The 143775-nt window shown below is 38.8% G+C and overlaps 1 protein-coding gene across 1 annotated transcript; it reads left to right on the top strand.

Annotated features, from left to right (window-relative positions):
* The first annotated feature begins 48637 nt into the window (after nucleotides 1-48637).
* On the top strand, nucleotides 48638-125786 carry LOC136876199 (uncharacterized). The gene is made up of 3 exons (XM_067149944.2): nucleotides 48638-51596; nucleotides 82287-82438; nucleotides 124130-125786. Exons 1-3 carry the CDS (start codon nucleotides 48686-48688, stop codon nucleotides 125177-125179), a joined length of 4113 nt encoding a protein of 1370 aa, XP_067006045.2. The 5' UTR covers nucleotides 48638-48685; the 3' UTR covers nucleotides 125180-125786.
* Nucleotides 125787-143775: the final 17989 nt, after the last annotated feature.

Raw genomic sequence — 143775 nt, 5'->3', positions numbered from 1 at the left:
AACGTAAAGAATTTCGCCTTATTTTCTTGACACGGCATAAGCCCAAAAGCCTATACAGTATCATGTCTATAAGTATGGGTCATGAAAGCATCAGTGGCAACATAAGCAAAGATAAGTACAGTTAGTAAAGGATTGGGAACACAAGACCAGTGGCATATACTGGTCTGAAGGTCTGGGCTACCACTCAGCCTAGTAACAGACAAAACACTAAATTGCATTTTTTTTTAAATCTTATCTATTTATATAAGTCGAAACATCCGATTTGGGATGAAAATTCCTTGGATGTCATCATTGAAGTTGTAGTCGGGCCACTTGCAAAGTTTCTGAAGAAAGGACTTTTCAGCTGACATAAATGCTAAACCGCATAAACGTTCTTGTGTCTGCATTGAATGGCAGTATGACTTTATCCTCTTCAGCACAGAAAATGTTCTTTCTACAAATGCTGAAGTTGCTGGTATTGTCACAATGTAGCCAATTTTATTACTTCAGAAATCACTTGGTTTAAGTGTGTTTCCTTATATGCCGGAAAGAATTTCATGGACTGTTTTTGTGAGAAATCAAATACATAGTAAATTTACATTATTTTTTTTTTTTTTTTACAAGAGCATTATGTTGGTCTACGTGCAGAGCATCTTGATTATTCAGTTGTGAATCTGTTCTTGTATTACCAAAGTTTGCAAAGTTCATGCTACTGAAAATGTGAGCCTTTGATTTATCATATTTTTGAACTGCCATGGAAAAAAGAGCCCATATTTTCACGACTATCTGCACGACTTAATAACAACATGGATAGCAATACAGTTCAGGCAGATTAGAACTACCAAGCAACAAATTCCATCTATTATATGTATTCTGGTGATGTGAAATGACATGTATACTCGCGCTGTTTTCCTCCACATTGGCACATTCTTGTAATTCAGGCATAGGCCTTGCCATATTCATAATCTGTGCTGTGTCACTGTCTGGACAATGGCTGAAGGGAACTTTTAACAACATTCTGTTATAATGTCATTGACATTGAAAGTCCTCACAGGTATTTGTTTCATCATCTTCGCACAAAACCAAAGCTTGCTCAGTTAAAACAAGATGCTATAAGTGAAATTATACAATTCTATAACATACAGATACTTAAACAAATCTCAAATCAAAAATACTACAACTTCTAAAACATATTCACGTCTATGCGCACAGTAATGTATATTTATTGTAGGCTATTTGTTGTTATAAAGGCTTTTAACTAGGTAAGAAACCACTAGCTGTAGCGGCAACTGGCTCGCTATCAGTGCCAGGCCTGCACCGAACGAGTGTAGGCGAGGAGGAGAGCGGCGTAACCCGCTCTCTGGTCATTGTTTCTACAGCGTTGCCACGTTCACTACTCACTAACCATAATTTATTTTGATAAAGAAGAATGCGCATGAATGTCACAATTGTTTGAAAACTCTGTTCAAACTGTATTAGTTATTTATTTTAATGTAATTTTCTTGGGCTACCGTTGGTAGCCCATGGAATACAGCCCTGCACAGGACAAACACAAATGGAGAAAATGATCCCTTTTTTTATTTTTATGTTTGTCCTTGTCCTCTCTTTTGGTCCCTCTTCACACACTGACCTGGCTTTATGTTCATCCTATTTTGTGTTCCTTTTCTTGTGTCTCCAATCTGTCTATACAGAATGGTCGGAAACAAAGTGAACTGGGTGTTAGAGCAATGGTCATACTGATGGGTATTTTGAAAAAAAAGATGTAGATATCTCGTGCTGTTGTCATTTTATCAGCTGCTGAAGTTAGCCAATCAGATCGCTTTATGGACGATTTCAGATGGGCTTTACAAGGTGGTGTTCAAAATCTGCGACTGGCATGAAAACACCAACAGAAGAAAAAATTTCTCCAGGGGAGGAATTTGAACAAGGACCTCATTACTGATAGGCTCAGCACACAGCAACAAGCACGCTAAGGTGGCATTGGTGTGTGTTAGTGTTTGATGCTCAATTCTCGGCATGGATTTCAAGCCCGACCAAACAACGTGCAAATTTAGCAACACCACCTTGTAAAGCCCATTTGAATTTGCTCACGAAGCGATCTGGTTGGCTAATTTCAGTAGCTGATAAAATGACAACGGCACGAGCTATCAATGTAATTTTTTCAAATTACTCATCAGTATGACCAACGCTCGTGTACTTGGTTCACTATGTTTCCGACCACACTGTTTATGACTTGTTTTGACACTTGTTTGTTCTTTTAACCATTAGTTTCTGTTAACCGTTACATTGTTAAAATTATGTCTCTCCCTTCCCTCCTTACCACACCCGGCGATGTAGTAGGTGCAGTACATGACTTCTATCATTGTTAACGACTACCGTGCTAAGTGGGAGTGTTCATAGTATAACCTCCGCTTTTCCATCATGTTACTGCTTAAATGTTATGTATTGCGCTCTGCTGTCCCCAGTTGCATATGAACTGCTAAAATGGAAACCTAAACGAATGGTGTTAACCCCTTAACTGGGTTTGACGCCTAAAGGCATCAACAGCTGTCACATGAGTATTGGGTTTGACGCCTTTAGGCATTCTTGTAATTCTAAATGTGTTCTTACGTAGGGTTAGCTGCCTATAGATGTCTGGCTATTTTTAATTGCTTCTGCCATCTACTGTCGTAATTTAAAACTAATTCCATTAATATTAGATGTGATTATTGCTGTCCTATTCATTTTTATCCAGTCTCACGCCAGTCGGGTAGTTCGCGCCTGTTCTCATATTCAACTATCATATTTTCAGTATGCTCTAGATAATTATAAAGTGCTACAAGTGGAATAGACAGTTATGTTTATGTTTCATAGATCTGGAGAAGGCATATGACAGGTGATCACTGAACGCACAATTAACAATACTGTATCCTATTAAAGTCATGGTTAAATTGAAGTAAGAAGGATCTGCAGATGTTTTAAACTAAATCAAACCTCCAGCCTTATGTTCATTGTTTCAAATGCACCACCTGTTGACTGATTTAAGCCTGAGAAATATGGGAAGACCTGGCTACAAAACCATTGTGCTGAAACAGATACCAACTCACAGTTTGTTCCACTGAGAAGTGTGATGATGATGAAAGATTAAAAGAGGTACTTAGAAGCGTTTTTATTAGATATCTGGAAGGTGCTGTCGTAAAGATAACTTTATAAACCAAATACATGCTGAGGGGCTGTCAGGATCAGATTTTCAGTATGCGCTAGATAATTATAAAATGCTACAAGAGGAATTGACAGTTATGTTTATGTTTCGTAGATCTAGAGAAGGCATATGACTGAGTATCGAGGGAAAGGATGTTTGCCGTACAGGGGGACTTTGGGATTCAAGCTGTTTTCTGCATTTTGTTTAAATGTGAGCATTATATTTTTGTTCCATCTTAACTGTTTTGTGTTTGCCATAGCACATCAGACTCGCGCGAGGAAGGGCATTTAGGAAATAAGGGCTAAGTTGGGAATTAACTTGATGCATGTAGCTGTACGCATAAACTGGCTTTGGTGGTGGGGTCATGTGAGGCGAATGTAGGATACATTACGTCGGAGAATAATGGACTGTATTGTAGAGGGAAACCAAGATGGCATTGGGTAGACTCAGTTTCTAACGATTTAAAGATAAGAGATATAGAACTAAATGGGGCCACGGAACTAGTTGCAAATAGAGGATTGTGGCTGTGATTAGGAATTTCACAGAGGCTTGCAGATGAACGCTGAAAGGCATAACAATCTATAATGAAGATGTATGTTTGTACGTATGCAATAAAACATCATCATCATCTTCCTTCCAAGTATTGGGCCATGTGACCCGTTACGGCATTTTACTTTTTGCAAGACTTGAAAGCAATCAAATGTCCTTCCGACGGGTTGCTAGCCTGAAGGAAGTGCAATAAAACATAATAGTCCAATAATGCTGCCTTGAGGAACCCCCATCTTTTTGATTACGGGATCAGATAATACTTCACCTATTCTTATTCTTCAAGTTCTGTTTTTCAGTTCTCGTCACTCTGTAGCTTAGTCCAATTGCCCTCATTTTTGGCATTAATCTCCCATGATCTACCCTACCAAAGATTTGGATTGGTCAATAGTGATATAGTGCATTTGACCTTAAATGTAAAATATCTCCTACATCTTTCTGGAATCCTACAAGTTGAGCCTCACTGGAGTGACCTTTCCTAAACCCAAACTGTCTTTTATTAAATCACTTACTGTAGTAATTTTGCAAACATCTCTAATATAATCAGAAAGAATGCTTTCCCAAAGCTTAGATGCAACACATGTCAACCTGACTGGGTTGTAATTATCCACTTTATGTTTATCATCATTTCCTTTGTACAGAGGAGCTATTATAGCAATTCTTCATTCATTTGGTATAGCTCTTTCATGCAAACAGTAATCAATTGTTTCTTACACGGCACTATATCACAAACCACGCCTTTTAATATGTCCTCAGATGATCTTATCAATCCGCTGGACGAGTTGGGTGTGCAGTTAGGGGCGCGCAGCTGTGAGCTTGCATCCAGGAGATAATGGGTTCGAATCCCACTGTCGGCAGCCTTGAAGGTGGTTTTCCATTTTCACACCAGGCAAATGCTAGGGCTGTACCTTGATTAAGGCCACAGCCACTTCCTTCCCACTCCTAGGCCTTTCCTGTCCCCTCATCGCCATAAGACCTATCTGTGTTTGTGCAACGTAAAGCAAAAAAAACCCTAATCTTATCAATCCCAGCTGCTTTTCTACTTTTCAAGTTTTGTATTGTAAACCTCTGCCTGCAGGAGTTGCTGGGTGAACTTAGTACCTCAGTAGCTGCTGTTGCCAGTTGCCATGCCCAGATAAAGGAGGAGAGTTGACGTCTGGCAGGCAGCTGGCGTAAATATCTTGCCAGATCTAATTGGATCAGTCTAACAGTACCAAGTGCAAATGCTAGGGCGTACCCCAGAAGCAACACACAGTCACCTGGAGGCCATGGGAAATTGGCAAGGGCTACCTCACATTTCTTGACGTGTTGGCTAAAGAAGCAAGTTCAGAAGATCTGAATTGCAATATGAAACATCAGAACTCTAACGGGGAAAAGTTGGAGCTTTCAGAAACTCTAGCAAGAAGGAAAATCACAATATTGCTTGTATCCTGGAGACTAGATGGAAAGGTTCAACATCAAAATACATAGGGAATGTTTTTAAACTCATATACATGGGTATTGGTAGTGTATTGGTAGTGAGAGGAACAAAACTGGCATTGTGCATGATCAAGACTTTAAAGAGGAAAAGGTGGAAGTGAAGAGAGTGAATGATCAAATCTGAGCTATCAGTCTCTTGCTTAAAAGTGAAACCCTGAATGTAGTCAGTGTTAATGCACCACTAGTTGGATGTAATTTAGGCATCTAGGAAGTGTTCTGATCTGGCTTTGATGGGATCCTAAGCAATATTGCCTAACATGAATAACTAATAGCAGCTGGGGGTCTGAATATCCATAGGGCAGGGAAGATTAGGGTTTGAGGGATCCCATGGAGGATATGGTTATTGAATGAATAGAGTAAAAACATTATCCTAAGAGTTCAGGCTCATGATCTAGCCTTGCTCAATACTTTCTTTGCAACTTGTGGAGCTTTTAACATATAAATATAATGTGTTAAAATCACAAATTGACTATATTTTAACACAGAAAAAAACTATTCAAAATGTCAAGAATTATAAGGTTATTCAAGGAGATAGCTTTGCTTCTCAACATCACCTGCTCTTTGCTGACATCAAGGTACTTTGATGTCCAAGTAGAAAAAAAATTGGTGCCTATAAGAACTAAGTGGTGGAGATAACCGAGGGAACTGATGGAAACTCTCACAGAAGAATGTTGACAAACAGGGTTTTGATGATAGTGCCTGCAGTGTTGAAGAAGATTGGTGCACTATGTCATGAATGGTCAGGAAACATATTATATGCATTAAGGACGACCAAAACTCGGTCTTGATGAAGGAGAAGGAATTTAAGAGCCAATGGAAAAAGTATTTTCAAGAACTGCTAAATGAAGAGAATTCGAGAGTACACTGTGAAAAACTCGCAATCAATCTGTCTTGTGCATCCAATACGGTATCTTTTGAAGATGTAGAAATAGCAATGGAGAAAATGAAGAACGGAAAGGCCGCAGACTTGGATGATCTGCTCATTGATGCTTGGAAGAGCATGAAAGACACAGGAATCAAGTGGTTTACAGATCATTCCTATAAAATCATGTTTGAGGGAAAAATTCCCAAGGATTGGAGAGAGAGAGACAGAGAGTATTATTGTCCCATATACACTGATGTTTGTAGAAAGTGAAACACTCAGAAGCGATAGTATGAAACACGCCAAATTCAGAGGACGCGTAGAACAGTGGAACCATAATAAGTGTTTTAAATTGCAGAGAGATGGCCTGCACGTAGGCCCAGTAGTGCCCTTCTGTGTGTGACCAGCCAGGGCAGTGTTACGCAACGCTCAGTCAGTGCGGAGCCAACATACGAAGTGGAAACGTGTGCCTAAGTGCCACTATGCCTCGCCGACATCACAGGAGGGAATATCAGCGTGTGAGTGCGTTTGAACGGGGCAGAATGATAGGGCTCCGGGAGATGGGTCTGTCATTCTGTGACATTGTGGCTCGTACAGGGTACGCTGCTTCAACAGTGAGGCATATTTGGAACCAGTGGAGAGAAGAGGGCCGTACACAACACCGACAGGGTACTGGACGACACACTGTTACCACAGCGTGAGATGACCGCCATCTTGTCCGCTTGGCCGTAACGGACAGAACAGCTTTGTCCACGGTGTTGGCTCGACGTTGGAGCACTGCAACGGGTGTAGGGATGTCTGCATCGATGGTTCGATGCCGTCTTCTGAGGGCCGGACCTGTGGTACGCATGCCATTGCGCCGGCTTCCATTGACCAGCAACCACCAACGCTGTAGACTGCAATGGGCACGTGAACACCGACACTGGCATGCTGAGTGGCATAATGTAGTGTTTTTGGATGAGTCCCACTTCAACTTGTCCTACAGTGATGGCCGCATATGCGTTAGACCCCACCGTGGTTAACGCTATTGGGCAGACTGTATTGTTGAGGGCATAGCGGACAAACGCCAAGTGTGATGGTTTGGGGCGTAATTGCCTATAACATGCGACCTCGCCTCCTATGTCTTGAGGGAAATCTGAACAGCTACCACTACATCAGGGAGGTTTTAGAGCCCGAGGCACTGCCCTTCCTGCAGGCCATTCCAGACGCCATATTCCAGCAGGATAATGCCCGGCCACATGTGGCGAGGAATGTGTAAGCCTTCTTCGATGAATGACGGATACCATTGCTTCCCTGGCCTGCCCGTTCACCAGATATGTTACCCATTGAACATGTCTGAGATATGGTCAGTTGGCACTTTGTTCGTTCAGGTCCTCCTGCAGCCACTATTGATGATGTATGGACGCGCCTACAAACCGCGTGGCAGAGTATTTCCCACCAGCATATTCAGGAGCTCTTTGATGCCATGCCACGATGTCCAGAGGCTCTAATAGCAGCGCGTGGTGGCGCTACGCCGTACTGAATTTCCGCTGTCACCGTGCATGTACAGTCCTGTAATTGTAATCATTTGTGTCTTGTCATGTCTCTAATATGTGGAATAAATTGCATTGTGATCACAGCTCTCGGTCTTGGCATTTCACTTTCTACAAACAGCAGTGTATAAAACCAAAGGGGATGCACAAAATTGTGCTAATTACTGAGGAATTAAACTACTTTTCCATGCTCTGAAACTCTGGAAGAGAGCCACTGAGGGAAGAGACTTGCATCTCAGAAAATCAGTTCGGGTTTATGCCTCGTAGATCAACAATAGATGCCATATTCGCACTCAAAATGATCATTAAAAAGTACTGCCTGCACAGGAAAGATCTGCATATGGTCTTTATAGATTTGGAAAAGGCATACAACTGAATGCCACAGGATCTGATTTGGCGAGTCCTTAAGAGGAAAAATATTCTACATTTATACATCACCTTCATTCAAGATGCATGATGAATGCCAAATATCTCTGCACAGTTCATGTAGGTCCAAAGACAAGTTTGTAGTCAAAGTAGCCCATACCTCTTCATGACGATCATTAATGAACTATCCAAGCAAACCCAGGAAGAAGCCCCATGGAGTATGTTTGCTGGTGGCAGATAGTGTGGGTGCACTTCAAGACAAATTCAGCAACCTTAAAGATGGATTGGAAGAAAATGCGTTAAAGATCAGCGGAGCTAAGACAGAGTATATGTATGCACTACAATTCTTCTATGGATGGCCAGATAAGTGTAGGACAACTTCTTGACAATAAGAATGTCATTCAAACCAGCACCTTTCATTATCTTGATTCTGCAGTGCAGGTTGATGGAGACATTGATAGGAATATCACCAACTGGATAAAATGTAGATAAACAAAGTAGTGGGCAAGAACAGGAGTTGTGTATGACAGGAAAATCCCTTTCCACCTTAAAGGTAAAATATATAAAATTGTAGTGCACCCAGCCATATTAAATGGCTGAATGTTGGGCTACAAAAAGTACAGATGAGCAGAAACTCCATGTTGTGCACATGTTAAGATGGGCTTGTGAGGTAATCCGATTGGATAAAATCCAGAATGATGTTATCTGCCAGTCTCCATTGAAGAAAATCCTCAACTAAAGTGAATAAAGTGGTACGGGCATCTTCAAAGAGGACCTGAAAATTATGTCACACATCAAGTCAGCCAGCTAGAGGTTGAGGGAAATCCAGCGATGGGATGACCAAAAATGAGATAGAAAGCTTGTGTTTCGAAAGATCTGAAACAATGCAATATATCCAAAGAAAGGGTCTAAGATAGACAATAGTGGAAGAGTGGGACCATAAAAGCCAATCTGAGGTAATGGAAGAATGGCTAGGAAGAAGTATCTTTTTGTAAATGCCTTTATTATCATAGGTAAATTTCAGTAGGCACTTCACCAATATTAGTCATCACCACTACCTGGACGTTATCCTTATATCCAACGATCCCTCCCCTGTGGACCATATGACTTTACTGCAGTGGGGAGGCATGCATGTCCCATGATGCAGGTAGCCGACCAGTAGGTGCCACCATATTGGTTGGGTATTTTTCGAGAGACCAGACTAATGTATGGTTCAACGAAAGGGGGCTAGGAGCTTTTCAGAAGTTGCAAGGGCAGCAGTCTGGATGATTGTCTGATAAGGCCTTGTAAGGATGTTTATCATGGCTTAGCTGTGTTGATACTACTACTACACAGCTGAAAACAACGGGAAACTACAGCCATAGCTAACACTCAAGGACATGCAGCTCTCTCTGCATAAATGATGTACTGATGATGGCTTCCTCCCGGGTAAAATATTCCAGAGGTAAAACTGTCTCCCATTTGGATCTCCAGCTGGCGACTGCACTAGAGGGGACAATCATGAGGAAGACATTCTGCGAGTCGGAGCATGGAATATTGGAAGTTTGAATTGTTGTGGTAGGTTAGAGAATCTGAAAAGGGAAGTGGACAGACTAAAGTTAGTAGTAGTTGGTATAAGTGAAGTACGGAAGAGCAGGATTTATGGTCAGGCAACTACAGAATTACCAGCACAAAATCAAACAGGGCAAATGCAGGAGTTTGTTTAACAATGAAAAAAAATAGGGCAGCAGGTAAGCTACTATGGCCAGCATAGCAGAAGGATTATTGTTGTCAAGATAGACACCAAACCAATGCCTAAGACAATAATGCAGGTCCATATGCCTACTAGTTCAGCGGATGATAAAGAAATCAAAAGAATATATGAAGGGATAAAAGATTTAATACACTGTGTAAAAGGTGATGGAAGACTGGAATGCAATGGTAGACAAAGGAAGAGAAGGTAATGAATGCAGTAGGAGAATTCAGATTGGGACAAAGAAATGAAAGATGAAGTCGGTTGTTTGAATTCTGCATCACTCATTATTTAGTCCTTGCTAATACTTGGTTCAAACACCACAAACAACAGCTGTATATGTGGACATGATCTGGAAACAGGAAGGTATCAAGTAGACATCATTAGGATTAGGCAGAGATTCAGAAACCAGGTTTTGGATTGCAAGACTTTCCCAGGAATAGATGTGGATTCTGACCACAACTTGTTTTTCATGAAATGCCACCTAAAGTTGAATAAATTGACAAAAGGAAGGACTGTAAGGAGATTGGATCTAGACAAGTTGAAAAAAAAGAGTGTGAGGGATTGTTTCAAGAAACATGTTGCACAAGGCCTAACTGAAAAGGCTGAAGGGAACACAGTAGAGGAAAAACGGACAGTCATGAAGAATGATATCATTGAGGCTCCTGAAAAAAGGTTAGGAAGAAAGGAAAGATCAACTAAGAACCAATGGATAACTCAGAAGATACTAGACCTGGTTGACAAATGACAAAAGTACAGAATGTCAAAACTGAGGAGGTCAGAAAAGAATACAGGCAATGAAAGAATGAAGTAAATAGAAAGTGCAGGATAGCTAGGAAAGAAAGGCTGAAAGAGAAGTGCAAGGATGTTGAAGGCTGTATGGTCCTAGAAAAGGTAGATGTTGGAAACAGGAAAATCAAGGAAACTTTTGGAGAAAGGAAATCTATGTGTATGAACATTAAGAGCTCAGATGGAAAAACCACTTCTAAGGAAAGAAGACAAGGCAGAGAGATGACAGGAACATATTCAACAGTTGTATCAAGGTACAGAAGTAGATAATAGCATTCTGGAACAAGAAGAGGCTGTTGAAGCTGATGAAATGGGAGACCTAACTTTCAGGTCAGAATTCAACAGAGCCTTGAGAGACCCAAATAGGAGCAAGGCACCAGGAATTGATGACATACCCTCAGAATTACTGACTGCTTTAGGAAAAACTGGCATGGCAAGGTTATTCCATTTAATGTGTAAGATGTACGAGACAGGAGAAGTGCCATCCAATTTCTGGCAGAATGTTGTTAATACCCATTCCCAAGGAAGCCAGTGCTGGTAAGTGTGAAAACTACCACACCATTAGTATCTCTTGCATGCAAACTTTTAACGCGTATTACAGAAGAATAGAAATACAAGTTGAAACTGAGTTGGCAAAAGATCAATTTGGCTTCAGCAGAAATGTAGAAACATGTGAAGTAATGCTGACTTTACGTCCGATCTTAGAGGACTGAATTAAGGACAAGCCCATGTGCATGGTGTCCATAGTTCTAGAAAAGGCATTCAATAATGTTGATTGGACCAAGCTACAGTATTTGAGATTCTGGAAGTGATTGGGATCAGATGCTGAGAAAGAAGAATTATCTACAATCTGTACAAAAATCTGTCTGCATTGATAAGAATCGAGGGCTTTGAAAAAGAAACACCAGTCCATAAAGGATTGAGGAAAGGCTGCAGTTTGTCCCCCTCCTTTTCAATGTTTATGTAGAACAGGTGGTAAAAGAAATCAAAGAGGTATTTGGAAAGTGAATTACAATCCAAGGAGAGGAAATGAAGACCCTAAGATTTGCCAATGATTTTGTTATTTTATCTGAGACAATCTGGAGGAATTGCTGAATGGTGTGGAAAGAGTCTTAGGGAAGGTGTACAAGATGAAAATAAATGTCCAAAACAAAAGTAATGGGAGTTGAACAAAATTAACTGATGCTGGAAATATTAGATTAGGAAATGAAGTCTTAAAGGAAGCAGATGAATATTGTTACTTGTGTAGTAAAATAACTAACAGTAGCAGAAGTAAGGAGGACATAAAATGCAGACTAGCACATGCAAGGAAGGCTGTTCTTATGAAAAGAAATTTGCTCGCTTCGAACATTGATATAGGAATTAGAAAGATGTTTTTTAAGACTTTTCTCTGGAGCATGGCATTGTAAGGAATTAAAACATGGACAGTAACTAGCTCAGAAAGAAAGAGAATAGAAGCTTTTGTAATATACTGTTACAGAAGAAGGCTGAAGGTGAGATGGATAGCTTGAATTACGAATGAAGAGATACTAAATCAAATTGGTGAGAGGAGATCGATTTGGTTAAATTTGATAAGAAGAAGAGATAGAATGATAGGACACGTCTTATGACACCAGGACTTCTTCAGTTGGTTTTTGGGGGACCTGTAGGTGGTGGGAATGGTACAGGTAGACCAAGGTATGAATATGACAAGCAGATCAGTGTAGATATAGGATGTAGTAGTTAGCACAGGATAGGGTGGTATGGAGACTGCACCAAACCAGTTGATGGTCTGATGACTCAAACAACAACAACATCATCATCTAATGATCTTCATGTGCTGTTGACTGAATACTTCTGCCTTAACTCACCTTGATTTTTAATGATCCTTGGAATGTCCTTCCTGGAACCTATTTCTAAGTACCTGTACTTACATTTCCATTTCTCCATAAAATTCACAGTGCCAATTATATTTTGTTAACAGCTGACTTTTTTTACTAAATTCAGTTTTCTTCAGTGTGTTATTTCCACAACCATTCCTATATATATTCATTTCTAACCTGCATATCCGTAATCTCTTTATTCAGTATAATATATAATATTCCTTTCCATCTTTAAAGATACGCTTAACCACACAAAATTTGCATGCTTGCTATAATTGAAGAATCTGCCACAATTACCCACCAGTCAGAGTAAACCTGTACAGCACCGACCATGAAACAGAAGCATACATAGTACTGTCACTGACGTCACTGAGATCCAATTTCTGGATTGGCGCATAACACATAAACAACAAATAGTGCAGGAAATTGTTCCTAGAAGGTAAAGGAGCTGCTATGTTTCCAATAAGCCCGCTAATAACATACCTCATCGCTAAGCGGATGTTATGTGACTTTTTCCGCCAGTGGGATGTTATAGCTTAGTTGACAGAGGCACTGTATTTGGGCAATAGGGTATAAAAGCAGTGGTTTGAATCCACCCAGTGCTTGCTACCCTTTTTATCGCTAACAAGAACAACTTGTAAGCACAGTTGCTTTTTGAAATACACAAACAATATTAACACAGAATAGTTATCGTTTTCCCTTATTTTGTTTCATTTCTCTATGTATGTATGTATGTATGATAGTGTTTGGTCTATTAATAACTTAGATAAGAAGGTAAGCACAGAGAGAAGGTTCATTATTTATTTTTATTTTTGATAATACCTACTTGTGCTTAATTCTTGATATTCTGCCATCATTATTTTTATTTTTGATAATACCTACTTGTGCTTAATTCTTGATATTCTGCCAAAGTTTGATGTTGTGTGTGCCAAGTTTCTGACCATGCTCTTAGAATAAATTAAATCTTGCACAATTTTAATACATGAGGAAGAAGGATCAAAACCTTGAATTACTGTCTCAAAGGAATCATCATTTCTGCAATAATATTGAGCAACATCGAGCCACGTCCCCTAGGGAGAAAGGATAGTTTGAGGAGGAAGAAGTAGAGCAGGGGGTTTTCTTTCATCTTCTGTACTTGAAGTGGAACATTCAGGAACATTTTCTTCTTATTAGAAATTGGCCTGTCATCATCATCCCCCTGTGTGTGGGGGCAGTAGAATAACATCCATGGTATCCCATGCCTATTGTAAGAGGTGACTAAAAGAGGTCCCAGGTGATCTGAACTTTTGAATGTGGGTTGGTGACCATGGTTCCTTTAGCTGAGTCTGGGATTGCTTCCACTTGTGTCAAACCCCTCACTTTTATCTTTCCTATCTGACCTCCCTACCCCGACGGTATTAGATTTTCGAGACCTAGGGAGTCTTTCATTATCACGCCCTTCATGGCCCTTGTCTTTCTGTGGTCGATATCTTCATTTTTTGAAGTGTTGGACCCCTTGCATTCTTTTTCCTCTGGTTAGTCTTAATAGAGGATTTAGTTGTACTTCCTCTTAAAACAACAATTACCACCACCACCACCACTTGTCAACATACATCAAGGTAGTTGCTTCAAATCTTTTCTGATACTATATGCAAACCATGTACATAACAAGGGCCATTTCGGTAAAGTAGTTTTAACTACTTTCCCTGCCTTCCACAGGGCAGCATTGGTTATGAACAGTATGTTTTCCCTCTTTACACCATCTGGCCAGAGTAGCTTCATAGCAGGATCAAACATAGGAATGCCATATCACCATCCTAAGGAAAGAGGACCACAACCTGAAAAATAGAGGACATGGTTTGCCGATGGAATCACTGCACTTCAGTCACTTTTATCGGCTTCACTTTCATCACAGACCATTGGCCTATCACCTTTGTCATTAAGGTTTTTTTTTCCTGTGCCATTTGCACTTTTCTGAAGATGAAATCTTCTGTTAAAGTATTTTGTTCTGGATGAAAATGAAATATTTGAAGTTATACTGCAAACATACTACACCTTTCATAGTCTCAATTGTGAACCTGTTTCTGTCCTTGGCCCACTGTGAATTTAGCAATGAAAATATTTGCTCTCTGTTTGCATTAATACTTGGAATACAAAAGAATAATTTGTATTTATGGCAAAATAATAATAAATAAATAAAACTTTCAGAACCAACTCAATTTAAATTCAATTTATGCACAGACACAATCTCTAAACATTGCTGAGATAGAAAGAAAATGGAAGCAAACAATAGTTGTAAACGAAAAGTGCTGCCTATTTAAATATGGCAGTGAAGTCGATAACTAAATACCACGTGAAGTTTAAATCATTTTTAAAATCCTCTCAAAAAAGAGGACATTTGCCAAGTTATTCAAAAATCCAGCCAGATGCTTTTCATGCTGTTAAAAAGAGGACCTATTCAGGCAAAAAGAGGACGTATGGCATCCCTAATCAAACAGTACTGCAATGGTGGAATGATTTACTTTCTCCAGAACTTCACATGTTAGAAGAAACACTTTCACTAGGATGGTCCTCTTTCATTACACCAGTAGTAATGTTAGCTACTGTACCAGGAAATGCTCATACTTTATAGCTTGAAAAGCATTAGATGAACGCAAGGCATGTATGGTAGTCTACATTAAATTGGAGCAGGTACAGAGAGTGAGAGGTTTTTTTTTTCAAATGAAGTTCATGTCTATTTTAAACTGTTGATTTATTAAACAAAGTCAAGATTATATCACCCCAGTACAGTGGGATATCAGTCAGCCATGATGTGCTTCAGTACTGCTGCTGGCGATGTCCCGTGTCAAACCGCTGCTCCTCCCGTCCTCACCATGGAACACCTCTCGGCACCATAGAACCACATACCAATCCCTCAAGGGCTGTTCTGGACGGTCTTGAAGTTCTGGATGTGCTGGAAGGTCTCGGAGTTCAAGTTGCAGGATTCGCTCACGTGGAACAATGGAGCAGAGCACCACTATAAGTCCCCTGGACTTGTAGGATGGACGAGTAAGGAGGTGTAATTTATAATTGATTTGCATTATTCCCATAAAGAGATTAAAGAAATGCTGATATTTCATGCTGAATGTCAATGGAATCAGAAACGAGACACTTCTTTATAGTGAACTGCACTAGTCTCTAACTTGAGATGAAAAATTAAAGAACTCAAACAAGATTTTGCAGCCGAATGTTAATGGAATCGAATCCGCATACTTCCTAATATCACTTTCACTTGTGAAATTAAGCACACAAAAGCACAGGTAATTAGTGCTCTAAATGTTTGGAGAATTGAGGATGCAAACACTCGTTGGGTCTTCTAGGATTTCAAAATCACTTTCATTCTATTTACAGTAATTTGGAGAGTTTATTAATTGAAATAAACACTGCTAGATGCCATAGGAATATTATTCACACTGAGTTAAATGACAATCACTTCAACTGGGTGTTAGAAGTAAAATGCCTAATGTGTGAAATTAGTCCCGTTCACACACACCTTTACATTTACGGTATATATGACACTGTTAGAATGCAAACTATTGAGCGAAATTAGTCCCGTTCACTTGCAAGATTGTATTTAAAGACGTGGAATAATATTGTTATCTCAATTTCTGAATTGCGAAAATCGGTTTCATTCACACAATGTCCTGAGTTCACAAGTAATGTGGAACTATTTCACATGAAAACTAGCATTGTCAAATTAAGAAAGTGTCTAGTATTTCAAAGTTTTATTCATGAAAACTCTAAGCATCGATTCACAGTTTATGAATGTAAGAATTGTAAGTTCTGATACACAATATTTTAGTCACTTGAAAATGTTCAAAGTATCGCACTCACTAAACAAACGGCTAAGTCTGTAGACAGAGAAATATTACAAGATTTTTTTCAGAGTACCAAAACTTAGATGTATTGTAGCACTGACAACCACCAGCAGTCAACCGTACAGGTTTGACTGTGGGACAAGACTGATTTGTCTTTGGTACTCTGTTTCATTCCTCTCAATAACTTTCTTAATCCTTGGTGGATTTTGATGAAACTTGGTAGTATTGGAGGTTTTACAATGGGGTATAAGGTGATGTTACTCTCATGTTCGTACCATAATTAATATACGAGTTATTTAGGGTAGAATGTATGGAAGGTTCTATGAATGACGTAACTTAGCCTTTTACAAGTAACTAACCTCATTTTGTTCCGTATTGAAGATACAATAAGTATTCTTTCTTGAATAAAATTGCTGTGTCCACCTATTCAATACAATTATATTTTGTAGTGATTAAATTCTACATGAAATATAAACACTAGTTAGGGACATGTTTTGCCCTAGTTTTGGGCATCTTCAGCCTAATACTAATCTTAAGGTCAAGTCTTAAATCTATTAACAGTGGAACTTAATACTAAACTTAAATTAATATCAAATACTAAATACAATGGTCTTATGCTTATTACATATTTACGTTAACTAAATGCCAGAATTTGTAAAAAAGGAAGCAATAAAATATTTTATTTTACAATGTCTCTCTACATTCACATTCTAAATTCCTTTTTTCTCTTATTCAGTTATAGACATCTCATAATTCCCCCTGAGGTTGAACAATGCACCAATGGGAACGTTAATCGACAAAAATGGCAAAATATTTTTTAAAAAAATTATCAGACGAGCACCAATGAACAATACCAACAATATGTTTCCAACATACATGCTTTAACCTATTAAACATTACCATCCAACCATGCTTCTTTCTAAAGGAATATTCAAATCCAACACGATCGACTTTAACCACGGTTCCGGTTTTGCAACAATATACTTAAGATAATGACCATAACCACCTTTGAACAAAACAGCTGTAAAACCTTCAACCTAATGTTAGTCAAACAGTTGAAGATAATCCAATTCACGCTGTGATCAATCTCTGGCCAATACGTACACATTTGCATAAACTTTCATCCAGACGTCTCAAACGTTTTCTAGTCATTGTAAAATAAAATATTTTATTGCTTCCTTTTTCACAAATTCTGGCATTTAGTTAATATACATATTGTAAACTATGTAAATATGTAATAAGCATAAGAACATTGTATTTTGTATTTGATATTAATTTAAGTTTAGTATTAAGTTCCAATGTTAATAGATTTAAGACTTGACTTTAAGATTAGTATTAGGCTGAAGATGCCCAAAAATAGGGCGAAACATGTTCCTAACTAGTGTTTATATTTCATGTAGAATTTAATTACTACAAAATATAATTGTATTGAATAGGTGGACACAGCAATTTTATTCAAGAAAGAATACTTAACTTAGCTTTGGCGAGTTGGAGCTGGCTTCTACGCCACTCGCCACTTGTTCGCTATAGCCAGCTGCTTGCTTGACGTGCGGCGCATATTTTAAAGTTTGAAATACTTCAAAACCAATTCTAGACCAGCGTTTCTGGTACACTACATATCTCCTATCAATGTCAGGCTGTTTCATCCACCAAAATCCATATCTTATTGTTGGCAACTGTAGATCTTCTTTAACACATCTTCATATCAAGAGGTTATATAATTTTTTTCTAAGTGTTGGATTCATTTGGAATTAGCTGACTGATGTACTTTTCTTGTGTGTTTGATTTATAAGTCCTTAAGTGGTTTGATGCAGCTCAACATGCCACCAGACCCCGATTTCAAGTAGTTAGCGCCCTGCGCAAACAATATTTAGCCGCCCCCCACCCCCTGCTCGTTTTCCTGTTCCTCTAAAAAATAATTGTTTACAAATTAAATATTACAGTTTTCAAGATTATGAGTTTTAAAACAGCACATTATGCAAATGCAGTTAATTCTCATAATTAAACTTATCAAGCCAAATAAAGGTAACAGCCAAATAAGAATCAGGCTGTTTTTATTTTTCTTTAAAAAGCCGTTGGTTTGTATGTAAGTAAATAATTTTAGAAAGAAGACACATTTCCTTTATAAAATTTAAATATATAGATTAAATTCAGGTTTTAAAGTTATAATGATGATGCTTGTTGTTTAAAGGGGCCTAACATCGAAGGTCATCGGCCCGGTTTTTTTAGTTGGAATAGTTCAGTGTTTTATATAGGCTAATAAAGTAATTGGAATAATTTGTGGAATGTAAAATTAATTTGAGTGTAATGAATTTAAGACGTAATTCACGCAGGCCACAATTACTCACCGCCCCTCAAAAACTGGCGCCCTGGGCAAATGCCCAGTCCGCCCATTTGTAAATCGGGGCCTGCATGCCACCCTATCCTGTGCTAACCTTTTCATTTCTACATAACTGCTGCATCCTACATCTCCCCTAATCTGCCTGTCATATTCATACCTTGGTCTACCCCTACCATTCTTACCGCCTACACTTCCCTCAGAAACCAACTGCACAAGTCCTGGGTGTCTTAAGATGTGTCCTATCATTCTATCTCTCCTTCTGGTCAAATTTAGCCAAATCGATCTCCTCTTACCAATTCGATTCAGTATCTCTTCATTCGTAATCTGATCTGTCCATCTCGCCTTCAGCATTCTTCTGTAACACCACATTTCAAAAGCTTCTATCCTATTTCTTTCTGAGCTAGTTATCTTCCACGTTTCACTTCCATACAATGCCACACTCCAGACAAAAGTCTTCAAAAACATCTTTTTAATTCCTATATCAATGTTCGAAGTGAGCAAATTTCTTTTCTTAAGAAAGGCCTTCCTTGCTTGTGTTAGTATGCATTTTATGTCCTCCTTATCACTAGTTATTTCACTACCCAAGTAACAATACTCATCTACTTCCTTTAAGATTTAATTTCCTAATCTAATGTTTCCTGCATCACCTGACTTTGTTCGACTGCACTCCATTACTTTCATTTTGGACTTATTAATTTTCATCTTGTACTCCTTACCCAAGACTCTGTCCATACCATTCAGCAATTTTTCCAGATCTTTTGCAGTCTCAGATAAAATAACAATATCATCAGCAAATCTCAATGTTTTGATTTCCTCTCCTTGGATCGTAATTCCCTTCACACATTCGTCTTTGATTTCCTTTACTGACTGTTCTGTATAAACATTGAAAAGGAGGGGGGACAATCTGCAACCTTGCCTCATTCCTTTCTGAATTGCTGCTTCTTTTACAAACCCCTCGATTGTTATCACTGCAGACTGATTTTAATACAGATTGTAGATAATTCTTCGTTCTCTTTATCTGATCCCGATCACCTTAGAATCTCAAGTAGCTTGGTCAAATCAGCATTATCAAATGCCTTTTCTAGATCTACGACTGCCATGTATGTGGGCTTGTCTTTCTTTATTCGATCCTCTAAGATCAGACGTAAAGTCAGGATTGCTTCACGTGTCCCTACATTACTTCTGAAGCCAAGCTGATCTTCTCCCAACTCAGTTTCAACTTGTCTTTCTATTCTTCTGTAAATAATACGTGTAAAAATTTTGCAGGCTTGAGATACTAAACTAATGGTGCAGTAGTTTTCACACTTGTCATCACCGGCTTTCTTATGAATAAGTATAACGACATTCTGCTGAAAATCGGATGACACTTCTTCTGTCTCATACATCTTACACACTAAATGGAATAACCTCGCCATGCTGGTTTCTTCAAAGGCAGTCAGTAATTCAGAGGCAATGTTGTCAATTCCAGGCGCCTTGTTCCTATTTAGGTCTCTTAAATCTCTGTCGAATTCTGACCTCAAAATTGGGTCTCCCATTTCATCAGCATCAACAGCCTCTTCTTGTTCCAGAGCCATATCATCTACGTCATTATCTTGATACAACTGTTGGATATGTTCCTGCCATCTTTCAGCCTTGTCTTCTTTCCCTAGAAGTGGTTTCCCATCTGAGCTCTTAATATTCATACACCTAGATTTCCTTTCTCCGAAGGTTTCCTTGATTTTCCTGTATGCAGCATCTACCTTTCCTACGACCTTACAGTCTCCAACATCCTTTCACTACTCCTTCTGCCATTCTTCCTTAGCTGTTCTGCACTTCCTATTCACTTCATTCTTTAATCGCCTGTATTCTTGTATTTTCGTCGTTCATCAATCAGGTCCAGTATATCCTGAGTAATCCATTGATTCTTTTTTTTTTTTTTTTTTTGCTAGGGGCTTTACGTTGCACCGACACAGATAGGTCTTATGGCGACGATGGGATAGGAAAGGACAAGGAGTTGGAAGGAAGCGGCCGTGGCCTTAATTAAGGTACAGCCCCAGCATTTGCCTGGTGTGAAAATGGGAAACCACGGAAAACCACTTTCAGGGCTACCGATAGTGGGATTCGAACCTACTATCTCCCGGATGCAAGCTCACAGCCGCGCCCCCCTAACCGCACGGCCAACTCGCCCGGTCCATTGATTCTTAGTTGATCTTCCTTTCTTCCTAACATTTCTTCAGCAGCCCTAAAGACCTCATTCTTCCTCTGTTTTGTGTTTCCTTCAGCCTTTTCATTTAGTCCTTGTGCAACACATGTTCCTTGAAACAGTCCCTCACACTCTTTTCTTTCAATTTGTCTAAATACCATCTTCTTGCATTCCTTCCTTTCTTCAATTTTTTCTACTTTAGATGGCATTTCTTTGAAGGACCTATAGCTGGCACTATTTTTTTAAATAGGAATATTGGAAGTAACCATCATTGTGCAGAGATATTTACAAAATTCTGAAGTGTTCTCTAATGAGAACGTATTTGAAGAAACTCTCTCAAGAAGTAGACGTTGCCTGTTTTCTGTGGCAGAAAATCTTGTTAAACACCCTTTATGCTTACTGGTATCATGGTGTTGTGTGTTGTTGCACATTAAAATGTTTTTGAGCCAATAACTTCACAGAGTTTGCAGTATAAAATAACACCATCACTACCAAAAATCTGTTCCCCAAATTCTTGAACTATAGTAATTTCCTCAGTTTCACACTCTTTTATTCGTTCACATTATCATAGGATATAAACTTCATGGTTCTGATCCGTATTGAATTGTAATCACAATTCCTTCACTTTAGTCATGTTGCAATTATACTGAAAGTCTGAAGTTGCAATTTCAGACCAAGGACAGTTGAAGGGTGGGTGGGAGGTTAGTTCAGTTGCCCTTGCTTTCCCAGAAAACAAACATCCTTGGATGTGACCATTCAGATAAGAGTGAGATTAAGACATCCCAAGCCAAGCTGCCTTATTCAAAATACTGTCTTTTACTGATAAGATTGGGCCAATTAGGAATTTCCTATAAATTTCCTTTTCCTGTGCTCTTATTTCTACCTGTTACCTGCTAAAAACAGACGATAAAGATGAGAAATACCCCTACCAGATTGTGGCTGATCATTAACATTACGGAAGATTTGGAAAAATGTGTGGGGCTGCTGTGGGATCCAGTTTCCATTTCTGCCTTGTAATTTCCACTTTTTCACCATTAATAATTAAACTGTCACCAGTTTGGATACCGTACATTTGGTCACGAAATACAGATCACAACACTACTTTCACCACAAAGGCAGATCTTGTTGTGGAATAGCCTTCCATCCATGGTATTCCCTGCCTGTCATAAGAGGCAACTAAAAGGGGACCCAGGGCTTCTTAACTTGAGGAGCCCAGTATTCGGGAGATAGTAAGTTCGAACCCCACTGTTGGCAGCCCTGAAAATGGTTTTCCGTGGTTTCCCATTTTCACACCAGGCAAATGCTGGGGCTGTACCTTAATTAAGGCCACGGCCGCTTCCTTCCCACTCCTAGCCCTTCCCTGTCCCACCGTCGCCATAAGACCTATCTGAGTTGGTGCGACGTATAGAAAAAAAGAAAAAAAACAACTTGAGGAGCGTCGGTTGGCGACCATGGGGGCCCTTAGCTGAGTCCTGACATTGCTTCCACTTGCGCCAGGTTTCTCACCTTGTCAACTCTTGTTCATTTTCCGTTCAAGATAGTATTAGAAGTCAAGGTCTAGGGAGTCTTTAATTTTCATGCCCTTGATGACCCTTGTCTTTCTTTGGCTGATACCTTCATATTTTCCTCTGATTAGTACAGTATTAATAGAGGATGGTTGCACAGTTGTACTTCCTCTTAAAACAATAATCACCACTAACACCTGCTGATATCACTCCCGTCCGCGCGTGGTGTAGTGGTTAATAGCTGCCACCGCCCCCCACCCCCGGAGGCCCGGGTTCGATTCTCGGCTCTGCCACGAAATTTGAAAAGTGGTACGAGGACTGGACAGGGTCCACTCAGCCTTGGGAGATCAAATGAGTAGAGGTGGCCCCTCGAAGTGGTTCTCTGTGGTTTCCTGCTTCTTCTCGAGGCAAATGCCGGGATCGTACCTAACTTAGGGCCACGATCGCTTCCTTCCCACTCCTAGCCCGTTCATATTCCATCGTCGTAAAACCTATCTGTGTCGATGCGACGAAAAAAAAGAAAAAGAAAAGCACTCCCCTGGTTTGGGCTTTTAGTACAAGGTCTTTACTTATACCTGGTTGCCAAATCGCTAGAATGTCTCGATATTTATTTGTCAACATTTGTTTTGTTCTTTAATACATACCGGTACCGGTACGTTATAAAGAATATCTTATACGTCAGCTCTGTCTTTGTAGCTAGGTACTGACAAAATTCTCTAATATCTTATCTTTTGTTATCTTCTGTGACAATCTCGCTTCTTCCTCAACAGGGACTTCCCCATTTTATGTTCAGTTGGTGCTTGTACTTTGTGTAGCAGATTAGCTTAACGAAATATGGTAGCTGTCAAAGTTCCTGAGGTAAGTACGTCCGTAATTGTTTGTTTGGTAGCAAATCATATCGAGTGTTCTCAAAATGCATTAAGCAAAACTTAAAAATTATCATTTTTAAAGAGTGAGGCTTGTACGTAGTATTTTTCTGCATATGGCTTATCGGCACGTATCCTTGGAATAAGGTCGAGCTTGCCATCAGCTGGGATCGGCTGGTGTATGACCTCGTACAATCAGCTGTTCCACGCTTAGAGCATTACCACGAGTACTCACCTGTTTCTTAGGTTATGTCACATAAAATATATTTAGGCCTATATTATTATGGTGTGCAGTATACTTCATTTATGTACTAGGGAATTGTAAAGGTAAATAATCACCCATTGCAGTTCACGGTCTCTTCATAGATATTCTGTGAATTGTGAAACATACTTTAGGTACGGTACTGGTACTGCCCAAGCATCCTATAACCTTACAGTACTTGAGATGCTTTTATACGCACAGCTGACCTCGGTAAACCGATGCTGGACGTTTTGAAGTTTTTGAATCCTATAATTGAATTTGAAAAATATAATAATTTATAATATAGGTTGACTTCGCACCGTTCAACTACTTCGTAACCGAGTAGGTTTGGTAGGCACCACAGGCCTACTGCGGTATTGTAGGCCTACCTTAGTGAAGAGGCTCTCAGACATGAAAATAATCATCATAAACGGATAGGGTAGGGTACGTGTTATCCAAAAGTGTCATGAAGCCTTTATATTTGAGTGTACCGGTATTTGGGCGTTCGTTAAGCTATGCCAATAAAACTATAGGTACGGTATTTTAAAAATAATCGTTACAGGCCTGCTTACGGTGCGGAATCTCAAACATTCGTTAATCCACTATCGGTATCATACCGGCACTGTTTAGGTTTCGTTTTCCATTGATCTGCATTTAGAGCTGTCGTCCAGCTGGCAGATTCCCTATCATTTGTTTGCGCGATCTTTCCCAAGGATCATGTAAGATCTTTCCTGAAATGATGTACGCCGTACGGTACGGCTCCATGGCTAAATGGTTAGCGTGCTGGTCTTTGGTCACAGGGGTCTCGGGTTCGAATCCCGGCAGGGACGGAAATTTTAACCATAATTGGTTAATTTCGCTGTCAGGGGGGTGGGTGTATGTGTCGTCTTCATCATCATTTCATCCTCATCACGACGCACAGGTCGCCTAAGGGAGTTAAATCAAAAGACCTGCACCTGGTGAGCCGAACTTGTCCTCGGACACTCTCGGAATAAAAGCCATACGCCATTTCATTTCATTTTTCCTTAAATGATTTTAAAGAAGTTGGAAATTTAGAAATTTAAGAATATGAGGATGGTTGCCTACTTATACTTCCTCTTAAAACAATAATCACCACCACCTGGTAAAGTGCCAGTATTGTAATCACTAATTCCTCTTCCTATAAACGAATATTTGCCCACATTTGTCCTCTTGAATTCCAACTTTATCTTCATATTGTGATCTTTTAAAAACTCCCTCAAGTTCATTTGCGTTTTATCAATGAAATACTGTAAAACTCGGTACCAACATTTGTCCTCACGAATTATTACTTTATCTTCATATCGTACTTTTAAAAGATCCATTCAAGCTTAATTTCTGCTTTTGTCATTTCATGCCATCTCTCCACTGACAGCTCAGAACACTTATTCAAGCGGTTCATCTCTTTACTCTCAAGTCTTCCTAGGGTGAAATTTGTAAAATTTTCATAAAGCTACTCTTTTATCAGAAATCGCACAGAACAAGCCATGCTGCTTTTGTTAGGATCTTTTCCAGATATCAAATTAATCCTGGTGTGGGGCCCTTACACTGGAACCATACTCTCACTGAGGTCTTGCCAGTGACTTAAATGCTCTATCCTTTACATCCTTACCACAACCCTTTGGTACCCTCATAACCGTATAAGGAGATCTGTAACCTCTATTTACAACCTCGTTAATGTGATTACCCTAATGAAGATATCTTCTTATATTAACACCATATTTTTTAGAGTTATATATGTACCAGCAGTGCCCACTCTAGCCATTATGTCGTCCCAGGCAAAAAGACAAATTGCTGCATTTTAAGAATATATTTTTAAAATCAAGGTACATATTTCCAATAAAAATCAAATCATTTTCTTTAAATTTTAACGAAAGCATATACTTAAAACCATGTAATATAGCATAATATTGACAGTCGAATACGGTAGTAAAAAACAGTAGAAAAACCAAACCAAACCCCATGGCACAACATCGCTGAAGGGCAATGACCTATCAACGACTGCTGCTCATCCCGAAGGCTTGCAGATTATGAGGTGCCTTGTGGTCAGCACGACAAATCCTCTCAGCTGTTATTCATGCCTTTCGAGATCGGGGCCTCCACCTCACCATCTGATAGATCCTCAATTGTAATCACGTAGGCTGAGTGGACCTCGAGCCAGCCCTCAAATCCAGGTAAAAATCCCTGACCTGGCCAGGAATCTAACTCGGGGCTTCTGGGTAAGAGGCAGGCACACTATCCCTATACCGCAGGGCCAGCACAAAACACTAGGAATTAATTAAGAAATATCTATACATAACCAAAAATTGTTAGCCATATAATTTTTTACATTTTTAAATGCTATTAAAAATGTGCATAATTGCACAATCATTGCCATTATTTTGAAAATAAAAAAGGTAACATGAACTATGCTAAAATGCAAAAACCTTTTTTTTCCCTCACTTTCAGTTCTGTAAACCTTTTTATTACGTTTTTAAAATTTATTTGATCTCCAATTTCATGATCATTGTCCAAACCAAAATGGCCAAATTGTTTAGACGATTTTGTGTAGTAGTCAGTGGCGAAGCTATTAGTTAATTACTGGGTAGGCAGGAAATCTTACCTTAAAGTTTCTTGTAGAGTAGTCCCAAACGTCAAGTTTTTTTGGTTGCAAAATGGTCAATCACATGGTCCTTCAATACTTGATCACTCATCAATTCCTTCACAAGCATTTTCTCGATAGAAATGGTACTAAGACTGCTGAGTCTTTCAGTGTTCATTGAATTATGCAAGTATGTTTTTGTCCTCTTCAGAGGGCTCATACTCCTTTCAGAGGAAGTCGTGGTCACAGGAAATGTTAATATTAAACAAATCAATTTTGACACTTCCACATACACTGATTCAAGTTCATTGAGGACAATACAATGTAAAAGATTTTGAGGGGACAAATGTTTTTCTATATCAGAATAAATGTTAATCAATTCATTTTCCAGTCTTTCCCTATTAAGAAAAAGGGGTAAATGTTCATAAGACTGTTCAGTTTAAAAGTAGGGAAGCTCTCTTTGTAAACTTTGAACCGATTTGGATCCAACAACTCAACAAACCGGATGCTTTCAAAATCGTCAAACCGTATTTCCATTTGCATAATTAAGGTGTCAAGAACTTCATATGTTAACATTTTGAGCGTTTGGAATGTCCTGTCATCTACATTTATCTTGTTATTTATTTTGCGACATTTTGCAATGCAAGAGTATACTGTATTTTCTGATCGCATCCTTGAGAATACCAGTGGTTTTTCTAATTTCATTATTGCACAGAATTACATCAGACGTGCTTTTATGTTGCAGTAGAGCATAGAGATGGACTGGGCAAAATTTTTCCTTCAGCAGCCCAGAGTTTATAACATTATAAGGAAGCTAAAATAATGCAAATCTTACTTGGAATACCGTGTAGAGGAGAGATGTGTTCATTGCGATGTCTAGGAACCCACCATCCCGCCCCAAGAAGTACATTTACTTTTATAACCTAATGAGAGCAGCGGCCGCCATCGGCTATGGCTAGCGTAACTACTCGCATTCTCATTGGTGAACGTGAACGGAATGAGACGTCATTGCCATCAATGCTGATAGGTGCATTGTGTTACCAACCCCGGCTGAATAAAAGCACAAAGAAATAACACCAATTGTGTTTCCTCACGAAAATATGTGCCTAAGGTTGCTTCGTGGCTTCTGACCGTCCAGACCAATGGTTTTGTCCATGGCAAGAATCCTAACTGTCCAGACCAATGGTCGTGTCCACGGCAAGAATCCTAACCGTCCAGACCAATCGTGTTTCCTCACGAAACTAGGTGCCTAACACCGCTTCGCGGCTTCTAACCGTCCAGACCAATGGTCTTGTCCACGGCAAGAATCCTAACTGTCCAGACAAATGGTCTTGTCCACGGCAAGAATCCTAACTGTCCAGACCAATGGTCGTGTCCACGGCAAGAATCCTAACTGTCCAGACCAATGCTCTTGTCCACGGCAAGAATCCTAACTGTCCAGACCAATGGTCGTGTCCACAGCAAGAATCCTAACTGTCCAGACCAATGATCTTGTCCACGGCAAGAATTCTAACCGTCCAGACCAATCGTGTTTCCTCATGAAACTAGGTACCTAACGCCGCTTCGCGGTTTCCAACTGTCCAGACCAATGGTCTTGTCCACGGCAAGAATCCTAACTGTCCAGATCAATGGTCGTGTCCACGGCAAGAATCCTAACTGTCCAGACCAATGGTCTTGTCCACGTCAAGAATCCTAAACAATAATCACCACCAGTAACAGTAAGTACCACTCATTAGTTCCTAAGTACAGAGGTTGGCTGCCCTGATCGCCTCTCATCAACATTCTACTCGAGCGTGCAAACAAACGACAGTTGTACAACGCGCAGCTGAATGTAGCGAGTGCTGGGCTGCAGAAGGTAAAATTATAATGATGGTCTGTATAAAAAAATCTGTATAGAGACAGAGCAATTAAATGAATTGGCCTTCTTGAGTATGGCAAGCAACCCAACAGCTGAATTGTACGACTCAGTCCCAACCCTCATTGTTCTCTGCAATGTCTTAAACCTGTTTTAGATCATCATAATATGAAAATATTGTGTGGATTACTCTCGAATGAAAGCTTCAATGGGTAGCGCATGCTTGTGGAAGTCTGCATCCTTTGGATTCCAGAAGATGAGCTCTTTTTGAGGATCTACTAAAAAATGAATTATGAATGAAGAGCCTAACTGATTTTATTGTTTTGGAGCAATGGAGAAGAACGAGGTTTAACTTGTGTGCCTAACAGTGTAGAAATATTACCCTTGGGCAAACTTGCTTAGCATGATGCTGAACACCCCCATGCCTTCCTGCCATTGTGGTGCACCCGTTATCTGTTTGACATACGACTTTATCAATCACTCCCCACTTTCACAGAATATCGACAATTAATTTTGATAAGCCTGATGTAGTCTTATCAATCGGAACATCATAAAAGCCTATGAATCTTGTGTGGGACCCTGTTTTGACCAGAACAGGAATATTACACTAACTTGAGATCTGTTTGATACATCTAAGGTCTCATCAGCCTAAATACCAACGAAATCACAAGAATCTAACTCTGCTTTGATTGTCTCTTGAATTATGGCAGTTACAGATTCAATTAATTCATTCTTTATTTCGCTTGATGTGCCTTTAAAGCCCAGTGTGGACTGGAGATGATCTTGAATGTACTGTTCCTGTTTTGAAAGAAGATCTAACAACTCTAGGTAATTGCCCCTGTTGATCGAATCTTCCCCTTCAAAATGACCTTGAAATCCAAGCTCCTGTTTCCCAAGAAAACACACAATGTCAACAAGTCTCTCAACAACAAGCCTATTTTGTTTCACAACTTCGTTATGTTTAATGGCTTGAATTATTCCACCTTCAGATAAAGAATGTTCTATACTCCAGCGCCCCAGGAAATGGAATCTCTCTTCATTCTGAATATGTTTATTTGAATTTTGATCCTTCTCTGCTTTTCTAAGAAAGGTTTTTGTATCAATTACCCCATTTAAAGTCCATTCCTTTTCACCACCAAACAAAACACATGTATAACAAAAAAGCTTCTTGCTTTCGGAACAGGCTTCTAACCACGAATATCGTGTGTACCAAGAAAATCGAAATTTTCTTGCTACTTTACCCTCAAAATACTTAATATCCAAATTAGGCATACATATTTTGTTTTTGGCTTCACACTTCTCTTCGTAAGTTCAAGATGAGAATGGTTTACATTTTAAAGAGTTCATTTTTTTTTTTTTGCTATTGGCTTTACGTTGCACCAACACATATATGTCTTTTATGGAGACGATGGGATAGGAAAGGGCTAGGACTGGGAAGGAAGCGGCCGTGGCCTTAATTAAGGTACAGCCCCAGCATTTGCCTGGTGTGAAAATGGGAAACCACGGAAAACCATCTTCAGAGCTGCCGATAGTGGGGTTCGAACCTACTATCTCCCGAATACTGGATACTGGCCGCACGTAAGCGACTGCAGCTATCAAGCTCGGTTTTAAAGAGTTCAAAAGACTCGTTAAGTTCCCGAAGGGGCCTACTTCACACATTATTTCAACGCAATTTTTAACCAGATGATGTCAGTCTCATTGTACACTACTAACCGTCCATGTCTGAATCGTCACAAATAAAGCCAATAATGCACGGATTTCCCACTAATTCAAAATAAAAACACACACTTACCAATAGGGTAATGGTACTTCATTGTCACCTTCGCGCTGGGAGTTACTACGCTCTCAAATAGCACAGGAGGCTTGCCTCTCTGGGGTCTAGACCTTGCGGAGAGAGGAGTGCGGGCGATAAACCTATCTTTCCTCCACCAACTCGCACCAGTCACCAAGCTGACTGAAGGGAAACAAAACAAAAGTCCTGTGTGAGACAAGTTACAGACTGCCTCTGTGTCAGAACAAGTAGTCTGCTGTCCGCCATCTATGGTTCATTCCACGTTAAGAAAACAGTATTTCTCTTATGACAACAGGGTTACCATATCAAACGACTCTGCGCAACATTATCACGGGGTAACGGCGGCATATACATCTGTGAAATTCAATATTTAACTTCAAGATAAGAAGCGGAATGAACTAAGTAGAAATTTTTTTGTATGAAGTAAAGGGGACGGTGAGTTTACAGGGGCTATTTTTGGTTTGTACAGAATCAGAGGTTAACTACGGCACATAAGAAACCTTAGCATTGAAGTGTGAGGTGAACCGGCGGAGAAAATATACAAATATTATTTTTTATGGGCTCGAAGGGTGAATGATGCATTTAATTGCATTTAATAAATTTCCCCAGACGGGTTGAGTGGCTCAGACTGTTGAGGCGCTGGCCTTCTGACTCCAACCAGGCAGGTTCGATCCAGGCTCAGTCCGGTGGTATTTGAAGGTGCTCAAATACGTTAGCCCCGTATCGGTAGATTTACTGGCACGTAAAAGAACTCCTGCGGGACTAAATTCCGGCACCTCAGCGTTTCCAAAATCCGTAAAAGTAGTTAATGGGACGTAAAGCAGCAATTATTATTAAATTTCCCCAGGCAACGCGGGGTTCTACTGTGCTGTCGTATCGCTTATCAAAAGACAATAGTAAAAATTAAAAGGGGTCTTAAAGAAAACAGCGGTAAATTAAATGCGCTCAAGAAAGAACAGCTAAATAACAAAAGCAAGCACAAACAAAACACATGGCAAATTTTTGTATCGGTACAAGTTATGCCATGACTTTTCACTGCACACCACAGCATCAAAATCTTCAGTAATAACCTCTGTACAGTACGAAAATAACAGAACACACACAAATACTATGCAATATACAACCAAAGTAAAATATCTGCCATTAGACAACAACTTTATGGTACTCACCGAATGTTACTTCCTTGCCGCTGCAGGCTGAAGTCCTCTATCAATCTGAATTGGGCGAAGATTCACTGCCGACAGCAATGATGAAGGGTTCCATTTCATCCTGGATCAAATCGTATTTCCACATGTCCGCTTCAATATTTTTCACCTGTTTCACGTAGTTCGCCCAGTTTTCAGTAGACACGCGTAGGAAACCTTCATCGATGAGTCTTTCCATCTCCCTTGTTTTGAACGTGGTGTTGTTCATAGCAACATAGTGCTTCACTTGTGCCCAAACAAGTTCAATAGGATTCAGCTCACAATGGTATGGTGGTAAACGAAGAACCATGACACCACTTTCTCTTGCCATTTCATCGATTCTGTGGTGATCGTATTTCCATCGCACACTGTTTACGAGGGCCATCAAGTCTGTTTTCAGCATGTTCTCATCATACACTACTCCACGTTCTCGAAGCCATGACCGCAGGTTCTCTTTTTTCCATGCCTTCGTAGGCAGAGCTTCTTTCTTGCGGCTATGATAGGAGGCATTGTCAAGAACAATAACAGAGTTTGCAGCAGGCTCGGTAGTAGACGTTCTTTAAAATACTCCTCATAACAATCACCGTCCATTTCGGCATGAGCATCTGCGGTATTCTTCTTGCACTGAAACACGTACTTCGCCCCTGGCACGAACCCATTCTCGTTACCGGCATGAACTAACGCGAACCATGGACCACGACCTGTAGGTGACTTCAGACTGCAAGATGTCCTGACAGAAAAGCATCCCATGGAGTTGAAATGGTCTTATCTTTCCATTCTTTCCCAACAGTGTGCCCTGTGTTAACCCACCTCATCAGTGTAAAATATGTTCCTTCCCTCGTCTCGATATTTCTTAACTGTTGACAGATACTTGTGACGCCAAGATATAATGTCCTCTCTTTCCGTCAAACGAGCTGAATTTCCTTTCCTTTCGTACTGGAAACCCATGTCTCTCAACAAACGATACAAAGTTCTTCTTTTGAACTCGGGAAGGTCTTTATCATTCTTCACAGACTGTAGGACTTGCTGCAAGGTTGGAGGTTGGTTTTTAAGGAAAAACTCGTGCACCTTACGCCTTACACCATTGCGAACAAAATCATTGAACTTGACTGACCTGCTGTCTTTCCATGGTGCTTTACGTTCTCTTGTTTTAATCGGAGAAGCCAAAGGTCCTGTAGTGGCTGCTGATCGCACTTTATAAACAGTCCTCTCAGAAATGCCTGTTGCTTCAGCAGTTTCTTTAACCACCCAGCTGAGACTTTTATCTGGATTCTTTCGAGAAAGGTAATTAAGCACAGTTTGCTTTTGTTTCTTCCTCAGTACGTCTCCCTGTTTATTTTATGGACGTTCTCACCCATAACGCAAATAAATCACTATTAATGATCACACACGTAGGCTAATCGCATAACACTCACTCAAAAGAATACGATTAGGCCTCTACACTGATATAAAGGCTGAAAAACACACACAACAAATAAATACCGTAAACGACATCTCTACAAAAGAAATCATGGTGTTAATGTTAGAAAGAGATCACACAAATAGGCACACAAGACAAGTACGCACTGATTTACAGCCTAAAAACACACATGCAATAAAGAACTTAACTACAGAAGTGATCTGCCCGCAGTTCACAGATGCTTGTACCAGAGCAACATAGAAGGCAAATGAAGCGAGGCAACGAAGCGGTGGCTGTTTCCGCTATTGTACTTCCTCCCTACGAATGTATTTATAAAAAATAAAATGTTATATAGTTATTTTAATATCTCACGGGCAAAAATGCCTCATCCTTTTTATCTGTCTTTCATAATACATTAAAAAGTACAGTATACTATCCCTTAATCACAAGAAATTATGGGTGTCTCAGAGGGGGTTTGTTCACTCATTGTAGGTCCGTAAGAGCAATACTGTTTTCTTGACGTTGAATGAACCATAGTGGGGCAATCAGCGAAGTACATCATCTGCTGTCATCATGTAGTACATATCAAAAAGAGATTGTTGTTGATTTAACACAATGAAATGAAATGGCGTATGGCTTTTAGTGCCGGGAGTGTCCGAGGACAAGTTTGGCTCGCCAGGTGCAGGTCTTTTGATTTGACTCCCGTAGGTGACCTGCGCGTCGTGATGAGGATGAAATGATGATGAAGACAACACATACACCCAGCCCTAGTGCCAGCGAAATTAACCAATTAAGGTTAAAATTCCCTGACCCTGCTGGGAATCGAACCCGGGAACCCTGTGACCAAAGGCCAGCACGCTAACCATTTAGCCATGGAGCCGGACATTTAACACTATAACAACAGCAGATAAATTTGTTATGATATTTATGTTTAATCGTATTTCTTAGGGTAGGCATTGCCTCAGATGACTCCAAGTAGTTTAGCCATTGGTATTAGTCGAACATAAAAAGTTCCTATTAATTTTAGCTTGGAGAAACTCCTTTCACCACTTGCTACAGTTATTGGTATCATTAGCAATGTTCTTAAAGCAATAATAAGGTTTGGGGCAAAAATTAACTTTGTAATTAAGCTCAGTACATTTCTTAGGCTTTCCTTTTGCCCAAATGTGCAGATACTGCTGAAATTTCCTCTGCTAATACTACCGCATTTATATCAACAGAAACACCACCAGTTAAAATACTTCTAAATGCCTACAGCGTTTTAGTAGCAATTCTTTGGACGTGGCATTTAAATCGTATATCTATAATAATAAAAGGAAGAGAGAGAGAGAGTGTGTGTGTGTGGGTGTGTGCACGCGCGCACCCGGGAACGCAAAAGCGTGCGTTGGGATACAACAATCCAGCATGGTGGCACCAAGATTAACCCTCTCATTGACGAATTATGCTTAACATAAAAAATAATTTTTCTCTGTGAAATTAATTTTTAGAAATGGCATGAAGTATTAAAAACCAGGATTTTAAGTATAATTATGAACACAAACACCTGTCTTCATATGAGGACTTAGTTCATTAATGAGGTAAGACATTTGCTTTGTAGTGAATACTGTAAAGTTGAAGTCAGATGGTTATAATTCACTAACTTTGTATTATTGTATTATCCTGACTGTTATTAAAGTAGTATACATACAAAAGCATATGTTCAATGTTTGATCAAACTCAATATAATAAAAATTACATCAAGTACATACTGTATAATAAATTGAGACCATTTTACAAAGATGATCAGAGTGCAAGCATTAATTATGCCTAAAAATAGTGAACAGTGCATATAAAGCTTTAAAGATCGCTTACTATAGTTCAGGGCTTTCTATGAAAGAATTTGAAGCACTCTGGACACAGAGGTTCATCACACTTTTTACACAGAGAACGTGTTTTGCTCTTGCAGTTAGCACAGTGGCATCTTGATGCATTTCCTTTGTTAGATTTCTTTGAGTAGTGGCCCAGTCCATCAAAGCAAAGTTCTGCCGGCACCTTTGCAACACAGCATTTCTTGACTGGAGACCTTCCTTCCAAACTTGGATGTCTACGGGATTTTCTCTCCATCATCGACAGCCCCGAATATATGAGAGATGTTGCAACTGCACCTCTGGACTCCAGTAGATCCAGTGGTGATTTTTCACCTAGTTTCCATAGAATCCAGGCATTTGCTATTGCTACGTTCAACATGAGGTAGAATACTCTCAAAAACCACTGCTTGTTTCGTAATTTATGTCGATAGATCGCTATAAAGCAACCCATCAAGTTCTCCGCCCATGTACTGATTATACAGCTGGATAATGCAGGGCCGGCCGACCCTGCGGTGTAGGGGTAGCTTGCCTGCCTCTTACCCAGAGGCCCCAGGTTCTATTCCCGGCCAGGTCAGGGATTTTTACCTGTATCTGAGGGCTGGTTTGATGTCCACTCTGCCTACGTGATTACAATTGAGGAGCTATCTGACGGTGAGATGACGGCCCCGGTCTAGAAAGCCAAGAATAATGGCCAAGAGGATCTGTCGTGCTGACCACACGAAACTTTGTAATCTGCAGGCCTTCAGGCTGAGCAGCGGTCACTTGGTAGGCCATGGCCCTTCGGGGCTGTTGCGCCATGGGGTTTGGTTTTATAACGCAGGGCCTATCAACTTCAATGACTGATTTTTCCTTCATGCTCCATCACTGTGCTTTGTCAACCGGTTCTTTTCCAGCAAATGTTGAAGCCATATTGACAACTCCACTGTCAACGTACTGAACCACAGAAATGTTTTCAGTTGAAATGGTAATTGCTGAAGAGCCACGCTCCTTCTTCTTCAGTTCGTTTGGAGGAGCCGTACATGACTTGGCTGCTGCCAATCGGTTGACACGTCATGTTCCTGCGGCATAAATCCAATCTTTCTGTTGTGTGAGTAGCAAGGGTATACTTGTGAAAAAGTTATCAAAGAAAACCTTATGACCTCTACCCTTTAGATCACTACACAAACGTACAATGAGGTCACCTGCAGTACCAAGCTCAGAAGGTGGATTTTCTGTTGTACCCTGGTAAACCTCAAACTTATAGAGGTAAGCTGTTACACCGCCATAACGGATCCAAACCTTTATACCCCATGAATGGCGTTTTCCTTTTATGTACTGTTTAACCCTACACCTCCCTTTGAATGGTATCATCATTTCATCAAATGACTCATTTTCTTCTGGTGACAGAGCTTCTGAAAATTTCTCTGATAAGCAGTCCAAGACAGGTCGAATCTTCCAGAGCTTACCAGCATGATATTCATTATTATTGTGAATGAAGTGCAAGTACCTTTTTATCTGTTCAAAACGTTTTAGCAACATGTTGTTGGCAACAATGTCGCAACGAAGGACTTTCTCAGCTGACCAATTTTGGCATATTTTACGTATGTCATCACAATATTTATACCCAGAAATACCCTCAATTCTCCATTTGTTAGGTTGAAATTCCCGTTTCCTTGCTGTGTGGCATAGTAGTATGATTCAGAAACAATTAGTGACATCAGTTCTTCTGGAAACAATTGCAAAAAAAAAAAAAAAAAAAAAAATCTATAGGTGTTTCTCCCGTAATGTGTACTTCTGGCATACCAGTGAATAATGGAGGAGAGTTAGCATGGTGATTGTTGTTTGGTAACCACATTATCTGCTTTGGCAAGTGATTGTTTGTTAGAAACCCATTGTTAGGCACTGGATGGTTATCATTCACTGATAAATTGATATCCCCTGGGGTCAGTTTGTTGTGGGATGTGCTTGTTTCATTAAATATATCACTGTTAACAGCCTCTTCATTGTTGAAATCACTGGTTTCAATCTCACTATCAGTTTCTTCTGAATCTGATGTATGTGTGTATGTTTAGTCCTCAGCCCAGAGGCTGGTTGGATCCTCAACAGCTCCGCCATCAGCTGTCATAGATGGCCTAGGCATCACTGAAGAGGCGTACTAGGGAAATGAGGAGTGAGGTAGTTTCCCATTGCTTTCCTCACCGAACCAGAAGTTGCTATTACATATCAGTCAGCCAAGCCCGCTGAAATGCATGCACCAACCGACCCTATGAGCAATATTTTCACACCATTCATAGCAGGGACTGGCTGCAGAAGGAATGGCATTACTAGCATCACTCATACCTTAGTCACTTTCATTTTGTCAAAGCCAAGGATAAAGCTGAGACAGATCAATGAAAAACAAGATTGCTCTAGCCCATACCAGAGAAGACACAGTGCACTGTAAACACTAGGTCCCGCAAGCAAAGGGATCTGAATCTGATATGTAGTCATTATCAGAGTCCAGTGGAATGTCATAATTCAGATACAGGCTCAGCTTCTCATCACAAATTGTGTGATGTTTACTCATTATGGATCTATAAAGGAACATAAACCATTAATAATATACCATGTTGTTATTATTCCGAACATGTATCTGCTTAAATATAAATTTCTAGACAAATGAACTTACAGCCACCAAATAATACACAATTTAGGTTAGGATACAGAGTAACTCCCTTCACGTACTGTGTCCCCACATGGGGACAGCCATATTTGGTAGCCTACATTTTATCCGTGTTATACATATTTTATTCTAAAACATGTTACTATAATAAAATGTATGATTATTCTTGCCTTTTGGATCTTCTGGAGTAAGGAGTCTTCTAGTCCTACGTCTTCTCTCACTTTTTCATTCCTGATTTTATCCCTCCTGGTCTTCTGGATCATTGTGCGTAGGAACTTCATTTCTGGTGCTTGGAGTTTCGAGTTGACCTTTCTTGTTAATGTAGCGGTTTCCAGGCTGTATGTGAGAATAGGGGTGTAGTATGATTTAAACAGTGTCATCTTGGTTTTGAATGGTACTTGTTTATCCCATAGTAGCTGTCTTACTTGGAGGTAAAAATGTATTGCTTTGCTGATTTGTCTGTTTATTTCATATTTAGCTAAGTTATCCTTGGACATTATACTACCCAAGTACTTAAATTCTGTGACACTGTCCAGCTTAGTGCCATTTAGCATGATTTCTGGCTGATTGTCACCCTTCAGTACCTTCAACACCACCGTTTTAGCCTTGTTGATGTTTGATCCATCTCTCTCAAACTCCTGACTCCACCCCTGCAGTCTCTCTTCTACATCTTTCTCTGCATTACCCCAAATTACATCATATGCAAATGCTTTTAAGTCTTGTTGCCCCTTTTCTTTTAGCGGCCCACGCGAGAGTTAAATGCATAGGTTCTATCTATCTATCTATCTATCTATCATCATCATCATTTACCCGATATTCATTTCATTCACTAAAATGTTAGGGAATACAAGGTTTTCATCATACCAGCAATAAACCATGAACCATATTTTCTTTCAATTAACTCAATCTTATATTTTGTTATTTTATTCAGAGGAAACATATATAATACATAAGATAGACAAACAAGGAATAGTAAACTGTGCAAGTTGGCCACACGATTATAGATATGCAGCTGTGAGTTTGCATTCGGGAGATAGTGGGTTCGAATCCTACTGTCAGCAGCCCTGAATATGGTTTTCCGTGGTTTGCCATTTTCACACCAGGCGAATACTGGAGCTGTGCCTTAATTGAGACCACGGTCGCTTCCTTCAAAATCCTAGCCCTTTCCTATCCCATCATCACCACAAAACCTATATGTGTCAGTACGACGTAAAGCCAATTTTCTAAAAAAAAAAAAATTGCAATACATATTTATGAGCCAAGATGCCATTTTAAGTCCATGGCATAGGGAGCTATTTTTGTTCAGTCCGTGGTATCCGGAATTGTTTGTCTGTGTGTATGTGCGCAATACCCAGCCAAATTTACGGGACCCAGAGATCATACATGGGCACAGCATTTCACTGATCACTCATGGCTGTATCAAAGAGCAATTTTTGTTCCAAGAAATTAAACTGACAGCATCATCAGCAAGCAACGATTACAAGAATTACTCGGTGTTCTACAAATTTACAAGTCTCTCGACATGGCATGTAATACAGATGAGTCTGTCAACTACACGACAGGGCTTTTCAATAACTTGGAGTCAAGTCACCTGGAGTACCCTCGAACATCTTCGAGTGGACGATTGTGGCACCGTTTGTCCTTATTGGGTATATGAATCCTCCTCTCTCTGCAACAGGATGCGACTCTCAGTCAAGAAACTGATGCCGAATATTGTTGAAGCACCATCATGATTGACATACGGCAAGCAAAGTAGTATTCATTCCTCGGATTCATATCATGCCTGATTGACATACCACAGGCGAAGTAGTATTAATTCCTCGGATTCAAAACATCCCTTCTGATATACTGTTTCAATTTATACATCCGCAATTCTTCGTTTGTTTGAGTTTTACTATGTGCATCAAAAGGGTACAAGGACAATTCCTTAGAGTTGTAGGACTCGATCTTTGGAAACGGTGCTTCTCCCATGGCAAACTGTATGTGGGTTGTACAAGAGTCAAAAGGCAAACACACTGTATATCTTAGCTCCAAATAGAAGGGCACTTAATATAATTTATCCAGAAGATCTATAAGGAAAAATTAGTTTGTTTTATACGTAATATTATCTGCCGGCCCGTGGTGTAGGGGTAGCATGGTTACCTCTTACCTGGAGGTCCCGGGTTCAATTTCCAGCCAGGTCAGGGATTTTTACCTGAACCTGAGGGCTGGTTTGAGGTCCACTCAGCCTACGTGATTAGAATTGAGGAGCTATCTGACGGTGAGATAGCGGCGTCGATCTAGAAAGCCAAGAATATTGGCCAAGAGGATTTGTCGTGCTGACCACACAACACCTCATAATCTGCAGGCCTTCGGGCTGAGCAGTGGTCGCTTGGTAGTCCAAGGCCCTTCAAGGGCTGTAGTGCCATGGGGTTTGGTTTGGTTGGTAATATCGGTATTATCTTTTATAAAATTGTTTTGATATCATTTGTACAATTCACCAACCTGGTATCTTAAGCATTAAAAGTAACAATATAATTAAATAATGTATTTCATGCAATTCATGGGAAAACGATGTGTGTTAATAATATTTTTTCTTTTGCTTTTAAATAAACGGAATTAAACGCACGTGAAGCCACGGGCACATACTTTTATTATATGAGAATTGAAAATAGTTACTGTGATACTAAGTTGTTCAAATCTAGTATCTAGTGCATTTAGTGCTCGATCGATTGTAAAATAAAAGACATCTATTTTATATTTTTTCTTTCGAATCTTCAATTGGTTTGTCTCTTGCTTCGTATGAGAAGTTCCTTTTTCTTATGCACTGTGGTGTTATTGTTGATCCAAAATTAGCCTCCACGCAATTTTGGTAGCAAGTTCTTTTGCATCAATAATAGTTTTGTAGAAGGATGGATCCGATCAAAGATTCTTGAAAAATATTTTGCAGTTTTGTAAAAGATGAAGTGGGCTAGATCAAAATCTTTTGTTTGCATCAACTTGCTTATAGGATTAATGTAATTTAGTATTTTATACCACGTAACTAATGAACACAAAAATGTAAATTGTTTAATATAATTTAATAAATTTAATTATTATCAATTTCTTGGTTTTTGTAAATGCTTAGCAAGGTGTTGTATACAGTACATCTCCCCAATAGAATCTCAAAGGCTTTAAGGCCTCTATCCTACTCTCCCATCTAGTGTTACTCAATGATTTCAAAGTTATATCATGAACATTTTTAAAATTATTGCCCATCAAAAAGTAGAGGCCAAAAAAATATGTATATTTTTTGGACCATATTGAAGAAATTAGAAGCTTCCAAAGATGCTTTTGCCATATCATTAACAGCAAGATCGAGAGAGTGGCTACCACACGGAATATAGAATGCTCGTGAATTATATTATTTGATTTTCTAGATTGCACTCTTGCTTTATCACCCCTCGTATTGGACCAGTTGTCGTATCTCTGCTCTCTGATATCCTGCAAATTTAAACCAAGTCATTAAGTTCTCCAATGATAATATCATACACTTGTTTTCCTGTGGAGCTTTCATTAATTAATTTCAACATCATTGTCAAAATTTATTGATTGAAACATACCTGATTACAAACATCAGTTGCTCTACTTTACTAATGTCAAGAGTACAGGCTCCGTGTGTATAGCAATGTGCTGCTGTGGGTGGACATTATGAGAACTACTTAGGGGCACCTTCATCAACATCTGACCATAAGAAGCTGGAATATGTGTGGTGTTTACATACATAAGCTATATTCAATCATTTTTACAGTGGCCCTCTATCGCTGAATCCCTTTCTATGTTTTTTGTCTAAAGCCATTATTAGAATCTAAGACCACGTTTCGTATGTGTTGATCCGGTTATGTTTGTGATGTCGATAGCCGCCGTAATGGATCACACTGGCGTGAAGAGTAGAAACTTGTATCCCTCTACCATCGCCCTCTACTATGACTGACTGCGCTAATACGCCTTCTCATTTGCCCAGTCGCACATGTAAACGAGCGAACACGGCGTAGTTACCAGTTCAGGCGCTTGGAGCGCTGATAAGCTGGCATTAGTCTGCTTGACGAGATACGCTCAGTGATCATTGCTAAGAGTGCTGGTGTAATTTGAGCCTGTGTTTACTTTATATGGATTGTTTCTTTGGTCGTGAACTGTCTTAATGTGTATGTACATAACATTGTTTACTGCTCTGTGCCTTAATGTAAGATGAAAAGCAGATCGGGAAATGGGATTTCGTTTCATGAATTTCCTCTCAACGAGCAAAAAGGTCATAAATGGCTAAATGTTACTTCAAAAAAGGATTGCTCGCCAAATTTCAATTCCAGATCATCGAAATGATATGTTTGCCACACCCAATAAGTCCATACTTTCACGCTACATAGGAGATATAAACTGCGAGACTGGAATAACACTCTTAGTAAAGGAGCGCCTCTTAGCAGAAAGTCAGTGCCTAAATGAAGCAGAGAGATGCTTCATTCCATGCTGAGCAAATAAAAACTACTCAAGATGACTGTCATGCAAGCGAAAGTAGAAATCGAATGACCCTATTTAGTCAATAACCTTTTCTGTTTTATAATTTCCGCTGTGACTACAAAATAAAGGTTACAGCAGCATTTTTCTTCTTTAAGAGGCTTTTAGGTACAGAACTACATATTTTAACACTCAAAACAATAAAGGAAATTGAAACTTGCAGTTTCTTCACGTTGAGCATTGTGAGTGATAATCATAAGACTAATGTTAGCAGGATAAGAAGAATGCCTTCTTCAAAACACATTAAACCGAAGATCTGTCATCCTGTTAATAGTGAAATGCCTCTTCTTGATTTCGACAAATGGCACATTCTGAAAAGAAATTCTTTACTCAAAAAATCTAGGTTTGATGGTTCCCAGGATATAAATGGTGATTTATCAAGAGACTGTATCAGATGCAATCAAATGAAACTGTGAAACCGGTTCATTTTTCTTACATGCAAACGCATCGAGACGCCTAAGTTTAAGAAAATGAATGTGCTGCGCGAGAAAGATATTTTCGTGACTGAAGTAATAACAGCCCTAGAATATACTCGTATACAGATATGCACAATTTTCTAATGCAGCTACCACTGTCAAATACATGTTATAGATAAAAAGTTGATTCGACATACATGTCAGTAGCACAAATGTAGCAACATTGCAGCCGGACAAGATGCTTGATTCTTTTGATAAGACCAAGGTGTTCAACAGTGCTAATGGGTTTGATTTATAAAAGAGATTAAAACAGCAGGCTGGAGTACCCATCTGATTTGCCACTGTGGATTTTGAAAATTATTCATGATTTTGTATTGAAAGCACAACCATTTGTGCATAAAAATCCTGTTGTGTCTATGAGTGACTATTTAGTGCCTGTGTTGCATGATTTTCCTCACTTTGGTTGTCCAGAAATTGGACATTCGTAGTTATTGAGTGAAATTATTTGTGAGTGTGCTATTCCTGCATTCTTAAATAACATAACCACATAAATAACATAGATCTTTGAAAGACTTGAACGCGAGAACGCGAAACACTTAAACAGAAGAGGGTGTGAAATTATTTATTTTCTAAGTATTTACTACCTACCATTAACATTATTTTGTACTGTTTTACCGCTGCAGAGGGGTAGGCCTACATTCTCCACTGAATTTCTTTATTGAGGTGTAAGGTGTGATTCAAATATGTTTATTGAGTGATTGAATACCTATATATTTGAACAGAAATATACAAAACACTTAACGTGTACTGTAATGAACAATCATGTTTCAATGTCAGCGAAGCAGCGCTCGGTGGTAAAAATGGGAACTAAGCCCATATCGCTCATATGGCTGTATTGGGAAGGTGTATTAGCGGAGTCATAGTAGAGGGCGATGCCTCTACAGTTTCTATCCCAAGTTTTGTTGACCGAGCTCGATAGCTGCAGTCGCTTAAGTGCGGCCAGTATCCAGTATTCGGGAGATAGTAGGTTTGAACCCCACTGTCGGCAGCCCTGAAGATGGTTTTCCGTGGTTTTCCATTTTCACATCAGGCAAATGCTGGGGCTGTACCTTAATTAAGGCCACGGCCGCTTCCTTCCCACTCCTAGCCCTTCCCTGTCCCATCGTCGCCGTAAGACCTATCTGTGTCGGTGTGACGTAAAGCAACTAACAAAAAAAAAAGTTTTGTTGACACAGTATATGATACCTACGTATGTTTCTTCAGCTAATTTGTTATCTTCCCCCCTCTTACAATGAATATATCATCCTTCGTAGTTTTGGCTTTACTCGATAGGACGACTAGTGACTGAGTATAATGCGAAAGCAGAACCCAATAAATAAATTAAGAAGGTGAATCAGAAGAAGAAAAATCATTTTACAATGCTGTCTTCAGATGATTATTTTTTTAATACCATAACGTTTGGGCAGAACCATATGCTGCTTGCTGGGTGCATTAAAAGATACTGTGATATAAAGGTTTTCTTCACGATTTCATGAAATGATCGTTATCACCAATACTAATACATAAATTACTGTTTCCTCTATCGTGAAATGGTAGGATATCTAGTTAACCAATGTTTCTTTCTGATCATATTTGCAGTTATTGCTCTTTTGCTATTTCCTGCAAACTTTTTATCTTGTAAATTTATTACATGACCACTTTCTGCAAGTTTGGAATAATGTGGCCGATTGTTGCATAAAACACTCTGAAATCCCACTCGTAATATTTAGTCGGCCATGGCAACACGCTGTGAGATGACAGCGGATATGTGCGCGGTGATACGCATTAACTTATAATGTTCGCCACTCACAGCGCAGCGGGGCATTTCTCCCATCAGCGCATGGAGCCTACAGTCTAAAATTATGGAAAATTATTTAGATTTTTGATTTTTCAATAATATAAGACTTTCCACTTTGATGCAGCAGATGTATTTTCTCATTTTATATATTTTTCCCACAATAGTGAAATTTAGAGCCTTGGTTTTTGACCACTCTACAGACATGCTCTTCCATAATGGTATCGAATTCAGATAACAACTCAACTATTTGTAAGAAATTACTGTTATTGTACTCAAACAACTTGCCGCTTGCACCTTGAAAAGCCATACAACCTTTAACAAGCATTTTAGTAATTGCTACGATTCTTAGAAGCACCTCGTTCCAATGGTTTGTTTTGGTAATAATAATTTTTTGAGCAGCTGCATCTATAGTTCATTTCTAGCCATGATTTTTGGAAATTTCATGCTCTTCTAAAGCCGAGGTGCTTCCAACTTTCAAAACCCTCCTTTGAAAGAGAACTAACTATACATCTGAAAATTTTGCAACAGAAGCAGTAAACACAGTTTTGTGAAAGAGAGTACACTGGCCAGTCTCATAAAACTTGTTCTCCATTGCTTAAAATTTGTGTTTAATAATTTGCACTAAAATGTCCAGCAGTGTCGTTAGAAGGAAAAAATGAAATGACGTTTGGCTTTTAGTGCCGGGAGTGTTCGAGGACATGTTCGGCTATCCAGGTGCAGCTCTTTCCATTTGACGCTCTTAGGCTACCTGCACGTCATGATGAGGATGAAATGATGATGAAGACAACACATACACTCAGTCCCCGTGCCAGAGAAATTAACCAATGATGGTTAAAATTCCCGACCCTGCCAGGAATCGAACCCGGGACCCCAGTGACCAAAGGCCAGCACGCTAACCATTTAGCCATGGAGCTGGACTGCACTGCAGTGTTGAAGGGTCTGTCCTCTGAAATGACAGTTGGTTTAAAATCTGCATACCTTTTGCAGAGGTGAAACATAGATACAGCTGGTTTTTGAGGGTTAAGTTGAAGACAGGATCATTCAAAATAACTGTCCAACCTTGTCAGACCTGATGTGAGTGTTGTTCCTGCTCCCAAGAAACTTTGATCTTGACAAACTAAGGCAATGTTATCAGTAGAGTTTGGAGGTACAGGCATTTGTTTTGGATAAAATAGGCAGGCAAATAGGCACTGAAAATTTAGGAAATAGGCAATAAAATAACTAAAATGGGCATTTAAAATGACAAAAATTGGCTCTAAAATATTAAAAATGGTTTAGTCTACATTACTTAATACACATCTACATCACATTTTAGTACTTAATCTTATATAGCAGGTACGGGACTAGGCAACCCTCTTGACTAGTTGACTTGTGGACTGAGATTTGCATAACACCAAAATACTGTTTGTGCAAATGTTATTTTTTTAAAAATCTATTAAATTAAAATGAAATTGATCTCTTTATTATTAATACAGTACATTGAAATAATATTTTATTTTATTACTACTGATTAATTTTAATATGTAAATAATAGCAGAAAATATCCATAACAACTCACAAAAGGCAAGAAAAGTCATTAAAAATAGGCAACAGAAACTAAAATAGGCAAACCATCAAAATAATAATGGGTCCTACTGTTCCAAATGTGTGGAAATGTGTCTATTTCTATTTTACACTTCGATGTTCCACCCTGATTGAAACAAAGGCATTTTGCCTAACTTCTGGACTCTAGTTATCAGCATAAATGAATTTCCTTCTTTTGGTTTTTGGTTAAGTGTGTACAAATTGAAATGTACAGGACCTAATGCAGGGCCTTGTGGAAGCCCATCGTTTAGCTTATGTACTTTGCTCTTTAAATCCTCAGCAAAGACCTGGATATATCTATTGCTTAGCATGTTACTGATAAGATTAGTGAGCTTCAAACAGGGAATAACACTGATGAATATGAGAAGACCTTCAAAACAGCCATGTTCATTACTGTCTTCTCAAAACCATTTTCAGTATGGGTATGTTAGTGCAAGAACTTGTTCAACACTTCCTTTCCAGGTCTGCAGCCAACCTGTTCTAGAGGGACATGCTTGTTGATGGTATTAGAAATCTTTCTAGTAGCTTCAGTGTGACACTTAGAAGGGTTATAGGACAATAATTTTCCACTTTTTATGAATCTTTGTTGGGTTTGGGGATTGCTGTTATTTTGTTTTTCCTGAAAACTGATGGTAAATTGCCTGTTTCCAAGGCGTTCGAGAAGGTCGTAAACCATCTGATCATTGCAGGTCCAAAGTGTAGTAGAATCTCAGAGTTAATTCCATCAATACCTGCAGCTTTCTGTGGTTTTATGATCTTCAGAGCTTCTGTGGTCTCTTCCAGTTAGGAAGGGACTTAATTTTTAAGTATATTGGTGCCAGTGATCTCGACCAGAAATTTTCATCAGCCGGGTGGCAGGAATGAGTAGCTGGGCAGGGAATTCTACTTAAAAAATGAATATGATAAAATCTCATTTTATCCCCCTCAGGGCATTAACAATAATATCAGACAGGTAAACATTAACTGCAAAACTGAACTATTTTAGTGTTATTACAAACAAGACATAAGATTATTTTGAACTAGTGTTCTACTGCTCATTCATAATCATGTAATTCTGGGGCTTATCACTGGGTTGCTGTGGAGTGCTATACGGGTTTGTAACATCATGCGGAATCAAGTGCTCATATGTAATTCCACGCTAATCCATACACACTCGTGCACGAAACTACGCAGTAGTTAAGCTAAACATTTAAACTCCGATGTAATTGATGCAATTTTGCTGACAATAATGAATATTATTAAATAAATAGTTTTACAGTATTTATTCAAGCACCTAACGACTCAAATATGTATTAATATTAGTATTATGTAACTAGCATATGTATAGGTTATGTTAGCCAGATGGTCTGTAAAAATGGCAGTTCTAGAGAGAACTCTGGGTGCTAAGTGCTTCTTTATATTCAGCTTAGTTTCGACTTTATTTTTAATGCCCCTTTCTTCTGTGCCTTTTGAGACAGATAATTTATTTGGCCATGTTATCCAAACTGATGTTAGTTTTTAGTCTGTTAGTGGTGTTGAATGTGTCCAGTTTTCTTTGACGGGCAATGCTTTTCTGCTTGAGTCAGTATGGTCTTGGGACTCCACAGTCTCTTGCCAGATTTTTTACTGTTTTCATCTTAAAATTGGAGTTACTGGGCGAGTTGGCCGTGCGCGTAGAGGCGCGCGGCTGTGAGCTTGCATCCGGGAGATAGTAGGTTCGAATCCCACTATCGGCAGCCCTGAAGATGGTTTTCCGTGGTTTCCCATTTTCACACCAGGCAAATGCTGGGGCTGTACCTTAATTAAGGCCACGGCCGCTTCCTTCCAACTCCTAGGCCTTTCCTATCCCATCGTCGCCATAAGACCTATCTGTGTAGGTGCGACGTAAAGCCCCTAGCAAAAAAAAAAAATTGGAGTTAAAATAATAATAATAATAATAATAATCGTATGGCCTCAGCTACCGTGTGCAGACATTTCAATTTGACGCCATCTGGCTGTCTGCTATTGGAGTTAATATACTAATACTGTTATACACACACTTTTTCATCAATAGTCATTATTTCAACACACTTGAGATCAATCAGTTATAATTTATGAAATGTGTAACTTATTTCATTTCTTTCAGGTGCAGTTACGTACGTGAGTTTAAGTTGAGTTATTAATGGCAAATTCTGTCTTCAACTGATTTATGACATGGATGAGACTTACACAACAGAAGAGGATACTGCTTCTCCTGAAACTGATTTTCTTAGTGGTGTTATAAAGAAGTTAACAGATGGAACAGGAATTGTGGAATTCCTTATCGATAATAGGGAAGAGAGGGCCATATTTTTCAAACATAATGTTTTTATTAATAAGGAAAGATTATCTGACCATGACTCTCTTTCATCCTTATTGTACATTTCTATGCCTGTTTCTATAAAAATTGCTCCTTGCACAAAGCACAGTTTTAATTTTGAAGCTATTCATGTGCAGGCTTATCCAGAATTCAGTGTCAGTTCTCCATTAATTTATAATGAAATAGATACCATATTCCATGGCACAGTGCAAAGTTTGACTGAATCCAATGGCGTCATTACCTTCTGGTCCAATAACACAGAACAGACGGCCATCATCATCCGTGATGATTTAACAGTGAATGGTGTGAAAGTTTCAAAAAGTGAATCACTATTGACATTTCTCGAAGTTGGAATGCTAGTCACTTTTAAAGCAGTCATTAGATTCAGCAGCTGCAGTTTTAAAGTTACATACTTAGATGTGATATCAGTGAAGAATAATGGTTTCAGTGGCATTATTGAAAGTCTAGCTGAAGTTGGAGGTACAATTTCATTCCAAAAGAATAATAAGAATAGAATTGCCTTTTTTTGTGTGGAAAATGTCTATATTGGTGAAACGAGGCTGGAGCCAGGAATATTTCTGTCATCTCCATTGAGAATTGGCATGCCTGTAACATTTAATCTTCAATGTGAAGATACGGATGACAGTTCCTTTGAGGCTACTGCTGTTTTCATACCCATACAGAAAGATCCAAATGTGTATCAGGGGATCATTCAACACCTAAGTGAAAAAACTGGAGAGGTTACTTTCCAAATTAACAAGGCGGATGGTTGTGCCATTTTTTTTAAAAAGAGTGTCCATATTTGTGATATGACAGTGAGGCCAGGAGTATCACTTTTGAGTGTGTTGAAGTTAGGCATGGAAGTGTCATTGACTATAGAGGAGTGCAAAGATGTCAAAAATTATGATTTCAAGGCAACTTTAGTTGAAGTTAACTGTACTCCTGAGTGCTTTTCAGAAAGTGTTACAGCCAGTGGCAATAACAACCAGGTTTATAATGGTACTATACAAAGGTTGAAGAGCGGAGGTGGTGTCATTGAATTCAGTGTTGGTAGACAAACGGAGAAGGCAATTTTTTTCACTGACAGTGTTGTGATCAACAAGAAGAAGCTGAGGAAGAATTTATCTCTGCTCTATGTTCTCAGGTGTGGCATGAGTGTAACCCTCAGTGTTAAAAATTGCTCAGAACTGACTAATTGTAACTTTGTTGCCACAGCCGTTGAGGTGGAACGTCCAGGTAGTAACAACACTTCAGGTTTTTATGGTATAATAATAGTGTTGGAGTCAGCATCTGGTGTTGTTACATTCTGGAATAATAATAAACAACAGAAGGCCATATTTTACAGAAGTAGCATTCGTATTAATAAGAAAAAATTAAGACCCGGCATGGCTCTCTCATCTGTACTGAGTGTTGGTATGTATGTTTCCATAAAGGTACAGAAATATGAAGATAATGGCTTTAGTTTCAAAGCTACATGTGTTGAGGTGAATGAAGATATGAATTATATTCATAATATTAATAAAGTGTCAGCATCAAAGCATATTGAATGTGGCCTTGGTACAGTAGTAGAGATTGTATCAGCCACTATTGCTCAGCTTGAGTTTGAGTTAGATGGTCAGCACTTGGGAATGTTTAAACTTTCAGATTTTTTTGTGAATGGAAAGAAATGTGATGATTCCAAAGAGCTTGCAGTATACATTTCAAAAGGAGATGTATATTTTTTTGATGCTATTAAAAGAAATAAAGATAATGCTGATTACTCAATCACCTGTGTTTGGCAAGGTCAAAAGCCTGAACTCTTAACTCTATTGGAACCCTATAAGTTCCTTGTTCAAGACTACAAGGAAATACCTGACTCCATATTTGGGAATGTGATTGCAATTATTTCATCTCGGGTTGCCATTGTGGAGACTAATATTTACAACATAATCTTGCTCACAATAGATTCCCTCAAAGAAGAAATTCAGCAGATAACTGAAGAAGGCTGGATTCAAGATTATTTGAATATAGGTGATATGGTGTCATTGAGATTATGTACTAAGAGCAAGTTTTTTGGGTTTCCACTTGCAAAGTCGGTACGGATATTAAAGGGTGGTAGTATTGTAAAGAATGGACCTGTTCCTCAGAAGGAATCAGTCTCATCACATCCCATGGTAAACCAACCACAGTCTCCTGAAATTTCACAGTGTTCATCTCTTTCATTGGAAAGTAATGAAAATTCCAATGAAATACATTATGAAGTGAGAAACTTACCAAGATGTGAAATTAATGACCAAGTGTTACAAGGCATAATTACGTATTTGGCATCATATTCTGGTACTGTTGAAGTTGAGGTAGGAAAACAAAAACAAGTGGTAGCATTTACCAAAAATGAAGTGCATATCAACAAAGAAAGGCTGTCCAGTAGTTTGCCTCTTTCAGCAATACTTCAAGTTGGAATGACTGTATCACTAATAATAGACCCATGTTTAGAAGGTGGGGATCTTTCCTTAAAAGCAACTCTTGTTGATGTAAATGTACCTTCTCCTAATTTTGATAGTAATTTTTTCTATGGTTCTATTGAAAAATTCAGAGGTACTTCTGGCATTATCTTGTTTTATTTAGATGATAAGGTAGAGAGAGCAACATTTCTTGGAGAAAATATTTTTTATAACAGTAGTAAACCACAACCAGTGACATCATTTCTTATGATGATGGTTGAAGTTGGTATGCGCGTGTCTGTGAAGGTAATGCGTTGCACAGACATTACAGACTATAATTACAAAGCATTAGTTGTGCAGATTGAAGACAGTCATCTGGCAGCCTATGGATTTGGAACATCATTAAATCCCATTCAGAGTGTTCAAATATTCTCTGGCATCATAAATTCTTTATGGGAAGAATATGGAACAATTGAATTCAAGATGAATAATAAGAATCACAAAGCTGTGTTTACGAAGAAGGATGTGCATCTTAACCAGAATGTAATACCTTCAACAGTATCTCTGTTAAAGGTCTTGAAACTTGACCAAGCTGTTTTTTTCAGACTGGAAATGTTTGAGAATATTTTTCAGGCTACCTTTGTGGAAGTAAGCAGTGAATCATTAACTATTTCTCAGTATATATCAGATGCCAAAGAACAGTTAGCAGATGGGAATGAGAGATGTGGCTCTCTGTCATTTCAATCTGTAGATAATGAAAACATAAAAGAATGGGAAGGCGAGATAACAGGCTTCTTATCTACTTCGGTTGGAATTATTGAATGCTGCATTGACGGAGAAATATATGAAGGATTCTTCAACAGGGATATGATTATTTGTGATAATTATTTGGAAACAAACTTGCCTAAATTGTTCAAACTTGGAGAAAGAGTACTGTTTAAAGGGAAGCTTAAACCCTCCATGCACATGACCAGACTTGAAATAATCTGTGTATGGCAACCTCAGAATTCTGAAAAATCTCAAAAAGAGAATTTTAAAGCTAACTTTTCAGAAGGGATCAAATCCAGTTCCGATCTCTCAGTTAGCTCATCTGATGAAGAGGAAACATATACATCTTTGTCTCTTGAAACTGCAAGTGATTTGGAAATAACAGAATTGGAAGGCAAAATAACTGGTTACCTATCTTCCTCATTAGGAATTATCAAATGCTGTTTTAATGGAAAAGAATATGAAGCAAGGTTTACTAAAGATATTATTTTCGGTAATGAAGTAAATGATGAGATTCAGAAGATACTCCCTCTTGGAAAAGTAGTGAAATGTGATGGTAAGATTGAACCATTTAAGGGTAAGGAAAATCTTAGGATATTAAGTATATGGGAGCATCAAACATCTCAAAAGTCAAGGAGAAAATTGTGGAATTTTGCTGATTCTCTGCGGAATGGACAAGAGCACACAGGAACTGTGTTTGAGATACTGAAAGGTAATTCATTTATTGTTGCCATTAAGAATGTTCCTGTTCTTGTGAATAAGAAGTATTTCAGTAAGTTGGCCAAATTTCCATCATATTTAAATTCTGTACAGTTTGGTGATAGTATCACTATCATTATTGAGAAGAAAAGTTGTAAGAATTTCGCATATGACTGGGTTGCTGTTGATGCTTGGAGGACTAAAGATGTTTTCTATGGCCCTATTCTACCGAAAATTGGTAAATCTTGTTCTGTTGATGATCTTGTTCTGGAAGGAGAACTTCTTTTTATAGCTAATGACCATGGAGTTTTGATTGATGACTACAACCAAGTAACTTTCCAGTCAGCAGATGCCTTTCTCTTTGGTGTATCAGTGGAAGATGTGGACCTTACACAAATATTCAAACCAGGTCAGTATAAAGAAAGAAGATAACTATTTTCTTTGAGCCAAACAGGATTGAACTCCCTTTTATCTCTTGTATTTTGTTTTCTGTGTCTTTTATACTCTTGCCAAATTTAAGACTCAGTGAAACAGGTAATAAAATGCAAGAGAAAATAAATTCTCAAACTCTCATGCATAGTTATTATTGTGGAAAGCTCTGAAATGTACACTGTAAAAAATAGGAAAGAACAATTTGGTTATGCAAAGTGTCAGTTAATAATAAACAGATTGAGCAACAAAGTGTTTACTTAGGCCTAGTACTTTTCATGTGAATATTATATTAATGGTCTATAAGAGTATGGAATGAAAATGAATGAGTGTGCTTAGTTTTGATTGGTTGTAATATGTTGTAATATTTCTCCAAGTTAAACAAGGTATTAAACTACTGTATGATAAAAAAAGAAAAGAATCTGTATTAAAATTTATAATCAAGATATCTTTACCATAATGAAAAATGATTATCTTGATCGTGATGAAAAATACATTAATGTGGGCTGTCAAGACAAATTTATACTTAATGTTCCAGATTTATTCTTTTAAAGTAGTTAAGTAAAAACCTACTATCAGTTTGAATGTGTTCATAAAACTTGCCAGTTTTCAGTGATCTGAAATCCTAGATGCAAATAGACCAACAATAATTAATTAAATTATGTTTCTTTTTTCGTGCTTACTTTCATAATCACAAATGAAACAAAATGATACAATAAATCTTGTGTAAATAACACACAAAAACATCGAAATGTCTGTTTTTATTCTAGTTTGTACTGTATAATACATCTCTAGGGTTCGTCTTTAATCAGTCACCACTGATTTGCATTTAGGGCAGTCCCTGGGTGGTAGATTGCCTATCGTTTGTTTACCTAGTCTTTTCTCAAATAATTTCAAAGAATCTTGAAATTGATTGAACAACTCCTTGGTAAATTATTCCAATCTTCTAACTCCTCTTCCTATAAATGAATATTTGCCCCACTTTGTCATCTTCAATTCCAACTTTATTTTCATATTGCGATCCCTCCTACTTCTAAAAACTAGTCAGATTAATTTCTCTGACAGTTCAGAACATATCGTTTAGTTGAGCAGCTTGTCTCCTTTCTCCCAAGTCTTTTGTGCCCAAAGTTTGCAACATTTTTGTAACACTAGTCTTTTGTCGGAAATCACCCAGAACAAATTGCGCTGCTTTTCTTTGGATTTTTTTCCAGTTCTGTAATCAAGTAATCCCAGTGAGGATCCCGTGCACTGGAACCATACTCTAATTGTGGCCTGATCAGAGTCTTATATGGCCTCTCCTTCACATCCTTACTACAACCCCTAAATACTTTCATAACCATATGAAGAGATCTACAATCCCATTTATGTGATTACCCCAATGAAGATCTTTCCCTATATTAACACCTAGGTACTTACAGTGATCCCCAAAAGGAACTTCCACCCCATCAACACAATAATTAAAGATTGAAAGGACTTTTCCTCTTTGTGAAAAATCTTGCACCCTGTTTACCATCATACTACTGCCTGCTGCCCATCTCGCAGGTCTTTTTGCGGCCGCTCACAATCCTATAACTCACTAGCTGTAGTACCCATCCTTGACAGGACAATCACTTAGCATGTGTATGATGACATATTTGTCTATTCATCACATTGTTCCTCAGATCCTGAGGCACATAAGTGGGCATGTCTCCCCCGTCAGCAGCTTGCCATGACATACTCGCTTCCTTGCTCTCTGTGGCCCTTTACAATTTTTTGATCTCTTTCTTCTGGCATATAAGGGCCATTCAAAAAGAAACGAGCCAGAGGCTATAAAATAAAAACCTGTACCATTATTTCAGAAGTATTGCCCAGCACTGTTGAGGCACTTGTTCCACTTTGACACAAGGTGGTGAATGGCCATCTCAAAAAATTCCTGGGGCTGCGTTGCGAACATACTGCTTGATGTCGTCATCCGAGGTATATCATTTGCCTTTCAGAGCCTTCTTTAGCTCACCTTGGATTTTTTGGGTCATGGTAACCCTGCATGCTTCCACTGGAGACTGTCGTTTTGACTCTGGTTCAAAGTGATGGCACCATGTCACATCTCCAGCGACCATTTGTAACAGAAACTCATCCCCTTCCTTGGCATAGCGCAGATCCATTTGACATGCTTCCTGTGCTGGTTGAATACTGTGAGGCACCCACCGCGTGTGCTTTTAGTGAATTTTCAATGACGTGAACACTTCCGATGTTCACTTCGACCTCTTACGCAATTTACAAGTAACAACTCCCATTATTGTTCTGTATTGAAGATGACGCTACATTAAATGTGGAAAGTATTGAATAGGTGGTTTTATTAAATTATTCTTGAGATTTTATGCTCTTATGCAATGGCTGCTATCGTAACTTGCTAGTCTTGCATAATGAGGGCATCGACCTGCTGGACAATGACATCGGTAATGTGGTGTGGTGTTCCAGACCATGCATCATCGGCCAACGACATCCGTCCTTCCCTGAATCACTTGTGCCATGCCTTGACACTTGCAACAGACATGCAGTGTTCTCTGTACACTTGAGCCATTCTCAATTAATTTTCATTTCCATTACTTCTTCCGCTGTCAGAAAACACTCTACACCCCTTTTCTTCTTCTTTTGGAGCCTCCATTTCATTGTGTCAGCACGACTGTGTGCAGTGGACAATCAACGGGTGCGCGTGCTCGCTCTGTCGTCATGTTGTGTGCAACCATGTCCCTCCGCTGGCAAGTTTAGGACCTCAGCGCTCTTATAGAGACTACACCTTCTTCCGCAAACAATTGCATTATGATCCTTTCAGCAGTTTTCATTTTATAGCTTCCAGCTCATTTCTTTTTGAATGGCCCTCATAAAAGAAGCCAGGTATCAGACAGGTGTACAAGCCTCCATACAGTCTATAGAGCTAGTTATCAGTTCTTTGATTCACATGACTGCCACTGATATTTCCCTTATTTTTCACTGTATCAGAAAAAAGGTATAGAACAAAAATTCGCCATGAACCATTTTTATATAAAAGAGAGATATATTAAATTTTATTTTTAGGCCCCTTCTGAAGCATCCTCTCATAATGAAACTTTCTGGAAAACTTATAGCAGTATTTGTCATTTGGCACAGGCCATAGTAAAATGTAGCTACCACCAAAGTTTCAGTCTCATTTATGACTGTGACACTGTGGAAGCTTTTGGGTAATGATATTCAGACCATGACTGGTGCATTTGGATGTTAAGAAAGGTGCTATTCATAGGCCCATCATGTTGCAATAGCATTTTCTGGGCCAGTGAAGAAAGCAATGGCAAACTACCTTACCTCTCACCCTGCCTTGTAAGGCTCATTATGGTGTTTCTTTGTAAGCGCATAACTTTGATTGGTGCTATTTGTGAATCTAACCAGCCTCTGAGCTGGAAACCTAACAGACAGTTTGCAGATTATTTTTGTAAACTGTTACTTTTTTTAAACTTTATTTTGTGTCCCTCAGACAAAGAAACCATAAGCCTGTATCAAAGGCATGGTCATCATAAGCCTCCCCTATTGGTTCCAAAGAATCCTGAGTAGCATGTGTTGTTGCAAAATTTTATTGATGATATACTGTAATTTGTTATCAGACAACTGCTTGAAATACTGTGTAAGTGTTCATGTCCAGTACTTCTCTGAAATAACAATGTCTTAAAAAATAGACATGTAAATGACATTGCTTTATCTGAGAAAACAATTATGGATTGACAATATCATTCACAGTGCTTTGCAAAATCCCATCACAAAAATTTGCATATCTTCATTGTAGAATTTGATGCCTTGCAGCATTCAGTATGATTGTTTGTGAATGAACTGGTTAGCCTCATAGACTGCTATTTGCAACTTGCACTCTGACCTCTTACCTTAAAATCACTTAAAACCAGTCCAGCCACTGTCGTCTTGTCATCTAGGTCTCCTTTATTTTTCCCCTCCAAGACAGAGTTAATTATTCTCTATGGTAGCCTATTATACACCAATTCTTACATACAGTCTCGAAACCACAACACTGACCAATAGAGATAATTCCAAACTTCAGGCAGCTGAAATGAAATTCCTACGCACTATGATCCAGAAAACCAGGAAAGACAAGATTAGGAATGAGAAAATTAGAGAAGAAGTAGGAATAGACAATTCTCTCCTAAATAAGATTCAGGTATCAAGACTGAAGTGGTTTGGTCACATGAAGAGGATGCCAGTAAACAGAACTGCAAGGAAGGAATTTGACAGAAAGGTAGAAGGAAGATGACCCGTGGGAAGGCCACGAAGGAAATGGATAGATTTAGTTAAGAGCGATGTAATGCTGAGAGGTCATGATTGGGACAAGTTGGTGGAGGAAGAATGGTACAAGGACAGGATGAGATGGAGGAGGCTCATATACCACACCCGGGAAACTGGAGATGGTTTAGGATGATGATGATGATGATGGTAGCCTATCCTCGATTCACTTCACATAACCCCATCACCAAAGCTGGTTCATCCATCAAATTCATTCTTGTACAATAGAAATGTTAATTGAGTCCCCCTATTCAATATATTATTTACTTCATCTATGAAGATGTCATTTTTTCATTATCGACCATACATGTTTCGACCCATATTTTGGGTCATCTTCAGAGGATTGAATCTTAAAGGTACATAATCTACAGTTCAGTGATGGACTAATGAAAGCTTAAGGACACTAGTACAATAAGTCTTGATAAAATCTAAATCTTAGAATTACACAGCCTGTAGCTCAGCAGCATCATAATAAAAGTTAATGAACACTAATGTAATAAGTCTTACTTGAATCTTGATTATATATCAAAAGAGTTTACTCAAAACAGCTTTGGCAAATCCATCTGTCCGTTCTACTGGACCGATTTGCTTCATTTTTGTTTTATTCTCTCCGGAATTACCTGCCGGTGAATCATGAGACATTGATAGGTCTGTTAAGTACAGCCAACTTTGAGTAATCATAAAATCAAATCATTAAATGATCACTGCCATAATTGCAGGCGAAGGCTTACCCTAACCCGCAATACATCCTGCACTTACCAGGTTGCTAAGTGACTAACACTTTAGTTAATATTCTGATATATGTGATTTTCATCTGTAGTAATGTCAATGCATTCAGCCATGTTTGATTACCCTGTCAAGCCAGAGAGTATATACACTTCCATATAATCGCAGTTATTCTATACAGGGTGAGCCAAAAATTCCGCACTTGGAGGTCGGCATGCGATTCCTCATCCCATTGCAAGACAAAAGTTTCTATAGCCAAATCGGATCTAGTGCTGTTGGAAAACAAGTCAAAAACGAGAATCTGGCAACACTGTCACATCCTGCAGGGCATCGGGATGTAATAGAGAAACGTGCATCATCCCACTCTACCGTGCCCGCCGTCGCAGCTCGCTGAGTAGATGGTTGGGTTATCAAACCCTCATGCACCATGGAACTACAGCTCGAATCTACATCAGGTTGTTTTTTTACTTTTGTGTGTGTGATGTCAGGTCCCTAGTTCCCGTCTTGTAACTGTGTTTGTAAGCATGACATCCTGTTGTCATATGACAATACTCGAACACATGACAGTGTGATCCATTCAACTGAATGCATGAGTCAACTAACCACGCAGTGCACAACCATAACTGGTCGTGTCAAGTGCATGTAGGGGGGCTTCCTGATGGAGTACACAAACGGCGAGTACGTCAATATGCTTTTAGTGTTGGGTGCATCCGATAACCAAGCTTCTGCTGCTGCTCGTGAGTATGCAGCACAGTATCCTCAAAGGCGCCATCCCGATAAGAATATTTTTTGTCGCCTTGAGCGACGCCTGCGGGAAACTGGTAATCTTCGCCCACAAGTAGTGGACAGAGGTCATCCAAGGACTAGACGTACTCCATAAACAGAGGACAACATTCTTGAAGCCATTCACCAATCACCTCGGCAAAGTACCCATGATATTGCAAGGCAGTTCCAGGTATCTCAAACATTGGTTGTTGACGTGTTGCACGATGAAAAACTGCATCCATATCATTACACATTAACTCAACACCAGCGGCCAGAAGACCGCATTCACCGAGTACAGTTCTGTGAATAGCTTTTGCAACAAGTTGAAGATAACAAACATTTTATAAATAATGTGATATGGAGTGACGAATGTAGCTTCACTCGGGGAGTTATTTTCAACCATCACAACAGCCATTATTGGTTTGATCACAACCCACATGTGACCTGTGAATGTGGCTTTCAGGCACAATTTGGCATAAACCTGTGGGCTGGAATCGTGGGAGGAGTGCTTTTAGGACCTTACGCATTGCCAGACAAGTTGAATGCGCCCCGCTATCATATGTTTCTGGGCAAAACTTTGCCTGACGCTTTAGAAAACGTTCCACTTGGTGTTCGGCGACAGCTATGGTTGCAGCATGATGGTGCACCGCCACACTTTGGAATGACTGTGCATAACTGGTTAAATGAAGCATTTCCAGGGAAATGGATTGGCCATGGAGGTCCAGTATTCTGGCCTCCACGTTCCCCAGACCTTAATCCACTAGATTTTTACTTGTGGGGACACAAAGGAACATGTTTATAGTACTCCACCAATGGATGTACAAGACCTAATAGCTCGCATGCATGCTGCATTGGCAATGGTGGATGCAGGTGTGTTGCGTAGGGTCCGGCAAAGTATGCTCCAGTGGGTGGCAAAGTGTTTGCAAATGGAAGGTGGTCATTTTGAACATCTGCTGTGAAGTGAACGTTGCTCGTACCAGCTCTGTGAAGATAAGACTGGACGTCACACGTATACTATGGAATTATTGTGCGTAGCATAATGGGCAATCCAGTGTAGCCTACCTACTATACTGTATTGTTTCCTTGTACCGCATTGGATAGAGACGATGTTACTGTATCCACTATTATGTTCTACGCATTGGCTTTATTTGTGCCATGGACGAAACAAAGTGGTCGTTTACGTCTGTAAGAAGTTCATGTTATGTTTGAATGTTTAAATAGAGGTAACTGTAATGGTAAGACAGAACATAGTGTATTGCATAGTGGAGGTGTACATTGGATACAATTTGATACATTAACTGAAAAAAAAATTGGCGCGAACGTGACTCGAACATCGGTGCGTCTGCACAACTGGCATTTATGGCATTACCTCGTCTCACTGAGCTAATGAGACAGCTCCGGCAGAGTGCTGAGTTCATGCGACCTGTGCTTAGCCACGCTGCACACCATTACAGCATTGCCAGAGTCTCGTTTCTTAATTCGCATTGCTATTAAAGCTATTGGTGGGACTAGGTTTTGCAGGATAAACTTTTAGGTAGGCATAAAATCTCAAGGATAATTTAATAAAACCACCTATTCAATACTTTCCTCGTTTAATGTGGTTTGAATCTACATGAATTTATGTAGACTTCTCAGGTACATGTTTCACCCACTATTTGGGCATCATTGGGTTCATTTGACCCACCTATATCATTTCATGTTCTTGACGTAACTAATGTTGGAATGTGTTGTCAACCACAAGTGGAGATTTAGAACTGATTGTTATATGTAGGCTTGTAGATAAACTTTTGTCTTGAATTTCAACGAGGAACCGCATGCTGATCTCCACATGTGGCATTTTTTGTTCACGCTGTATAGAACAGTTGTCTTGTTATCTCATAGGTTAGTCTCGAAGAAACGTTTTTTTGCCAGGCACAGAACATTTTTAAGATACATGGTCTTTACTCTTTGTAGTGCAGCTAGGTTTTTGTTTGTTAGGTGTTCCCATATTATGTCTAAGACGTATGTCATGATGGTTCTGTTTGTACATAGATTTTTTCCTCTTAGCAGGATGTAAGTTAATTGGAAAACTGCCATCTGTTGAATATATTTGGAAGCTGGGAAAGTTTAGAGAATCAAAAAGTATCTGGCAGGAAATAGCATTCTTCTGTGATAAGAGGAAGTGTATTTATGGATAGATTTTTACCAAACAGACAGCATGATGATGTCAGAATGGATGGATTCTGACTTTGAACTCCGGCATACCATGATGAGCTTCTTATTAAATGTTCATAAAACCATTGAAAAGGGCAGGCAAAACAATATGACTATGGCAGGCGTATCAAGACGAGTTATCTCACCAATTTATAAACGAATGTTGCAGAGCAGTATGGGTCCTCTAGTTAACATGTAAAAGCATAGTTCAATCAGTCACTACTGATCTGCATTTAGGGCAGTCGCCCAGGTGGCAGATTCCCTATCTGTTGTTTTCGTAGCCTTTTTTTAAATGATTGCAAAGAAATTGAAAATTTATTGAACATCACCCTTGGTAAGTTATTCCAATCCCTAACTCCCCTTCCTATAAACGAATATTTGCCCCAATTTGTCCTCTTGAATTCCAACTTTATCTTCATATTGTGATCTTTCCCACTTTTAAGGACACCATCCAAACTTTTTCGTCTACTGATGTCCTCATTAAAAGTAATAAACTTCATTGTTAGGTTCCGTATTGAGTTGAGACTATGCTTAAAGTAAATACAAAATTTTATTTTAATATTCCACCATCTCAATACTAAAAAATCATTTGATGTTTTTACAAAAACATTTCAATGACGTTAAAAGGTACTAGTTTCGGTCCACTGTGGACCATCATCAGCCTAGCCAAATTACAACAGTAAAAGACATAGTGATAAAAATAGTATGGAGAAATGAGAGAGGATCTAGAAGGATGGGATGGTGGTGGAATGACAGATAAAAGTGAAAAAACCGTATTTGCGAATAATGATAAAAGTAACAGAAGTGTTCACAATGACAAGTAAAATCTTGTGAAGTCACGTAAAAACTCTTGATGAGATAGTCTTTGGTTGGCAGTTGCTCCTGTGTTGCACGATTGACATATATAACTACGTATATGCTTCTAGAAAGTTGTAGATGTAAGTTCCACTTTTGCGTAGAGGGAAGAATTGTCCGATGAGACTAGCACCAGATTAAAAGTGACAAAGTTGAACCTGTTCTATGGTGGAATTAAAGGCTTTCTGTGTTAAACAGAATTAGTCTCAGTTCAATCGGGACCCCAATGAACCTTGCGCTGCGTGGAACAAACTTGCTGGATTGAATGCAACTTACGGAGGCATCAGTTTTTGATAAAGAGACAAAGTCTCTCATAGTGCATTGGCACTGCCGGTGGCTGCAAGTAGCCTACGCAGTGGCCTCCACGGTATGCACTAGCCAGCATCTTGGTAGGTGTGCTAGGTACCAACTGATGAGCCCAACCTAGCACACGAGGGCAAAATGCTGGCAACCAGGAATGAGTTAGCTGGAAAATTTATAATATCCAATAACGTATCATTTATATTGGTATTATAAATTTACTCATTCGGGACAAGTATTTCAGATTCCTTATGTGAATCAACATCTGTATCAACATACCACTTAGTCGAGCAGCTCGTCTCCTTTCTCCCAAGTCTTCCCAGCCCAAACTTTGCAACATTTTTGTAACGCTACTCTTTTGTCGGAAATCGCCCAGAACTCGCATTGAACTGCTACCATATGGAGGCCACTAATACTAGTATAGGTCAGCTTAGGGAGGCTAATGAAGTAACTAATCGCAATATTACTCAGCTTAGGGAGGCTAATGATGCCAACATTGTAAAACATTGCTAGCAGAGCATGGTTCAATGTAACCTTTACTACGATGGTTACACAAAACAAGTAATAAACACAATAAAGGAAGGAAGTAAGAGCAACTACACACTATTAGAAAACACTATACACTCAGAGAAACATCAGCTGGCCTACGCGGATCTCAGCCAACAAATACATAATACGAAATATCAGTAGGGCCAACTAGTGGATAATAAACCAGGAAAGTGGAAACAGGCAGGACCTACCGAGGGCATGGACTTGGCTTAGATTGCAGATTCCGAAATAAATCGCCATGATCCTTAAATTTGACAAATATTATTTACAAGTGAAATTTTACAAATACATTCTGAACAAAATCCACCAAATTACAACTTACGAACTATAAGCTCCGTGATACACATATCTTAAAGTTTCTTTGATAATGGGCTTCACTACAACTTTCAAACTTCAAACCAACTATACAACTAGTTACAAATCCAGTAGTACAATGCAAGTTAGTAGGTTAAAAGCAACGTAAAAACAATTACAATTGATAGTGAAGTGAATGTACTCTTCTAAACTCTAGCGTATATCAAGTGACACTGAACTACAAGAGGCAAACCCCAAGGTAAATGTATTAAATCTCAATCTACATATTTAGTGAAATAAGAAATGGGAATGCCTCGAAAACAAACAGGGAACCCCAGCAGAAAAGCTAAGGCGTCGTAAATAATTAATTTGGCGAATCTAGGTTAGGCTAGGGCAGACTCATATATGAAATAGCAACCGAACATTACGGAAGTTTTAACCGGAACGGAAAGTAAGAGTGCTTACCCGAGGGTGCCCCATCCTGGAAGCGAGGCGTAGCACACGACGCAGACCAACACAGACTAAAGGCAGATCAGGCCAAGACAAGACCGAATTATCGCGAACGCAACCTCGCTCACTATATATAGGAAAACTCTGGCCTTGGAGTAGCCAATCAGAATGCATGAGTCCGCCCATCCCCTCCTAGGTTCACCAATCACAATTCCTACTTCCGTCGCAAACTTTAACTAACATTCTTGAATACACACGTTCGCGAATCTTCCATTTCCAGAATGGTTAGAAAATTCCTTCTAGAAAACATAACCCACAAAAGGCACACACCCTGTTCAACAATTTTCTAGATACTTCCAGTAAGTACAGAAGAGAAATCTACTATTTACAAATACATATGTAACAAATATTACACAGTCAGGTTAGGTCATTATAAATAAAACATATCATACTTTACAAATAAGGACTTCAAAAACACTTTCCACTTCCACTATATTGTTCACCTGCGACATACATGTTGTTGTCTATTTTTCCTTATCTCACCCCCCTTGCTGTGTTTTTTGTAATTCACCCCAGAGTGTCACAGTACATCTCAGTGACCCTGAAAACTATGGATTTGATACCAATATGGGTCGTTTTCGGTCATTTTTATATTTAATCCCTGCTCTAGCAGGGTAGCGGTCTTTTACTCCCAAGGTATTTTTTCTAGTCGTCCTTGTATCAATTTTGGTTGAGAGCTATGCTGTAATATACACACATACCGTACGTCCATTATCTTGGTCCTTTTGGAAATTTTGTTTTTTACCTTTTCTCACCCCTTATGGAAAAGGAGGCTGAACTTGGACTTCTACAAATCTGGAGTGTCACTATTTATCTCAGCGACCCCCAGAAGAATGGATTTGACACTATTTTCAATTATTTTTACATTTTACCCCCATCCACCCGCAACATCCACGCAGTTTGTCTCCTGATAGTAAGTCATAAGTGTACAAAGCTTGGTTGAAATCAATCCCGTAGTCCCGAAAAGTTTGGATTCAACACTAATATTGGTCATTTTCAGTTATAATTATATTTCACCCCCTTCGCTAGGGCTTCTAGGGATGTCTTGCCCCCACAGCAATCCTTCGAGATAGTAGGTAATATTTGTACCTAGTTTAGTTGACAGCTATGCTGGAACATACACACAAACATCCATAATCTGTGTCATTTGATTTGGACGCGATTGTGCCTCATCTGAGACATAAACGACATCCGAAGTGTCACTATTCATTTCAATGACCCCGAAAACAATGGATTTGACACTATTTTTGATTATTTTTATATCTCACTCCCACCTCACCTCCCGCCCCAAAGGGTGCTGAACTTGGACTTATAAAAAATCTGGAGTGTCACTCTTCATCTCAACAACCCCAAAAACTATGGATTCGACACTATTTTTGATCTGTATATCTCACCTCTCCCGTAAGGGTACTAGGGGTGCCTTATTCCCATGCAGTTGTCATATGTGTACCAACTTGGTAGAAATCGCTCCAGCAGTCCTGAAAACTATGGTTCGAGGCTAATATCGGATTTTTAGTTATATTTATATTTCACCTCCTCCCCTGGGGTAATAATATTTATACCAAATTTAGTTGACGGCTTTGCTGGAAAATACATGCATACATCCATAATCTCAGTCATTTTGGTAATTTTATTTGTTCACCCTTTCTCACCTCTATGCCAAAAGGGGCTGAACGTGGACTTAAAAATATCTGAAGTGCTAACTATTCATCTCAGCGACCCCGAAAACTATGGATTCGACACTATTTTCGATTATTTTTATATCTCACTCCCCCTCACCCCTATCACAAATGGGGCTGAACTTGGACTTTTAAAAAATCCAAAGTGTCACTATTTATCTCAGCTACCCTGAAACTGTGGATTCAACACTATTTTCGATTATTTTTCATCTCAGCCCCCTCGCCCTCATCCATAAGGGATAAAAGTTCCGGAGTGTCACTGTTCATTTCAGCGACCCCGAAAACTATGGATTTGACACTATTTTTTATTACTTTTATATATTACTCGTCCCCCACCCCAAAGGGGGTTTAACTTGGACTTTAAAAAATCTGGAGGGTCACTATTCATCTCAGTGACCCCGAAAAGTATGGATTCAACACTATTTTTGATTATTTTTATATCTCATCCCCCTCTCCCCCCACCCCTAAGGGTGCATGGGGTGTCTCACCCTCAAATGGTTTGTCTCCTGATACTAAGTCAATAAGTGTACTACGTTTGGTAGAAATTGTTCCAGTGATTTAGGAGGAGATGTAATATGTACATACATACATTACACTACATACAATGTCATAGATTATATAGACTTGCCTTTGATCATTGGAAATCCCCAGTTGCTCTTCTTTAGGAGTTGATGATAACTCATGTCATTCCATTGTTGATATTCTACATTTTTCACAGTTTCTTAAATATTTTTCACATGTAACACACAGCTACATTCTTCAAACATGGCAGACATATCAAAGTTGTTCCTATGACATGAAAGTACATCTCACTCACGGCATAGTGGATTGCTATTTCCAAATAACAGGTATGGTCATGAACCTCCTAGCAAGAAAGGTACTTTATAAAACATGGCGGCATGTTTCCATCCTCCTATATATAGCATTTCTCACCGAACTGTTATGATATTGCATAAGCTGCTCTCGTTTAGACACAATCTGTCCATCAAGTCGATCTAATCTTGGTGCGGCGATGCAGTGAAATTAATTACATAAAATTACTCATCATAAAAAAAACTACCCATTGGATTTCATTCATACCACTTCCTAAACCTCGCGAAGTAATAAGAACTAATTGTAAAATTTTCAGCCAAATCGGTCCAGCAGTTTTTCAGTCTATTAGTCTCAAATATACCAACATTCATGTTTATATATATAGATTTACAAGACAAAATACTGTAGGTACAAAACCTGGTTAGAACACTACCTTTTTAGTTCTCCATGTCAACTTCATTTTTTTCTTTTTTCTTTCACAAGTTGCTTTATGTCACACCGACACAGATACGTCTTATGGCGACGATGGGACAGGATAGGGGTAGGAGTGGGAAAGTGTCCGTGGCCTTAACTAAGGTACAGCCCCAGCATTTGCCTGGTGTGAAAATGGGAAACCATGGAAAACCACCTCCAGGGCTGCCGACAATGGGGATCGAACCCACTATCTCCTGAATACTGGATACTGGCTGCACTTAAGCGACTGCAGCTATTGAGCCCATTGTCAACTTCTTCATTTTTCTCTCTATTAATGGTCTCCCAAGAATAGACTGTGTCACAATTTTTTTTTTTTCCTTCCTCCTGTGGTATGTACTTCTGAAAGTTCTTCAGGTCGTCCATCTTGGAATTTATTGGTAAAAAACCTTTTTTGGTAGTCTACGTCAATTGGCATGGTCATTGGGTCAGGAGTAGGGTTTCTGACATTAAATGTCTGAACCAGTAAGCTGGCTTTTATAACGAATGGAGCACTAGCATGGTGAGAGAAATGCATGAACTTTGAAATTTGCAAGCACACTTTTTGTTCTTTTGGAATTTCTTTGCCATGTGTCTCTTCCAACAATACCAGTTTTTTTTTAAATAACTCTTGCCACCACCTACTGATATCAATTGTGTCATCCGATTCCACAAGGACGACCAAAAATTCTTGTTTTGCAGATGAAGATAAAATCAACTCTTTGTACTGATTCAGACCTGACAGCTGCAGTGATGCCAACGTGCAGTTCCATAGAGAAACAACACAAGTCAGTGACCAATGCTGTTTCTGCAATGAACGCTAAATCTGAGTAGCTGTCTATCTATATATATAAAATAAGAGTTTTGTCTGTACATTGCTCAGGATCTGAAAAAAATGGTATTTCTGTATCGGTCACGTCCATAGTAACAAGAAAATGCACTTTTTACTTTTCCGTAATTTCTGTCTGTCTGTCTGTCTATCTGTCTGTCTGTCTGTCTGTCTGTCTGTATGTATGTATGTACACGCATCACGAGAAAACAGTTGAAGAGAATTTAATGAAAATCGGTATGTGAAGTCGGGGGATGAACCTCTACAATCTAGGCTATAAATCATTTTACTCACGCTGAGTGAAATGGTAGTTTAGGGGAAGGCTTAAAATTTAATTCTCAACTATTTATGTTATTAGTGGTCCAATGAAAATCGGTATGTGAAGTCGGGGGATGAGCCTCGACAATCTAGGCTATAAATCATTTTACTTACGCTGAGTGAAATGGTAGTTTAGGGGAAGGCCTAAAATTGAATTCTCAACTATTTATGTTATTAGTGGTCGTATTTTAAAGAAAATGTGTATGCAAAGTTGGGGAATAAGTTGCTACAATCTAGGCTATCAATAATTGTATTCACGCTGAGAAAATGGTAGTTTAGGGGAAGGCCTAAAATTTAATTCTCAAATATTGTTGTTATTAGTAGTCCTATCTTGATGAAAATCGGTATGCAAAGTCAGGAAATAAGTCTCTATAGTCTAGGCTGTAAATTATTTTATTCACGCTGAGTGAAATGGTAGTTTAGGGGAAGGCCTAAAATGTAATTCTCAAATATTTCTTATTAGAGGTGTAATCGATGAATGCTACATAACTAAGGTTATATAGTATTAAATTTCCTATTATTCATGTCTTATACATTGTTACCGTACTGGCTATGATCACAAAGATATTCATGAATTTGGAGTTTTGTTACTACAGTAAGTCCATATCAGCGCCGAGTTACGAGGAAATGGGTAAACAGTATTTAATGAAAATCGGTATGTAAAGTCGGAGAATAAGAAACTACAGTTTACGGCATAAAATATTTTACAAATCACAGAGTCGAAAGAAAACTAAATGTGAAGGCCTACAATATAGAAAGCTCATAACATTAATCAACAATAACATTACATTGACCATTGTTTGTCGTGATGTGCTTTGTGTCTTCTGTTGCCCCTCATCTCCGGTAGATAGGATTACTGCTGCGTACAGAGCATTTTTTTAATTTACGTCGCACCGACATAGATAGGTTTTATGGTGACGATGGGATAGGAAAGGGTTAGGAGTGCCTTAGGCCTTAATTAAGATACAGGCCCAGCATTTGACTGGTGTGAAAGTGGAAAACCACGGAATACCATCTTCAGCGCTGCCGACAATGGGGTTCGAATCCACTATCTCTCGGATGCAAGCTCACAGCTGCGCACCGCTAACCACACGGTCAACTCGCCCAGTCGTACAGAGTGTAACAGCCTGCGTGAATATTGATGGGAAGTAGCTGGGGAGTTAGGTAACTTTCTTCTTTAGCATGCCATTCCCCTGGTTTATAAATTTTCTGTTACTATTGGTACGTAACACACTGGATCATCATAGCATTCGGGCTATTCAATCCTTACTCTGAGGCACTGATTGGAATGAACAGTGTGCATATTTAGCGGAATAATGGCAGATGAGTGTTCATGGGAATCTGTGGCCTGGTCATCCCAGCTCTGGAAGTTTGGACTATTAGATTGGCACCGCAATCTAACCACAGCATTGTTCGTTAAAAGTGATAAAATGTGCGGCTTTCCATTTGATCGAGTATTTTATATGATAGCATTGCTTTTAATCGCTACATTCATACTTTCGTTTTTGTAATGACGTATGGTGATTTCAGGTTAGGAAAACCACAAAGTCAGTCTTTCTGAGAATCCCGTAGCGAAGCACGGGTACATCAGCTAGTGTATAATAAGCATGCCTGATGAAATCGTTGCTAACTCGATTTAACAAAAAAATTATGTATGCTGTTTCTGAAATGACTGATTCAACTGCAAACACAATGCATTAGCTTTGCTTGATTGGATTTCACTTGCTGTATGGCTATCCTGAAAGAACATTCATTCTATGGCTCATTGCACATTAAGAAAACAGTATTGCTCTTATGGACCTACAATGAGTGAACATACCCCCTCTGAGACACCCATAATTCCTCGTGATTAAGGGATGTTATTCTGTACTTTATAGTGTATTATGAAAGATAGATAAAAAGAATGAGGCATTTTTGCCTGTGAGATATTAAAAAAACTGCATAACATTTTATTTTTCATAAATACATTTGCAGGGAGGAAGTACAATGGCAGGAACAGCCATTGCTTCGTTGCCTTCTTTCATTTTTCCTTCTTCTGTGTTGCTCTGGTACAAGCATTGTGTAGTCCCCCACTCTGTGAACTACTGGTAGCTCACTTCTGTAGTGAAATCACCTACAGTGTTTCTTTTTTATGCATGTGTGTTTTAGGCTGTAAATTAGTGCGTACTTGTGTTGAGCGAGAGTTATGGGATAAGCCTGCGTGTGTGATTTCTTTTTCTAACATTAATACTGTGATCTTTTGTAGAGTCATCAAAAAAATTTATTTGTTCCATCTGTTTTCTGGCCTTTATATCAGTGCGTACTTGTCTCGTGTTGAGTGAGTGTTACGGGATTAATTAGCCTACTTGTGTGATTTCTTTCTTTTAACATTAATACTGTGATTTCTTTTGTAGAGATGTCGTGTATGGTATTTATTTATTGCGTATGTTTTTCAGCCTTTATATCAGTGCAGAGGCCTAATTGTATTCTGTTGAGTGAGTGTTATGTGATTAGCCTACGTGTGTGATTTCCTTCTTTTTAACATTAATAGTGATCATTAATAGTGATCTATTTGTGTTATGGATGAGAACGTCCATAAAAATAAGCCGGGAGAGATTCTTAGGAAGAAACAAAAGCAAACTGTGCTTAAAGTACTTAATTACCTTTCTCGAAAGAATCCAGATAAAAGTCTCAGCCGGGTGGTTAAAGAAACTGATAAAGCAACAGGCATTTCTGAGAGGACTGTTTATAAAGTGCAATCAGCAGACACTACAGCACCTTTGGCTTCTCCGATTAAAACAGAGAACATAAAACACCACAGAAAGGCAGCAGATCAGTCAAGTTCAATGATTTTGTTCGCAGTGGTGTAAGGCGTAAGATGCACGAGTTTTTCCTTAAAAACCAACCTTCAACCTTGCAGCAAGTCCTACAGTCTGTGAATAATGATAAAGACCTTCCCGATTTCAAAAGAACAACTTTGTATCGTTTGTTGAGAGACATGGGTTTCCAGTACAAAAAGAAAGGGAATTCAGCTTGTTTGACGGAAAGAGAGGACATTATATCTTGGCATCACAAGTATCTGTCAACAGTTGAGAAATCAGAAGGCCAGAGCCTCAACAGTCTGAGCCACTCAGCCCATCCGGGGTATTTTATTAAATGTATCCTTCACCCTTCAATCCCATAAAAAATATTATTTGTCTATTTTGTCCGCCGATTTGCCTTACACTTCAATGCTGAGTTTTTTTATATGCCGTAGTTTACCTCTGATTCTGTACAAACCAAAAATAGCCACTGTAAACTCCCCGTCCCCTTTAGTTCATAAAATAATTTGTAGCTTAGTTTATTCCGTTTTTTATCTTGAAGTTAAATATTGAATTTCACAGATTTATGTGCCGCCGTTTTCCCATGATTGTGTTGCACAGAGCCATTCGGTATGGCAACCCTGTTGTCATAAGAGCAATACTCCTTTTCTTAACGTGGAATAAACCATAAGTATTTGAAATAATCAACCTGTTGCAGCTATATATAACCTACCTGAGAGTCAGTTCCCTTAGATTTCTTCCCAATTGATATCACTTTAGTCTTGGAAATGCTTGTTTCTATATCATACTTGCTGCATTTCCTTTCAAACTAAAAAACTCTAAGAAATTAGATTTCAAATTTTCTGCTCAGTCTGTCATTGAGAGCAAGTCATAGGTATAAGCCAATTCCTCCCTGTCACTTTCTACCTTTCAGTAAATGATTGGTATAAACTACTAGCTGATGTGCTTATGCTTTGCTACGGAATGAGCAGGCCGAAGACAGCTGTGAACACTACTCTGCCATATTCTGTTAAGTTTGCACACTGCTCATTTCAATCAGATCCTCAGAGTAGGGTTCAAATAGTTGGAATACAGTGATGAACCTGTGTGTTACGTACCAGTAGTTATCAGAAAATTTATGAACCAGAGGAATGGCATGCTAAAGAAGAAAGTTGTCTAACTCCCCAGCTACTTCCCGCCAATATTCAGGCAGGTTGTTTTACTATGGATGCAGTAGTAATCCCATCTATCAGAGATGAGTGGCACCAGAAGAGTCAAAGCATATCACAACAAAGAATGGTCAATGCAATGTTATTGCTGATCAACTTTATGTGTTTTTGATATTGTAGGCCGTCACATTTAGTTTCCTTCTGACTCTGAGAAATTAGGGTATCTAAAGTAAAGAGAGTTCTTTCTTCTTTTATGGTTACCTCTCATCTTATTCTTCAAGCGATCATTATTCAAGGGAATGTTCCGTTACGATTTTTTTTCTCATTTTCATAATAATCTTCACAATTCATGAATTCTGTTATCATAGTAGGTAAAACTGTATTAAGACGTAAATGATCAAAACTTGTAATTTCTATAACTTCTCTTATGTAGTACCATCAAATGGGATGAATCTGTCTTTTAGAATTGATGTTGATGCCACTACTAACAATATTCATGGCCTTTGCAAATGTCACGTTACAGATGAAGAGGAAATGGTCGTAAGTGTCCTGGTCAAGTTAACCTCAATGTTGGGTGAAGTTGACCGGCTATTTGTTTTGCATTAAATTTGGTTTTATAGTAATGTGGTATGAATGTGACTGATATAAACCTGTTGTTGTAGTTTGAGTACCAGTCCATAGACTGGTTTATGCAGCCCTCCATGCCACCCAATCCTGTGCTAACCTTTTCATTTCTACCTGACTATTGCATCCTACATCTGCTCTAATTTGCTTGTCATATTCATACCTATCACAGAGTGAGAGAAAATCTATGATAATCGATATGAAGAACATGATATAAACTTAAAACAAAGTTTTAATATGCTTAAACAACCAATAAGTATTACAAATTAAGAATTTTCACCACTTAAAATTCTGCAGCAAAAGAACAAAATCAATTAAAGGCTATGCAAAACAAGGTGTAGGTACTCAGTTTTATTTTAGTGTATTCTACCTCTTTTTTAGGACTATGGAATCAATCCAGTTAAAAGCAAATTCATTTGTGTTAGAAGTGGAATACTGTATCCTGATGTAATCCTCACTGTAGACAGGTCCAGTATACATTCATTGACATTTAATGAAGAACATATTAAATACCTTGGAGTTAAGTTCAATGATGAGATTGTATTTGATGAGGCAACTGTAATTGCTGACTTAACGACAAACATTTCAAATTTCTGTAAAAAATATTTTCGCCGCCTTGTCAATACTTAATACATTTTATTTTATTCAATTACCGTACATGTACATGTTTCGAGAGCCACCGCTCTCTTCTTCAGCGGTGCCAAACATTAATTGATCCTTGGACTATGGTACAATGGTATAATATAACAAGTATATATGAATTTTGAAAATTGTTACAACAATTTCTCTTAATTTCACCTTTCCTATTTACTATGTCATTTGTTGCAGATTTTACTGGAATTTTCTAAATAATGGAATATATTAAATTAATCTCTATATGTTAATTATGTCCTTATTTACAACTGAAAGAATAAATATTTCTTCTTGTCTAAATTTAACATTTACTTGTCATTTAGTGGAAATCCTTAAATAAATCAATTTGTAAAATAATAGATAACATCTATAAAATAGTCCTTATCCTAAAATCGTAAAATCATAAATAATAAATATCAATTCGTAAAATAATAAATAACATCTATAAAATTAGTTATCCTTTAAAATGTTTTTGCTCTCTTCTTTCTTGTTAAAGTCTGCTATAATTTTCCTGACCTCTCATAAATCAGAATATCTTCTCTTAATCTCGTCCAATTCCTTAAATAAATAAACCAAACAAACTAACTTTAGAGACCTTTTGCAAAAAAAGACGGCTACTCAGATGTCTGGAGAAATTATTTAGGCCTACTTACTTCATTCCATCTAATTTATCCAAAAATTAAAATGATGTGATATTGATCTGAACCCAAACAATATGTCCTCCTCCTTTCCTTGTTGTCAATCTGCTACTCTGCTACTGGTTACGCGATGACCATGCTGGTCGCTTTCTAACCGTCAAACTCCTTTAAATAATAAACCAACAAACTAATCTTTAGCGACGTGTTTATAAAAGGACGATATCTCAGATAATTAGAGAAAATTGTATTTACTTACTTCAGCTCGACTGGTTGCCAAAATTTAACCTTGACCGAAGTATTCTTGTACTAGTTTGAATAAACAAACGTGTTCTGCTCTCTGCTGTCAATGACCTTGTTAGGCTCGCTGCTACCTGTCGCTGTGCTGCCGGTTATGTAATGTAGGGGATGGAGGGGGCGCGTACTTGTGACCGGAACTATTTCTTTCGCTCCCTCTTTCTCTCCCTTCTTATATGATTGTATGCCAATCGGTACATCGCATTTTCTTCATTCAGTGGTTCGTTGAAGTTATTTTCATTATAGTTTCTCTGATCAATATGTATATTTATTTTATCTAGAGCGTCCATTAATTTTCCTTTCGTTGTCATGTGCAGTATTTCCATATCTTTGTCTATTTCTGTAAAATGATGTTTATGTTCTTCCATGTGTTCTCCCATTGCTGAGAATCTCCTGTCTCTCACCGCATTCACGTGATCGTTGTATCTCGTCTCCAAACTCCTCCCTGATTGTCCAATGTATTTTTTCCCACAATTTTGGCATTTGATGCAATATACTTCTGATTTATTAAACCTGTCAGATCTCTTAACCTTATGGGAATTAAATAAAATTCTCTTATTATTGTTGTTTGTCTTAAACGCCACGTCGATGCCCTTTTTTATTAAATATCTTTTTTATTCCGTATGAGTGTCTATTATGAAATGTTATTACCACTACATTCTTCCTTTCTTTCCTTTCTTTTTCCAAGGTTGATATCTGTTTATTTATTAATTTGTCCTTTATCTACCTATTTCTTCGTATATCCATTTCTCTTCGCGATCTCGTATATGGTGGTCATCTCTTTTTCGAACGCTTGTCTTTTTAAGGGAAATTTAAGTGCCCTGCTGATCCTACTATAAAATGTTGCCTTCTTCTGTTGGCCTGGGTGATTGAAGTCCTTCCTAATAATAGTGCTAGTGGTCGTTTCTTTCCTATAAACCTGATACTATGGGGAATCAAATAAAATAATTGAGAAAATTAAAGGATTAATTAAATGGTTAAGATTTGTGGACGATGTGTTCATTATCATAGATGAGAATTAAGCCCAATAGAAGTATTAAGAAGGGTGAATGAAATAGACAAAGATATCAAATTCAGAATGGAATCAGAGGAAGGAGGATCGCTGGACTACTTGGATGTCAAAATAACGAGAAATGGTAGAGAATTAGAGTATCAGGTTTATAGGAAAGAAATGACCACTAGCACTATTATTAGGAAGGACTCCAATCACCCAGGCCAACAGAAGAAGGCAACATTTTATAGTATGATCAGCAGGGCACTTAAATTTCCCTTAAAAAGACAAGTGTTCAAAAAAGAGATGACCACCATATGAGATCGCAAAGAGAAATGGATATACGAACAAATATGTAGATAAAATAAAGGGCAAATTAATAAATAAACAGAAATCAACCTTGGAAAAAGAAAAGAAAGAAAGGAAGAATGTAGTGGTAATAACATTTCATAATAGACACTCATACGGAATAAAACAGATATTAAATAAAAAGGGCATTGACGTGGCGTTTAAGACAAACAACAATAATAAGAGAATTTTATTTAATTCGCATAAGGTTAATAGATCCGACAGGTTTAATAAATCAGGAGTATATTGCACCAAATGCCAAAATTGTGGGAAAAAATACATTGGACAATCAGGGAGGAGTTTGGAGACGAAATACAAGGAGCACGTGAATGCAGTGAGACACAGGAGATTCTCAGCAATGGGAGAACACATGGAAGAACACAAACATCATTTTACAGAAATAGACAAAGATATGGAAATACTGCACATGACAACGAAAGGAAAATTAATGGACGCTCTAGATAAAATAAATATACATATTGATCAGAGAAACTATAATGAAAATAACTTCAACGAACCACTGAATGAAGAAAATGTGATGTACCGATTGGCATACAATCATATAAGAAGGGAGAGAAAGAGGGAGCGAAAGAAATAGTTCCGGTCACAAGTACGCGCCCCCTCCATCCCCTACATTACATAACCGGCAGCACAGCGACAGGTAGCAGCGAGCCTAACAAGGTCATTAACAGCAGAGAGCAGAACACGTTTGTTTATTCAAACTAGTACAAGAATACTTCGGTCAAGGTTAAATTTTGGCAACCAGTCGAGCTGAAGTAAGTAAATACAATTTTCTCTAATTATCTGAGATATCGTCCTTTTATAAACACGTCACTAAAGATTAGTTTGTTGGTTTATTATTTAAAGGAGTTTGACGGTTAGAAAGCGACCAACATGGTCATCGCGTAACCAGTAGCAGAGTAGCAGATTGACAACAAGGAAAGAAGGAGGACATATTGTTTGGGTTCAGACCAATATCACATCATTTTAATTTTTGAATAAATTAGATGGAATGAAGTAAGTAGGCCTAAATAATTTCTCCAGACATCTGAGTAGCCGTTTTTTTTTCCGCAAAAGGTCTCTAAAGTTAGTTTGTTTGGTTTATTTATTTAAGGAATTGGACGAGATTAAGAGAAGATATTCTGATTTATGAGAGGTCAGGAAAATTATAGCAGACTTTAACAAGAAAGAAGAGAGCAGAAACATTTTAAACGATAATTAATTTTATAGATGTTATTTATTATTTTACGAATTGATATTTATTATTTATGATTTTACGATTTTAGGATAAGGACTATTTTATAGATGTTATCTATTATTTTACAAATTGATTTATTTAAGGATTTCCACTAAATGACAAGTAAATGTTAAATTTAGACAGGAAGAAATATTTATTCTTTCAGATGTAAATAAGGACATAATTAACATATAGAGATTAATTTAATACATTCCATTATTTAGAAAATTCCAGTAAAATCTGCAACAAATGACATAGTAAATAGGAAAGGTGAAACTAAGAGAAATTGTTGTAACAATTTTCAAAATTCATATATACTTGTTATATTATACCATTGTACCATAGTCCAAGGATCAATTAATGTTTGGCACCGCTGAAGAAGAGAGCGGTGGCTCTCGAAACATGTACATGTACGGTAATTGAATAAAATAAAATGTATTAAGTATTGACAAGGCGGTGAAAATATTTTTTACAGAAATTTGAATATAAGTCAATATGGACCAACATGGTGAAAATAATCAAACATTTCAAAGTTATGCACCTCTCCTTTGCTGAAACCGGATCAAAAGATATCCATCATCAATCAGTATATATGGCCCAGTCTTATATACCCTCTTCATTGTGCTCCATTAACTGAAATAAGAAATAGCTTTCTGGAAGATGTTGATAAGCTGTTAAAAGGCGCAGTTAAAGAAATTATTCGTCTCCCTCATGACTGTCCAGATGGAATGATCTACGCTCCAAAGCATTTCCAAGGCTTAGGGTCTTATGCGAGCCAAGTGGGAAGCTCCTATACAAAACTTCAACATCTGCAGCCGTCTTATTCACCTTCACGCTATCACAGACTTATGGGCAGAAAAGAAGTCAGTGTTGGAGAAATTAGATATTGATGACACTAATAATCCATTGACTGGTCGGCGAATTCTTAAACTACTATGAGAACAAAGCTTCTGCACTTGGACTTTACACTCTTTAAGAGGAAAAGGCGTTGAAGTTTATGCCGATCACCCTAAAGCAAACTTCTGAATAAATAACTGGAAAGGACTGTCAAACTCCGAATGGGCAAATGCTCTCAAAATGTCGTGCAACATCTCGGCAGTCTGAGCAGTTCCTGGTAGATGTCGTGGCTCAATCCGCTGCCATCATCCAGATTGCAGCGAGAATGAAACTCTTTGTCATGTGTTAAGATACTGCCGCAAAGGAGAATTGCTCAGGAACACCCGTCATCACAGAGTGAGAGCACTGAGAGCTAACAATACACAAATGTGACTGTACGCTTTGGGTTTTTACTGGTCCACAAAAGAAAATAATGCCTGCCTGGTCAATATAGGACAAGTCAGTTTCATTCGCAATCCAAAGCAGAAAGCCAAGAAAAACGCCGAGAGGATCCGTCGTGCTGACAACATGACACCTTGTAATCTGCAGGCCTTCGGGCTGAGCAGCAGTCGCTTGCTGGGCCAAGGTCCTTCGGGGCTGTCGCGCCATGGGTTTTGATTTTTTTTTTAAATCCCAACAAAATCACTATTTAAGAAGCTGTTTCATGTAACACAGAATGGTTTGACAACATTTGGTGCACCGATGGTTTCGTATTGTATAGAACAAAAAGGTGCTTCCCTTGAGAACTTTAATTTTTTGACTTATCTTGTTATTCCCTGGGATGAGTAGAGATGAGCTTAAATGATATTTCAGAATACCTGCGACTGGCATATCTGTGACTTTTATCTGTGATTCAGTCACAGGAAGCACGAGCATAGGATTATCTTCACGGTCACTCTTTGGTCGCGGGCGGCCAGTTTAGAAATACTTCTACAGTAGTTGATATGATGATTGATGACAATGTCGGGTAGTATTTTTTGAAAGATTCGGGACATTAGAAGTGGAAAAAATAATATTCACCTTTATAGCAATAAATGAACAAACAGAATGTGACACACCCATGTTGTGTCTCTGGGATACCAATTATTTTTACAGTACTTAATGTAGGTTTAAAAATAAAATTACTAGCTTTTATGATGAGTATTCATTATGCAATATAATATCACAATACAACCTACAGCAGGGACAGTACTCATTACAATACCTAAATGAAGATTGAAGAAAATTGAGCTGAAAAATTGAGGCATATTATATTCATAGTTTCTTTGCTAGCTACAAATAAGAAATTTATGCACTTAATACAAAGATTCCTCCTATATACAGGGTTATTCAGGTAAGTTGCCCACTTCAAATAATTCGTGAGTGGTTAAAAATATTGGATTTTGTTTTCACTTTCAGTAATGGTTCCAAGCAGTTAATTATCGGACTCACAGTATTGTTTCATGGCGTTAATATTTTCTGAGATCATAGTACTTACTTTGCTTTTTTAAATGGTACCACACTATTCTGTACACATAGCCTTAAATCTACAAACATTACAAATTCAGCACCGTGATTATTTTTAAAAACGGACAAGTACTTCTCGAAGAAATATGTGTACAAATGTGCTTCAGTTTGCAAGCTGAAAACAGCCCTGTTCGATTTGTGCTACATATGAAACATGAGCTAGCTGTTGACATACAGAGTTGCTAGATCATCATCATCATCATCATCCTAAACCATCTCCAGTTTCCCGGGTGTGGTATATGAGCCTCCTCCATCTCATCCTGTCCTTGTACCATTCTTCCTCCACCAACTTGTCCCAATCATGACCTCTCAGCATTACATCGCTCTTAACTAAATCTATCCATTTCCTTCGTGGCCTTCCCACGGGTCGTCTTCCTTCTACCTTTCTGTCAAATTCCTTCCTTGCAGTTCTGTTTACTGGCATCCTCTTCATGTGACCAAACCACTTCAGTCTTGATATCTGAATCTTATTTAGGAGAGAATTGTCTATTCCTACTTCTTCTCTAATTTTCTCATTCCTAATCTTGTCTTTCCTGGTTTTCTGGATCATAGTGCGTAGGAATTTCATTTCAGCTGCCTGAAGTTTGGAATTATCTCTATTGGTTAGTGTTGTGGTTTCGAGACTGTATGTAAGAATTGGTGTATAATAGGACTTGTACAATGTCATTTTTGTTTTCATGGGTATTTGCTCATCCCACAGCAGGTGTCTTACCTGGTGGTAGAATTGTGTTGCCTTATTGATTCAATTGTTCACCTCATGTTTTGCTAGGTTGTCATTTGATATAACGCTACCCAAGTATTTGAAAACTGGAACGCTGTCCAGTTGAGCTTCATTTAACATGACTATTGGTTCTGCTCCTTCCCCATACACTTTCATCACCACCGTCTTGGTCTTGCTGATGTTTAAACCATATTTCTTAAACTCCTCATTCCAGCTTTGTATTCTCTCTCCCAATTCATCTTCTGAGTCACTCCAGATCGCAACATCATCTGCAAATGTGAAGGCTTTGATATCTCCATGTTCTTTCCTTTTAATAGATTTCATTACTACATCCATTACAATAATAAATAGAAGTGGTGACAATGAGCTGCCCTGCTGCACTCCTCTCTTTGTTTCAAACCAGTCCGACAAACCACATCCTACTTGAATATAGCTTCTGTTCCCACTATACAACTTTTTCACTTTATCTATGAGGCTATCTCGCACTTGAAGTTCTTTCATGCATTGCCAAATTCTTCCCCTTGGTACACTATCGTATGCTTTCTCAATGTCCAAAAATATTAGGAATAAAGGCTTGTTCTTCTCCCAGTATTTTTCCATTAGCATCCTAATTGCAAATATAAGGTCTGTAGTTGAGCTTCCTGGTCTGAAACCATACTGCTCTTCTTCCAAAATTGGTTCAACAATATCTCTGATTCTGGTCTCTATTATTTTTTCCAATATTTTCAGGACATGAGACAGTAGTGTGATACCACGGTAATTAGTACATTTTCGTCGGCTTCCTTTCTTGAACAGAGGTACAATGATGCCCATCTTCCAGTCCTCAGGAATAGTATTTTCCTCCCATATCTTGTTGAGCAGTCTATAGAGCCATTGGATTCCTGGAACTCCCGCTGCTTTCAGCATATCTGCACTTAGTTCATCTATGCCCACTGCCTTTCCTTTCTTCATGCTCTTGAGCGCATTTTCAACCTCAAGCCATGTAATTGGTGGTTCAGTTGTGGTTCCTCGACTTGGCTCTCCTCTATCCGTTGTTATGTTTTCTGTATCTCCATTCAGCAGCTTTTCGAAATAGATCTTGAGTTCTTGTTTAATTTCTCGCTCTTCTTGTGCCAGAGTTCCATCATCACGTTCTATTGCTTTTATGGTCTCTTGATCCCTTTGCTTGTTTTTCACTACTCTGTATAGCAATTTCATATTTCCTCTACTGTCCTCTTCCAGTTTGTCTGCAAACTAATTCCATTTCTTCTCTTTTTCTTCCCTTACAATGTTCTTTACAGCAAGTTTCTTGTTCCTGTATTCTCCTTGAAGACTTTGTATTTCTTGTTCATTTCATTCTTGTCCCTGTTTTTGTTTCTCCTTGTCCAGTGCCTTCTTTATTTGGTTTCTTTCTTTCACCGCTGTTTTCACTCTATCATTCCACCATGGTGTCTCCTTTCTTCTTTTGATAGAACTTGTAACTCCACATAGGTTTTTGGCTTCTCCCACAAAGGTGTCTTTGAAGGCCTTCCATTCTTCATTAACGCTGGTTACTTCACACTTCGGCAAACTCTGTTGAATCCTTAGTTTGTATTCTTCCTTTATTTGGACTTCTTGCAACTTCCAAGTTTTAATCCTTGGTTTTTTCGTAATAAGTTTCTGCGTTTCATTTGTCTTATGTTTGAAGTCTACTACCAACAATCTGTGGTCACTGTCCATGCTTTCACTAGGGATGACCTTTACATCTGTGATGTACCTGCCACCATCTTTATTTGTGATTACGTAGTCAATCAATGTTCTATACTGGCCATCCCAACTGTACCTTGTTATTCTGTGACTGTCTCTTTTTTTGAAGAATGTATTTTTGATTATAAGATCATTTCTTCTGCACAGATCTAATAGTTGTTCTCCTTCTGGGTTCCTTTGTCCAAATCCATGTGGACCAATGATGTTCTCGTACCCAAGTCTGTCTACCCCAACTTGCGCATTTAGATCTCCAATAATAATAACATTTTCCTCATTAACTGTATCTTCCAGGTCTTGCCGAAATTTCTCTTTGTCTTCCTCACTGCAGCCTGTCTGTGGGGCATACACTTGTATGATGGTGTACTTAGTGTTCTCCAGTTTCATGGACATTTTAATGATTCTATCACTTTTGCAGATAACTTCAGCTGTAGCATCAGTCCTTTCGTTAATTAAGAATCCAACACCATTTTTCGCTACCTTCTCCTGTCCACTCCAGTATAATTTATATCCTCCACGAAGTGTGTTACTTCCAATCCCTTTCCATTTGGTCTCACTTAATCCCAATATTGATATTTTTCTTCTATCCATCATGTCTAGGAGTTCTTCTAACTTTCCAGTTAATGATAGAATGTTCATAGTTCCAATTCGGTATTTGGGTCTCTTTTTTATTTGGGATTTCCTTTCAGAACATTGTATATCATCAGCCTTACGGTCATCATACTTTACAATTGTCTGAGAGGACGTGTCAGTCCGGTCTATAATATTCTTTCCGAGGCTCTTTTTCTTATTGAAAGCAACTATACTCAATACTCTCCTGCTGACTTGCTAGGCCTAACGCATAAGAGGATTTTCTTTCAGGGTTTACTCCCTTAGCCTTTGAGGATGCCTTCCTCGTCCTACAAGGCAGTAGGTTCCATCTGTACACCCCAGAAGGATGGGTTGCCTCTTCCGCCATCTCTGCTGTACCGAAGTCCATCTTCTCCGCCGTAGATGCCGTTGAGGTCTTCACCCTTAACCCAGGGCAAGGGCCCTCCATATTTATGACCCCTGGAGAGAGGGTGTCCCAGTATTTTAAAACCCCCAGGAATTGGCCTACCTGTTGGTCCGCGGGTTGTATTGGTTATTTCAACCAGCCCTACATACTGTAGGGGCCCCCTATCCGCCACCTGGGGACGCGCTCTGTAGGGGTCAGGTTCCCCTGGTTACTTATTGGAAGTTAACCCCACCCACAAGGAGTAAGGTTATTTGCAGAGACAGAGTTGCTAGATACAGTAGGTATTCTCTCAACTATGCTCATAAATGCACTGTGTTAAAATGTATGATTTAACACCTTTAATATCGCCATAGGTAACCGGTAAATGAAAAATTCATATAGATATTGAGCTACAGCAAATAACGTAGCCCTGTGAATGTGATCCAAGTACACAACTTAAATGATATTTTGTCACAGATACTTCCGGGACAGCGTATCTGATATATCGATGTCAGAAAAATATTGGTGACAAAGTAGCAGGCTGTGTGATTTATCGACCATCTCTAGGGATCTCTAAAAATAAATTACATAAATTGTAAGATGACATAGTGTTCTGAAACAAAAATCAATCTCTAGCATATTTTAGTTCCTCCTAGTGAAAGCTCACCAGAAAATCTACAAAGAAATGTAAGTTCAATCGTGAGCAACTTCTGTGTCAGTCTGTGCAGCACGTGAAGGGCTAAACCCTCTTGTTTGATAACCTTGGGCAGTGTGTTACCGTAGCATACTGACGTGTTGCTCGCTCACAAGCAACCTCGCTAGTAATGGCGGCGTATCACAGAGCAACATCTGATAATCATCCCTGGATAATGTATCATCTTTATTCTCATTATCATGTCCAATTATAATGTCAAATAATGGACCAACTGTATTGGCATTATATATTTACTCATTCATACAAATATTTCAGGTTCCCTATGCGAATCAACATTTTTATCATAGGTGGTATGCTCCGAGATGTCAGCAGAGACATGGCGTGGAATGACGTCAGTAGATGAATACGTTTGAGTGGTATCTTTAAAAGTAGGAAAGATCACAATATGAAGATAAAGTTGGAATTCAAGAGGACAAATTGGGGCAAATATTCGTTTATAGGAAGGGGTGTTAGGGATTGGAATAACTTACCAAGGTAGATGTTCAATAAATTTCCAATTTCTTTGAAATCATTTAAGAAAAAGCTAGGAAAACAACAGATAGGGAATCTGCCACCTGGGCAACTGCCCTAAATGCAGATCAGGATTGATTGATTGATTGATTGATTGATTGATTGATTGATTGATTGATTGAAATTGGTTTAAGAACATAAATTAATATAAATGTGCACTGGGAATTAATTGATATTTGTCAGTAGTTTGTCAATAAATTTACTTCTCTTTATTTAAAAAAAAAAGTTTTTGTGGCTCCGACTGTACAAGAACATCAGATAATCAAGACTAGAATTATCAAGAATTGTACTCTTTCTTACTTTCTCAGCTTATTGTTACAAATGTGATGAATTTTCTTGTTTCACTTTAGGTGACAAATTCAGTTATTCTCTCTGTCTGGACTCACAATATTCAAAAGTTTGGTATGGAACCCAAGAGTTTAAAGATTCAAGTCATCAGCTTCAAGAAATTTCCAATTTCTGCAGATCAAGGTCAATTGATGGGGCACTCCTTAGTACTCTTGTGAGTAAATTTCTACTTATTACTGCATGTGTGTTCCTATAGTTGTTTAATGATTTATAATTTTCCAAAAGTTGAACTGTTGAAAATATCCTGTCTTCTTTGACATGGTTGCTAGAGAAAAGAAGCCATCCTCATAATTTATCAGTTATGTAATTACAGACTGGAAACTGCTAAGTCATCTGCCTTATGTACTTTATATTGTTATCTTCTGGCTATATGTATGATATTATCATTTAGCTGTTATTTTATCTAAATCAAGAAATTTTCATTTATGTACTGTATTCTGCATAACATTTTTACTTCTATCTGCTCTTTTGTATGTTCATCCAGCACGTGAAAGTCCAAATACATTTCAACAAAATTTGTATTTGAAATGGGTAATGTCACACTCAGATATAGGCCATGGTGTTTATGAAATACATTGGTAGGAGTTGGTGTTACGAGATGGGCCGAAAGATATCATCATGCTCTGGGTCTGCCTCTTGCTCTCTTTCTTTCAAATGTACCATCTGTCATCTGTTTTAGTATCTTTCCCTCGTTCATCATCTTTACATGTCCAAATCATTCCCATTCCTATTCCTCTCAATTCTCTTATTCAACTTTTCTACTCCAGTTTCCTTCCTGTCATCTTTATTTCTTACTCTGCCTATCCATGTCTTTCCTATCACAACTTTTAGGAATTTCATTTCACTGGCTGGAATTGGTACTCTCCTCTCTTCTTTTCACTGCCCAGGTCTCTGCTGCATATGTCAATATAGATTATATGACATTTTTTACATTAATTCCTTACACTTTCAAACTATATTCCATACATTCTGGTAGAATGTATTTGCCTGTTACACTCTTTTGTGAATCTCTATATCCAGCCTTGCACTTTGCTTGTGTTAGTTTCCTAGGTATTTGAAGCTGTCCACAGTTTCAAAGTTCTGACCTCCAGTATTTCTGACTTCTTTCCCTACTCTGTCACCTCTTGTTATCACCATTGTCTTGCTCTTCTCCATACTGAACTTCATATTGTATTCACAGTTTTCTCACTTAGTGTATTCATTTTTCTTGTACTTCGCTAGTGTCCATTCCCCATTCTACAATATCACCAGTAAATAACATTACTTTCATCTCTCTTTCTCTAAATTGTTAGGTAGCATGTAGGGACCCACTTTAGTAGTAGCTCTATCTCAGAAAGTAACAACCCTGTCTACCCGAGTCCTAGGGCACACTGACTCAGTGTGTACTACCTGGTATGGGTCCCAGCATGGGGTAATGAGTGAAGACCTCAGTGGCATTGAAAGCAGAGAAGGTGGACTTTGGTACAGCAGAGATGAAAAATAAACTAGAATTGAAGAGGTTGGGACCTCTAAGACCTAATTTAAACATAACCTAAGAATAGGACGGGATAAATTTCATCCTTGCCATCATAAGTACACTGACTGGTTGTGTGTGATATTAGTAATGCGTTCTTTTGTTATACATGTTTTGTGAAGCCGCGTGGACTTCAGACGACATTTTGGATATAAAGTATAGTACTTCAATGAGGAAGTTAAAAACAATGTGAGGAAAAGGCACATAAATAGTGGTATTGAATTTGTGATGCTTGAGAAAGTAGATGTAAGTTGCCAATTGGATTCTGCATTCAGACTCAAAACAAAATATTTGAGCGAGGAAGTTGGCTAAAAACACTACATTCAAAATATTTGAGCGAGGAAGTTGGCTAAAAACACTACATTCAAAATATTTGAGCGAGGAAGTTGGCTAAAAACACTACATTCTTAGTAAATCGGTAGACATAATTAATTGCATAAAATTTGAGCATAGGGGGTACAACAAAACAGTGACATCAGAAAATCCAAGAGTTTTTCACTTTAATGAACTAACCTTAAGTGCCCAATTTACTTGCCATGGCTATAAAATTCTTCCTTTTGTTCTTTGTTATTATGTTAATACTTCTCTTCATAAATGTGATTAACAGAGTAGGGTTTAGTAGTGTTTACAGCCCCTCCAATCAGAGAATTCACCAGCCACCACTGACTACCATTATGTGCAAATTTGTATAGCTCCAGCCCTTGATTTTTGATGTAGAATACATCTAAAGTTTTTAGAACCAGAACCAGTGGGCATTACATATACATAAACATAAACGGTTGGGGTCGCGCAGCTCTGAGCTTGAATTCGGGGGAGAGTGGGTTTGAACCCCACTGTTGGCAGACCTGAAGATGGTTTTCCGTGGTTTCCCATTTTCACACCAATGCCACGGCCACTTCCTTCCCACTCCTAGCCCTTTCATATCCCATTGTCACCATAAGACCTATCTGTGTCAGTGCGACATAAAGAAAATTGTAAATTTTAAAAAAAAGTTTTGAAATTGAAATAATTTCTAGGCAACACGTGTGACAATACTCTCCAGTATGTTATTGAAAAGAGAAAGGACCAGTGAACCCAGTATCAAGAGTCTGGTCTCAACGTGATGTCATTAGATGATGCAATAGCACCACCATTTGAGGTATTAAAATTGCCTTGCTGTGCAGCTATAATCAGTGTGGCTCTGTACTCCACCATAGTATCATGTCATGTGTGGTATTGTTTGATTATTTTTGGTAAATTCCACAGGAAAAATAAATTAAATTATGAACATTTCAGAAAATTGTGAAGCAATAACATTTGAAAAAGTCATTCTTTTTGTAAAATGTTGCAATATATGGAAAATAAACAGCTTCAGCATCAACCAAAGTGTATTCAGGAGGATAGAGAAGGATGTCAGAATTCCAAAAAGTTCAAGATCACCAACGTCAAGGGTCAAAAGACTTATTGGGATAATTTCAAAGTTAAGGTAGCCGAACGTTGTGAGGCAATTTTCTTGCTACTGGAGCCCCAAGTGAGCGTACCAACTGCCCCAATGATGGGAACTCATGGATGTGGATACTGATCATCCTGATTTTGGTGATGGAGATGCTCCAGTGTACTCATCATAGAGTGGTGGTTTTTTTTTTTTTTGTTAAGCAGCCATACTTTTCAGTTTTGATTTAGATAACTTATATCTGTGAAGTTTCTCAGTCTGTCAAAACTGATGCAGGATGCATGAAAAAGAAAACATTTAATATCAGATTATACCTGAAAAAGATATCATATAATTAAAAACAGAATGGCATATTTTGTTCTTGAAAGAACATCACCACCGAGGTCGATAGCTGCAGTCGCTTAAGTGCGGCCAGTATCCAGTATTCGGGAGTTAGTGGGTTCGAATCCCACTGTTGGCAGCCATGAAGATGGTTTTCTGTGGTTTCTCATTTTCACACCAGGGAAATGCTGTACCTTATTTAAGGCCATGGCTGTTTTCTTCCCACTTCTAGCCCTTCGTCCATCGTTGCCGTAAGACCTACTTGTTTCCAAGAAATCAGCTTTATTTCCCGTATCAAATCTTATTTACATTGAATCAATAACAGTAAATCTCCACCTTTTTTATACTAATATATATGCAGTAATGAATCTATTCAGAATACATAACTATAAGATTGTGTACTCAACTAGGCACTGGTAATAATACTAAGCAAAATTATAAAAACTACAATAGTGTTAATTGCCTAGGGAAGGACAAACATTTAGATTCAGGGGTTTGCAAATTAAAATGTCATCAATGTGAAAAATCTTATGTAGCATTGCAAGTGTAGGACAAACTAGACTCAGTTTTACGGTAAGATATCTTGAGCACGTCAACGCCGAGAGACACAAAAAAATTTCCTCGATGGGCCAACATATGAGTGCAATCTGTCATCAGTTCAATACTATACAGCAAGATCTGACAGTATTGTGTAGAACAAATAAAGGCAATCTACTAAATACACTAGAAAATATATTTATTTAGATCAACAAAGTAATCAGGATAATAACCTTAATGATACAATTGATAATAGGAAACCTTTATACGAAGGAATATTATCACATTTGGAAGGTAAGGTAAGGGTGTAATCTGCCCTAAGGCAAGTCCAAACCTCCACAGAGGTGTGCCTGAGCTGGAGTTTACATACAGTAGGGTGGCCATTTCCTTTCCGCTCCTCCATTCCCTTACCCCCCCAACAGCGCGTGGCAACCCATCCAAATCTTGACCATGTGCACTGTTGCTTCACTTCGGAGATCTCACGGGATCCGGTGTTTCAACACGGCTACGGCCATTGGCACATTTGGAAGCATTAGGCATAAAGAATAGACAGACTTTAAAAGGAAGAAATTGATCGAACCTCTGTCCTCCCGTATATCTATTCCTCCTACCCCCTCATCTGAAGCCATTGAAACCGTGACTGTAAGCGACACGCCTCCTCCCAACTCCACAGCCTTGCCTCCTCCAAAGGTGGAACAAGCTTCAGAACACACACATTGTTACTTCACAAGACGGAGGGCTGCTTCAGCCATCGCTCCTCCAAGGACACAGTAGGTTTGTCATAACAACAAGGTATGAAACCACTCTTTTACATACTAGGTTTCCTTGTGCAGATTTAATAAACGCTAAAACAAAAAGCAATCTCCCATATATTTCATTACAGATTTTGGGGAAGCTCTTTAAGTAATAATAAGACAGCAATCAGCTTCAGGGATCCTACATTAACAGAATTCAAGAGACACTTTTATAAAACTAAAACAAACAACATTCGCCTTGGGAAGAGCAAATGAAGAGAACATTCTTGTAAAAAAAAAACATTGACAAGGGTAAATTATTATTCAAAAACTTTTTATTTTATATATATATATATATATATCTTAACCGACTTCGAATTCAGGAAATCTGTTACGAATGTATGAGTTTTCCAGGGATTTTTTGATGATACAGACCACTATTTGATCTATAGTGAACTAAGTATCTCTAGGCCTAGGGTAGAGAAAGTGAAATCTGTCTGCAAACGAATAACGGTAGAAAATCTCCAGGACGAGGAAATTAGATAGAAGTACATGGATATGATTAATGAGAAGTTTCGAGAATGGGTGACATACAGGGATGCTGTAATAGAAACAGCAAGGGAATGCCTAGGAACAACTGTGTGTAAAGATGGGAAAAGGTGAACATCTTGGTGGAATGATGAAGTGAGAGCAGCTTGTAAACGTAAAAAGAAGGCTTATCAGAATGGCTCCAAACAAGGGCCGAGGCAGACAGGGATTTGTACTTAGATGAAAAAAACAGAGCGAAACAAATAGTTGTTGAATCCAAAAAGAAGTTGTGGGAAGATTTTGGTAATAACCTGGAAAGGCTAGGTCAAGCAGCAAGGAAACCTTTCTGGACAGTAATAAAGAATCTTAGGAATGGAGGGGAAAAGGAAATGAACAGTGTTTTGAGTAATTCAGTTGAACTCATAATAGATCCCAGGAAATCCCCGGAGAGGTGGAGGGAATATTTTGAACATCTTCTCAACATAAAAGGAAATCTTTCTGGTGGTGTTGCGAACAGCCAAGCTCATGGGGAGGAGGAAAATGATGTTGGTGAAATTATGCTTGAGGAAGTGGAAAGGATGGTAAATAAACTCCATTGTCATAAAGCAGCAGGAATAGATGAAATTGGACCTGAAATGGTGATGGTAGAATGAGTTCTTGGTTCAGGGTACTTACAGGGGTTAGACAAGGCTGTAATCTTTCACCTTTACTGTTTGTAGTTTTCATGGATCATCTGCTGAAAGGTATAAAATGGCAGGGATGAAATGGCTTCATAGAGTAGTAAGCTTAGCATGGAGTGTTGGTAAGGTACTTCAGATTGGACAAAAGCAGTAATTGCACCTATCTATAAGCAAGGGAACAGGAAGGATTGCAACAACTATCGAGGTATCTCATTGATTAGTACCAGACAAACTTAACACTTTAGACCCCCAAATTAAATTCACTAAAGAAACCGAAAATAACCGTACCTTAAATTACTTGGACTTGACAATAACCAGACACGACAACCACTTATCTTACAAGATCTACAGGAAACCCACACACACTTTAAATACCTTAAAAAATGACTCATTCATCCTAACACACACAAAAGAGCAGCCTATTATAGCATGATATATAGAGCTTTTAACATCTCAATGACAATAGAAGATCAAAATAATTAATTAAAATTAATCCACGATATAGCCAAACATAACGGATACAGCAAAGAAATGGTCAACAAAATCATTCGCAAAATAAAATCCCAGCCTAAAACTAAATTAATTAAAACAGCCAAACCCAAAAAAGATTATGTCCTATTTACCTTCAACAACACCAGTATATATGCTATAACTAATATTTTTAAGAAGCACAACCTGAAAATAGCATTCAAAACCACACACAACAGCACCAACACTATACACAACACCAAAACAGTCAATAATAATAATAAATACAACCAATCAGGTGTCTACCGTTTCAAATGTAACAACTGTGACACAAGTTATATTGGACGTACAGGCAGAAACTTTACCATCCGCTACTCATCATCATCATCCTAAACCATCTCCAGTTTCCTGGGTGTGGTATATGAGCCTCCTCCATCTCATCCTGTCCTTGTACCATTCTTCCTCCACCAACTTGTCCCAATCATGACCTCTCAGCATTACATCGCTCTTAACTAAATCTATCCATTTCCTTCGTGGCCTTCCCACGGGTCGTCTTCCTTCTACCTTTCTGTCAAATTCCTTCCTTGCAGTTCTGTTTACTGGCATCCTCTTCATGTGACCAAACCACTTCAGTCTTGATATCTGAATCTTATTTAGGAGAGAATTGTCTATTCCTACTTCTTCTCTAATTTTCTCATTCCTAATCTTGTCTTTCCTGGTTTTCTGGATCATAGTGCGTAGGAATTTCATTTCAGCTGCCTGAAGTTTGGAATTATCTCTATTGGTTAGTGTTGTGGTTTCAAGACTGTATGTAAGAATTGGTGTATAATAGGACTTGTACAATGTCATTTTTGTTTTCATGGGTATTTGCTCATCCCACAGCAGGTGTCTTACCTGGTGGTAGAATTGTGTTGCCTTATTGATTCAATTGTTCACCTCATGTTTTGCTAGGTTGTCATTTGATATAACGCTACCCAAGTATTTGAAAACTGGAACGCTGTCCAGTTGAGCTTCATTTAACATGACTATTGGTTCTGCTCCTTCCCCATACACTTTCATCACCACCGTCTTGGTCTTGCTGATGTTTAAACCATATTTCTTAAACTCCTCATTCCAGCTTTGTATTCTCTCTCCCAATTCATCTTCTGAGTCACTCCAGATCGCAACATCATCTGCAAATGTGAAGGCTTTGATATCTCCATGTTCTTTCCTTTTAATAGATTTCATTACTACATCCATTACAATAATAAATAGAAGTGGTGACAATGAGCTGCCCTGCTGCACTCCTCTCTTTGTTTCAAACCAGTCCGACAAACCACATCCTACTTGAATATAGCTTCTGTTCCCACTATACAACTTTTTCACTTTGTCTATGAGGCTATCTCGCACTTGAAGTTCTTTCATGCATTGCCAAATTCTTTCCCTTGGTACACTATCGTATGCTTTCTCAATGTCCAAAAATATTAGGAATAAAGGCTTGTTCTTCTCCCAGTATTTTTCCATTAGCATCCTAATTGCAAATATAAGGTCTGTAGTTGACCTTCCTGGTCTAAAACCATACTGCTCTTCTTCCAAAATTGGTTCAACAATATCTCTGATTCTGGTCTCTATTATTTTTTCCAATATTTTCAGGACATGAGACAGTAGTGTGATACCACGGTAATTAGTACATTTTCGTCGGCTTCCTTTCTTGAACAGAGGTACAATGATGCCCATCTTCCAGTCCTCAGGAATAGTATTTTCCTCCCATATCTTGTTGAGCAGTCTATAGAGCCATTGGATTCCTGGAACTCCCGCTGCTTTCAGCATATCTGCACTTAGTTCATCTATGCCCACTGCCTTTCCTTTCTTCATGCTCTTGAGCGCATTTTCAACCTCAAGCCATGTAATTGGTGGTTCAGTTGTGGTTCCTCGACTTGGCTCTCCTCTATCCGTTGTTATGTTTTCTGTATCTCCATTCAGCAGCTTTTCGAAATAGATCTTGAGTTCTTGTTTAATTTCTCGCTCTTCTTGTGCCAGAGTTTCATCATCACGTTCTATTGCTTTTATGGTCTCTTGATCCCTTTGCTTGTTTTTCACTACTCTGTATAGCAATTTCATATTTCCTCTACTGTCCTCTTCCAGTTTGTCTGCAAACTAATTCCATTTCTTCTCTTTTTCTTCCCTTACAATGTTCTTTACAGCAAGTGTCTTGTTCCTGTATTCTCCTTGAAGACTTTGTATTTCTTGTTCATTTCATTCTTGTCCCTGTTTTTGTCTCTCCTTGTCCAGTGCCTTCTTTATTTGGTTTCTTTCTTTCACCGCTGTTTTCACTCTATCATTCCACCATGGTGTCTCCTTTCTTCTTTTGATAGAACTTGTAACTCCACATAGGTTTTTGGCTTCTCCCACAAAGGTGTCTTTGAAGGCCTTCCATTCTTCATTAACGCTGGTTACTTCACACTTCGGCAAACTCTGTTGAATCCTTAGTTTGTATTCTTCCTTTATTTGGACTTCTTGCAACTTCCAAGTTTTAATCCTTGGTTTTTTCGTAATAAGTTTCTGCGTTTCATTTGTCTTATGTTTGAAGTCTACTACCAACAATCTGTGGTCACTGTCCATGCTTTCACTAGGGATGACCTTTACATCTGTGATGTACCTGCCACCATCTTTATTTGTGATTACGTAGTCAATCAATGTTCTATACTAGCCATCCCAACTGTACCTTGTTATTCTGTGACTGTCTCTTTTTTTTGAAGAATGTATTTTTGATTATAAGATCATTTCTTCTGCACAGATCTAATAGTTGTTCTCCTTCTGGGTTCCTTTGTCCAAATCCATGTGGACCAATGATGTTCTCGTACCCAAGTCTGTCTACCCCAACTTGCGCATTTAGATCTCCAATAATAATAACATTTTCCTCATTAACTGTATCTTCCAGGTCTTGCCGAAATTTCTCTTTGTCTTCCTCACTGCAGCCTGTCTGTGGGGCATACACTTGTATGATGGTGTACTTAGTGTTCTCCAGTTTCATGGACATTTTAATGATTCTATCACTTTTGCAGATAACTTCAGCTGTAGCATCAGTCCTTTCGTTAATTAAGAATCCAACACCATTTTTCGCTACCTTCTCCTGTCCACTCCAGTATAATTTATATCCTCCACGAAGTGTGTTACTTCCAATCCCTTTCCATTTGGTCTCACTTAATCCCAATATTGACATTTTTCTTCTATCCATCATGTCTAGGACTTCTTCTAACTTTCCAGTTAATGATAGAATGTTCATAGTTCCAGTTCGGTATTTGGGTCTCTTTTTTACACTGACTGACAGACAGAGCAAATGCAACACCAAGAAGGAGTGGTCAGAACTTTATGCCAATTGCAGGGTAGACTGACGTCACTGAGGTATGCTCATGATGTGAAATGCGCCGCTGTGCTGCGCACGTAGCGAACGATAAATGGGACACGGCGTTGGCGAATGGCCCACTTCGTACCGTGATTTCTCAGCCGACAGTCATTGTAGAACATGTTGTCGTGTGCCACAGGACACGTGTATAGCTAAGAATGCCAGGCCGCCGTCAACGGAGGCATTTCCAGCAGACAGACGACTTTACGAGGGGTATGGTGATCGGGCTGAGAAGGGCAGGTTGGTCGTTTCGTCAAATCGCAGCCGATACCCATAGGGATGTGTCCACGGTGCAGCGCCTGTGGCGAAGATGGTTGGCGCAGGGACATGTGGCACGTGCAAGGGGTCCAGGCGCAGCCCGAGTGACGTCAGCACGCGAGGATCGGCGCATCCGCCGCTAAGCGGTGGCAGCCCCGCATGCCACATCAACCGCCATTCTTCAGCATGTGCAAGACACCCTGGCTGTTCCAATATCGACCAGAACAATTTCCCCAATTTCCCGTCGATTGGTTGAAGGAGGCCTGCACTCCCTGCGTCCGCTCAGAAGACTACCATTGACTCCACAGCATAGACGTGCACGCCTGGCATGGTGCCAGGCTAGAGCGACTTGGATGAGGGAATGGCAGAACGTCGTGTTCTCCGATGAGTCACGCTTCTGTTCTGTCAGTGATAGTCACCGCAGACGAGTGTGGCGTCGGCGTGGAGAAAGGTCAAATCCGGCAGTAACTGTGGAGCGCCGTACCGCTAGACAACGCGGCATCATGTTTTGAGGCGCTATTGCTTATGATTCCACGTCACCTCTAGTGCGTATTCAAGGCACGTTAAATGCCCACCGCTACGTGCTGCATGTGCTGCGGCCGGTGGCACTCCCGTACCTTCAGGGGCTGCCCAATGCTCTGTTTCAGCAGGATAATGCCCGCCCACACACTGCTCGCATCTCCCAACAGGCTCTACGAGGTGTACAGATGCTTCCGTGGCCAGCGTACTCTCCGGATCTCTCACCAATCGAACACGTGTGGGATCTCATTGGACGCCGTTTGCAAACTCTGCCCCAGCCTCGTACGGACGACCAACTGTGGCAAATGGTTGACAGAGAATGGAGAACCATCCCTCAGGACACCATCCGGACTCTTATTGACTCTGTACCTCGATGTGTTTCTGCGTGCATCGCCGCTCGCGGTGGTCCTACATCCTACTGAGTCGATGCCGTGCGCATTGTGTAACCTGCATATCGGTTTGAAATAAACATCAATTATTCGTCCGTGCCGTCTCTGTTTTTTCCCCAACTTTCATCCCTTTCGAACCACTCCTTCTTGGTGTTGCATTTGCTCTGTCAGACAGTGTATTTGGGGTTTCCTTTCAGAACATTGTATATCATCAGCCTTGCGGTCATCATACTTTACAATTGTCTGAGAGGACGTGTCAGTCCTGTCTATAATATTCTTTCCGAGGCTCTTTTTCTTATTGAAAGCAACTATACTCAATACTCTCCTGCTGACTTGCTAGGCCTAACGCATAAGAGGATTATTTTCAGGGTTTACTCCCTTAGCCTTTGAGGATGCCTTCCTCGTCCTACAAGGCAGTAGGTTCCATCTGTACACCCCAGAAGGATGGGTTGCCTCTTCCGCCATCTCCGCCGTACCGAAGTCCATCTTCTCCGCCGTAGATGCCGTTGAGGTCTTCACCCTTAACCCATGGCAAGGGACCTCCATATTTATGACCCCTGGAGAGAGGGTGTCGCAGTATTTTAAAACCACCAGGAATTGGGCTACCTGTTGGTCCGCGGGTTGTATTGGTTATTTCAACCAGCCCTACATACTCCAGGGACCCCCTATCCGCCACCTGGGGACGCGCTCTGTAGGGGTCAGGTTCCCCTGGTTACTTATTGGAAGTTAACCCCACCCACAAGGAGTAAGGTTATTTGCAGAGACCATCCGCTACTATGAACACATAAATGCAGTAAAACACAACCATTTTTCATCAATAGGCCAACACATAGAAGAATCTAAGCATAGTTTCACAGACATCAATAATGACATGACGATATTAAACATAAACTCTAAGGGCCCCCTGCTCAACATAACCGAAGATTTCTATATTTCTCTGGACCAATACGCTAACCCCAATCATAACATTAACGACATTACAGAGAAAAGCAGCATCATCTTTGATAAAGCCATTCCTACAATAAAGAATGGCTATCTCAAAATAATAAACACACATCCTAACAAACCGACGAATCACAAGCCTAACCCCGCCCCTACCTCCACAATAGCCACTCTTCCTTCCCCTCCACCTACATCCCTCCCCACAGCTAACATGAGCCCGAGACGTACTCATAGCAAAACACAGCAAGTCTCCAAACATATCGGTACACAACCTCCACAACAACAATAGTAAGTACTCTTTTCATTTTCATACATACACCAGGCATTCCTTCATACGCACACTATACTTACCGGTACATTAACTTATCTTTACAGATAATAACAACCACATAACGTGCATAGACGAGAGAAGTGTTGCCACCAACTGCTCCAAAACCAAACCCTGTCTCGCAGTATATATAAAACTTACTGGAGTACATCAATAGTTGAATTGCACAGTATTCAATTTTCAAAAATTTTAATGACAAGAGTTCTTACAACACATCAATATAAAGTATGTCAGACATAGAACATACTTGATGACCCACTAACACAACTAAATCAGCACAGGAACCACAAGAAGATTGAAGAGTGAATGCTACACAACATGAACTCAAACTTTAATAGACGTTTTTAAAATATATACTATATTTTAATGTGTTAAAATTTTTCAAGTGTTTTATACTGTGGCCTATATATATCTTAATGTTTTTAATGTACTTATATCCATGTACACTCAATAGATGTTAGTTCATTGTAACCATCACCACCACCTTTAATCACAGATATTTTAACATAACAATACTACAATATATTTTACTTCCATTCTTCATGAGACATCCGGATGATCTAACGTAACATCTTTGTAATTTTGTCTAATGACTATAAATGTTATGTACTAGCTGATGATGGCCATGAAAGGCCGAAACCAGTACTAGTGTAATAATCCATTCACAATAAATAAGTATTGATCGGTGGAACACCTTTCTTGTCTGTACATTGAATCCAATCAATACGGAAAATGAAACTTATAAATAATAATAAGGCTGTAATCTTTCACCTTTGCTGTTCGTAGTTTACATGGATCATCTGCTGAAGGGTATAAAATGACAGGGAGGGATTCAGTTAGGTGGAAATGCAGTAAGCAGTCTGGCCTATGCTGACGACGTGGTCTTAATGGCAGATTGTGCCGGAAGCCTGCAGTCTAATATCTTGGAACTTGAAAATAGGTGCAATGAGTATGGTATGAAAATTAGCCTTTCAAAGACTAAATTGATGTCAGTAGATAAGAAATTCAACAGAATTGAATGTCATATTGGTGATACAAAGCTAGAACAGGTCAATAATTTCAAGTATTTAGGTTGTGTGTTCTCCCAGGATGGTAATATAGTAAGGGAGATTGAATCAAGGTGTAGTAAAGCTAATGCAGTGAGTTCACAGTTGCGATCAGCAGTATTCTGTAAGAAGGAAGTCAGCTCCCAGACGAAACTAACTTTACATCGGTCTGTTTTCAGACCAACTTTGCTTTACGGGAGCGAAAGCTGAGTGTACTCAGGGTATCTTATTCATAAGTTAGAAGTAACAGACATGAAAGTAGTGAGAATGATTGCTGGTACAAACAGGTGGGAACAATGGCAGGAAGGTGCTCGGAATGAGGAGATAAAGGCTAATTTAGGAATGAACTCAATGGATGAAGTTGTACGCATAAACCGGCTTTGGTGGTGGGGTCATGTGAGGCGAATGGAGGAGGATAGGTTACCCAGGAGAATAATGGACTCTGTTATGGAGGGTAAGAGAAGTAGAGGTAGACCAAGACGATGATGGTTAGACTCAGTTTCTAATGATTTAAAGATAAGAGGTATAGAACTAAATGAGTCCACAGCACTAGTTGCAAATCGAGGATTGTGGCAACGTTTAGTAAATTCACAGAGGCTTGCAGACTGAACGCTGAAAGGCATAACAGTCTATAGGTAATGATAATGTATGTATGTATGTAAATATGTAACTTTTTAATAGTAGACAAGTAGAAAATCACTCATCATAGTGAAAAAAGTGCTGGGAACAAAAGCATTTTTTAACATCCGTTCAAATGAATAGGTATGGTTTTAAAATAGTTTAAAATAAAGTAAATCTATTTCCCTTCTCATTTCACTGCCCCATTCAACCATCCACACTGATTTTAATTATTTTAACTTTTTAAATTTACGTGGTTTTTAAGCATACAAGGTACTTATTAAGAAGTTTTGTAAGAAGATAATATACGGTACTTTATAATTTCACCTAAGCATTGTAATACCCAATGGAACAAAACATGTACTGTAAATGATTAATTAATTTACTTAAAGCAAATATAAGTATCAAAAATGTGGAGATTTACTGTTATTGATTCAATGTAGACCTATTTGTGTCGGTGCAACGCAAAGCACCTTGTAAAAAGGAAAGAACATCACCAGATTCTATCAAATCACACTTTTAAATACCTATTAATATAACATATTTTGGCCTCATAGTGTATCGATTGAAACTTATTAGCCTTTCTGTATTTCCAGTACTTCTTGATGGAAAATGCAGTTCTTTGCTCTTCATACCCCTTTGCACCAGATCTTCTTGTCACTCTTTCTGGAAGATCCTTTAAGTTGTGTAGCCAGGTCCTGAAGCTGCTTCTTTCTTGAATCTGTGTCTCAGAGACACTAGCCAGATCCTCCTTCACTGCATTTGCCTATGGAATGGTACATTTACAAGTCATGAAAAGATCAAGAATTCTTCGAGTTACAGTATTTTGGTGTTGGGCATTCAAGACAGATGACCGTAAAACATAAGATGGCACTTTCTTATACCAATTGAGAGATTTTCAAATTTAGAGTTCAACTCTGCATTTGACACCAGGTGACATTTGTCTTCTGAATTTTGACATAGAAGGAGGATCTTCTTAGAAATTTCCTCTCTTTCATTTGGATTCTCTCTATCTCACCGTGGTGAGTGAGGACCAGACATTCAGCAGCACAAGGTTTCAGGACCTACTGCTGTCGTGTAATGGTGGTATTAGGCCTGCTGTGAGGTTGATCTGGATTATAAGTTGGTTATAATTTGTTTTTGTTTTTTATACGTCGCACCGATGATAGGATAGGAAAGGGTGAGGAGTAGGAAGGAAGCGGCTATGGCCTTAATTAAGGTACAGCCCCAGCATTTGCCTGGTATGAAAATGGGAAACCACGGAAGACCATTTTCTGGGTTGCCAACAGTGGGGTTCGAACCCACTATCTCCTGGATGTAAGCTTACAGCTGCGCGTCCCTTTATGCATGGCCAACTTGCCCGGTATAAGTTGGTTTACAGAAGTGAAAAGTTTTTTTCCATATGTTTAGCCCGATATTTTGGAGCTTCTTTCTCCAATTCCTGAGCGGATATGATCTCTCCAGAATACTTAAAATTAATGCAGTGTTTGATTTTTACATGTCTGTTATCTAGAAATGCAGTACTATTATGATAGTCAAACATCGTTACTTCAGTTTTTTCAAAAGTTATCTGGAGACCTACAGCTTCAGCGACTTCTTGCAATGTTTCAACCTGAAAGCAGTGATGTTGAGGTAATCTGGCTGTAGGACTACACCATCTGCAAAATCAAGGCAGCTGATGCAAACTGCTTTGGATTCAGTGCCCAGCCTAATACCATTACTTGGTAGTTGTTTCTCCACTTATATATGACCTTTTCAAGAACAAAGTTGAAAAACGTGAGGGAGAACCAATCGCTTTGATGATGGTGATGATAATAGTACTGATAATAATAATTTTATAGAAAATGTCACACACATTTAGGTAAAGTTTGAAATTTTACAGACATATTCTCAGAATGAGTAATCGGAGATTGACCAAAATAATTCTGAACCTTGCCCTATCAATGAAAGTAAAAAACAACTGGCTGCTCCAAGTTGGAAAAGATGTTCATGAAATAGGCATCACAGATGACATCGTATTAGACAGATCTAAGTTCATAAAATTAGTCGACAATCACCGCTTTACCTACACACCATCCAAGCACTACCACCTACAAAGTCTTGTCAGAAGATCCCAAGAAAAGCCACAACAAGAAGATTAAGAGATTTGGGAGAAGAAAAAGGCAATGACATCACCTAAATAAGTTCAGTCGCGCTCCTTAATCGGACATAATGAAGAAATAAATAATAATAATAATAATCGTATGGCCTCAGCTACCATGTGTAAGCATTTAAATTTGACGCAATCTGGCTGCTTGGTCATCAGTATCGACTGCCTACTAGATGGCAGAGTAAACCAAATCTCTCTTGGGCGTCTATAACTGAGTTTTTTAAATGAATTTCATTGGGCCCAATGAATATAAACTCACTCATGCAAACCGGTAAACTAAAAGTGATCACTGACATAATGGACCAACACAAAATTCTTATCATGGGATTACAGGAAATTAGAAACACTGACCAGGATGCCTTGGAATCTCAAGGGTACAGACTTAATAAAGGTATACCCGGGAAGAGAGTGATGAAGAATGTCCCACAATTTGGAACAGGATTTTTGGTCAGTCTTAAAATAATAAACTCACTTCAAGAATTCAAATCACCACCTCCACGACTCTCCCACTAATGATAAAAACAACTCCTCAAAAGACCATGAGGAAACAGATGAATTTCAGGACCTATTGGACCAGACCATAGATAACATCCCCACACACCATGTAAAATTATTAATAGGCAACTTTAACGCACAACTAGGCAGAGAAAGAAAATACTGTGACATCGTCGGAAAATGGCCAGCACAAAAGAAAACAGATAAAAATGGAGATAGACTAGTTGACCTGTGTAGAAACCATAACTTAATCTCAAAATCTACATGTTTTACGAGAAAATCTCAAAAACTCAAAACATGGAAACGCCCTGACTACACTAAAGGAGAATGGCAACTGGATCACATCTGCATGGACAAATACCACCACAAAGAGATCTATAATGTCAAAGTCCTCCGAGGAATAGACACAGGTTCAGATCACTACATAGTTAAAATTAAAATTAAACTTACTCCTCAGATGAGACAACAAAAGCAAGGCCCTAAAAGTAAAAGGAAAATAGATCCTACCCAGCTAATTAACAATGAAAATTACCAAAAAGTAACTGAAAAAATAAAAAATCACAGGTAAACTTGTAGACTTAGTACATAAGCTTAAACAAATTGCAGAAGACTTGGCTCCAATTAAACCATGTAAAAAACACCAATGGTGGAACAGTGAATGTTTTGAAACAGTGGAGAAAAGACATCAGGCATGGCTATTACATCAGTCCCAAAAATCAGAAATACCCTATCAATATCTAGTAAAACAGAGAAAAGGAACTCCCGAAGTCTTAAGAAGAATAAAAAGACAGCATCATAAGGAAACACTGCAATTAATTGAAGAAGAATTCAATAAAACTCAATCAAGGGACTACTACAGAACCTTAGAAAACAGCTCCGAAAATATGAACCCCCAACCCTACTGATGAAGGATGAAAATGGTAAACTGGCTCATAACAATAAAGACAATGCAGAAATTCTGGCTAAATATTTCAGCAAGCTTCTAAATTGTAAGAAACCTACACAACTCCTTCATTTGGATACTAACACCCCAATAAAAACACCACCAGAGAACATCAATCCTCCCACAATAAAGGAAGTCTACCTAGCACTGAATAAATTAAAAAAACTACAAAGCACCAGGAGATCAGATCATTGTGGAAATCTGGAAATATGCAGGAAGATCAGCAAAAGTTGCCCTCCATCAGCAACTTGTCTCTAACTGGATTAAAGAAGAACTACCAGAACACTGGACAACAGCCCTCATTCACCCACTGCACAAAAAGGAGACAAAACCGACCCTAACAACTACAGGGGAATCTCGCTCCTAGACATAACATACAAAGTATTTTCAATAATCATCCTTAATAGAATAAGTTTACAACTTGAGAAAGAACTAGGAGAATATCAAGGAGATTTCAGGCCCTGGAGGAGCTGTCCTGATCAGATCATGAGTCTTAAGTTGATAATGGACTATAACAGGAGAAGAAACAGAGAGATGGTGATAACATTTGGAGATTTCATGGAAGCTTATGATTGCATCCATAGAGAATCTCTGTTTAAAATTTTAAGACACCTTGAACTACACCCCAAATTAATAAACTAACACCAAATCAAAAGTAAAGTTTAGCCGTGAAATATCAGATTCATTTGAAATTAAAACTGGATTACGGCAGGGAGATGGGCTCTTGCCACTTTTATTTAATTGTGCTCTAGAAATGGTAATGAGGGAATGGTTTAGGAAATGTTCCCCAAAAATAAAGATTGGCCAAAAAATCAAAACAAACTGCCTGGGTTTCGCCGAAGATTTAGCATTATTAGCAGTTGACATAAAAGAAGCAAAAACCCAGATATCAGAACTTGAAAACATTGCAAATAAAATTGGCCTCAATATTTCTTTTGATAAAACAAAAATTATGCCCCAAAAACCAACACAACTAAAAGAAGTTACCATAAATGGTAATAAAATCAAAATAGAAATGCAATTTAAATCTCTTGGAGAAGTAATAACACATAACCTAAATGAAAAAATTCTCAATCGAAACAAGAACACATAAATTAGCTAAAGCACAAAAATTAACATGGCATATCTACAAAAAGAAATGTCTATCAATAAATGAAAAATAAAACACTACAACACAGTTATAAAACCAGAAGCCACATATGCAGCAGAAACACCTTTTTACCTGAATAAACAATCAAAGACTGACAGACTTGAGAAAACTGAAAGGAGGATTGGAAGGACCTGCATCAACAAAAAATACCAGAAAAATGAACAGTGACAGATAATACCTATCAAATTCATGTACAAAGAGCTAGAACCCATTACAGATATTATGTGTAAGAGGAAACTGGAATTCTTTGGGCATATCATGAGGATGCAGGATTCGGGACTTCTGAAACAACTAGTACAACACAATATCATCTCAAAAAATACCACAACAGGATGTAAATGGATTAGAGAAGTACGAGAGGATCTGAAGGAAATAGACCTTACAACAGAAGACACCACAAATAAGATAAAATTGAATACAAAACTCCGCTTTACCCTTATGCAAAACAAACCAACAACACGCATATTTTCAACCGAGGAAAGGGCACAAGATCGGAGCGTCTGAAGAAGTACTGGGAGGGCTGCAAAGCCCAAACAATCCCTTCAAAGAGACCTGAACGATGGACTGACTAAAGTGACCCTATACGGTCTTAAAACAAGAAGAAGAAGAAACACCAAATTTGTAACTGGAGATCTTTTACATGCCGACATCGTAAGACATGGAATGTTGAATGGATTTTTTCCACCCTTCAAAAATCTGACAAGGGGCCTACCTCTGCCGGGTTTGAACCCGCTATTTTGGAATTTGGTGGCCGCGATTCTACCACTGATCCACAGAGGGAGCTAGTCGCCTTGATGAACACCAGTCTTAATCTCAAAGGCTCTAGAGATTTTCCCCCATGAATTTCACTTGTGAATCTTACATTTTGGCAACATAATTGGGATCAGCCCTTTTCAGAAGATTGGCAACTATGAAATCCTTGCTTGATGTCTTGTTGTTAAGGAATGATGCAATGATTTGGGTAATTTCTTCTGCATCAGGAGGTAAAGAACCAGGTAAAATGAAGGATGGACAACCTTTGATGCTGGAGGAGGGCAGTTGGGTAAGGACCCAAAATATTAGCTTAATCATTCACAGTTGTCATGATTATTCAGAATAAGATCACCGTTCTCATCCTGGAAACATAGCAAAGGGGCTTGGTAGCCAGTAAGTTCAGATTTGAAATTAAAAATCACAAGTGTTGTTTCTTCTGGAGGTTTTTTCAATGGTCTCAAACTGATCCTTTTCAGCAGCACCTTTTGCTTTATGGAACACTTTAGCTGCTGATTTATGTTGAATAAGAAATTCATCAATTTTTCTGTTTCACTCCAGCAATTTCGGGCTTGAGACCGTTTTTTGAGAGCTTCGCCTCATTGTTCAGTCCACCATGGGTGTTTCTTTTCTCCTGCTGAATTGATTGTTAAGGTAGCTGCATTCTGAACCTTTTTAGAGAAGTCTTCCCACTTGTATGATTCTAGAGACTCAAACGCTTTCTGGTAATCATGAATGACAGTTTGATTTATCATGAGTTTGTTGATTCAGAATGTATGGATCTTCTGTGTTTGGAATCTGTGATTGGTACAAATCGCACTCTAACCTTAGTTATAAGATAGTCCAAATCAATATTACCATCTCTGAGTACTTTGACATACCATATCTCATGGAAATTGCAGTGGGAGATGGTAACATGGTCTATCTGACGTTCATTAGGTAAGTGCCAGGTCATTCCTTCTGAAGTAGGTGGTCGTAAACTTAAGGTTCATCTACTTGCAGATGTTGATGAAGCGTTTCCCATTGTGGTTGGTTCAGGCGTGAACTGATGTTCACCTATGGTGTATCGAAACATATGCTTTGGAGCCTTAATTCCAGACGGGACATCAAGTTTAGTCCAGAAAGTCTCAGGATTGCTGGTGGAGTTGTCTTAACTGATAGATGCATGAGCATTGAGTAGGGTGTAAGCCTTGTTAGTGCACTTAATAGTAAGAGTTCATAGAGAGGGAGAAATGGCTTTAATTTAAAGTCCACTACACAATTCACAATGTGTGTATGAACTAAGAAAAGCTGTGCCTAAAATATCTGAATTAGCAGATGTATCCATACATCCAGCAGGATACATGTCTCTTGAACTGCAAGAACTTAGACTGTGTTTGCCCAGAGCTTTTGTGAGCTCAGTCTGTTTGCCAACTCTAGTTAGTGTCCAGGCATAAAGAGTTCCTGTATAAAAGCTCTGTTTGGACGTGGTTCTTCCAGATTGGGACCTTTTGACTAGTCTTTGATGTTCACACTGGATGCAGTGCCCCCAGAATCTGATGTGCTACTTTTACTGTTCATTTTTCAGTCCTGAATTCCCTCAAAGTTAAAACCGTGATGGGTAGTCATGGACCTGAGGTTTGAATTTGGAATTCCCTTCTCCTAGGCAAACTGCTTTCTGTACAGCTTATGGATGGTAAAGATATAGAGGGCATAGATCGTTCCCAGAAAACATTCGGGGAAACAAATAACATGAGGACATCTCTCGGCCGCATAAATAAAAGTGCAACTGGGAGTCAGAATAGCACACCATCTGCCGATGACGAGGAAAACCCCCAAGGAAGAATACAACACGCAGCAAATCCTACATTTCCAATAACACAAGGCAAGAAACGCAATAACGCTATACTCAAGCAGACGACAATAAATGTCGAGACAGTAAATGAGAAATTAGAAAGCATAATGGAATTCCTGGAAAACAAGCTAGATCAAATAATTGAGCAAAAAGTTAACCAAAGTCTAAAAAGCAAAATTACAACAGAAATAAACCACACGGTCAGGACAGCACAAAATGCATTCGATGAAACAAGCACTAGTACACGCGAAGAGAAGAATCAAATTCGCCAGAGAGAGACAATAAGGGAAACGAGAAACAAATGGAATAACATATCGCCCTTAACCAATCAAAGACAAAATGATGACGGTGAACTAGAAGCGGCAGAAAAAATGGCATGGCTGCACGTAGGTCGGCTTAAACAGAGCACCACGGCAACAAATATAAGAAAATTCTTGGAAAGGAATGGCATCATAGGACACATAGAATGTGAAGAACTTCATACACTGGGAGACAGAAAAGCTTTTAAGGTCGGTTTCCCATATATCTATCTGGAAGATGCACAGAGCGCGGATTTCTGGCCACCGGGAATAAAAGTCAGAAGATTTCGCTTTCGGAGATATGATAGGAGACCAGAGGAAGAACGAGGGGTGGAACTCCAGTAAACATCTCACCCAATTGCCAAAGAAGAAGGGACCTTGGTCGAGCACGGAAATAAGAGTATTATTATGGAATGTAGAGGGAATAAGAAACGCAATACCCCACATATCACAGAAGACAATAGACGACACAGATGTTATGATACTGACAGAGACATTCCTCACGGAACCAATGGACTTGCAAGGTTACTATGGTATACACACGCTAGCGACCCCGACGGAAGGAAGACCAGCAGGGGGAGTCACAATCTTCATAAAAGGGAAACTGGGAGATATCAAGCGAATCATCAAGGAGGAAAACATGGTCACAATAATCACATCAGAAATTACGATAATAGGAATTTATATTCAGCCAAATACACCTATAGAAAACATAATGGATAAAATATCTATAGCCATAGAACAAACGAAAGCAGAAAGGAACATTATAATTGCCGGAGATTTTAACTGCAGGATAGACAAAGAAAATACCAAAACTCGCATCCTTCTTGAGACACTGGAAGAAGAAGGCTTCAAAATAGCGAACAAAAAAGAAACACCAACCTACTTTGCACATAACGGTCATAGTGCCATCGACCTACTATTTTTTAGAGGAGTACAACTACAATTGTGTAAACAAGAAGGCCTATGGAACTCATCGGCAGCACCAATAAGGAAACACATACCTATAATGACACGCCTACGCATGGAAATCCAACAAAAGAGGAAGGAAGCAAAAAGACCAAGTATATATACTAGAAACATCCAGCGGGAAACAGTAGAAGAAAGCGAGGAAAACATCGGGAAAGCTAGAAACCTAATAGAAGAAGAAAGACTAGAAGAAGCCCTAGAAACAGCCACCAAAGTAATAACGAAAGCTATTATAGTAAAGGAAAGAAGACACGCACAAGCTTGGTTTGACCAAGAGTGTTACAAGGAAAGAAAAGCAACTCTAAAGGCCCTGAATGCAGCAAAATTATACAGACACCCAGAAGACTTAACAGCATATGCAGAGAAAAGGAAAAAATATAAAGAACTAATAAAAAAGAAAAAAGAAGAATATACAGAGAAACAAGGAAGGAAACAAGCCGAGGAAGCAAAATCAGACCCATACATAGCGCTGAAAAAGAAGACGTCAATTGCAACAGGAGAAATTAATATGGAGAAGTGGGAACATCATTTCTCGAACATACTGAATAAGGAAGGGCTGAAGCAAGCATATGACATAGAAACAGCAGAACCCGCGCATGCTGTGGAGCCAATAACAACGTATGAAATTAGGAAAGCAATACAAGGAGGGAGAAACAAGAAATCCGCAGGACCAGACAAAATTTACATGGAACACTTAAAAGATTCACTTGGCGAGATGGAAGAACTGTGGAAAGACCTAATGAACAAATGTATACAGACTGGGAAGATACCAGAGGGATGGAACACAGCGACTCTAAAGATATTGTTCAAAGGAAAAGGGAGCAGAACATCACTAGACTCATTTAGAGGAGTAGCACTAGAAAATGCATCCTTTAAAGTTTTCACGAAGATACTAAATGAAAGATTACTGGAAGCCTTCAGTGGGTACATTCCAGAAAATCAATTCGGTTTTATGAAAGGCAGGAGCACGGTCCAGGCAGTGAAATACCTAATAAATCAGGTAGAAGAAGCCTTAAGACACAAAGGAGGGAAATATCACGCAGTCTTTGTTGATTTCAAGAAGGCATTCGACTCAATCGACAGGCGAAAGCTAATCGAGAAAATGAAATTGACAATCGGCGAGAGAGACCCACTAGTGAGAATAGTTGAAGCATGTCTACGGAGGAACATAATCCGAATAAACAACAACGTAGAAATTTCTGAAGACATAATACAGACGAACGGAGTTATGCAAGGGGATCCCATGAGTCCCACACTTTTCAACATTTATACAGCAGATGTGAACCGCATAGTAGAGGAAGGATCAAAAGCAGAGCTGATCCTATACGCAGATGACATGCTGATCGGAGCGAAAGAAAAGGAGGATGTGCAAAGGGCAGTCCGCAGACTAGAGACCTGGGTGGAGGAAAACAGCCTACAGATAAATGAAGAAAAGACAGTACAAATGACCTTCAGAAAAGGTGGGAAATCAACGCCCAAAGACAACATAACATTACACCAAAAGCCATTACAAAAGGTACGAAATTACAAATATTTGGGAATAACACTACAGACAACGGCGGCGTCCTTTGGTATACATATTCAAGAAAGAACGGCAGCAGCAATCAGAGCCTCATACAGCATCGAAAACATTTCAAACCTTTCAATCAGCACGGCGATGAGACTTTTCAAGACGACAGTAGCGCCAGTGATAACATATGGAATTGAGATCGTGTGGGAAAAGCTGAAGATCGGAGACCTGATGAGAATAGAAAGAATAAAAGCAATGTTCATGAAGAGGATTACCCGAGTCGGAAAGACAGCGCCATCCCGGATGGTATACGAAATGCTGCGGGAGACGTATTTCATAGAAGACATACGATCACAGTTCTACCTACAATCAACGGAAGCAAGCAGGGCACTAGTAAATATCAGGGAAAGGAAGAAAAGTGAAATCGACCTCGACTTCTACGCCTCACCAGCGATGACGGACGATAGATGGACTAGAGAGTGCAACACACAGCGCCACGTGATAACACGACTCTCCATACATGGGTTTCACCACAAGGTATGCGTAAACCAGAAGTTCCATGAGCCAGACGAAGATTGTAAGTGCATTTTGTGTGGACAGAAGTGTAGAAGATATCACATCATAACATGCACGAAAAGAACCAGGACAATTACAGACTATAGCAAAGACTAAAATGTGAAATTTATTTAATGCTCAAACTTGAGTGTACATTTCTCTATTAATTAATTATGGAGCTTTACCTGCCCTGGATTTCTTTCAGATTGACTATCTAGGTCTTCAGTCCCTATCACCATTGGGATACTCTCCTCTTCTGCTTTTGGGCCATTAATACAGGAATAGTTTATCGTTACCTTCTTCTATACAGTGGTCCTCACCATTGTCACCCAAATGATCATCTGCCTCAAACATTCACCTATACTGCTACTGTTTAGTAGCTGCCCCGAACACGGAGACAGACTGCTTTATGGATTCGAGTGGCATTTGCTCCATCCAGTGGATCATCACCCCATCTAAAAGGACTCATCCACCCAAAGTCATTATCCTCTTTAGGGAATCGAGTTATTTATCGCCATTTGACATTCAGTATTGAGATGCTGGTTGTGGTAAAATTCTGTGTATACAGTACCTTCATAATAATTGATATGCTTGAGACATAACATACCGGGCGAGTTGGCCACGCAGTTAGGAGTGCGCAGCTGTGAGCTCGCATCCGGGAGATAGTGGGTTCGAACCCCACTGTCGGCAGCCCTGAAGATGGTTTTCCGTGGTTTCCCATTTTCACACCTGTACTTCCTCTCTTCTCACTAATCCAGCTAGGATTGCAATGCGTCAACCCTGGCGTCTCACCAGCTTGCTTATTTACCTGTAACTTTCTGTTATGTCAAGCTCTGGTGCCATTATCAGCTTTTGCAGAACTGTACTTGTGTAGTCTGTTATTATTTTCATACTTTAAATTGTTTTGAAAATGATTTAGGGGATATTTAATGAGCATTAGTGAATTAATGGAGTTTAAATTGTTGTGCTTTACTGATGTGTGACTTAATTTAGTAGAATGTATAATGGGGAATTTAGTATGTGTGAATGATCGTTGAGGTTATTCTGGTTGGCTCTTTTCACAATGTGTATTTCTGTTGCCTCCTTTCTTCTTCTTGTTTCCGAATTTGGCCGCCTATGGACCGCATTGAACCTAAGACTTCTTCTTCTTCATTATCATCTTATCCTCTTCCTCCTTTCATTTCTAATTTTCCTTCTTTCTCAGATATGAGCAATTTGGGTCTACATATTGGTGGTTTCTCCTGGAATGTTTTGATGCTGTCCACTCGGCTTCTAAATTATTTTCTGTGTGAATCATATCCATTGTAAGTCCACTTTCTTTTGCATCTCTTTTTACCTCCTCAATCCACTTCGTCAAAGTTTTCAGTCCAGTGATGTACTTGAATATTTTCTTAGCCGTTTCTCATCCATTCTGTCTAGATGCCCATAGAATTTTAGCCTTCGCTTTCGCATGGCGACAGTGATTTTTCTGGTGTATTTGTAGAGATCATCATTTTTTTTTCTATTTCTCCACTCCCCATCAGCTTGTTTCTGTGGTCCAAAAATTTTTCTTAAGATTCTCCTCTCCTCTCCTTTTTTTTTTTCTTTTTTTTCTTTTTCGATTTCTTGAAGCTCACCCTTTTTATTCATTGTCAGGCTCTCTGAAGCGTAGAGACCCTCTGGCTTTACCACTGTGCTGTAGTGTCTAAGTTTTGCCTTGTAAGATATTGCTCTTTTGTTGTATCCGTTCTGGGTTAACCAGTGAGCTAATTCTAGTTTTCTAATTCTTGCCCTATTCACCTCTTTATCCAATCCATTAGGTTCTATCCATTCCCCTAGATATTTAAATTTCTCAGTTCTTTTTACAGTCCCATGCTTCACTTCTAAGTGTCTCTCCCCTTGATGTCCATATTCCGTGTATTCCGTCTTCTCATCTGAAACTTTGAGACCCGTTTTCTCAGTGATCTCTTGTAAAGTATTCAGCATAATTTGGGCATTTTCTCGGTTGTGAGCCAAGAGGGCAAACACTTAATTTCTAAGTTCTGTCCTTTCCTCCCGAAATGTATTCCCCTTATTCCTTTCACTTCCAAAGCTTTTCCTCAGGTTCTAATGAATTTTTCTAGAACAATGTTAAGAAGAGTTGGAGATAGACAGTCCCATTATCTGACTCCTATTTTTAATTCAAATGGTTCAGAAATTTCACCAAAGTATTTGACTTGCTAGTGGTTTTACGTCGTACCGACACAGATAGGTCTTATGGTGACAATGGGATAGGAAGGGCCTAGGAGTTGGAAGGAAGTGGCCATGGCCTTAATTAAGGTACAGCCCCAGTATTTGCCTGGTGTGAAAAAGGGAAACCAGGGCTGCCGACAGTGGGATTCGAACCCACTATCTCCTGGATGCAAGCTTACAGCCACGCACCCCTAACCGCACAGCCAACTCGCCCAGTAAGTATTCGACTTTTGAGAAAGTTTCTGTCAGGGTTTGTTTTATTAACATTCTTGTTTTCCTAACAATTCTGAATTCCTCTAGGACGTTAAATAAAGTCTGCCTGTCAATTGAATCATACGTTTTCTTAAAAAATCAACAAATATTACCATGGTGTTCTGGCTTCTCAGAGCTCTTATTCTGAGAATGCTCTTCAGGTTAAATATTTGTTCTGCACAAGATCTTCCTTTTCTAAATCCAGCTTTGTACTCACCATTGAGATGGTCTGCTTGTTCTTCAACTCTTCTCATCAGTACTTTAGAGCATATCTTATATGTGATTGGGAGTAACGAAATGCCTTTATAGTTATTGAAGTTCGTCCGGAGATGTTTCTTGTGAAGTGGGTGTATAAGAGCACACTTCTAACCATTGGGAATCTTTTCATCTCTCCAGATTTCTCCTATGATGGTGTGGATTAATTTTGTGCAGTTTTTCCTATGAACTTCCACATTTCTGCAATAATTCCATCTTCATCTGGTGCTTTGTTGTTTTTAAGCTCATTTACTATTTCCTTGATCTCTTCTAGACTCGGTGGCTTGGAATCTTGGTTATCCTTAGATAGATTTTTCGTATCTAATCTTTCCACAGATGCTGCACAATTTAGCAACATTTTGAAGTAATCTGCGAGAAATTGACAATTTTCTTTGTTGTTCGTTACTACACTACCATCCTCCCGCTTGAAACACAAACTTGATGGCTGGTATCCCTGTAGTTCCTCTTCGAAGGTTTTGAAAAATGCTTGAGTGTTGTGCTTTCGAAAATTATCTTCTATCTTATCCAACCTACTTCTATCATAATTTATTTTCTCTGATCATATGATCTTAGCTGTTTTCTTCCTCTCTTGCCTGAAAGTTTCCCATCTCTCCTTGGTTTTGTTTGAATGCTACCTGTTCCATGCTTGTATTTTTTTGTGTCCAAAGCTTCATCACACTTTTCATTCCACCACCTGTGTTTTCGTTTCCTCTCTGGATTCCCCAAACCTTCAGCTGCTTTAAACATTGACTTTTTGATCTCTTCCCACCTGTTCATATTCAGCTTTGACAATTTTTCAAAATATGTCTCTTCGTTTTGTTTCAGAGTATCTGTATCAATTCTAAGCTTCCTCTTGGTTCTTTGTTTGGGTTTGTTTGGTTGGAATCTTACTTTAATCTCTGGAAGATAGTGGTCCGAATCTATGTTTAAGCTTTTTCTTACCTTGACGTTCAAGATTTCCTTTCAGTTTCTAGTCGTTATAATAACATGGTCGATCTGAAACTCCCCAGCAATGTGTTAGGAGATGCACATGTTTTCTTTTTGCTCGGGAGTGCCTTGAAGTGTGTAGACATGAGTTTCAAGTTAAAATGTCTGCAGAAACTGATCAATCTTTTGTCATTTCTGTTTGTTCTGTTATGTGCTGGGTAGTCCCCCAGAATTTTCCTGTACCTTCTTTCTTTATCTATCTGAGCATTGAAATAACCAACCAAAATTTTCACTTGGTGTTGTGGAATTTTGGACATTATGTCTTCAAGAATTTCCCAAAAGTCATCTACATTCTCCGGGTCTTTCTTGTTATCGTCATTTATCGGCGCATGTGCATTGATAATCGTGTATGCTTTATTGCCAGATCCAAAGGACAGAAACGAGATCCCCTCTGTTGGTGAGGTGAAGTTGATGATGGACTCCAGAGTGTTACTTTTAACCATAAAGGCCATACCTAGGATCGTTATATTTGCGTTGTTTTTAATTGCTGGTTTTCCTTTGTAAATTCTATAACCACTAGATTCCATGTGATTTTCATCAAGATATCTTGTCTCTTGAAGTGCAAGTATGTAAATATCTCTTTCTCTCAAAACATCAGTAAGGAGTTTTAATTTTCCAACATTTAGGAGCGTGTTGATGTACAGTGTTCCAAGCAGATATTTTTGCTTGGTTTGTGTCTTTATTGAGAAGGTTGTGAGAATCTCCGACTCTTCCCTGCATGACGTTCCAGGCTCTCCAGAATCCAAAGGCCTGGTTGTACCGCTCACGGCGGTGAGGGATTTCCGTTTCCGGCTGCCCTCTGGAGTAGTCTTTCCTGAAGGTGTTTCCATCATGCCTTACATTGAAGTTAGTTGGGAGGGTAAGCATTGCCTTCTCCTCTGAATTAAAACTGAGATTGTAAGCCCCAGAGTTTGGTTCTTCCATCCTCTAAATCATTGGGAATCTTCCTTTTCTGCTTTAGAGACCATTGACCCTTTTCTTTTGTCTCAGTTGATCCGCGGGAGTTTATTTGGATGAACTTTATTCACATCTGTCCTGCATATCTACAGGAACCTCCCCTATCAGCCATGGGGACACACCGTGTCGGGGTTGAGGCCCCCCATCCCAATATAGTATGTAAGATCATGTCAAACCCCTGCTTAGTTCCTGGAGTATGTTTACGGCCGTACCCCTGGAGGACAGATGCCTCACATTGTGCGTCTTAAAGATGGCTGATATTATGGGCTAGCTGTTTGATCTAAACAACACCAAGAATTGAAAGTAGAATGCACATCTTCTTTGTGGTTTCTATGGTAGCAATGGCAAAGAAACAAAATGGATGCCAGTTAGGGCAGTTAGTTTAGTCAATTATATCGAGTGACTCTCTAGATTGTGTTATCTATGGAATAACTGAAGCAATGAATAAAATGGCTGTCACGGCACAAAAATTGATAGAAAAAATGAACCAAAAACACTATGAAACTAAAGTAAATTCACTAGATAACACTAGCACAAACTTGGCACTCAAAATGAAGTCACAAATACTCCTCGGAAGCCACAAATGAAGCACAGATCCTCTATATAGGAGGATATTTGACGCAGCACCATAACTCATGATCTCATCTGCTTGGCCCGGTATTGCCTCTTTTATAATGAATGATTTTCTGTTATTTTCTATGTGTAATATTTTAAGATCTGTGCTGGTGTCCATGAAGTGGTGTGCATTGTCATATTAATGGAAGGCTGAATGTCTGTTGTGTCTATTTTGTTTTTGTGTTCTTTCTACCTCGTGTGGAAATTTTTTGTTGTTTTCTTAATAAACTCTCTACTGTGTTGGGTAGATAGTTGTTTTCTTCCGTGATTTGATTTATTATTTGTATTTGGTTGTTGAACTCTGTTTTGATCATTTGTATGAGTTTATCATTGTGTTCACTAGGGTTGGGCAGACCGGAACATTCACTTGTTCCGCAACATTAGGAGCTTGAGGCAGAGTGTTTCGGTACAGAGTGCCGAGATACAGGACACAGGACTGTAACTGCGTCCTAGAGAGAACTTCAAGAGGCAACAGGACATGCTCCGCTTCAGCTGGAATGTGCCTTAACTGAACGTGCTGTGCCAAGGCCGCACTAGATAGATTAGTTGGCCCTGGCTGTGTCTGCCTGTCGATACCGGCTGTGTGCTGCCCTCTGTTGGAGTGTCAACATTTTTTCATCCAGTTATATCTTTAATTCCAAAGCGATGACCCATGTTTTTCTTGGGCTTAAAAGTTTCCTTAAAGTCCAAATTAATTTTTAACATCAATCCCCGAGAAAGTGTTGAGGGAAATTTTCGAGATATTGAAGAAAGTAAATGGAAGTTGAGAGGGAAGGAATTCGAAGTGCAGAGAGCATAAGATTGGGACACAGGTGAAGCAGCTAAAGCAGTGCAGCGCAGAGCAGATTTTTGTAATCCACACAAATCATTGCACTATCGCAAGTTGACAGACTGGGCAGGACAGAGCAGAGCACCTACTTCCGCCTACCACGCGCAGTCTTAGAAACAGTTTCCAGCGCACGTGTCACGCAGTTAGTTAAGAAATGGAGGAGAAAATTACCACAGCCGTTCGGTCTCACCATGTTTTGTAGGTACTATGTGAATCATGTGGACTGCAATGCAGTATATACGTATATATGTATGTATGTATGTATGTTCGTGAGAAAATGGCTGAACAGAATTTAATGAAAATCGGTATGTAAATTCGGGGAATAAGGCACTACAGTCTAGACTATAAATCATTTTATTCACGCTTGGTAACAAGGTAGTTTAGAGAAAGGCCTAAAATTTAATCCACCGAGCAAGTGGCCGTGCGGTTCTGCTCTGCTCTTCCCTGCTCTGCGGCCAACTGCTTCTCAGTGTGCGCCCGGTCTAACAGCACGAAAGTACAACAATGTATTCATCCAGTTATATCTTTAATTTCAAAGCGATGACCCATGTTTTTCTTGGGCTTAAAAGTTTCCTTAAAGTCCAAATTAATGTTTAACGTCAATCCCCGAGAAAGTGTTGAGGGAAATTTTCGAGATATTAATTACTCACTAATTACTCACAATACAGGCCAATACATTTAACTGGTGAAAATATTCTTGAATTGGTTACTTTTAAACACCTGCACTGCCGTTGTAACCGTGTTTTGTGTATTTTATATTGACCGGATAAATCTTAACCTAAAAGCAGCCTTTAAACGTGATTAGTGGGCGCGAATTTCAGTGTTCCGACAGTTCGTTCACGTTCCCTGCAGCTTTATGCTGGACCATGGCCATAACTACACACAGGCACACACCACACAGCACGTTCCGTACAGGCACATTCCCAGTTCCCACTGGCGCGAAGCATGTAATGTTGCCTCTCGAAGTTCTCTCTACACTGCGCAGTTACAGTCCCGCGTCCCGTGCGCCCGCTGCACAGTTCGGCTAGTAGGCGAAGGGCAGTGCACAGTGGCGCTTCTGATGGGACAGCGAGTCAGTGTCTCCGGCTCGCTTGAGAATGTTTCGGAACAATTGACACTCGGTGTTCTGGAACAGCGGAACATAACTTTGCACCGGCGCATTGTGCCGAAACAGGGACATAGTGCCCAACCCTAGTGTTCACTACTGCTAATCTGAGTGTGGTCAGGTGATTGAAATCATCGTCTATTATGTGAAGTTTGAGTTGGTTTTCTGTCTATTTAATTTATTTACTTTAATTTATAGGCTTTACTCTGGAACTCAAAAAATACTTGTCTATTGTATTAATGGTGTGAATTTTATAGAAAATTTTGGAATTGGTAGTAGTTCTAAAAGCTATGTTAAAGTTAATGCTTTTTGAAAATATTGGTAATTTGAAAGATGATTTTATTATTTTTGCTATTTGCTTTACGTCGCACTGACATGACGATGGGACAGGAAAGGCCTAGGAATGATAAGGAAGCGGCCGTGGCCTTAATTAAGGTAGGCTGATAATGCGAAACCACGGAAAACCATCTTCAGGGCTGTCAACAGAGGGATTCAAATCCACTATCTCCTGAATGCAAGCTCACAGCTCTGCGCCCTTAACCGCACAGCCAACTCGCCCGTTCTTCTTCTTCTTCTTCTTCTTCTTCTTCTTCTTCTTCTTATTATTATTATTATTATTATTATTATTATTATTATTATTATTATTATATGAAAAGATAATTCATTGTTTTCTTCTCTTTTAGCCCAGTAATTGAATTCATATGAGGTTTATTTTTCAATTTGTTTATAATTTTATTTATGTAGTTTTTGCTAGAACCACTGCAAGTAGCTATGTTGTAAATGGTATTCAAAGAGAGTGGACAGTTTAAAGCTCTACTAGGTGTAGTACCCAGCTCTGCTCAGCTACTTTTTGAATGTTTACTTCTAGGACTTGTATTACCTATTTGAAGGAAATTTTTGTAGATTTCTTTATGGTGACGTTGATTGATATTTGATGAAGTATTGTGTAGAGGTATTGTTATGTGTTTAATTTCCAAGTTTTAGTTTGAGATTATTTAGTTTTCTGTTAAAATTTGTCCTTGTAGCAATCCAGATAGTCTGGGAAGTAGTTGATCCTTTCAAATTAATAAAAGTATGTTATAACTCAATGTATTTACATATCGTGCTATAGATATGATGTACAATTTCAGCTGTCACTGAGACTATCACCAATCAGCCTAGTGAACCCAAAAAAACTGTGGATTCAGTACTAATCTTGGTCATTTTGGACATTTTATTTTTAACCCCTTCTCAACCCCCATGCCGATGCAAGCTGAACTTGAACTTAAATGGCATCGAGAGTTTCACAATTAATCTCAGCAATCCCAAGAACTATGGGTTCAACACTAATATTGATCACTTTTCAATTATTTTTACATATCATCCCCTCTGCTAGGGGTGTTTTACCCCCACAGGATTTTTTTCTAGTTAGTAAGTGTCATGCTTGGTTGAGAACTCAGTTGGAACATACACATGTACATCCATAATTTTGGTCTTTTTGGACATTCTTTTTCATCTCTTCTCAATCCCCATGCCAGGGACTTAAACAGCATCTCAAGTGTCACTATTCTTCTCAGCAACCCAGAAAACTATGGATTCTACATTACTTTTTTAATATTTTTCATGACACTCCCTCCCCAACCCCACCCCTCGGGGTGCAAATAGTGTCTTACCCCCACAGTAGTTTTCTCCAGATGATATCAGTCATCAACAATCTACATTTACAACTGTTGCCCAGGTGGCAGATTCCCTATTAATTGTTTACCTAGCTTTTTCTTTAAAATTTTCAAAGAACTTGGAAGTTTATTGTATATTTCCCTTGATAATTTATTCATATCCCTTACTCCTCGTCTGTTTTTGATAGATTTTGAAGGAAAGGAATTTGCTGCTTTCATGTATTCAGTAGATCACATTAACTGATGATGAGCCTGACTGTCACATGCGTAACAATTCTCAACAATACATAATTATCCAACCAATCAGAAATTGGTTCTGAAACTACAAACTTCATATTTCCCCCTTTGAAAGGAGTTCCTTCAACTAACTATTGTAATCTTCTACCAAATGTAAAAGAACTTAAAATAACTTTTGTAGATTTTTTAATGATTAAAAGAGATATTAAAATTATGGTAAATCTTTGATGATAAATATCACAAAGTTAAAAAAGTCACAGGAAATCTTTAATTCAGTTCTCCTTGTCATTATCCTTTTCAATGGGAAACTGGCAGATCTTCTTGATGCTTCGGGTGAAAGTTCCATTAGCTGTCCAAATGGTGACAACCGTTACCTCACCATCTTGTCCAGGGTGAACTTGAACTTTCCTACCCCTAGGCCACTCTAGAGTTGGGATATTATCCTCAGTTAACAGCACCACAGAATCAATTTCAATGTGTTGATCGGTATCATGCCACTTGACGCGTTTTTACAATTCCTGCAAGTATTCTTGTTGCCATCTCTGCCATAACCACTGCCAGATTTTCTGCAAGTGCTGCCAACGTGGCGAGTGGTTATCGGGTTCTCTCGACACATCCCTTTGCACAGGTTGCATGATCGAGTCACTTAGAAGAAAATGTGCAGGTGTCTGGACTTCTAAATTATTTGGATCATTTGACAAGGGAGTAAGAGGGCGTGAATTTATTACAGTCTCAATATCACAAAGAATAGTGGAGGTTTCCTAGAAGGTTAGCATGTGTCCCTGTGTTTCAATTAGGAAATGTCTTTTCATCATCTTTACAGCTGCTTCCCACAATCCCCCAAAAGTGGGGTGATTGGGGGAGGAATGAACCTCATTCTATCTGTTGCTGAGCGAGTAAGGATGTAATGCTCGTTGGCCCTTTTCCCAAAAAGGACTGGATATCTTGTAGTGTGTTGGTTACTCCAGTGAACTTCTTCCCATTATCAGAGAAAATCTGCTTGCACAAATCTCTTCTCACCGTAAAGCGTTGCAGTGCACCTGAGAAAGCTTCGGTCGTTACCTCCGATACTAACTCTAAATGCACTGCCTTGGTATTAAAGCATGTAAATACAGCTACGTAACTCTTGTAAGTATCAATGCAGCCTCTTCTGTAGCTTTCTCTTACAGATATTGGTCCTGCATAGTCAACTCCTGTGGTAACTAAGGGCTGAACGACTAACCTGACCGTATCTTTTGCCAAATCTGCCACGTGTACCTCTGGAACTGTAAGATGGTAGCAAAAGTACTTCAGACATCTCTTGACAATCTTTTTTGTTTCTTTTCTACTCGTGATAGGCCAAAATCGTTGTCGACTTGCATGTAGCAGTTGCTCTGGGGAACAATGCATCAGACGATGATGTTCATTTCCCATGATAATCCTGATGATATGGTGATTTCCTGGTAGAAGTGTAGGATGTCTCTATTCTGATGTTAGCTCCAAAAAATGAAGCCTTCCTCCAGTATTAATCAGTCTGTCACTGTCCAGAAACGGACTGAGTGGCTTTAGAGAACTTTTCTTTGGGAGTCTTGATTATAAATTAAGCATTGTAGTACTTGAGGGAATGCTTCTAATTGTGTCCATCCGATTACTGTATTTCTCCAAATCCAAGATGACTCTGAATGCAAGACGACTCCCACTTTTTCCTTTAAAAAATTAAATCAGGCTTAAAAAGTGCTTTGTGAAATCATAATTTTATTGATAACGAATTTCAAATTTAATTTGAGAAATGCATAAAATAACACACACAAGTATCATATACATCCTACCTACTTCACTATTCATTGAGGTATCTGATACTGCCTTTGAAAGTTCAGGGAATTCCTCGTCTTGAGCCCGCATCTGTATTGCATCTCGTGTTGTGGCCATTCTGACCTTGCATTTTTCACGCACATACCTCACAATTTCAGGTTCGACTTCTTAAAAGAATCCTTGTTGCGGGCCACTGACTGCTTTTCTTGTACAGTACTCATTTTTAGACAACTTTTGGCTTCACGCCAATGCCGAACATTGGCTTTAGTTATGCTGTATTTTCCTGGGGATGCACAATTATTCTTTATTTCTGCGTGTTTAATAACCATTAATTTAAAATCAGCGTCATAATATCGAAGAGAACCCGTTGAAAATTTGCCGGCAATACTTGTTCCACGTGTGTCTACAATACAACTATCCATCATGAAAATATTCCCATTGTCTATAGAACTGTTACTTTTACTAAGCATTAGGTAGGCCTACAACCAGCTGCCACTAGACGCATGTCTCGCTTGCCGGCTTTGGCCGACTTCAGAGGCTAGTGATGTACAATATAATAAAGACAAGGATGGTAAAGATCAGCAAATTTCATGTGCTGTGGTATGTAAACAACATATCCATTCAAATATTTCAGTCATAAATGCCTTCTACTAAGCATGTTTCAGTCAATGCAATGATATCAGAACTACGTAGTAATACATTATCAAACAATATTCTAGTTTTTGTTCGGAACCCTCTTACATTTTGATAGTAAATATCTACTATATTGTTTACATTTACATTAGCCATTGGACACTGATTCTTAAACTTTTCAAGATCGTTTTCCTCATTAATGCTGAAATTTGGGTTATTTTCACCTCTTTATACAAACATCTTCCCATTACAAGTCAATAAAAATTTAACGTTTTCATTTCCTCTGACTTCCCTTTCTTTACACAACAGTTTTCTCCTTTCATTTCATAGACTTTCATTAATATATACAGGAACCCGAGATCAATGGTAGATTACATATAACTCGACTTTTGTTTATCATGTTTTCTTTCAGGGCTCTGTGAATAAATTTCCCAATTATAGGAGGAAATTGCATGTCATAACAGTCATAACACTGGGGAAGTTGGTGACATGTATCTACATCTTCATCTTCTACTTGCAGTACCCTTCCTACATCTTGTTCACTAGTGAATACATTTTCACCTAATTTAACTGGGACCCAATAAATTTGAATCATATTAATGCTAGAATACTGCTTATCATCGACTAGAATTTGTTTTAAATTAATATTTTCCTTCTTTAGTGTGTTCTATTCCAGTTTTAGGTCTTCAATACTTTTAAGACAATTGCTGATCATTTTTGACTGTTTTCTTAGTAATTCAAAATTTTCATCTTTCATGAGCGGCATTTAAATTATTTCCCTAAATCCTTTACAGTATCTTTATTTAATTTCTTTTGTTCCCTCACCTCATCTGTAAATACAACCAACAAATTATAAACTTCCTCTCTGTATTCGGTTTTTTGTCCGTGGCACTCTTATCCAGTTCGTGCATGCTCTTCCTTTGTGATCATCATCATCATCATCATCATCATCATCCTAAACCATCTCCAGTTTCCTGGGTGTGGTATATGAGCCTCCTCCATCTCATCCTGTCCTTGTACCATTCTTCCTCCACCAACTTGTCCCAATCATGACCTCTCGGCAGTACATCGTTCTTAACTAAATCTATCCGTTTCCTTTGTGGCCTTCCCATGGGTCGTCTTCCTTCTACTTTTCTGTCAAATTCCTTCCTTGCAGTTCTGTTTACTGGCATCCTCTTCATATGACCAAACCACTTCAATCTTGATATCTGAATCTTATTGAGGAGAGAATCATCTATTCCTACTTCTTCTCTAATTTTCTCATTCCTAATCTTGTCTTTCCTGGTTTTCTGGATCATAGTGCATAGGAATTTCATTTCAGCTGCCTGAAGTTTGGAATTATCTCTATTGGTCAGTGTTGTGGTTTCGAGACTGTATGTAAGAATTGGTGTATAATAGGACTTGTACAATGTCATTTTTGTTTTCATGGGTATTTGCTCATCCCACAGCAGGTGTCTTACCTGGTGGTAAAATTGTGTTGCCTTATTGATTCGATTGTTCACCTCATGTTTTGCTAGGTTGTCATTTGATATAACGCTACCCAAGTATTTGAAAACTAGAATGCTGTCCAGTTGGGCTGCATTTAACATGACTATTGGTTCTGCTCCTTACCCATATAATTTCATCACCACCGTCTTGGTCTTGCTGATGTTTAAACCATATTTCTCAAACTCCTAATTCCAGCTTTGCATTCTCTCTCCCAATTCCTCTTCTGAGTCACTCCAGATCGCAACATCATCTGCAAATGTGAAGGCTTTGATATCTCCATGTTCTTTCCTTTTAATAGATCTCATTACTGCATCCATTACAATAATAAATAGAAGTGGTGACTATGAGCTGCCCTGCTGCAATCCTCTCTGTTTCAAACCTGTCCGACAAACCACATCCTACTTGAATACAGCTTCTATTCCCACTATACAACATTTTCACTTTGTCTATGAGGCTGTCTCGCACTTGAAGTTCTTTCATGCATTGCCAAATTATTTCCCTTGGTACACTGTCGTATGCTTTCTCAATGTCTAAAAATATTAAGAAATAAAGACTTGTTCTTCTCTCAGTATTTTTCTATTAGCATCCTAATTGCAAATATAAGGTCTGTAGTTGACCTTCCTGGTCTGAAACCATACTGCTCTTCTTCCAAAATTGGTTCAACAATATCTCTGATTCTGGTCTCTATTATTTTTTCCAATATTTTCAGGACGTGAGACAGTAGTGTGATACCACGGTAATTAGTACATTTTCATCGGCTTCCTTTCTTGAACAGAGGTACAATGATGCCCATCTTCCAGTCCTCTGGAATAGTATTTTCTTCTCATATATTGTTGAGCAGTCTGTAGAGCCATTGGATTCCTGGAATTCCTGCTGCTCTCAGCATATCTGCACTTAGCTCATCTATGCCCACTGCCTTTCCTTTCTTCATGCTCTTGAGTGCATTTTCAACCTCAAGCCATGTAATTGGTGGTTCAGTTGTGGTTCTCGACTTGGCTCTCCTCTATCCATTGTTATGTTTTCTGTATCTCCATTCAGCAGCTTTTTGAAATAGATCTTGAGTTCTTGTTTAATTTCTCCCTCTTCTTGTGCCAGAGTTCCATCATCACGTTCTATTGCTTTTATGGTCTCTTGATCCCTTCGCTTGTTGTTCACTACTCTGTATAGCAATTTCATATTTCCTCTACTGTCCTCTTCCAGTTTATCTGCAAACTCATTCCATTTCTTCTCCTTTTCTTCCTTTACAATGTTCTTTACAGCAAGTTTCTTGTTCCTGTATAGTCCTTGAAGTCTTCGTATTTCTTGTTCATTTCGTTCTTGTCCCTGTTTTTGTTTTTCCCTGTCCAGTGCCTTCTTTATTTGGTTTCTTTCTTTCACTGCTGTTTTCACTCTATCATTCCACCATGGTGTCTCCTTTTCTCTTTTGATTGAACTCCGTAACTCCACATAGGTTTTTGGCTTCTCCCACAAAGGTGTCTTTGAAGGCCTTCCACTCTTCATTAACGCGGGTTACTTCACACTTCGGCAAACTCTGTTGAATCCTTAGTTTGTATTCTTCCTTTATTTTGACTTCTTGCAACTTCCAAGTTTTAACCCTTGGTTTTTTCATAATAATTTTCTGCGTTTCATTAGTCTTATGTTTGAAGTCTACTACCAACAATCTGTGGTCACTGTCCATGCTTTCACTAGGGATGACCTTTACATCTGTGATGTACCTGCCACCATCTTTATTTGTGATTACGTAGTCAATCAATGTTCTATACTGGCCATCCCAGCTGTACTTTGTTATTCTGTGACTGTCTCGTTTTTTGAAGAGTGTATTTTTGATTATAAGATCATTTCTTCTGCACAGATCTAATAGTTGTTCTCCTTCTAGGTTCCTTTGTCCAAATCCATGTGGAGCAATGATGTTCTCGTACCCAAGTCTGTCTACCCCAACTTGCGCATTTAGATCTCCAATAATAATAACATTTTCCTCATTAACTGTATCTTCCAGGTCTTGCCGAAATTTCTCTTTGTCTTCCTCACTGCAGCCTGTCCGTGGGGCATACACTTGTATGATGGTGTACTTATTGTTCTCCAGTTTCATGAACATTTTAATGATTCTATCACTTTTGCAGATAACTTCAGCTGTAGCATCAGTCCCTTCGTTAATTAAGAATTCAACACCATTTTTCGCTACCTTCTCCTGTCCACTCCAGTATAATTTATATCCTCCATGAAGTGTCTTACTTCCAATCCCTTTCCATTTGGTCTCACTTAATCCCAATATTGATATTTTTCTTCTATCCATCATGTCTAGGAGTTCTTCTACCTTTCCAGTTGATGATAGAATGTTCATAGTTCCAATTCGGTATTTGGGTCTCTTTCTTATTTGGGATTTCCTTTCAGAACAATGTATATCATCAGCCTTACGGTCATCATACTTTACAATTGTCTGAGAGGACATGTCAGTCCGGTCTATAATCTTCTTTCTGAGGCTCTTTTTCTTATTGAAAGCGACTGTACTCAATACTCTCCTGCTGACTTGCTAGGCCTAACGCATAAGAGGATTTTCTTTCAGGGTTTACTCCCTTAGCCTTTGAGGATGCCTTCCTCGTCCTTTGTGATGTCGAACAAAAATGGCAATGCCACTGCAAAGACAGCAATTTAAAATATTTAATATCCTCTTCTTTTAAATTAACACAATTATTGTGAAACCAGGTATTACAAATATTACACTGAATTTTAATGTTAATGTCTGTCCTTGGTGCAGATTTGTTGCAGTCAAAACACTCACTCACTTTAGTGGAAACACTATGAGGTTATCAATCTCACTATCTGTATCTGGAAGGTTGACATTACACTCACTTGTGTAACTAGTCAGAGTTTGTAACATTCACTTGTGTGGCTGGGAAAAGTTTGTAGAACTATATAAACAAGACTTCAGTATACTTTCACCAGCTGCTACCAAAACATAATGTTTTCAACACATAATGAGTATCGTAGATGTTTATAGGATATCAAATACTTGCTGGGCTTCAAAAGTACTCACTTTGTTAAGCAAACATCACTCCAAGCCTCCAAACACCCTCAGACCACAAGAAATTGAACAAACTCCCTCACACTGTTATGATGTCACAGTTGAAGGTTTACAGTAGGTTACAGTGAGGTGATAAATTTATTATAATTGCTGCAATTGTTATTGTGTTTTTGTCTCTTTTTAAATGAACTGTTTTGTATATGTTCAACAAAATATATTCCAAGGTATTCAAAACAGCACCATCCCATCTAATTTGGATAAACAGGTTTTAAGTATAAATGTGTATGCTTGGCTGGGATCAAGGAAAAATTCCATATTGGATTAGGTTCTGCATTACGAGGGTGGCCCAGAAAATAATGCACCACAATGTTGTTCTCAGCCCCCAACAATGGTGCGAATACAAAACTTTAAATATGAATTCTTTGAAGTTTACAGAGTGTGCAAGTTTCTGCTTCTTCCAACATACAGCATATGTGCAGCAATGGTTCAACATGGCGTCTGTAAGTTACGTATGTTAAAAGCAGCGTATCATCATTGAATTTCTCACTGAGCAGCAAGAAACGGTTGGAAACATTCACAAACGTTTATGTGCAGTTTATGGAGGATCGCCAGTCGACAGAAGTACAGTTAGTCGCTGGGAACAGAGATTGAGACATCTGAAAGCGGTTCGGCAGAGCTTGAAGATTTGCAGCCGTCAGGGAGGCCAACTACGGCTGCCACACCTGACAAGATGCAGTGTGCTGATGTGCTCATTCGCAAGGACTGACGCAGAACAATTCGGCAGTTGGTGCAGGAGCGGTCAATCAGCAAAGGAAGTGTAGGTATAATCATCATTGCTCTTGATTATGCAAAAAAAAAAAAAGTGTTCACAATGGGTTTTGTGCCGTCTTACGGAGGAACACAAAACTCTCAGAAAAAAATTTCATCAGAGTTGCTGTAACATTTTGAAGCTGAAGGGGAAGCCTTCTTGTCCCGGATTGTGATGGGTGATGAAACCTGGGTTCACCATTTTGAGCCCAAAACAAAACTACAATCGATGGAATGGCATCATCCTGACTCTCCACAGAAGAAAAACTTCTAAGCGACTGCTTCTGCTGGTAAGGTCATGATGACGAAGAGGTGATTTGCAAAGTGGAGAAATGGCTTCATGAACAGAACAAGGAGTGGTACCGACAGGGCATACATGCACTTGTGTGTCTCACTGGAGGAAAGCCATGTAACGGGAAGATTACATAGGAAAATAGGGAGTGTAGAAGAAACATAATTCTTTCTTGTGTATAAGATCCATTGTGTTCAATAAATAATTGGTGAAGAAAAAATGTGGTGCATTAGTTTCTGGGCTAACCTCGTATTTTAATATTCACTTCAGGAAAATATTATCTGTAGTTGCATTTAGTTTTTGTTGAGCTGGAGTTTAATTCTATCTAGAATTGTTGTTGTTTTTTGTTTTTTTCAGATGACAAGACTAGGAAATGAAGAAAATGTATGCAAGGAGTATCCTTTGGACTTCAGTACAGAAGGACTGCCCAAAACATGCCAGGAACAGGTTTTGGATATAAGTAAAAGTATCAATCAAAATCATGATCAGAAACTTTTTATTGAAAAGAAAGGCCCAAAACCAGCTTTTGACCTGTCTAAGTTGAGTGTTTGTAGAAGTTTAATGCCAAATTTTGTTCAGCAGTTGTGTGATTTGTCTGAAAGTGAAAAAAGGAGTCCTGATAAACAACCTTCCAGTTTGCAGGTTGATAGAAAATTGAAACACCTATCTATTGAAGAAGTAGAAAATATAAATTTGAAACCAATTTGTGATAGTGAAGCATTGGACACCATCAGAAGCTTGAAATTAGGTGTAGATCAGGAGATTCTCAATTCAGAAGAAATTCTAGAAAGAGTTACTTCTCAACAATTTTCAGCTGAAGGTATTACAGAAGCCCCAGAGGAACAGTGTTTAGGCTTGGATGAAAACCAGAAGATAACAGATGATCAGCAGGTTCCATATATTACTAATGAATTACCTCTGGCTTCTCATGCAGAGTCTTTAGACACTCAGCAATTTCTCCTGGAAGCTAGGAACCAATTTACAGCTTTGAGACGACAGCTTACACATTCTGCTTGTCCAGTATTGACAGATGGTGTGAAACAGATAGTATTGGAGTATTTATCTCATAATGATAGTTACAATGAAGTGCATGACAAGGCTTTTGCCTTAATTGAATCTGGTATCAAGGACTGTATCAGTGGACATTTACTGACTGAAGCAATCGAGTGTTTACTTGATGAAACTAATCCATCTTCACACAACATGGAATTGGACTTGGCTTCTGATTGTTTTAGTAGTACACCTGAGAAAGGGCAGAGTGAAGTTTGCACGTCAAAGGACATTTCTGTGGAAATTAGTAAAAAACTTGATGATTCCAGGTTAGTGAAGGAGGTAGTTTATATTGATAGAGAAGCTCAGACAATGTCAACTGGACCGGTATTTTATACTTGTGTTTTTCCAGAGTAGTTTAAGTTTTGGATCATTTTTGAGGTAATAGTAGCATGTCTACATAAACACTAATAATGGAAGTAATAACAGTTTTAATACGTATTTTAAAGTATTGTGCAACATAAGAAAAACCAGTTAAATTTTTATAAGTGTCTTAAAATGTTCTATTATGTTTTAATGTGTTCCATTACAACAAACATTATCAAGAAATGGACAGTGTGTGTATATGGGTCAAAGATAGTGATATATAAGACGATGTTTTATGTATAACAGAATAATGTTAGATTTTGATATATGGGGAATGTCGATATTGATGTAGAAATGGCTGATGAAGGGAGTTGGGGCTCCCGAAACATGTATATGTGAAACATTGTATAAAGTCAGATAATGATAATATATTGACAGGGCGAACCAAACAATCACCCATTGTATATTGTATGAAACTAGTCAATACGGACCAACTAAGGAACCGAAAATGGTCAAATTCGTCGAATTGTCCTTTGAGAAAACAAGCTTTGAGGTCACCATTTAATTTTAGAAATGTAAGAAATAAATACAGTAGAACCCCGCTTAACCGAACTTTGCTCTTGCAAAATTGTATTTTAATATTTTGTTTTTACCCTCTCATTCCTAGCCGTTGATATTAGTAATTCTCTTGTATATGTGCTGAGAGCTACTAGACAAATCCTATTTTTATAGTATGACTTATGCCAGAATGCATGTGTAGCATGAAACAAAACAGTTTCTTACCCTCTAGTTCGCTCCATGATCATTTTTTCTTGAACAAGCAGGAATTTATTATTATTATTATTATTATTATTATTATTACTGCATGATTAGTCATGAAGATTATGCAGATGACTCTGACCTTGACAACAGCAGTTCTGAGAATTGAGTTAGAGCAGATGATGGATTTAATGCATTGGAGGTAAGATTGATTTTGAATTTTTATAAAATACAGTACCACACGCTTTAATTACAGTACTGTAGTAAAAAAACAGTATTCTGTTCAGCAGTAAAAAAAAAGGTCATTATTTCAGATCGCTTTGTGCTTTGTTGAACAAAGCAAATGAATCTTACACCAGCTGATGTATGGTTGATTAAACGGTGGCGAGACATAGCTGCACGACAGCACTGCGCCAAGAAAATTCAGAAGAAAACCACTTATTTTATACAATAAGTGATATTATGTAAATATTTTAATGTTAATATTCAGTATGCACCTTTGCATAACAAAGTTTATGTATTTTTATTTCGACATTTAACTTCCGAAAATATTTACCATGTGTCATCCGAAAAAACGCGTCAACCGAAGTGGCTCTGCCCCCTTTATTTCGGATAAGCAGGGTTCTAATGTAAAACATAAAAATGAACTTTTCCATGTGACAGACTCAAAGCCATGATGATCACCAACCTTCAATAGAAGATGGCATGGTAAGAAGAAAAAGAAGAATAAGAATGGAACCAACAAATAAATAGGCCCAGGCTGTAATGGATTAGTGGGTATATGAACCTGCTGGGCCATATCAAAGCTATATTGTACACAAGTTTTATCATCATTTTCAACATTTTTCTCCCTCACTTCCCTCTCTGTAGCTTTTTTTTTTGCTAGTTGCTTTACATCGCACCGACACTGATAGATCTTATGGCGACGATGGGGCAGGAAAGGGCTAGGAGTGGGAAGGAAGCGGCCGTGGCCTTAATTAAGGTACAGCCCCAGCATTTGCCTGGTGTGAAAATGGGAAATCACGGAAAACCATTTTCAGGGCTGCCGACAGTGGGGTTCGAACCTACTATCTCCCGAATACTGGATACTGTCCGCACTTAAGCGACTGCAGCTATCGAGCTCGGTCTCTCTCTGTAGCAACAACTTGTAGATGCTATCTCATTTTTTCAATAGTTTCCATTTTTATGTCTTCAGCCATTGCAGCTGCAGGTATAAAATGCTTCTGGCAAAATGCACAAAGTTCTGACATGGGTTTTATGACAATCATTTCTGGGCAGATTTGGTTCCAAATGTTAGTAAACAGCTCCATGTTGGTAGATTTACAGGCAAGTAAAGTAAGCAAAGTAACTCCTGCGGGACAACATTCTTGCACCTCAGCATTTCCGAAAACCTTAAAAGTAGTTAGTAGGACGTAAAACTGATAACAAAAAACAAAACAAAAAAAACTTTCATAAAACAGCCTGTCTCCAAAAATTTTAACCAAATTATGGTCTTTTTGAGCATCAAAAGTGTCAACTAAGTCTGGAATTTCTCTTTCTAAAAAAGGTGTTTGTTACCTTACCTTTTAGTACTTAGTGTTCCTTCAGTAAAATACTCTTGAAACACTGGAACACGTGATATCATCATCAATACCAGTATCATGTATTAGTTTAAGCACTTAATCTTCACTCATTTTTAAGGTTTAAAATGCATATAGTAAAGATTTTTTTTTTTTTTTTTAATGATTGACACAAGTATCATCAGCTGATGGCTGCGTTGAGTTGCACTCAGCTGTTGTTTCTAGGGATGCCAACTTCTTCAACTTTTATAACAAATAGTATAAGTATGTATGTCTATCTCTTAGTCCCATTTCCTGACACAGGGTCGGGGATGAGGTGAGATGAAATCTAATGGCATGTTTCTTTACAGCCGGATGTTCTTTCAGACTCCAACCTCAGCTGAGGAGCTTATGAGGATGAAATGAATGATGGTGAATGATATTGGGTAAGAAGGTGAAAGAAATTGGCCGTAGCTTATGAATAGGAACTCTCCCAGTATTTATATGGAAGTGAAAATGGGAAACCACAGAAAACCATTGTCAGAAAAGTGGACAGTGGTGTTTGAACCCACTCGTTCCTTGAGTGCCGAGCTTTGCTCCATAGCTGTAGCATGTTAACACACGTAGCCGCTCTGCTCGGTAGGTGTTATTATATGTATGTGAACTTTTTAAATTTTATTTCTTCAACTAAAATATTATTACAATTATTTGATTATTGTCAGGATTAGCAGCCTAAGACTGTCTAAAATATGAAAAGGGGCCTCTTGTTGAGGCAGTAATTGTAATTAGAAAATGTTCTTTTAGAAATAACTACTCTCTGTCCCCTAAAGTGTTGGTAGATTTCAGAGGAGACTATCTTTTGAAGCAATGCATACACTGCTTTAGAAAAGGGACCTCTTGTCAGAACCATGTGATTTTCCCATAACGACAAGATGTCCCTTCTCTCAGGTCTGACATCATCTGCTTAAATGATTTTTTAAAATAAGTTTTTCAGTTCCAGACACTTAATTTAAACAAAACAAATATTGATACTTTTGACTAACCATTCAGTTTGCTTGTACTGAAATTATTTCCTCCAATGAGAGGTGCCTTCTCAATTTTTGCCTTAGATATACCAAGCATGTAAAATGAAACCACAACACTGTTTTGTGAACCATCTTGTAGGATAGTTTTGAAACATGGATTTTGATTTTCTTTTTTCATTTTTTGTAATTTAGATTTTTCTCCGATTTCCAGTTGTCTTAATTGTATATAAATTGTATATAAAATTGTATATAAATTGTATATAAAATTATATTAGCCAATTTAAATTTCTGTCACATATTTTTAGGTCTGGTTCTGTGTCTAACTGGATAACATGACAATGGGGTTTGGGGTTTGATTCCCAGCTAAGTTGGAAATTTTAATCTTCATTGTGAAGTACGGTGCAGAACTTAAATGTTGATGTACAGTATGTTTATGTAGAGGATGCAGTCTGGTATACAAGAGAATTTAAAATTTATATTTAACTTGTATATTTGACAGATTCAAATAAAATATAAAACCTATGAATAATATAAATATAATTACAGAAAGTAGAGCTAATGCAATATATTGTCAGATTATATGAACAAAGGGATTATTAATTATTGTAAGATTATTAAAAATTAATGTTTTAATAGGTTTTATTTGTGCGCCTCCATGGTTTTAACGGCTTAGCTGCCGAACTGCCAACGCAACCGAACACCCCGTATATATTTGTACTTAAAGTTGGCTTAATTTTTCAGTAACTATAGAACTATACTCTGTAACCGATACTGAATTCACAGTTGTAATTATTCGATTACAACCCGGAAAAATATACGAACAAAATTAAATAAAAACCCGTTCAAATAAAGTTTGAAAAATATCAGACTGCACAGCTAATAAGTGTAAGTACAGCGTGCAAAGAGAGCTTGTTCGAAACTGAGTTGATTGATTATTACTACACCAAGTTATTGTTGGAATTATACATTGTTATCAAATAAATGTGTGAAAAAAGTTAAATGATAAGGAAAATTTGTGCACAATACAATCTCAGGTACACTACACATCAATAAAGTGAACTCGAACATGGATTATTCATAACTGGAAGACGATGTTTATAAACTAAGTCTGCTTGTAAAACACTCACAGGAAAGACTGTCAGTAAGGTGCTGAGATCTTGCTGAGTCATGGTAAAGCAGCATGGTTTCAGAAGACCCTTCAATATTTCTGTCAACACACTTCTAATGGCTGCGTGTGACGAGTGCTTTGGAGCGTTCAGCACAGCAGGTGAGTCACAAAACTTGAGCGCTCTGGAACATTAGAAATAGTGAAGGGTTAACAAACAGTTAAAATCTTCATTAAGAAGTTAAAATATAATCTAAATTGATTTTTATTGTGCTGTGCTATTATTATGTTGTTTGGCTGTTGGCCGAGATCATCGATATACCGGGTGGTCCACCAGCCCCTTGCGATCCAGTTTTATGCATTCCTTCACATTTACTACAATTCTGAAAGACATCGGTCCCTCTCCCTAACTGGGATAATATAATGTGATGTGTGTTTACGGGCTAGAAGACAGCAGGAATCGTGAGTGGCACTATTAATTCATTATGGGTACCTCAAATGAACCTGTAAAACAAGTACAGATACACAGAACACGTACTTTAAAACAGTAGGTGGACGCACAGACCGTAGGTCAAGTTGCCAGTGTTTCGCCCCATTGAGTTAAGTTGGGCTCATCATTTGGTAAATAGCACACCTACCAAGACGCATGGCTTGTGCATACCGTGGAAGCATAGCATAACAAAGAGTTATTTCAATTCCTACACCAACGAGCGGCTCTTCGGCCTTTGAAAATGGAGGGGAATAAAGCGATTCAAATATAGGGGAGTATATTTGTACATACATAAGGAGATATGTGGGATTTATATGTGTCCTGGCACAGAGATCACCGCGACCCCCAAGTGAGCCCCAGAGCATGCCCGCAGTGCACTCGCCATAGTCTGCCCTCGCTAGACCCTGTTTTTTATTGATCAAATTGAACACATAGATATACATGGGAGTGGGTTACAAAGAATGCAGGAGTGGTACCTCTTCGATGGCACTTGTAAACAACGTGAAGTTGTAAAATTTCAAATTAAGTCATTGTGCCGCTTCTTTGGCAATAAGGAAATAATGCAAATAAACACACATGATATATCACAACATAAACGAATGTCTCTTGTGCCCCTTCTGTGGCTCTATAATAAATCAACAAATAAAACAGTTTATACAAGAACAAAGATAGAAACAAAACAAATTTGCTAGCTGTTATACTAAAATATAGTGGTAAATAGCACAATAATATGTATATACAAGAATGTGAACATACTGGGTTGTAGTATAACAGGTGCCTGAACAAGTTCAGTAATAACAGAAGAGCATAAATACCGTAATAGTGTCATCTGTATCTATGAGTGAAAGAAATGGAAAATGAAGAACAAAAGAAGAACATACTGAATAACACTATGAGACACTGTCACGAATATGAAAGAATGAACGATCTGTAATAACATAGGTGATGATAAGAAACATGTAAATACACTGGATGTAACTAAATGAACTGGTAGCGGAGAAAAGGAGCCTGAGCATAAACACTGCACTTCACTGGTATCACGAACACTTCACAGATGGAACTGGTGGTGCCATTACGGTATGCTGATGGAAAAGTCAATGTTCCATCACAACCAGGATCATTGTAAGGCTATTACATGCAAAATAATAAATGTAAGGTGGGACGGTACGGTGGTAGGGAGGGTTGGGTGGAAGTTAAGAAGGTGCTGTGGGGAAAAGGTAGGAATGCTAAGGAGTACGAGTGTCATGAAAAATAGCTGTATCGAGAAAGAAAGTGGGAGAGCTTCTTGACTAATGGGATTATTATTATGGTGGAGGCCACTGCGTAGGCTGCTTGGAGCCACTGGTAGTGCCAATGCACTATGAGAGACTTTGTCTCATTTTCAAAAATTGATGCCTGCCTGTCCAACATATGATATAGATGTAGATTCGCATAGGGAACCTGAAATATTTGTCCCGAATGAGTAAATTTATAACACCAATTGAGTTGGTCCATTATTGGAGTTAGCTGGAAAATTTATAATGTCCAATAACGAACCAACAATTTTGGAGTTGGCTGAAAAATTTATAATGTCCAATAACGGACCAACTTTATTGGTATTATAAATTTACTCATTCGGGACAAATATTTCAGGTTCCCTATGGGAATCAACATCTATATTGTAGGTCAAGTGTCGCAGTAGCTCACGTGACAAGCGGGCAGGGAGATACGTGATAGTGGACAGTGTTCGAGGTAGGAGGTTTGAATCCCAACTAAGAATGTTTTTAAACAGCCAGTTGCCTCGAATGTGGTAAGGTTGCATACTTGATAGCTTCCAAGGACTGATTTGTTTATTTGACTCTGTAAAAGACCGTATGTATCGTTGCATTGGGTATGGTACTGGGTTAGACGATGATATGGAGAAGATGGTCTGTGGCCAGTATAGGCTGGGAAGTGCAAGTATTTTTTTAAGCCAGTCGTCTGAGATGTGGCAAGGTTGTATACTTAATACCGGTATTTTTCACAGACTGATTTGTTTATTTGGCCCTGAAAAGAGCCATTGGTATGGCGTTGGATTGATACAGGCCAGGAAATATGTGACAGGGTTTCAGTTATCCACGTAGTTTAACGCAGCACCTGCTCAAACTGACGACCTCTATGGTCAATACAGAGCTGCATGCGATGTTGTAAGGACCATTTGGCCTGTTGCAACATCTCTGGCGAAACGGATCGGCATGCCTTGGAGATGAGCTGTCTAAGTTGATAAGGACTGGCTGGCTCCTCTGCATACACTAGTTGTTTTACATGGTCCCACAGAAAAAAGTCCAGGGGCGTAAGATCGGGAGATCTGGCGGGCCAGAAGACAGGTTCCCCCCCTTCCTATCCATTTATCAGGATACGTCGCATGGAGATGGTTCCGAATGACAACCGCTGCGTGCAGTGGAGCTCTGTCATGTTGAAACTACATCCTGCAGCATTCAAGGAGTGGCACATGTTCCAAAAATGGTGGTAGTTCATCTTGGAGAAACCGCATATAGTGTTGGCTGGTCAGATGGCCCTCAAAGAAATGGGAACCGATGAGGTGATCACCCATGATTCCACACCATACTTTCACGCCCCACTGTACCCGAAAAGCTGTCTGTCGCACCCAATAGGGATTATTCACACTCCAGTAATGCATATTATGGCAATTAACGGTTCCATTGTTGTGGAATCGTGCATCGTCTGTAAATAAGAGAGTCGCTAGAAAAGCAAGATCAGTGTCCACATGCTGTAGGATCCATAGACAGAACTCCACCCGGGCATCGAAACATGACTATGGAGCTCCTGGTGTAAGTGCAGATGGTACAGATAAAACTGGTGGGTATGCAATATCCGCATAACAGACGCTCGACTGATGTTCATCTCCTCTGCAATGGCCCGTGTGCTAGTATGAGGGTTACGCCGGATAGCGTCAAACATGACCTCTTCATTGTCAGCAGATGTCATGGGATGATCTCGAACAGATTGCGTCCTTTTCACGGATGCAGTATCCCGCAGGCGTCTTTCCACACTGAAATGTCATATCTATTGGTTGTCGTCTATCCGGATAGCGTTCTTGGTACAGGCATTGTGCCTGGTATGCATTCTGTCTTGCTTCTCCATGGATAAGTAACATATCCACATACTCGTTGCTGGAATACATCTCAAGGCAGTGAATAAACTTTGTTTTGTGAATTGCTGTGAAGGAGGGGAGTTCGCACAGCTACATACTTACCTGTCATTGCATGTTGTTACCATTCTAATGGGGCCTACTGTGCCCCCTACCTGTGGTCTAAGAAGCTTGGAACATGTACGACGTAGCTAACTGTCCACAGACCATCATCTCCTCATCCTCATCCAACCCAGCACCATACCTAATGCAACAATATATACGGTCTTTTACAGGGTCAGGTTATCAAGTATGCAGTCTTACCACATCCCAGGCAACCGGCTGTTAAAAAAATTCTTATGTGGGATTCAAACCTCCTACCTCGAGCACTGTCCACTGTCACATATCTCCCCACCTGATTGCCATGTGAGCTACTGTGACACTTGACCTATGGCGCCCATTTCCCAGCCTATACCAAGCTCCAGGTCTGTGCATCCACCTCCTATTTTAAAGTATGTGTTCTGTGTATCTGTACGCATTTTGCGGGTTCATTCAAGGTACCCATAATGAATTTATAGTGGCGCTCATGATTCCTGCTGTCTTCTAGCCCGTAAGCACACATCTTGTTATATTACCCCAGTTTAGGGAGAGTGGCCGGTCTTTCAGAATTGTAGCAAATCTGAAAGGATGCATAAAACTGGACCACAAGGGACTGGTGGACCACCCGGTATATGAAGTTAAATCCACTATCCTTAGAGGTGGACAGTGTGAAGTACAATGCAGAACTTGAATGTTGATGCATGTATATGTACAGAGGATGTAGTCTGGGATACAGTAAAAGATCATTTAAAAGAAAGGAAAGAAACAGAGGAAATGAAAAGAAAGGTTATCTTAAGAAATACTAACTGGAACATATGAAAAAATGATACAGTAAGTTACTTTATGGTTTTTTTACTCACCTCATGGATCAGTGGAGTGGAACTTGTTATTAAAAGCTTAGGACAGCCCTGACTGAAGCAGATACTGTAACACAACTTTGTGTGTATTTGTCTAGAGGGAGAGGTGGGGAAGGAGAGAGGGTAAGGAACAGGAGATAGAGAACACAAGGAAGTAGAGGAAGGAGAAGCTTATTTTGTATGTAAATTTGGTTTAAAGTTATGATTGAAAATCTCCTCAAAAAGGATATTGATGATGATGATGCTTGTTGTTTAAAGGGGCCTAACATCGAAGGTCATCGTCCCCAAAAAAAAGGATATTGATTTTTTCATATACATCATTATTATGATTGAAGTTAGCATTGTTTTTTTTAGTGATACCTAATACCATATCAATCTATACATTTGAAATATTAGTTGAAATATTGCCAGGAATCATAATTATTATCAATGTGGATGTTTCCAAATATATTAAGTAAATTACTTTTGTTTGCATATCTTAATATTTTAAGGTCTTTTTCTATTGATGTGAACAAAATGTCCTTGATCAGTCATATGCAGGCTCATGGCAGAGAATCTATTATATTTATGGGCATTAAAATGTTCTTGATGTGTATGTTTAGTCCTCAGCCCGAAGGCTGGTTGGATCCTCAACAGCTCCGCCATCAGCTGTCATAGATGGCCTAGGCATCACTGAAGAGGCGTACTAGGGAAATGAGGAGCGAGGTAGTTTCCCGTTGCTTTCCTCACCGAGCCAGAAGTTGCTATTACATATCAGTCTGCCAAGCCCACTGAAATGCATGCACCAACCGACCCTATGAGCAATATTTTCACACCATTCATAGCAGGGACTGACTGCAGAAGGAATGGCATTACTAGCATCACTCGTACCTCAGTCACTTTCATTTTGTCAAAGCCAAGGTTAAAACTGAGACAGATCAATGAAAGTAACAAGATTGCTCTAGCCCATACCAGAAGACATAGTGCACTGTAAACACTAGGTCCCGCCAGCAAAGGCATATGTTCTTGATACTTAAAAAAAAAAAAAACCCTGCTTCTCATTTGGCTTATATAGCTTGCATCATACTGGTTCACCTTGCCAGCCAGGCCACAAGACAGGCTGAATTGCGGGGATCTGAAACTCCCAGCCAACACAAGGTTCATCTAGCCATTCAGGCCTCAGGATGGGCGGAATTGCAGATATCTGAAATTCATGGCTAACACGAGGTTCATCTTTCCTGTCAGGACTCGAGAAAGGTTGAATTGTATGCGTCTGAAACTCCTGACCAGCACCAGGGCCGCCTCACAATTGAAGTTGCAATCATTCTTCAAAGCGAATGTCTCAGACTCTGGAGGAGCATCAAACCCAGCTCCTTGAGAGAAGGGAGCACAGAGCTAATCTTATGTGTACGGTATGGGACCCTTTCAGGAGCACAGGGTTCCATTATGATCCTGACACCCCATACAATACGCAAGGAATGCTCCAGATATGCAGGACCGTAACCTTCAGATTCTGTGGTGCTCTTAAATGGAAAAGTGAGAGTATAGGAATATGCTGTGCTGTTGGAAAGCTGAAACTTCCTTTACTGGAAGAGCCATTAGAGCCACTCAAAATATTCCTCACCTGAGAAACATCTGTCCAAAGAGTTTCTGAAGAAAGTATGCCAGTATAACACTTGCTTCCAGATGATTTCATTCAGAACAAGTGGCCAAATCATGTCTCACAACTGTCCAGTCACTTTCACTGTTCAAGGAGAGATGTATCACTACTTCAGTTCATTATTGCCTCCACTCAATCAACAACCCAGTTTTCTTCAAATTTTTATTTCATAGCTGATCATAGTTCCAAGACTGTCAGATGAAGTGACAATATTCAAGGTTTCTTGCTTGAAGTTGTAGCCAGCCTGCAGCAAATGCTTCATGACAACAATGAGCTCATCAGTATGTTCAAAGTGGCCATGGAGCAGTGGCCAGCAGATGACTTCTAATTGGTTATGCGTGCAGACCAACAGACATGGACAGACTTTTCAAATGCCAACCACTGATGAGGTGGCTTTTGTTATGGTTGGTAACATGTTTGATAGTCGTGGTATCATCCTCCGGCAACAGAATTCTGTAACACCAATATAAATAGATAGATATTTATTGAACATAACAGGCGAATTTGCCCCGATACATGTTCACATGGACAACTCACATCAAAAGAAAAGAAATACCGGATTCCCTGAACATGCCATGAGGTTCATTGGATACTCCGGAAACGTGACACTCCCAAGGTAGAATCACCACGGCAGTCATCCTCAGTTCCTCATGCCACGCCCATCGTCTCCACTTAATATTAAGACACAAAATAAAATGAACAATAAAGGATAATAAAATAAAGCAAGAAATAATATTGGTGACTACTGCTACTGTCCGGCCGTGTCATCACCCCTGGTGAGAAGAAGGCTGCCCTCCCCATGATGACACGAACAGCCCTATCCGTGGGGTCGTAAGGAAGACCCCAACAATCCTACCAGATGACAATGCGTTTCTCTCACCATTCCATTGCGGCCGACCACGTGAAACTGGAGCCGCTCTCCTCCCGTATCCTGCCTCTTCACATTTCTCTCTTCTTTTACTTATTTGGAGTGGGCCCGTCCCACCCTATCTTCTTACGGGTATGTCCTGCTCTCCCTTGCCCATCATTCCTTACCAGCTCCTACTATGCTTGAATAGTGAGAAAAAAAGCACATGCCCTAATGTATACAACCAAGTACCCATAATAATAATAATAATAATAATAATAAACAAAAATCTACCTACAAAACAACTAATCTGGCCCTACCCTGACCTTGCAATCACCACATGACTGTCACAACATATAGTTCTGCAAAAGAAGAAAACCGCTGACATTACATTACAACAGATTCAGCTCAAGCCCTTGTATACACAGTTGCTTACTTCGCAATCCTTGTTACTTAACTGGCTTACCCTGGATTAAAAGTACACCAAATGACAACAATCGCATACTTTCATGCAATCTCGCAAATGGTAAGGCCTCTACATTTTGCACATACCATATCTTTTACTCAATTACTTTGCTGTCACTCGGTCTTACTTCACCTCCAGGCACGAATTCTACATTCTTCACTATGTCACCAGCACTTCACTTACTGCTGAACTTGCCTAACAAACTCAACCACTGAATACTGTTAAACAAGACCCCCATAAACATTGTAAACACCCGTCCCCATTCCCAAACACATACCTCCTTATTTCCTCCAAGCTATACTCACCACCATTGCCCTATGAATCTCCTTCCATTTTTCTCATACATGCCTTTTTAACCACAGTTATAACTTTCCCTCCCTCCCTTATAAGTTTCCTCCTCTAATCTTACTCCTTGTAGTTCTTGCCCCCTCAACCCCTATCTCCATTCCTCCTTTTTTTACCAACCTATTCCATTCCGTGCCCTCTGTATCCTCCATCCCTTTACATACTTTACCGCAAAGGTCTTTTAAACTCCTACTTCTTCCTTTGCTCATAACTGCTTTACCTTCCTGTCTATTAGTCTTCTCATGTCCTTTCTTGCTTACTAAACCACTGCACTCTGCTCTCACCGTTTCTTGCTGCTCACCCTCACTCACCCCTTCACTGTTCTGATCTTCTGTATCCACACTGCACTGTCCGTTCTCATCTGAGTTGATCTCCTCTCCTTCCTCGTCTCCACTCCTCGTTGTTACTTCTTTCTTCCTTCCATCTTGCCTTGTCATCTCTCCTCCCTCGGAACTAACGCATTCGTCCATCTCCTTTAGCTTCGCTACTGAGTGTTCCTATATTCCGTTTGTCACCACCAACCTCTGACCTCTTATTCGGGCCTTTAGCCCCTAATTTCTCGCTCTCCACAGGTGTCTGTTCAAAATATTCATATTTTCATTTCCTTCCTTTCCCATGTCTCTTTTCACCCCTACTTTCTGACACTGTAAATTATTACCGTTTCTTATCACTATTTCTGCCATTAGGGTTGAGAAAATTTTTACCCTAATTGGCCTCCGTCCTTTCGTTTTTCCCACTCTCTCCACATCATCTATGTCCACTTCACTGAAGTTTCTCTTCATCCTATCCTGTATGACCTCTACCATCTTGGATATCAGGTCAATCTTGCCTTCCCTCTCACCTTCCTCCACACCATATATAAATATGGCTTTCTTCATTCTCTCCTGCCTGTACCCCTCTGCTTCTCTTCATCATCATCACCTCCTCTTCTAGATGTTTCACTTTCCCTCTTAATAACTCTATTTCCTTCTCATTGTTGTCGACTCTCCTGTTCGATTCCTCAGTCTTCGTTTCTAGCCATTTCTTCATGTTCCCTATCTCCTTTCTCTGCTCCTCCATCATGTCCTTTATTTCCTGTACCTTATCCCATTGACACTTTTCCTGTATTACTTCACCCACTACCACCTTGAGTGCTGCCAACTCCTCCATACTGAATTTTCCGCTGGTATTTGGGCCTGGGTTTAATTCCACCCCCACCCCACCCCACCCCCAATAACCAGCAGCACCGCTATCATTGTCACTACCAGCACTGCTTCACCCATTTTTACTCCTTCTTTTCTTAACACTCATCCATTCTTGGTCTCCTTCCTCTGCTTCACCTGCCATTTCCCAATCGCGGCCCGGTACTGCTCAATGCGGACCATGTTTACGGCATGCACTGCACCACGCGACTTCACTCCTCAGTTGCTCAAGCTAGACTGGGCCAATATAAATGGTCCGTTATTGAACATTATCAATTTTCCAGCTAACTCATTCCTGGTTACCAGTGTTTTGCCCCCATGTACCAAGTTGGGCTCATCAGTTGGTACCCAGCACACCCACCAAGACGCATGGCCAGTGCATACCGTGTAGGCCACTGCGCAGACTACATGAAGCCACCTGCAGTGCCAATGCACTGTGAGAGACTTTGTCTCATCACCAAAAATTGATGCCTGCTTGGCCATCAGATGATCCAGATGTTGATTCCCATAGGGAATCTGAAATATTTGTCCCGAATGAGTAAATTTATAACACCAATACAAATGGTCCATTATTGGACATTATAAATTTTCCAGCTAACTCATTCCTGGTTGCCAGTGTTTTGCCCCCGTGTGCTTCACATAACAAACCAGTTATTCTGTCATTAGAGAAGAATTACCACGATAATTAATGCTGAAATGTATACTTTCAGTGTGCGCAATTAATTGTCATACCTTGTCAAATGGCAACCTCTGGTGAGAGGAAGACAAATTAATTTCCATCTCGCTTAGCTAATTAGGTTCATGGTATATACACTTCCAAGTAAATTAGGACTTACCTAATAATTAGGTATTATTTCCGTAAAAACAAGAGCTGTGCACTGAGCAGAATAGAACAGGGATATGTTTCTTGTAAAACAATTGTACACAGTCCCCAGAATTTAGTATGATGAAAAAAATTTTTAAGTCCTTTTTACTTATTTTATAGCATGTTTCCATAAATTTAAGGGCATTTTATTGATCATTTACAGTGAGTTTTTAAGGTCATAATAAGTAATAAATAACCTGAGTCAGGCAATTAATTCTATAAAGCCTTTTGGTCTGTATATTTTGATAAAATACTTCTCATATGCATGCTACAGTTAAACAACAATATGGATTGGAGAAGGGTCTGAACAGAAGAGTAAGTTGTGCCCAAAGAGAATAAAATAAGATGTACCGCTTGCTGGACCTTGATGTAAATCATAGGTGTTCAGTGCCATCTACAATTTAGCTCTTAATAAATATTTATGTATCAACATTTCTTAGTAGTATTTGGCTACTATTTCCTCTTCACAAAATAGGTAATAGTTGCCAGTCTCTTCCTACTTCTGAATCACTGAAAAACCTATTGTTTTTGGAGTTTAAATACTTGTGGAGTAAGAATATTTTTGGAATGAGTCATGTGTTGTAAGAAATAACTTCTAAAGTTTTGAAACTTTTACCCTTTTACAAGGAACTAAAGACTGTCTTATTTTCATATCGAGATGTTGTTTTAAAAGTAACTATTAAACTAAGTAAATACTGTAATAGGCCTACTGGTTTTTATATACAAAATATACTGACTTATTAATAGCTCTGTATGAATGTGCCTTAATTGAATAAAAATGCTGTATAATTTAGAATTTTGATTTAAATCTTTTAAATCAAAAACATCTGATTTAAATAAAAGATCAGATTTTTGACTTTGTCATTCACTATATATCAAACCTAGATGACTGTATTGAAGTTGTGTAAAATATTTTTGGAAAATATGGCCAGTTACACTGTTTATGGCAATATTGATCTGTCCAATGTCACTGCAAAATGTATATCTTCAGAATAAAAAGATGAACAAAAACTGTGGTATTCACTTTTGTAACAATTTATTGGTCTACTTGCAGTAATGTGTCATGTCTTAATACAAAATTATATTATTCTTATTTATTATTTTTTTATTCATTATGCCCAACTAAGAAGCACATGTGAACTTATTTAGCATAACATTTCTTCTTGTCTTCCCAAAATCTCTTCATCCTTTCGCTGTGCTTCTTTTTGTGTTCTTCCATCCATCCATCCTGTCTTTTAAGTTGATCAGCAAATTTGTGTTTGTTTATGAGATTCCTGAATTTTTTCTGTCTTGCACGATTTCTTCATTTATACCAGTTTCCTGAAGATCTTTGTTTATTTCTGTAAGCCAGTTGTGAATTTTTAGACACACTGCAAGATTTAGTATTTTCTTTGTTAGCCTATTGTTATCCATCCTTATCAGGTGACCATAAAATTTTAATCTTCTTTTTCTAATGGTGTCTGTGATTTTTCTGTTACTTGATAGATTTCCTATGATTTCCTTTTCATCTGAATACCATTTTTGCATTTAGGTCCTAGAATTTTCCTGAGAATTCTCCTCTCTTGTTTTTCATTGTTTTGTATTTGTGATCTGTCACCAATTATATCAGAGGTTCTGGTGCATAAAGGGCTTCTGGTTTGACAAATGTGTTGTAGTGTCATAATTTTGCATTTTGGGATACAGATTTTTTGTTGTATCTGCTCCAGACAATTTTGTATGCTTTTTGTAATTTTGTAATTCTTTAATTGTTTGCTTGCTGATTTATCCCGTTTGGTTGTATAATTTCACCTAGGTGTTTGAACTTATCTACTTGGGAGATTTTCCCATATCTAGTGATTAGAGGATGGTTGTTAAATCCTATTTTGTACCTTCCATATAGGTACTTTGTCTTTTCATACGAAATTTCCAGACCTGTTCTTGCTGGTATTTCATGAAGTTTTTGTACGGACTGGAGTGCTTTTTGTTTGTTGTTGGAGAGAATTGCCTAGTCATCTGCAAAGGTGAGGCAATCAAGGTGAATTTTGTTTTTGAGAAATCTACCAATATTGATCCCTTTAGTTTAATTTTCCCATTCTCGAACCACTTTTTCCAGAACTAGATTGAATAGTAGTGGTGATAATTCATCACCTTGTCTGACCCCTGTTGTAATTTCAAATGGCTCTGAAATCTCTCGTAAAAATTTAACTTTCACTGTTGTGCCTGTTAGAGTTTACTTGCTCAATTCCCTTGATTTCCTGTCGACTTGAAATTCCTCGAGTATGTTGAATAGTGCCTGACGGTCTATTGAATCATAAGCTTTTTCGAAGTCAACAAAGGTAATTATTGTTTTCATTGTAATTATTATTTATTTTGTTTTACGAATTTGTAAAATAGTTTTTAGGTTTAAGATTTGTTCAGTGCACGATATTCCTTTTCGAAACCCTGCCTGATATTCTCCAATGAAGTGGTCTGTTTGTTTTTCTAATCTATTCAGTAGGGCTTTAGAGAAAATTTTGTAGATGACTGATAGTAAGGAAATCCCTCTGTAATTGTTTAAATCTGATTTATCCCCTTTCTTGTGGAGTGGGTGAATTAGTGCACATTTCCAGTCTTCTGGAATTTTCTCAATATTCCAAATGTTCTGTATGATTTCTTGAATTGTGTAAGCCATTTTCTCACCACCTGTTTCAAACATTTCAGCAATTATCCCATCTTCTCCTGGTGCTGTATTATCTTTCAATTCTTGAATTATTTGCTTGATTTCTTCTAGAGTGGGAGGTTCTGAGTCTGGATTTGGTGTAGGTTTCTCACAGGTTAATTGGTTTTGTGGACTTTTGCAATTTAATAGACTTTTAAAATAGTCTGTAAGTAGTTTGCAATTTTCTTTGTTATTTGTTTCTAATGATCCATCTGGACGTTTGAAGCAAAGACTGGGTGCTTGGTAATTTTGAGTTCTTCTTTAAAATTCTTGTAGTAGTTTCTAGAGTTGTTTTCCTGGAAGTCTTGGTCTATTTCCTTCAGACGGGTTTAGTCTTGTTTTCGTTTTTCTGCTCTAATAATTTTGGATGTTTCCTTATGTACTTTAAGGAATTATTGCCATTTGATTTCAGATTTATGAGAGTTCTATATTTGCCATGTTCTAATTGTTAGCTCTATTGCTTTGTCACATGTGTCATCCCACCATCTGCGTTTCCGTTTTCTAGGCGGTGTTTCAGTTTTCTGGGATGCCTTCCATGCTATATTTTTTAGATTATTAAAGTCTGAGGGGACATTTCATGGTAAATATGCAAGGAAAAAATTGGAATTTAATTTGAAAAATTCTGGGTCAATTTTTGGCATTTTCACTGTTCTCATTTTGGACTTGTTAGGCTGAAACTTCACTTTTACTAAGGACAAGTAATGATCTTAATCTATAATTCCTTTTTTTGACTTTAACATTCATGACTTTTCAGTTTTGCCTGGTAATAGCTATATGATCAATTTGAAATTCACCTTTATATTGATTGGGGGATCTCCAGGTCATTTTCTTTCTGGGTAGGGCCAAGAAGTGTGTTGACATTAGTTTTAAATTGAAGATTTTGCAGAAGTCTATTGATCTTTCTTCTTATGATTGTTTAGCATACAGCATAAAATATACACAATTGATAGAGACAGTCAAAATTTGTGACTTGCAAAATCATGAAAAACCTTAAAAACCAAATAAAAATAGTTTAAAACATGGTTTGCATTAAAATATAATGTACAGTAATTACATGTTTCAACTCGCAAAACACTTGCAAAAAATCGCTAAAATCCTATGACTAGCAAATTTAGCATATTTTCTGTTGTTATTCGTGAAAAGACACAAACTCTAAACCAATTGCTGCTGAAGTTTACCCTAAGCTGAAAAAACTTTAAGAAGCAACTAGCAGTGGTTTCGGAGGGTACTTTCAGTGATGTGCTAAATCAGAATTTAAGTGGGCTGAAAAGCCAACACAAAGAGAGGGCTGTCATTGAAATGAAGAGCGCTGCAAGACAAATGGAGGTTAAACTAGACAAAGTAATGCAGGGAGATCCTGCTCGTAAACTTCTTTGACTGGTATCAGAACTGTTTCACAAGCATAATTTGTTAAGCATTGATGCAACTGAAAGCAGTTTGAAACATCTCTTTGATCAGGTGCCAACCTTAAAGAATCTATCACCTGATGCAGCATTACATGCATACAGTAAACTGAAGGACATAGTTAGAAATGGTCCTGGACTTCCAGTGCGAGTAGGTTTGCTGTTGTTACGTGAAGACCACGGTGCTTTTATGGATGGACCACTCCAGGCTATATGGGTTCCAGTTTCTAATATTGACTGTG

This window comes from Anabrus simplex, chromosome 6 (genome assembly GCF_040414725.1).
Source record: "Anabrus simplex isolate iqAnaSimp1 chromosome 6, ASM4041472v1, whole genome shotgun sequence".
Taxonomy (NCBI): Eukaryota; Metazoa; Arthropoda; class Insecta; order Orthoptera; family Tettigoniidae; genus Anabrus; species Anabrus simplex.
This window is presented reverse-complemented; position numbering and strand designations above follow the sequence as displayed.

Excerpts from the sequence above, each read along its gene's own strand:
- LOC136876199 (XM_067149944.2), top strand. The coding sequence starts at position 48,686 with ATGGCTCTCTCATCTGTACTGAGTGTTGGTATGTATGTTTCCATAAAG. Across the intron at positions 51,597-82,286 it reads TACACAAATATTCAAACCAG|GTGACAAATTCAGTTATTCT; the intron begins GTCAGTATAAAG and ends GTTTCACTTTAG. Across the intron at positions 82,439-124,129 it reads GGGCACTCCTTAGTACTCTT|ATGACAAGACTAGGAAATGA; the intron begins GTGAGTAAATTT and ends TGTTTTTTTCAG.